Genomic DNA, 142,393 nt, shown 5'->3' on the forward strand with positions numbered 1-142,393 from the left:
TATACAAATATTAATTGTGGTTAACAGCCCTGGCTTGAAGGCAAATCTTAGTTATCAGTTTTGGGTTAGGTTACCCTGGCCCTTAATCTAATGTTAAAGTTCATATTAGTTTATTCATCTGATGTAAAGACTGGTGAAATAACATTGAATGAACTTTGGAACTAGACGTGGAGTGATCTGTGGACAGTTTTATAATTGTTAATGAAAGTAATTTTAGTAATTTAAACAAATGCAAAGTATTCAACAGCAGTAGACTGCATTGAACTTGGCACTTCATATTTAAAAGTCAACAGTGATAGAACCCTGGAAAATATGTGATATATTATTCAAATGTTAAATAATATTTTCATAGACAATAAATAACACCAGTTGAAGCGTAACTCTACGTATAAACTAAATATTTATGGCAGCCTCCGATCAGGAGTAACGGTTGGAATAAAATATCAGACAGACTGAACTGCATCAATAAGCTCTTCTTTTACCTGACAGACTTCAATTCTTTAGACATATGATAATGCTGACATTTACACTCGCTTCCATTTTAAGAGAGAGAACATTATGTGAAAAGATTACTTTGTTATAGCGGCTCTTTAACACAAACCCGTCCTAAACAGCGCGCCGCTGTGTGCATCAGTCCATGTTGTACATAACAAATATCAGTCATAATCAATAAAAGTAATTTCTTATGTTTTTTGTATAATTTATTTATTGATCCTTATTAATTTCATTTCAAATACAGTTTCTGAATGTTATTTACATTTAAAAACACTTATGTTTTTCATGATCAAGTAGGCCTAGGCTATTGTATTTAATGGAAACTTATTTTTACCGTTAGTAATGCGAGGCAAAAGAAGTTAGAATGAAGGATAAACTGAAATTCACGGCATTTCAACACAACTTTTGCTAACGTACTGTATTTTATTGGATCATCGAGGCTAAACGTCATATTATGTGACTGCGCATTACTTTACGGAGAGCTTACGACCTACTAGAAACGTTCTGCCTTACGAACAAATGGTGCAATGGAATAAAGTACAGAGTTAGTTACAAACTAGCTAGTAGTTACTAAGCCTCTAGTGTGGACTTTATGCTCCAATTTAAGAAAGAACTTACGAACGGCTGGTGCAACCCTACCCATGTGTATTTAAGTTCCTCACCTTCACTCAGTGTTTGTCTGGTCTGAGTTAGAGTGTGTGTAAGTTGTGTCCGTTCTGAACCTTCTGTGAATTACTGTGTGGATTTTTATTAAACTCTGTTTTGAATCTTCTTCGTGTATTCCTGCACCCTTGCTGACAATTAGCTCTTAATATCCATATAGAGTGTCAACCTGAAGTTCTATGTAGGCCATCAGTGCTGGCACCTTAATGTGCTGTTCAATTTTGATGTTAAAAGGTGCAGTTAGCTGTGGATCCCTAAACCTTGCGGCAGTATTCAAATAATAAATTGTAACTGAAATTACCCATTGGGGCATTTTCTTGAGATGCTAATCAAAAAGACAGCATTTGGCTTTGTCCAATTACGAATAAACAAATGAAGCAGGTAGAAGCAATTCAGCAACAATTAAACTTATTGCCAAGATTAATGAAAAAAAGTAAAAAATGTTTTGCCACATGGTCTGATAAGGCAATGATATTAGATTCATATTTTAAAAATACCAATTAGGCTACTTAGCTTTTGTCACTAAACTTACTAACTTCACATTTAAACAAAAGGCGGCGCTCGTTGTTGCGCGAACTTCCGGTAAAGCGGATGAGTTTCACGGTGCCAGAGCCCGTCTACGGAGAGCCTGCCCACTCCCTATTAAACCCTATTGTACCGAATTTTGGTTGTAGTACCACCAGAGTTCCACTGGGGGCGATCGCCATGAGTGCAAAATGAATGGGAGTCAATGGGGCTAGACAGCTAAATTTGTCTCTTTCACCCGATTGCCGTTGAGAAATCTCAGATGTGATTGTAGATTTTGCAAGTTCAACATGGGTTTTAGGTCGAAAGTTGAATGAACGAGTACTTATGTCCTTTCGATTTCTTACAGGTTGAGTTGTTGTTGCCCATAACACGCTAGCATTCTGCTAATGACGTCAGCATTCTGACGTCATTGACATTTTGAAAGACTTTTTAAAGCAAATAAGTGACTCTAAAAAATCTAACACCCAGCAATGTGTAATTTCTTTGCATCTCCTTTCGAATACAACATTCAAATTACTAGACAAAAAATTATATCCTGAGAAAAGTGGATTTTGAGGGGTATACCGCCATTGACCTCCATTCATTCTGCACTCGTCCTGTGAGCGCCCTCATATGGAATCAGAGTGGAACTGCAACCAGTTCAGAAGCCGGAAGTGTATAGTGAGAGTGAAACTTCTCGCCATATTAGACATTCTCTGACGGTGCTTTAAGAACGTGCTGTTTCAGGTATGGTTTCAACCTTTTTATATTTAATGCCTATCCTAATGCAAATGCAAAAATCCTATTTGTCTTGTGTTTTAATCCAGGTGTTTCATATGCCTGTTTAAGGTGGTGGGTTTTTCGTCATCATCGGTGGTCCAGTTCAACATAAGCTGCTGAGCGCCTACAAATAGCTTACTACGTATTTGCTGTTTAATTGACTTGCTTTTACTTTTAATTGACACCATTAGATTTTTTTTTTTTCTACTTCATGAGAACTGGTGGGGATGCTTTCATTGCCCGGGATTTGATATTGGTTACCCAGAATATAATGAGCTGTATTTCATGTGGCCTTTGATGCTCATTACTCTTGGTCATCACTGGTCATTTTAGTTTTGATCTAAGTTTTCGTCCCTTTTGCCTATTTACTTTTGGATGTGAATGTTGTTTTGTTTGTTAATTCTTCTTTCTTTCTTTTTTTTTGCTCAAGCACGCTCTTCGTCGCCCAGGTACGATGTAAAAAAAACAAACATCTGGGCTGTATTTTACTGATGCTGCCAAGGATATCTGCTTATCCTGTTCACATAAGAGTACCCTGAATTTAAGTAGTGAACATGTAGTACAGAACAATGTTGTGAGGCGATCATCTGGAATGTATCCTTCTACATGTGATGAGAATGTTTGTTATCGTACTGTTTTGAGATGAACACTGTGCGTTTGGGCCTAACAATTGTTTTTGTGTATTTTTATTAATTTTTTTGGAGAGTTGTTTTCTTTTTGTGTACTGTACATTATTGTTTAAGTTTTCTTTTTTGGTTAAAGCTGCAGTGCACAGTTTTTCCTCTTTGTTGCCATCTCTGTTAGAAATCTGCAATTGCGGTTATTCGAGGAATTATCAACTTTACGTGCGTTGTGCCTCGGCATGGCACAGCGCGGATGAATCCTATGTTTTGAGGAGAATGTGCGGCTGTCAGTCACTGTGCCGGTGTGGATACTGGCATTCGCAATCACAGATTCTACTTTTTGGAAGTATGACCAACATAAGAATTTTCACCAAAAAATGTCATCTGAACAAGTAAGTAACATCCACTTTTGTTCTGACCAACTAAGGGGAAAAAAGCATTGCAGTAAATCGCGCCGATTAAATCTAACGATCGCTCATATCAAGTCAAACTGTGCAAATGATACTTTGTTCTCAAATTGTTAATGTTAACAACATCAGCATTGCGTGACTACATTTAATGCCCTTCCGATATTTATCCTTGTTTTCACATGGGCCGGTTGCAGTCTCTTTTTTTCTCCGAAGTCTGAAGTCTTTCGCGTTTTACAACGGGTGAATCTCCAGTCGTCACTGGTGATTGTCGTTTGAACCTTTCTGGATCCGCCATCAAATTTATAAGTTGAATTATATCAAGTGCTGTGAGAAAAGGCTATAAATCTCCATCTCCAACATCCTCACACACTCATAGCCATATGCTCTCATCGAATATGGCCAGGCTGGAGCGGAACATCCTGATCGGCAACTGCTCACAATGCACACAGGCAACGCCCTCGAGAACTGCCCGTGCATGCTCTGCTCCCAGCTTAGTCAAATGACTATTCCACCTTTTTAATTGTTCAGAATTAAATACAGCCATGAACACCAGGCAAGTGAAGCATGGCCCGAATGCTGAATATATACTATATTAATTAGACATCTAAACTTCTCAAAGTAAGATCATTATTCCCCATATACCCAATGTTAAAATAATATTTAAGCAAAAAAAAAAAAAAAAAAAGCCTTAAAGTTTCCCCCTTAAAGTCTTTTTTAATTAATTCACTGATATTGTCACATATATGGTGGTATTGAATAAATGCATGACACACAATATCTCACAATAACTTATTTTAATAAACTTTTTAAATACATTTTTAATACACAGAAAATAACAGAACTGAACTGAACAGGGAGTATAAATAAACAGGGAAAACATAATGATAGACAGGTGAACATAATCAGTTACCTGTTAAAGGAGACTAACTAGGAAACAATCAAGGCTAAACTGAACTGAAGCACAATAAACACATAGGAACACAAATACAACAAAACAAAACAAAACATAATACTGACAGATATATATATATATATATATATATGTTTATATATATATTCTCTTTTTTATTGTCCGCTTGATCTCATTGTCTCTTTACCCAATTAACGTTCTGTATTATCTACAGTATCAAAGAGGTGAGCCTATGTTTTGTAAATACTGTGCCCGACAGTCATGCCAACAAAGCCTTGATTCTATGACTCAATTTATGTAGGCGCACTTATGGAAATTATTCAGGAAGTTCACTTTGCAGGAATTTATCATATCAGGCTATATATTTCATCCTATCTCAGCTGGTAATCAATAGGTTATAGGAGCCTATATACAGTAGCCTATTTAATAATAATAATATTAATAATATTAATAATAATACCCTAATATAGCATAAATAATAATTTAGTAAATAAAAATAAAAAAGACATGATCATTGAATGGATTTAAAAGGCTGTGGGATGGGATGGATGAAAATGTTTTCTTGTAGGCCTATATTATTTTATGTTCTTACATAATCTTTTAAAATGTATTGCTAATAAACTATTGAAATAAGATTTTAATTTATTAACAATATCCATTTCCGATATTTTCATGTTGCTAGGGTCACACAGGTTTGTTTACACATTAAACTCACACAAGAAATACAGTTAATGTTGTTCCCTCAAGAATCAAGAATTCAGGGCCACAAGAAAAATATGTCCTTCCCTTTAAAATAGGATTTTAAAGCCACAACTTCACATCACGTGGCCACAACACAAAAATGTTGTTGTTACCTCAACAAAATTATCTTTTGGCCATGACATATTATCACGTTCCCACAAATTAATATGTCGTGACCACGACAAAACTATGCAAACCGAACATGTCCCCTCTCGTTCACCATATTATATATGTTTCATAAATAAATAATAAATTGTGAACCTTATTGTCAAGTGTAAAAAAACGTTTATGAGTACTGAGTAATATTGTAAAATAAAATCAGTTTGCACAATTCTGACACTTGCAGGGTATTTATTAGCATTAGATTGCATTACATTACAGATATCACAAGAGTGGCAATGTATTCAATTAAACTGATTGTGAAAATGTACAATGTCATTCATTTCTTATTCTTCCTTGATATGTTTCTGGATCCAGGAGAGAATGTCCTCATCGATATGAATGGAAAGAGTTCCGTCTGGATTGATGGGAACAGCGACAGGGAGACGGATATCCATCCTTGACAGTGTCATCTAGAGCAGCAGGAACAAAAATAATTTGTTGAATTTTCTTATTATATTTCTGTGAGAGTCATAATTTAACTGAAAACTATTTCACCTCTGGAATCCTAGCAATGACATTCAAGGATCTCTGAGTTGGCAAGGCTGCAGTCAGTTCAATCTCTTTCTCACTGTTCGTTGCTCTTTCTAGTCTAAAGCCCGTCTGGAGAGCCGCCATAGGGATGTGCTTAGACAGCCTAATTGTGAAGGGATGCACAAAGAAGAGCAGATTAAACCAGTTCCATTTTCTAAACTATACAATACATTTGTCATTCAGTGCTGCTGAACATTACTTTTTGGCATATGTGGTGACAATTATTGGCAGCCTCTCCCATTCCAGCTCTAGACGTACAGCAGGGAATTCGCCCAGGACACCGGCTTCAGCTTTAGCAGTGACTGCATACTGTTGGCATTCTTCACCCCAAGCAACCTTGGCCTGAAGGACATTTGTGTTCAAACGATGGTAATGATGTAAATGATTTCACCTGAGAAATTAATTTCGGTAATAATTCCAGTCTTACAGTGACTTTGTGCTTGCTCAGCAGGGCACCATCAGCACAGATCTTCAGGTTGTCATTTTCAGCGATGGAGGAAACAACGAGCTGCACTCTTGCTGTTGGCTTGTCAAAGTAAGCAGCAAGTTGGTAGCCCAGCAGCTTGTGGTCAACTCTCACAGCACGGGCAATGACAGCAAAAACAGGTGGAAGATCATTTCCGAGGAACTTAGCCTGAAAGCAGAAACCATAATCAATTTAAGTGGATTTTAGTACAAAATGTCACCTTTGGGTTATATGTTATTAATGAACTAATTGATTCACCTGTTTCTGGAGAGCCTCAAAGCTAGATGCAGTGCTTCCACTGCTTACTGCCTTTGAAGCACCATGGGGTGCCAAGAACTGCAAGCAAAAATAAGTTTTGTAATAAGTAATCAATATAACCTGAAGTAATAATATTAAAAATAGTCTTTTTAGTAGTTACCCGATCTTTGTGGAATTTCTTGAAGGGCTCCATGATAGTGGCAGTCTAAAAATACATATAAAATGATTCAGTGAAAAAATATATTTATGACACAAATATTGGCTACCTAACCAACACCCTACATTCCACATCCTCACCTTACTCATACGAGAGCTGGACATGGAGGAGCTTGAACTACTGCTGCTGCTGCTGCGGCTGCTACTGCTGCTTTCAGAAGAGACGGGTGCATTTTTGTCTTCAGTCTCCAGGATTTCCCTCAGTTTCAACAGGAAGGCCTTTCCTTCTGGAGTCTCTTCATCAATGAGGCTGATTTGCTTAAGGAGTCTCTCAGCAGCTCTAGGACCAACTTGGACTTCAAGCTCCAGTCTTTCAACTGCAGGACCTTCAGCTAAAGCCAAAATGACAATTATAATTTTGTCTGAAAATATTATTGTTTAATCAATGTAATCTTCTCTGAACGAATACCTCTTGTCAGTGCAGCACGGGCTGAGTGCTGTCCAATTATGTAGAAGAGAGGAGAATTTCTGATAAAAGCAGCATTGTGAGAGTGCACCTCAACGCACCCCTTGATTTCAATGTATGGGACAGCAAGACAGAGAGTCTTGTGAAATGGAGCAGCAGCTCTCACGGGAGTCTCATCTGGTATTTCAGAGGACTGAAAAGAATAATGAAATATTATAACAAGCCTCGCTATTTTAAAACTTGAAGCAAATTAATGTCCATCATATGTGTGTTCAAAATTTACCAAATACTCAGCAGGAGTCTCGGAATTTTGCATGGCCAGATCGGGTACTAAGGGAACAATCCTCTCGGCGTTGGGCTCTTCAATGTTTCTGACCACAGCAAGAGTCTCAAAGCTGTTGGAACAAGAAAAAGGTGAATCTCACTTTCAGAAACCTTTTGAATTGTTTATGAATTGATTCAGAATGTTAGCTACACTGGACTGACTAAGATTGCATTACCTCACATCAGCAATGTGTTCAGGAAGCTCAACAGGCAGAGCCTCCACCTTGTAGTTGCCCTTGAGAATGTCTGCTCTTGCAACCACTTTTCCAGGGACAATTGTACGGATCTTTCCTCTTGCCATAACAGCAGCTTGGATCAAGGCAGTGTTCACTCCCATCACAGCAAAGGTCTGGAGAACAATACTGAAATAAGAATAAGGGAGATTGTTGTTAAACTGTTGTCATGTACATTATATCTCATCTTCATAAATGTAGCTGCAAAAGTATACCTTGGTCTAGCTTCAGCTTGGAGTTGAATATCAGTCTTCTTGAGCTGCTCAAGAGTCATAGTCTCAATCTCCTCAGGGAGACGAGGTGTAATGGTGGCCTTAACTAGAGGGATGAACAGAGCAACATCAAACTTCAAAGTGACACTCTTATATCCAAGGTAAGATAAAAAAAAATTCAAGGAAAAAAAAAAACATACCATTGAGACTTGCAGCAGCGACAGCAGCAGTGTACAAACTGAGCTCCATGGGCAAACCAACTGCTGTTGGCAAGATTCGACGCACTTCAGATGCAAGCAGGGGTTTGGCATACTGGAAGGTAACTCCTTCCTGCAAAGCTTTAAGGGCACTCTTCAACAGTTCACGTGGTTTGGGTCCAGTGACCATCTGGGGATAGTGTTTATGAGAAACTTTATTCTAATTGTTAGAATTTTTTTGAGACAGATCACAAAATAATATGGTAATGAGAGAGAAGGCATAAAGTCCAACACAATACCGGTATTGCTTCTTCAATGATGGTCTTGTCAATGTTGAAATAAGCCACTTCTTGTCCAAGTAATTTGATATAGGCTGAAGCCAATGGCTGATTGTTTGGCAAGGTCTTCCAGTTTGCCAGCTTGAGGAGTTAACACAGAGAAGTCATATACATATGCCTATGTCATGCTTATAATATTACTTTAAAAAACAACATTTTATAATACGCTGGACAAGAAAACGTACAGCTCTCAGTGTGCGCTTGATCTTTGTGATACGGTCAACACTTTCATCTGCAGCAGGAGATTGCAGAAGAGCCTCCTGGATTCCTTCAGTTCTCACACCGATCTGTTTGAAAGGATCAATTGAGTGAAGGTGGAAAATATTTTAAAACCATGAATAATTTTTTTTTTTTTTTAAAGCCTTGGTTGTCCCACCTCAAGAACATCAGCAGCAGCTCCAGCCAGGTAAGCACGTGCTTTAGCTACAACAGCTCTGGGCAGGATGGTGGCGGCATCATTGATCATGTAGGCACTACCAGCAGCTCCAATCATAAGAGGAGCTGCACAGGGACAGAGATAAGAATACATTTAATGTGTCAGATTTTAAGAAACAACACCAAAGACACCGTTTGTAATACCCTAATAACAACAAAGAAAGACACCGTTTGTTTTTTAGCTCTCTTATAAAAATGACTAGACTCACTATGATAGATGTCCAGCTGAATGGCTCTGCTGAAACGGAAGCTAAGCCTGTCCAGTTTGCGACTCATGAGCTTGATGGCAACATTAGCTGCACCCGCACTGAAATGGACAACCATGATTACCTCTGGCTTGTGCTCATTTTATGTGATGAAGTAAAATATGTGAGAAATGATTTGTTCTTACACAGATGCCATATCCGGAGCAGTGATTCTGGTCAAGGACTTGATGTGGGAATAGGCAAAGCTTGCAACATGCATGTTAGTCTCAGTCTTCAAAGCACCAGCAAGATTGGAGACGAGAGCCACTGAGGGCTTGGACTCAAACAACACAATACAAGCAACCATACGCACTTCAGGGTGGAGAGCCCTGTCCAATACAAGCTGCAGGGCCACTGGCTGAACCTGAAGCAGGAAAAAAGGTTAGTATATTATTGGATGAAAATGTGTGTAATCTTCACAGTAATTGATTCCTACACTGTCTGACACTTACCAGTTTGTGCTCTTTCTTGGCAATGTTCCTCAGGGCCAAGATGGCATCAACCTGGACTCTAAGAGGCAGAGAAGTAGCTGCAGTTCTCAGTCCAGGTAGGAGCTTCATGATAGTTTTAAGACTAGCAGGGTGACCAGCATTGCCCAGAACTTTCAGAGCCAAAGTGATTTCAGGAATGTCATTTTTAGAAATGGCCTCTGCAGCAATCTCATGGATGGGCTGAGGAGTTTGAAGCACATACAGTTAGACAAATAATATACATTTTATTAGTAAGATATTTACTATAATAGAAAAATATTATAGTAAGTCCATGGCAGAAATATATGGAGGTCTTGAGGTGTTTACCCTGAGGAGCTCAGCGGGGCAAGTGGGAACAGCAACGCAGTGTTTGGCAATCATGGAACCATATCCCAGCATGACGACTTCACGAAGAGCTGGGATTGTGGCGATTTTCTCGTGCTTAGCCAAACTCTGTTCAGTAACATACATAAATGATTCATTTGATTTTGGTCATATTTGAAGAACAGCACTTTGAGTATAGTAAGATGTACCCACAGCTGTCAACTGGATGGTCTCCAAATCAGCAGTGACCATTTGCAGAGCAACTACAAGAGCCTGAATGAACTCAGGAATGGTAAGTTCACCAGCCAGGAACTTCTCCTTGATGAATTTTACAATGACTGGTGTGCCAACAGCAGGAAAAGCATCCAGAAGCCAGCGCCTAACAGATTCATTGTTTTAAAATATATTCATAATAAAATATTGTCTTTGAACTATATTCCTATGAACTTATTGCTTAAATATTGTACCTGTAAACTGGTTTGTCCTTGAACTGAGCCCAGATAGCCTCAATATTCTCCAAGGTGGCAACACGCAGTAACTGGATGAGCTCAAGAAACTTAAGTGGAGCATCATCATGGACCATGGCCACATTGTTTTCAACAAGGTGCTTTAAGACCTCGGTAATCTAGAGAGAGAAAGAGCAAAACTCAGTTGATCATGGATCAAAGGCTTTCACTTGGAGACTGTTAAAGATTTTGAGTAATGAATTATACCTGGGCTGGTGCATTACTGATCTTCAGGAGCTGAATGGGGGTCTGAAGAATTTCAGTTGAAAACTCATACTGCAGGGATCCACGGGCCAAGTATTCAGCTTTGATTGGAACAACAGGTGTCTTCTCAATCTCAACAAAAGCCAAGGTTTGTCTGAAATGTTTTTATTTTATTTTATTTTTTTATTAGTAATATTGTTACTACTTCATTTTTTAAAAGAGAAATCTCACAGAGGATCAATATTACTTTGCTTCCATCTGTGTAGCACCATGGATCTCATTGAAGGGTGAAAACTGATGCACTTCCTCAACTGTTGCTTCAGCGATCAGTACACCGGCGGCAGATGGTTTCATGATGTAGTTGTAAGATGCTGTTTCAATCAGACTCTTGACCCTCTGTTGGGAGAAAGGTTTGTGACCACTTGACTCTTGGCATTTTCATTATATTGAATAAATATTTAAAGTCTTTCTCGTCTTCTTCATTACCTCTGTGCATTCAGCACACCTCTCAGTGTACGCCAAACCGATGTCCTTCATGATTCTCTCCTGACAGTGGCTCAGATCCTTAGACTTGGTGACAATAACGTGGTTGGCCTTTGGATCCTCACTGATGATGTAGTGGGTCCTGCACACTCCCTGAACTCCAGCCTTGAAGGAAAAGTAAAAAGATTAGATTGTAGAACTCAAAAAAGATCAAAAACATACTAGGATCACTTTCTTACCTCTTGCAGCTCATAGATGTTCTGGGTTTTTTTCAGGTTGAGCTGAAGGATGTTGAGGATTCCTCTGTGCAGGTTCAGTACTGTAGGGGAGACTCCTGCAGGGGCGAATACCTTTCCAACCACACCATTAGCATACTCAAACTTGATGGGAATCTGAAGCTGAGCAGCCAGAGCTGAGGTGAGCTTAGTGGCAGGAACAAATGGATCCTTGGGCCAAATGCCAGCATACTCGTGGAGCAGAGGATCCATGAGCTGAAAAGGAATATTTTCACTTATTTTCACAAACAAGGGAATTGTTGCTTTTAACAGTCAATGTTTGCTAACACAGTTTTAGTTTTTCCTTAGTGTTGAACATCTTAGTGTTGGTTATTACCTTCATCATGAAGGTGTTCTCTGTCACGGCACTGAGATGAACCTTGCTGCTGACTTTTATTCCTGCTCTGGCCAGACCTTCTTGAGGAAGACCACCCAAGAGCAGAGCCTCATACTTGTACACATAGGTCTTGTCAGGGGCAAACTCAGGAACTGAAAATGGTAGAGTATTTTGGTTGAGTTTAAGCAAGTATACAATTTACAAATTACCAAATTACAATTTTGTTACTTACCAAGGTTGATCTGTTGACATGCTAAAAGAAACAAATGAGAAAATATGCTTTGAAAATGACTTAATTTAACCAATTTATTTTTAAGAGGTTCTAATTAATTTGTTTAAAGAGAAATATTTTAAGAAAAGAGATACAGGAACTTCTTAAGTTCAAAACATAAAACTTACCCACAAGGGCTACAGTCAGGACAAGCACAACAGCCCTCATGACTGATGGTTTGTGAAGAGCTACTCAGAGAAACAGACCTTTTATATTAGTTTATTGCTGACCAAGTATTCATTTTTAAATTAATTATTAACAGATGTCTTTAAACATAAAAAGATTGTTGTGTCAACCTATCTGAACATCAATATCAATTATAGGTTAGGTTACCCTGTTCTGTCATGTCACCGTCAAGAGCAATGACCAAAGTCAATTTTGCATTTGTCTTCATTTGCCAGAATGTTGATCAGGAAAATGTATCTTTGCCTAATTCTTTCATATATATGTATATATATAGCTCTGGAAAAAATCATAACACCACTGCAAAATTAATTAGTTTCTCTGAATTAATTATTTATATGTAGCTATCTGTTTGAGTAAAATTAATATTTTTGATTTATTCTACAAACTACTGACAACATTTCTTGCAAAGTTCAAATAGAAATATAGTAATTTAGAGCATTTATTTGCAGAAAATGACAACTGGTCAAAATAACGAAAAATTATGTTATGTTTTCAGACCTCAAATAATGCTAAGAAAAGTTTATATTCACTTTTGAACAACACAATTCTGTTTTAACTTAGGTGAGTTCAGAAATCAATAAAGTGGACTAAGCCTGATTTCCAATCACAGCTTTCATGCTTCTTGGCATGCTCCCTATCAGTCAGTCACATTTCTGCTGGGTGACTTTATTCCACTCCTGGTGAAAATGTTTAAAGCAGCTTGGCTTTATTTGATGGCTGGTGATCCTCTTGCTTACATTCCAGAGGTTTTCAGTGGGTTTCAGGTCTGGAGATTGTGATGGCAATGACAGGGTCTTGATCTGGTGGTCCTCCATCCACACCTTGATTGGCCTAGCTGTGTGGATTGGAGCATTGTCCTGCACAAAAAAACAATCCTTTGAGTTGGGGAATATTGTCGGAGTATATATGTATATGGGCCATTCTACAGAATTGGTTTATTGAACACACAGAAACTACATTTTATTGAATAACACCCCCAAAAAATTGTTTGGTAGTGATGTTCCTTAAAGTTACACACAGATTGTAAGACTTTTGAACACATTTACCTCAATATGATGGGCCCTATCTACTCACCATATAAGGGATAAAGTAGATCCAGCTGGTTGTTCTCTCAAAATAAACCCCGGACAGGGTGATGCTTCCATCAGCCTGAAGGGGGGTTATTTTGAGAGAACAAGCCTGAATGGGGTTTATTTTGAGAGAACAACCGGCTGGATGTACATTATCCCGCTTATTACACGGCTACTTGCCACATAAGCAAATAATTAGACAAAAAATATTGATCTGAGTTGAAATATTTTATTAGCTCTTTAAACACAAAGCAAGTTCAAACTAGCCGGACATTCAAGAGATACAGTATGCAGTCATACCACTTATTACACAGCATTTCGTCACATAAATAATTAATGAGATAAGAGATATTGATTTCAGATTAATCTGTAATTGTACCTGTTTGTATCTTATAATACAACAGTGTACAAAACTATAGTTACAAAATGGCAGCAGCTGCATTTGTATCAAACTACAGAGAGCGAGTCCACGATACTGGATGGCATAATTAAATAACTGTACACAAAATTTTGATTTGAAGTTTTAGTATTTTATTAGCTCACCAAATGCAAAACTTCCACAAAGAAAAAACTTTCCTAGCATGCTTATATCGCTGCTGACATCAATAACCCGGATGAGCCTGCGTTATCTGTTTTCAGAGGTTGTTATAACATACCGCTGGATGGCGCGATTGACCAATCAGAATCAAGTATTCCACAGAGCCGTGTAATAAGTAGCTATAAGAGAGAGGGACACAGGAATATTTCCTGATCAAAAATCAGTCTCACTGTCTCAGCCAATGGACTAAAACATACACTGTTTCGGTAGTGACATGAAAATGTGGGACACATTGTTTCGTGATATAAAAAGAAAATTTAATAAAAATATATATATAATAACTTTTATATACTTTTAATAAATATATATAACTTTTTCTAAAAATCAAAAAGATATTTTTAAAAACAACAATTATTTCAATATAATTTGTATAAGTTGAAATTTAGGGGTTAGGGTTCAGGACCAATATCTCCCAACTGAAAGTACCCAATAAATTATGATTTTATATATATTAAGCTTACTGATATTTTAAATATTATTGGGGGATTCAGAATAATAGAAGGATCTTAGTTAACATCTAAGATTTAAAAAAATGTTGGTTGTGGGACAGCAGTTTGCACCAATTCTGTAGAATGGCCCACATATATTAAAGATGCACAGAAATGAAAATTCTGGACGTGCTTGGCCAAAAACTGAATCCAAATAATGATTAACTTCTTATTTTTTATAATTGTGTTATTATTAGATTTTCTTTAGATTAAATTCAATAATTTTATTATATTATTAATAAAATAACCACACTTTTATTTAAAGTAACATACCAAAATTGTACAGAACATATATTAAAATAATATTAAATATCTTATTTGTCACAGGCTGGTTGAAGCAGGATCTAAGTGCAGCAGTTTTAACTTTAATTACAAGAAACCAAACTCAAATCTTTACATAACAGAATCACTGGAACAAGGCTCACAAACAGAACAACCAACGTGACATACAATAACATAAAAATGACAATGAAATGAAAGACACACAGGGTTAAAATACACAGCAAACACAAGAACGAATGAGACTAATTAATTAATGAGACACGCCTGAACAGAACTAACTCAATCAGTTACCAGAGACAAACAGGGAGAGAAGGGAGAGAAGGGAGGGGAACTGAACTAATTAACAAACTGACAGAAAAACACTAGAACTGAAATTAACTAGAAACATGAATCAAAACACACAAAATGGTAAATGTTTTCTTGTAGGCCTGTATTATTTTATGTTCTTACGTAATCTTTTCACATTTCTTGCTAATAAACAATTTGAATGCTGCATATAGCGCACAATATAATATGATATTAAAGTATAGGTTAATAAAATAATTTCTTCTGCACTTTTTTCATTCTTACTTTAAGATAAAATATTAATTTATGAACAATATCCATTTCTGAAATTCCCATTCCCATGTTGTTCCCTCAACATAAGAATTCATGGCCACAAGAAAAATATGTCATTCCCTCAACATAGGATCTTAAAGCCACGACTTCAGATCACGTGGCCACAACATAAAAATGTTGTTGTTACCTCGATAAAATTATCTTTTGGCCATGACATATTATCACTTTCCCAAAAATTAATATGTCGTTACCACGACAAAACTATGCAAACCGAACATGTCCCCTCTTGGTTGCCGTATATTATCTTTCATAAATAAATAATAAATTGTGAACCTTATTGTCAAGTGTAAAAAAACGTTTATGAGTACTGAGTAATATTGTAAAATAAAATCAGTTTGCACAATTCTGACACTTGCAGGGTATTTATTAGCATTAGATTGCATTACATTACAGATATCACAAGAGTGGCAATGTATTCAATTAAACTGATTGTGAAAATGTACAATGTCATTCATTTCTTATTCTTCCTTGATATGTTTCTGGATCCAGGAGAGAATGTCCTCATCGATATGAATGGAAAGAGTTCCGTCTGGATTAATGGGAACAGCGACAGGGAGACGGATATCCATCCTTGACAGTGTCATCTAGAGCAGCAGGAACAAAAATAAATTGTTGAATTTTCTTATTATATTTCTGTGAGAGTCATAATTTAACGGAAAACAATTTCACCTCTGGAATCCTAGCAATGACATTCAAAGATCTCTGAGTTGGCAAGGCTGCAGTCAGTTCAATCTCTTTCTCACTGTTCGTTGCTCTTTCTAGTCTAAAGCCCGTCTGGAGAGCCGCCATAGGGATGTGCTTAGACAGCCTAATTGTGAAGGGATGCACAAAGAAGAGCAGAAATAAACCAGTGCCATTTTCTAAACTATACAATACATTTGTCATTCAGTGCTGCTGAACATTACTTTTTGGCGTATGTGGTGACAATTATTGGCAGCCTCTCCCATTCCAGCTCTAGACGTGCAGCAGGGAATTCGCCCAGGACACCGGCTTCAGCTTTAGCAGTGACTGCATACTGTTGGCATTCTTCACCCCAAGCAACCTTGGCCTGAAAAAGGACATTTGTGTTAAAAAAAATGGTATTGATGTAAATGATTTCACTTGAGAAATTAATTTCGATAATAGTTCCAGTCTTACAGTGACTTTGTGCTTGCTCAGCAGGGCACCATCAGCACAGATCTTCAGGTTGTCATTTTCAGCGATGGAGGAAACAACGAGCTGCACTCTTGCTGTTGGCTTGTCAAAGTAAGCAGCAAGTTGGTAGCCCAGCAGCTTGTGGTCAACTCTCACAGCACGGGCAATGACAGCAAAAACAGGTGGAAGATCATTTCCGAGGAACTTAGCCTGAAAGCAGAAACCATAATCAATTTAAGTGGATTTTAGTACAAAATGTCAACTTTGGGTTATATGTTATTAATGAACTAATTGATTCACCTGTTTCTGGAGAGCCTCAAAACTAGATGCAGTGCTTCCACTGCTTACTGCCTTTGAAGCACCATGGGGTGCCAAGAACTGCAAGCAAAAATAAGTTTTGTAATAAATAATCGATATAATCTAAAGTAATACTATAAAATAATTGGCTTTTTAGTAGTTACCCGATCTTTGTGGAATTTCTTGAAGGGCTCCATGATAGTGGCAGTCTAAAAATCCATATAAAATTATTCAGTGAAAAAATATATTTATGACACAAATATTGGCTACCTAACCAACACGCTACATTCCACGTCCTCACCTTACTCATACGAGAGCTGGACATGGAGGAGCTTGAACTGCTGCTGCTGCTGCTGCTGCGGCTGCTACTGCGGCTGCTACTGCTGCTTTCAGAAGAGACGGACGCATTTTTGTCTTCAGTCTCCAGGATTTCCCTCAGTTTCAACAGGAAGGCCTTTCCTTCTGGAGTCTCTTCATCAATGAGGCTGATTTGCTTAAGGAGTCTCTCAGCAGCTCTAGGACCAACTTGGACTTCAAGCTCCAGTCTTTCAACTGCAGGACCTTCAGCTAAAGCCAAAATGACAATTATAATTTGTCTGGAAATATTATCGTTTAATCAATGTAATCTTCTCTGAATGTATACCTCTTGTCAGTGCAGCACGGGCTGAGTGCTGTCCAATTATGTAGAAGAGAGGAGAATTTCTGATAAAAGCAGCATTGTGAGAGTGCACCTCAATGCACCCCTTGATTTCAATGTATGGGACAGCAAGACAGAGAGTCTTGTTAAATGGAGCAGCAGCTCTCACGGGAGTCTCATCTGGTATTTCATAGGACTGAAAAGAATAATGAAATATTATAACAAGCCTCGCTATTTTAAAACTTGAAACAAATTAATATCCATCATATGTGTGTTCAAAATTTACCAAATACTCAGCAGGAGTCTCGGAATTTTGCATGGCCATCTCGGGTACTAAGGGAACAATCCTCTCGGCGTTGGGCTCTTCAATGTTTCTGACCACAGCAAGAGTTTCAAAGCTGTTGGAACAAAAAACAAACAAAACAAGGTGGGTCACATCTCACTTTCAGAAAACTTTCGAATTGTTTATGAATTGCTTCAGAATGTTTTCTCCACTGGTCTGACTAAGATTGCATTACCTCACATCAGCAATGTGTTCAGGAAGCTCAACAGGCAGAGCCTCCACCTTGTAGTTGCCCTTGAGAATGTCTGCTCTTGCAACCACTTTTCCAGGGGCAATAGTACGGATCTTTCCTCTTGCCATAACAGCAGCTTGGATCAAGGCAGTGTTCACTCCCATCACAGCAAAGGTCTGGAGAGCAATACTGAAATAAGAATAAGGGAGATTGTTTGTAAAACTGTTGTCATGTACATTATATCTCATCTTCATGAATGTAGCTGCAAAAGTGTACCTTGGTCTAGCTTCAGCCTGGAGTTGAACATCAGTCTTCTTGAGCTGCTCAAGAGTCATAGTCTCAATCTCCTCAGGGAGAGGAGGTGTAATGGTGGCCTTAACTAGAGGGATGAACAGATCAACATCAACCTTCAATGTGACACCCTCATATCCAAGGAAAGGATAAAAAATTCTAAGAAAAAAAAACATACCATTGAGACTTGCAGTAGCGACAGCAGCAGTGTACAAACTGAGCTCCATGGGCAAACCAACTGCTGTTGGCAAGATACGACGCACTTCAGATGCAAGCAGGGGTTTGGCATACTGGAAGGCAACTCCTTCCTGCAAAGCTTTAAGGGCACTCTTCAACAGTTCACGTGGTTTGGGTCCAGTGACCATCTGGGGATAGTGTTTATGAGAAACTTAATTCTAATTGTGAGAATTATTTGTGAGACAGATCTCAAAAACATATGATAATGAGAGAGTAGACATGAGCTAAAACACAATACCGGTATTGCTTCTTCAATTATGGTCTTGTCAATGTTGAAATAAGCCACTTCTTGTCCAAGTAATTTGATATAGGCTGAAGCCAATGGCTGATTGGTTGGCAAGGTCTTCCAGTTTGCGAGCTTGAGGAATAAAAAAAGAGAAGTCATATACGTACACCTATGTCATGCATATAATATTACTTAGAAAAACACAATTTTATAATACACTGGGCATGAAATCTTACAGCTCTCAGAGTGCGCTTGATCTTTGTGATACGGTCAACACTTTCATCTGCAGCAGGAGATTGCAGAAGAGCCTCCTGGATTCCTTCAGTTCTCACACCGATCTGTTTGAGAGAATCAACTGAGTGAAGACTGACATTTAAACATTTTAAAACCATGAACATGTTTTTTTAATAACTCTTGCTTGTCCCACCTCAAGAACATCAGCAGCAGCTCCAGCCAGGTAAGCACGTGCTTTAGCTACAACAGCTCTGGGCAGGATGGTGGCGGCATCATTGATCATGTAGGCACTACCAGCAGCTCCAATCATAAGAGGAGCTGCACCGGGACAGAGGTAAGAATACATTTAATGTGTCAGGAGAATTTTTTTACACATTTTAAGAAACACCCATGACACTGTTCGTTTTTAGCTCTCTTATAAAAATGGCTAGACTCACTATGATAGAAGTCCAGCTGAATGGCTCTGCTGAAACGGAAGCTAAGCCTGTCCAGTTTGCGACTCATGAGCTTGATGGCAACATTAGCTGCACCCGCACTGAAATGGACAACCATGATTACCTCTGGCGTGTGCTCTTTTTATGTGATGAAGTAAAATATGTTAGAAAAAATGAGTTCTTACACAGATGCCATATCCGGAGCAGTGATTCTGGTCAAGGACTTGATGTGGGAATAGGCAAAGCTAGCAACATGCATGTTAGTCTCAGTCTTCAAGGCACCAGCAAGATTGGAGACGAGAGCCACTGAGGGCTTGGACTCAAACAACACAATACAAGCAACCATACGCACTTCAGGGTGGAGAGCCCTGTCCAATACAAGCTGCAGGGCCACTGGCTGAACCTGAGGCAAGAAACAAGGTTAGTATATTATTGGAAGAAAATGTCTGTAACCTTTACAGTAATTGATTCCTACAATGTCTGACATGTACCATTTTGGGCTCTTTCTTGGCAATGTTCCTCAGGGCCAAAATGGCATCAACCTGGACTCTAAGAGGCAACGAAGTAGCTGCAGTTCTCAGTCCAGGTAGAAGCTTCATGATGGGTTTAAGACTAGCAGGGTGACCAGCATTGCCCAGAACTTTCAGAGCCAAAGTGATTTCAGGAATGTCATTCTTTGAAATGGCCTCTGCAGCAATCTCATGGATGGGCTGAGGAGTTTAAGGCACATACATTTAGACAAATAATATTAATAATATTTAGTAAGATAATATTTACTATAATAGAAAAATATTATATTAAGTCCATGACAGAAATTTATGGAGGTCTTTAGGTGTTTACCCTGAGGAGCTCAGCGGGGCAAGTGGGAACTTCAACACAGTGTTTGGCAATCATGGAACCATATCCCAGCATGACGACTTCACGAAGAGCTGGGATTGTGGCGATTTTCTCGTGCATAGCCAAACTCTGTTCAACAACATACATAAATTATTAATTTGATTTTGGTAAGATTTGAAGAACAGCACTTTGAGTATAGTAAGATGTACCCACAGCTGTCAACTGGATGGTCTCCAAATCAGCAGTGACCATTTGCAGAGCAGCTACAAGAGCCTGAATGAACTCAGGAATGGTAAGTTCACCAGCCAGGAACTTCTCCTTGATGAATTTTACAATGACTGGTGTGCCAACAGCAGGAAGAGCATCCAGAAGCCAGCGCCTAACAGATTCATTGTTTTAAAATATATTCATAATAAAATATTGTCTTTGAACTATATTCCTATGAACTTATTGCTTAAATATTGTACCTGTAAACTGGTTTGTCCTTGAACTGAGCCCAGATAGCCTCAATATTCTCCAAGGTGGCAACACGCAGGAGCTGGATGAGCTCAAGAAACTTAAGTGGAGCATCATCATGGACCATGGCCACATTGTTTTCAACAAGGTGTTTTAAGACCTCGATAATCTAGAGAGAGTAAGGGCAACACTCAGTTGATCATGGATCAAAGGCTTTCACTTGGAGACTGTTAAAGATTTTGAGTAATGAATTATACCTGGGCTGGCGCATCACTGATCTTCAGGAGCTGAATGGGGGTCTGAAGAATTTCAGTTGAAAACTCATACTGCAAGGATCCACGGGCCAAGTAATCAGCTTTGATTGGAACAACAGGCGTCTTCTCAATCTCAACAAAAGTCAAGGTTTGTCTGAAAAAAGATTATTTATTTATTATTCCTTTTTTGTTAATATTTTTACTTCATATTTTTAAGAGAAATCTCACAGATGACCAATCTTACTTTGCTTCCATCTGGGCAGCACCATGGATCTCATTGAAGGGTGAAAACTGATGCACTTCCTCAACTGTTGCTTCAGCGATCAGTACACCGGCAGCAGATGGTTTCATGATGTAGTTGTAAGATGCAGTTTCAATCAGACTTTTGACCCTCTGTTGGGAGAAAGGTACATTATCACTTGAGTCTTGACTCTTGGTATTTTCATTATATTGAGTAAATATTTCAATTCTTTCTCATCTTATTCATTACCTCTGTGCATTCAGCACACCTCTCAGTGTACGCCAAACCGATGTCCTTCATGATTCTCTCCTGGCAGTGGCTCAGATCCTTAGACTTGGTGACAATAATGTGGTTGGCCTTTGGATCCTCACTGATGATGTAGTGGGTCCGGCACACTCCCTGAACTCCAGCCTTGAAGGACAAGTCAAAGAATTAGATTGCAGAACTCAAAATAGATCAAAAACATACTAGGATCATTTTCTTACCTCTTGCAACTCATAGATGTTCTGGGTCTTCTTGAGGTTGAGCTGAAGGATGTTGAGGATTCCTCTGTGCAGGTTCAGTACTGTAGGGGAGACTCCTGCAGGGGCGAATACCTTTCCAACCACACCATTAGCATACTCAAACTTGATGGGAATCTGAAGCTGAGCAGCCAGAGCTGAGGTGAGCTTAGTGGCAGGAACAAATGGATCCTTGGGCCAAATGCCAGCATACTCGTGGAGCAGAGGATCCATGAGCTGAAAATAAATATTTTCACTTAAAACAAGGGAATTGTTGCTTTTAACAGTCAATGCTTGCTAACGCAGTTTTATTTTTTCCTTAGTGTTGAACACCTACAAAGTTTACAGTTTATAATGGTCATTACCTTCATCATGAAGGTGTTCTCTGTCACGGCACTGAGATGAACCTTGCTGCTGACTTTTATTCCTGCTCTGGCCAGACCTTCTTGAGGAAGACCACCCAAGAGCAGAGCCTCATACTTGTACACATAGGTCTTATCAGGGGCAAACTCAGGAACTGAAAATGGTAGAGTATTTCTTTGACTGAGTTTAAGCAAGTATACAATAGTTGTAAATTACCTATTTACAAATTACCAAATTACAATTTTGTTACTTACCAAGGTTGATCTGTTGACATGCTAAAAGAAACAAATGAGAAAATATGCTTTGAAAATGACTTCATTTAACTAATTTATTTTTAAGAGGTTCTAATTTACTTTCTTAAAGAGAAATATTTTAAGAAAAGAGATACAGGAAACAGAACATAAAACTTACCCACAAGGGCTACAGTCAGGACAAGCACAACAGCTCTCATGGCTGATGGTTTGTGAAGAGCTTCTCAGAGAATCAGATCTTTTATATTAGTTTATTGCTGACCAAGTATTCATTTTTAAATGAATTATTAACAGATGTCTTTAAGCATAAGACTGTTGGGTCAACCTCTGAACATCAATATAAATTATAGGTTAGGTTACCCTGTCCTGTCATGTCACCCTCAAGAGCAATGACCAATGTCAATTTTGTATTTGTCTTCATTTGCCAGAAAGTTGATCAGGAAAAGTAATCTTTGCCTAATTCTTTCATATATATATCTATTAAAAAAGACCTTGAATAATGCAGAGAAAACAAGTTTATATTTGTGTTTAAACACAATACTGTTTTAATGCTCATGCTGTCATGCTCTTACCTATTTTTCACAATACAACTTTTAACACTTTAAAATAATTGTTCTTTAGTATATTTTCAAAAATATATATTTTAGAAAAATATACTTGAAGTTAAAATTCTGTTTATTTTTTTTTAAGTGTATTTATTTGCACTTTAAATATATTTTAGGTATATTTTAACTGTGTGCTGGAAATGATCATTGTAACAATGCATTGAAAGTATACAATTTTTAAAATACATTATAGTATACAATAGTATTTTGTACAAAGTATAGCTAAGTTTTATCTGTCTAATAATGCACATTTGTTATTGGAGACACAGTATGCAATTTGTAGTATTTGGAATAAGCCAAAGGTATTAATGAGTCCATACTTTTTACTCAGCTATATCGCACCATGATAGCCTTGTGGGCAAGTTTGCCGACATGTGCTTCGAGTGTTGACTCATGGACCTTTCCTGATCCCTAGTGATGTTTGAACCGAGGCGTCGGAGCGTGTATCGAGAAAAAGTGGGCGTGCCAGATGAAGCCGCGATTCGAGGCTTGTGTTGTTAACGTGAAAATCACGTGACTAATGACAAACGAGGCCTCGGTTTGTGTGGATACGTCATCGGTTCGGTCTGAGTATGGCGAGTGGATAATGCCACGGATAACTTACCGAAGTCTACAGTCGTGTACTTTTACGTGACAGAAGAGGTACGCCGCACCACAGACGGGTGAAACCAACGCGTGACTCCAACGTCGCATCACAGCACGTCGCACCACTGACGCGTGACTCCAACGTCTCACCACAGCACGTCGCATCACAGACGCGTGACACCAACGTCTCACCACAGCATGACTCCAACGTCGCATCACAATAAAATAATATCTATTTCCCCCCCTAGCTTTTCTTATCTTTCCTTTGTTATCTTTCTAATCAATCATTCTTTTCTTGTATTCTGATGACATTGAAAATATCATTGATACAAATTTTGTATTGTATACAAAGTTGTGTATGTCATTAATGTCATCTCTGAATGGTTTACGAACATAGTTTTTTTTTTTTTTTTTAAATAATTCACTCACTTTCTACTGGATATGAGGGCTATGCAAATTATACACCATCAAAGTCACAATTTTTTGCACAATTATTAACAACAACTTTAAAGTTGAACAGATAAATTCATTAATTGTAATCTATAAACATAGTATTCTGGAATGTGTCAGTCTGAGTTTTTACTTTTGAAGGTGGTAATAATTTTAATTTACACAGTTGACCATAATGGCGAATACACAAAATGAAACTATTCACGATATTGTTTACAGGAGAAGGTGACAAGAAAGTATTTTAATAGCCTATTATTTTCAAGAAATCAACAATGAAAAAATAAGACAGGGAAATAGTCGTTTAGTCACAAAATGCTAAACAATGTAGGTTCATGGTCAAATGTTCAAGACTAGGGCTGTCAGTGTCGACTATTTATTTAGGCTATATATTTTTTGGTCATAAAGATAGATCTGAAGTGAACAATAGCCTTTAGTATGACTTAAATACATAATTACAAATGAGGCAATATAATTGGTTCAAATAAAGTAGGGTATTAAAAGTAATTAATTATTTTATTTTATTTAACAACACTATTAAAATACATGAAGAAATATATAAACAATGAACATATGTATATTATGTACAAATGCCAACAGAGGGCGCAAGAGGATAACTGACGATAATTGTTACACTTTACATCAAGAGCAGTACTACGGTGACGCATAGCTGCTGCCACATACATATTATTGTTTCCCCTCAATTATGTTGTAATAACGAGATCTTATGTCGTTTTAACGTCATCTTTTCTCGTAATAACGTGATCTTATGTCGTTAAAACTACATATTTTTCTCGTAATAACGAGATGTCACGACATCTTTTTTTTTTTTTTTGCCTTTATAATCCACATAAAATTGACAGCCTATCCTTTTTCACACTTCTAGGTTCAAAAAGCTTATGAAAATAGTAACAGCCCCCAATCAGGCAAAATGAATCAATGAGGCCCTTTTTAAAAATATATTTTATATAGGCCTATAATTTTTTTTTAGTATATAATATATTAATTATATATAGCCTATATTTATTTTTGTTAATAGGCTATATCTTCATTACCTATAGATAATTAAACAAAAAGTAGTCAAAACACATCTAACAGAACATAGCCTAAGTTGTTTATTTTTAACAACATTGTGTTCTTATTTTGTTTAATTAACGAAATGTCAATCTTCATCTTTATAACAGAAATATGTCGTTAAAACGACATAAGATCTCGTTATTACGACATAATTGAGTGGAAAAAATTATATGTATGTGGCAGCAATGCGTCACCGTAGTTTTTCATAAACTTCGATTTAAGAATAAAGAATTTTCCAAGCAAAATGATTAAGTCGACTATATATTGTACAGAGAAATTTGAGTCAGAAAAGTAAAAGAAGATATCAAAATTAGATAAATGTAGGCTATGTTTGAGCCAAGTTGTTGAAACATTGTTGTTGCCATTAATGAAACATTGTAGGCTATAGCCTATCATTCCACAGAGAAGAGCTATGTGAGCAATTATAGAATAAATGGTCTAACGTTTCCGTTTCCATAAAGCAAAAGCTGCATTTTTCGTCTACGGTAGGCTATAAATTTAGAGATAATCTTGTTACAGGGGTAATAAATTATATTTCTTTTAATTTGTTTGTAATTAAAAATGTATGTGGGTTACTCCATGCTCTATTCCAATTAATATTTTCATACAAGGGGGACCATTTGTATCTGGAGGCAGGGATAGATTTTGCAAATAAAAGATTTTTATTACTTTGTTGTTAACTTTTCTGTCTAGAAAAGATAGACCATTTATTGAAACACTGCTGTAGAAAGACCAACAAGTTAGAGCCTGTTTATGGAATATTCACTTCTTTTTTTTATTAAATCCAAGCAATTGGGTGATGACAAATTTAAAATTAAGAGGCTTTAATATTAAACAAAAATTCACTTTAAAGAAAAGCTTCCTTCACTTTTCGTTATCAACATCGGAAAAATAACATTAGATTGGGACGACGTGTGTATCAGGCGTCTTATTAGGCGACGTACTGAGGGACGACGTGTGTATCAGGCGTCTTATTAGGCGACGTACTGAGGGACGACGTGTGTATCAGGCGTCTTATTAGGCGACGTACTGAGGGACGACGTGTGTATCAGGCGTCTTATTAGGCGACGTACTGAGGGACGACGTGTGTATCAGGCGTCTTATTAGGCGACGTGCCTGGTTCAGACGTTATGATTTTTTATACATTTCTCACGTACGCCGTCGCCACGTCGCCGTAAGGTATACGTTACTACTGTGACGCCGCCGCCGGTCTGTCGTCTGACGTCTCTATCAATCCCATTCAAAAATAGACACGGACTGACGGCGACGGAAGGGTAGACTGCTCCTTCGCCTTCTTCAGGGTAGACTTAGAAAAGGCATTATCCGCTCGCCATACTTCCGGATAAAAGGCGATTCGAAACTCGTGCCTCGTGGGTGTTGTCAGGAGTTGTAGTAGTGTCAGAGAGTTAGTAAACTATCATTGTCATTGTCGTTATTGTGTCATATGTGAGGGCTGTATATTATTACATTATCAGGTTAGAATAGTTATAGTAGCCTATATTATTATTATAGTAGGCCTAGCTATATTATAGTCTTGTTATATTAATTAGATAAGATTATTTGGATTGCTCTAGATTTTTTGACCTGGACTGGATTGCTTTTTTATTTGGATTGCCCTTTTGGTTTTGTTTGCTTTTTGTGACTCTTCCTTTTTCTTGGTAATGGAGACAGCAAGAAAGAGGGAATCCTTCCCTGTCTGGGCTCAACAGAAGCATCAGTGTCCTCATTTGTACCACTGCCATTTTTACGTTCCTCTGCATCCTCTGTTCCTTGTGAAAGGATCTTTTCCAAGGCTGGAGAGATTTTTTCCAAGAAGAGGAATCGTCTAAACCCCAACACACTTGAAATAATTCTGTTTCTTAATAAAAAATCTATTGTAATCCTTCCTTCTGGACTATTCTGTTGCAGTTTACTTTAATCTGTTATCTACAATCTGCTAAATGAATAAATGTACTTTATTACACTCCCTGTAACATAAGCACTGCACTCAACACAGTGTCACTGTTGTTGTTCATACTGTCACTATCCAAAAAATTTAAAGACAAAGTAAATTCAGACAAAGAAAAATACTTATATTATACACAGTAATGGACAAATGTCTGATCATGTCTTTTTATTATTGCAAATGAAAGGTTACAGACATCAACAGTGAGTACAAAATAAATAAATATTTTTATTTATAAAAAAACATTTTTATAAAATATACATTTAAATATATATACAAATAAATATACATATTTATTTGTATATTTACATTACAAATAAATATTTTTATTTATAAAAGTATTTTTATAAAATATACCTTTTTTTATAAAAAAATTAATTTATATAAAATAAATGAGGGAGGGAGGGAGAGAGGGAGGGTGCGCCCGCAACACTGGTTCAGAATGAATTTATTTGTCTGCTATTTCTTTGCACAGTAGCTAGGTGTCAATGTTGAATGAAGCTTCGAGTAATGAACCTTTGGCTGAAGCAATGGGCTGCGAGGTCTCAGTGGTTCAGGAAGCCTCATTTTGCCATCACTACTGATCCCGTCAGTAATCGATTGTCGAGTTCACGCGCGTGATCATAGGTACTAAACCTATGCGCGTGAACTCGACAATCGATTACTGTGGACTTCGACCGAAAACAGGATGTAAATACAGGTATGTGCGCTGGCTGAATAAACATCATTTTTTATATATTTCTTTCACATCTACTGCAGTCAGATTCACCGGCGTTCACTCCGAAGGAATCACTCACATGACCTGTGCACTTGTAATGACACATCAAGGATGTTAAGAGGCTAAAAGCAGGTTTAAAACTTGCCCCATTGAAGTCAACAGGGTGCAAATTTTAAAACGAGGATAACACGGTGTAGGCAACACCGATTTTTGTCGTTGTTCTCTGTACTGACAGCACTCCAAATGTACAAAAAAATGAGCTCAATGTTAAAATTGACCGGAGTTCTCCTTTAAACAAGTACAAGCTGTAAATGGAAAATTGAATGAAAATGTCACAACTCAATCTAAAGATGCATGCAGTCATAAATGTCTCTTGGATGTGTGATGGATTTTTTAATTAATCAACTTTAATTAATCAACTAACATTTGTTTTTCTTGCAGGAACAACATTCATATGCTTTTAAATGTTATTTGGGGAAAATTTGTGTGTGTGTGTGTATAAATAACAAAAAGGGGAAGTGAAACTAGACAGATGACTAGTTCTCAATCCTTGTAATAAGTAATCACAGAAACAGAGTTTGCTTGTGCCAGTGACAGAGGAAAAAGGTTGGGGCTTTTGAACCAATTGAACCAATCATATTGAAGGTGACATGTTAGTCTTATTTGTTTTCTCGATTCTATAAAAACTGTTGTATCCGTGTTTTCTGTTGGGATTCTCAATGGAATTTGTCTGAGATCCTCCAGCCTTGCTTCTTGGGAGAGATTCCCTGAGAACTGCTCGGGAAGATCTCCTGGCCGTGATTAAAGCATTTAAAGGACATTTGCAGGTCTGTTTGTCGATTTATTCCTGCACAGGAAGCTAGTTTAGGAAGGAAGCTAGTTTAGGAAGGAAGCTAGTTTAGGGAAACAATTTAGTTAGGTGATTGGACAGGGACGTTGATTTGTAGACGAGACCCAGGGGACGTCGATTTGTAGACGAGACCCAGATAGACTAAACGTCGACAGTAGACGTTCGGGGACGTCGATTTGTAGATGAGACCCAGATAGTTAGGTTTAGGTAAAAATATACCACAGATGGAAACATGCTTGTGGTAAACAAAATCAATTTTGTGGCATTTATAGCAGAAGTCTCAAACAGCCAAAACTGAAAATCATAATATCCGCAGCTGCTCAACACCTGGTATTACTGAAATTTCAGTAGAACAGATTTAGACGTTACTTGGACAAACCGAAGGAACTGCAGTGATATGTGATCCTTCAGGAAGTCAAAGAAGTAAAACCATGAAATGAAAATACTACAATGGAATCCCCGAAGTTTGATTGCGAATGGCCAAGAATTTAAAAGGTTTGTACATCAGTCAACAGTGTTACAGACATTATTTGAATTCAGGAGACTTGGCTTCATCCGCAATTAAATTTGTATCATTCTTGGTTACAAGTTGGTTAGAAAGGGTAGAATTGGATCAAATGTGGAAACTTTGTTAAAGGAGAACTTGGTAACTTTTTTAACTTAATAAAACTGTCTAGAAATCATTTGGATGGTTAAACAACCTGTTCTGGTGATATTGGTGACTTTCCCCGCTTCCCCCAGCGTTCCCAGGCGGAAAACCAATCTTGCAACTTGGGGACTACCGTCCCGGCAAGATAGAAATTGGAAGTCTCGTGAGAAGCGAGAACTAGAACGAGAAAGAGCGCGAAACACAAATTGCTTTATGGCAATTCGACATAAACACCCACGCATGTATGATGTATTACCAGATTACCCACCTCGGTAGACATAGCTCCACACGATACAGTTGGCTTGCTCCGATCAAAACAAACGCACATGAGCAGCGGTAGAGAGGGGGAGGAGGCCGCCGCAAGTGAGTTTTTTACGACTGTGTTGTGAAATATACGCCCCCCCCCACAGCTGTAGGGGGAGCTCGTGGGGAAAACATGCGACAACAAAAGGGAAAATCAGCGAAGAAGTGACTAGAGTTCGCTAGAGTTGCAGAGTTCTCCTTTAAAGATGGGGTGCTTTTAGAGAAAGAATATTAGATACTCAGAGTGAATGTGTGGTTGTAGAGGTGTGGACACATGGAGGAGGGATAAAGGTGCTCAACTTTTATAATCCATGCAATTAGATGAAATGAACATAATAAGAACAAAGGTTCTTATTTGATATGGTATGGATATTTTAATGCACATAATTCACTTTTGGGAAGTTTATGCACAGATAGTAATGGAGGGGTTGTAGAAGAGTTTATGGAGGAACAAGCTTTAGTTTGTTTAAATGATGATAAGGGAACCAGATTAAGCGTCTCTGTGTGGACAAGGCCTGAAATACAAACATGAATCAAAACACACACAACAGTACAGTACCCTGACAGTACCCTCCCCCTCCCGGAAGGCGTGTAGGCAGCTCAGGGGTTTTCTTTTAGGCCTATATTATTTTATGCTCTTACATAATCTTTTAACATTTATTGCTAATAAACTTAATTTGAATGCTGTCTAGCGCATAATATAATATGATATTATAGTATAATATAGGTTAATATGATCGTTTCTACTGCACTTTTTCCATTCTTACTTTAAAATAAAATAATAATTTATTAACAAAATCCAGTTATTGCCATGTTGCTATGCAGGTTTGTTTACACATTAAACTCATGGCCACAAGAAATACAGTTGATATTGTTCCCTCAACATAAGAATCCATGGCCATAAGAAAAATATGTCATTCCCTCAACATAGGATTTTAAAGCCACGACTTCACATCACTTGGCCACAACATAAAAATGTTGTTGTTACCTCAACAAACTTATCTTTTGGCCATGACATGTCACGTTCCCACAAATTAATATGTCGTGACTCGTGACCACGACAAAACTATGCAAACCGAACATGCCCCCTCTCAGTCACCGTATTTTATATATCTTTCATAAATAAATAATAAATTGTAATCTTATTGTCAAGTAAAAAAAAAAAAAAAAAAAACTTTTATGAGTACTGAGAATTGTAAAATAAAAGCAGTTCGCACAATTCTGACACTTGCAGGGTATTTATTAGAATTTGGTTGCATTACATTACAGATATCACAAGAGTGGGAATGTATTAAATTAAACTGAATGTGAAAATGTAAAATGTAATTAATTTCTTATTCTTCCTTGATATGTTTCTGGATCCAGGAGAGAATGTCCTCATCGATATGAATGGAAAGAGTTCCGTCTGGATTGATGGGAACAGCGACAGGGAGACGAATATCCATCCTTGACAGTGTCATCTAGAGCAGCAGGAACAAAAATAATTTGTTGAATTTTCTTATTATATCTCTGTGAGAATCATAATTTAACTGAAAACAATTTCACCTCTGGAATCCTAGCAATGACATTCAAGGATCTCTGAGTTGGCAAGGCTGCAGTCAGTTCAATCTCTTTCTCACTGTTCGTTGCTCTTTCTAGTCTAAAGCCCGTCTGGAGAGCCGCCATAGGGATGTGCTTAGACAGCCTAATTGTGAAGGGATGCACAAAGAAGAGCAGATTAAACAAGTTCCATTTTCTAAACTATACAATACATTTGTCATTCAGTGTTGCTGAACATTACTTTTTGGCGTATGTGGTGACAATTATTGGCAGCCTCTCCCATTCCAGCTCTAGACGTGCAGCAGGAAATTCGCCCAGGACACCGGCTTCAGCTTTAGCAGTGACTGCATACTGTTGGCATTCTTCACCCCAAGCAACCTTGGCCTAAAGGACATTTGTGTTCAAACGATGGTAATGATGTAAATTATTTCACTTGAGAAATTAATTTCGATAATAGTTCCAGTCTTACAGTGACTTTGTGCTTGCTCAGCAGGGCACCATCAGCACAGATCTTCAGGTTGTCATTTTCAGCGATGGAGGAAACAACGAGCTGCACTCTTGCTGTTGGCTTGTCAAAGTAAGCAGCAAGTTGGTAGCCCAGCAGCTTGTGGTCAACTCTCACAGCACGGGCAATGACAGCAAAAACAGGTGGAAGATCATTTCCGAGGAACTTAGCCTGAAAGCATAAACCATAATCAATTTAAGTGGATTTTAGTATAAAATGTCAACTTTGGGTTATATGTTCATATGTTATTAATGACACTAATTGATTCACCTGTTTCTGGAGAGCCTCAAAGCTAGATGCAGTGCTTCCACTGCTTACTGCCTTTGAAGCACCATGGGGTGCCAAGAACTGCAAGCAAAAATAAGTTTTGTAATAAGTAATCGATATAATCTAAAGTAATAATATAAAAATTTAGCTTTTTAGTAGTTACCCGATCTTTGTGGAATTTCTTGAAGGGCTCCATGATAGTGGCAGTCTAAAAATCCATTTAAAATGATTCAGTGAACAAATATATCTATGACACAAATATTGACTACCTAACCAACACGCTACATTCCACGTCCTCACCTTACTCATACGAGAGCCGGACATGGAGGAGCTTGAACTGCTGCTACTGCTGCTGCGGCTGCTACTGCGGCTGCTACTGCTGCTTTCAGAAGAGACGGACCTATTTTTGTCTTCAGTCTCCAGAATTTCCCTCAGTTTCAACAGGAAGGCCTTTCCTTCTGGAGTCTGTTCATCAATGAGGCTGATTTGCTTAAGGAGTCTCTCAGCAGCTCTAGGACCAACTTGGACTTCAAGCTCCAGTCTTTCAACTGCAGGACCTTCAGCTAAAGCCAAAATGACAATTATTATCTTGTCTGCAAATTTTTCTGTAATTTTCTCTGAAATTAATACTCTTCTCTGAATGTATACCTCTTGTCAGTGCAGCACGGACTGAGTGCTGTCCAATTATGTAGAAGAGAGGAGAATTTCTGATAAAAGCAGCATTGTGAGAGTGCACCTCAACGCACCCCTTGATTTCAATGTATGGGACAGCAAGACAGAGAGTCTTGTGAAATGGAGCAGCAGGAGTCTGGTCATTTTGCATGGCCACCTCAGGTACTAAGGGAACAATCCTCTCAGCGTTGGGCTCTTCAATGTTTCTGACCACAGCAAGAGTCTCAAAGCTGTTGGAACACAAAAAAAGTGGGTCACATCTCACTTTCAGAAATCTTTTGAGCTATTTATGAATTGCTTCAGAATGTTTTCTCCACTGGTCTGACTAAGATTGCATTACCTCACATCAGCAATGTGTTCAGGAAGCTCAACAGGCAGAGCCTCCACCTTGTAGTTGCCCTTGAGAATGTCTGCTCTTGCAACCACTTTTCCAGGGGCAATAGTACGGATCTTTCCTCTTGCCATAACAGCAGCTTGGATCAAGGCAGTGTTCACTCCCATCACAGCAAAGGTCTGGAGAGCAATACTGAAATAAGAATAAGGGAGATTGTTTGTAAAACTGTTGTTGTATACATTATATCTCATCTTCATAAATGTAGCTGCAAAAGTATACCTTGGTCTAGCTTCAGCCTGGAGTTGAATATCAGTCTTCTTGAGCTGCTCAAGAGTCATAGTCTCAATCTCCTCGGGGAGAGGAGGTGTAATGGTGGCCTTAACTAGAGGGATGAACAGATTAACATCAACCTTCAAAGTGACACCCTCATGTCCAAGGAAAGGATAAAAAAATTATAAGAAAAAAAACATACCATTGAGACTTGCAGTAGCGACAGCAGCAGTGTACAAACTGAGCTCCATGGGCAAACCAACTGCTGTTGGCAAGATACGACGCACTTCAGATGCAAGCAGGGGTTTGGCATACTGGAAGGCAACTCCTTCCTGCAAAGCTTTAAGGGCACTCTTCAACAGTTCACGTGGTTTGGGTCCAGTGACCATCTGGGGATAGTGTTTATGAGAAACTTAATTCTAATTGTTAGAATTAAGTAAAAGAATTATTTGTGAGACAGATCTCAAAAACATATGATAATGAGAGAGTAGACATGAGCTAAAACACAATACCGGTATAGCTTCTTCAATTATGGTCTTGTCAATGTTGAAATAAGCCACTTCTTGTCCAAGTAATTTGATATAGGCTGAAGCCAGTGTCTGATTGTTTGGCAAGGTCTTCCAGTTTGCGAGCTTGAGGAATAAAAAAAGAGAAGTCACACACATATGCCTATGTCATGCTTATAATATTACTTAAAAGTACACAATTATACTGTACACTGGACATGAAAACTTACAGCTCTCAGTGTGCGCTTGATCTTTGTGATACGGTCAACACTTTCATCTGCAGCAGGAGATTGTAGAAGAGCCTCCTGGATTCCTTCAGTTCTCACACCGATCTGTTTGAGAGAATCAACTGAGTGAAGACTGACACTTAAACATTTTAAAACCATGAACATGTTTTTTAATAACTCTTGCTTGTCCCACCTCAAGAACATCAGCAGCAGCTCCAGCCAGGTAAGCACGTGCTTTAGCTACAACAGCTCTGGGCAGGATGGTGGCGGCATCATTGATCATGTAGGCACTACCAGCAGCTCCAATCATAAGAGGAGCTGCACCGGGACAGAGGTAAGAATACATTTAATGTGTCAGGAGATTTTTTTACACATTTTAAGAAACACCCATGACACTGTTCATTTTTTAGCTCTCTTATAAAAATGGCTAGACTCACTATGATAGAAGTCCAGCTGAATGGCTCTGCTGAAACGGAAACTAAGCCTGTCCAGTTTGCGACTCATGAGCTTGATGGCAACATTAGCTGCACCCGCACTGAAATGGACAACCATTATTACCTCTGGCTTGTGCTTATTTTATGTGGTGAAGTAAAATATGTGAGAAATTATTTGTTCTTACACAGATGCCATATCCGGAGCAGTGATTCTGGTCAAGGACTTGATGTGGGAATAGGCAAAGCTTGCAACATGCATGTTAGTCTCAGTCTTCAAAGCACCAGCAAGATTGGAGACGAGAGCCACTGAGGGCTTGGACTCAAACAACACAATACAAGCAACCATACGCACTTCAGGGTGGAGAGCCCTGTCCAATACAAGCTGCAGGGCCACTGGCTGAACCTGAGCCAAGAAACAAGGTTAGTATATTATGGGAAGAAAATATGTATAATGTTTTACAGTAATTGATTCCTACAATGTCTGACACTTACCAGTTTGGGCTCTTTCTTGGCAATGTTCCTCAGGGCCAAGATGGCATCAACCTGGACTCTAAGAGGCAGAGAAGTAGCTGCAGTTCTCAGTCCAGGTAGGAGCTTCATGATGGGTTTAAGACTAGCAGGGTGACCAGCATTGCCCAGAACTTTCAGAGCCAAAGTGATTTTAGGAATGTCATTCTTTGAAATGGCCTCTGCAGCAATCTCATGGATGGGCTGAGGAGTTTAAGGCACATACATTTAGACAAATAATATTAATAATATTTAGTAAGATAATATTTACTATAATTGAAAAATATTATATTAAGTCCAGGGCAGAAATGTATGGAGGTCTTGAGGTGTTTACCCTGAGGAGCTCGGCGGGGCAAGTGGGAACTTCAACGCAGTATTTGGCAATCATGGAACCATATCCCAGCATGACGACTTCACGAAGAGCTGGGATTGTGGCAATTTTCTCGTGCATAGCCAAACTCTGTTCAACAACATACATAAATTATTAATTTGATTTTGGTAAGATTTGAAGAACAGCACTTTGAGTATAGTAAGATTTTACCCACAGCTGTCAACTGGATGGACTCCAAATCAGCAGTGACCATTTGCAGAGCAACCACAAGAGCCTGAATGAACTCAGGAATGGAAAGTTCACCAGCCAGGAACTTCTCCTTGATGAATTTTACAATGACTGGTGTGCCAACAGCAGGAAGAGCATCCAGAAGCCAGCGCCTAACAGATTCATTGTTTTAAAATATATTCATAATAAAAAATTGTCTTTGAACTATATTCTTATGAACATATTGCTCAGATATTGTACCTGTAAACTGGTTTGTCTTTGAACTGAGCCCAGATAGCCTCAATATTCTCCAAGGTGGCAACACGCAGGAGCTGGATGAGCTCAAGAAACTTAAGTGGAGCATCATCATGGACCATGGCCACATTGTTTTCAGCAAGGTGCTTTAAGACCTCGGTAATCTAGAGAGAGTAAGGGCAACACTCAGTTGATCATGGATCAAAGGCTTTCACTTGGAGACTGTTAAAGATTTTGAGTAATGAATTATACCTGGGCTGGTGCATTACTGATCTTCAGGAGTTGAATGGGGGTCTGAAGAATTTCAGTTGAAAACTCATACTGCAAGGATCCACGGTCCAAGTAATCAGCTTTGATTGGAACAACAGGCGTCTTCTCAATCTCAGCAAAAGTCAAGGTTTGTCTAAAAAAAAAAAAAAAAACCTTTATTTCTTAGTAATATTGTTACTTCATATTTTTAAGAGAAATCTCACAGACGACCAATCTTACTTTGCTTCCATCTGTGCAGCACCATGGATCTCATTGAAGGGTGAAAACTGATGCACTTCCTCAACTGTTGCTTCAGCGATCAGTACACCGGCGGCAGATGGTTTCATGATGTAGTTGTAAGATGCAGTTTCAATCAGACTCTTGACCCTCTGTTGGGAGAAAGGTATGTGACCATTTGACTCTTGGCATTTTCATTATACTGAGTAAATATTTCAATTCTTTCCAGTCTTCTTTATTACCTTTGTGCATTCAGCACACCTCTCACTGTACGCCAAACCGATGTCCTTCATGATTCTCTCATGGCAGTGGCTCAGATCCTTAGACTTGGAGACAATAATGTGGTTGGCCTTTGGATCCTCACTGATGGCGTAGTGGGTCCTACACACTCCCTGAACTCCAGCCTTGAAGAACAAGTAAAAAAATTAGATTGCAGAACTCAAAATGGATCAAGTGTACTAGGATCACTTTCTTACCTCTTGCAGCTCATAGATGTTCTGGGTATTCTTGAGGTTGAGCTGAAGGATGTTGAGGATTCCTCTGTGCAGGTTCAGTACTGTAGGGGAGACTCCTGCAGGGGCGAATACCTTTCCAACCACACCATTAGCATACTCAAACTTGATGGGAATCTGAAGCTGAGCAGCCAGAGCTGAGGTGAGCTTAGTGGCAGGAACAAATGGATCCTTGGGCCAAATGCCAGCATACTCGTGGAGCAGAGGATCCATGAGCTGAAAAGAAATATTTTCACTTAAAACAAGGGAATTGTTGCTTTTAACAGTCAATGCTTGCTAACGCAGTTTTATCTTTTCCTTAGTGTTGAACACCTACAAAGTTTACAGTTTATAATGGTCATTACCTTCATCATGAAGGTGTTCTCTGTCACGGCACTGAGATGAACCTTGCTGCTGACTTTTATTCCTGCTCTGGCCAGACCTTCTTGAGGAAGACCACCCAAGAGCAGAGCCTCATACTTGTACACATAGGTCTTGTCAGGGGCAAACTCAGGAACTGAAAATGGTAGAGTATTTCTTTGGTTGAGTTTAAGCAAGTATACAATAGTTGTAAATTACCTATTTACAAATTACAATTTTGTTACTTACCAAGGTTGATCTGTTGACATGCTAAAAAAATAAAATAAAATAAAACACATGAGAAAATATGCTTTTAAAATGACTTAATTTAACTAATTTATTTTAAGAGGTTCTAATTTACTTTCTTAAAGAGAAATATTTTAAGAAAAACATTATTTTAAGTTCAAAACATAAAACTTACCCACAAGGGCTACAGTCAGGGCAAGCACAACAGCTCTCATGGCTGATGGTGTGTGAAGAGCTACTCAGAGAATCAGATCTTTTATATTAGTTTACTGCTGCCCCTTTATTTATTTTTTTAATTAATTATTAACAGATGTCTTTAAACATAACAGGACTGTTGGGTCAACCTCTGAACATCAATATCAATTAGAGGTTAGGTTACCCTGTCCTGTCATGTCACCATCAAGAGCAATGACCAACGACAATTTTGTATTTGTCTTCATTTGCCAGAAAGTTATATCTATCTATCTATTTATCTATCTATATATATACAGTATATATATATATAGCTCTGGAAAAAATAAATGAACTACTTAATCTATTCTAACAATACATACATATATGTGTGTGTGTATGTATTGTTAGTAGAATAGATAAAGTAGTTCATTTATTTTTTCAGGACATGTGGCTTTGCATGGTTAAACGACATACAACTATTATCACTTAGGGTGTACTCACATTTGTTGCCAGCTATTTTGACAATGATGGCTGTATGTTGAATTATTTTCAGAGGACAGTAAATATATACTTATATACAAGCAGCACATTTACTACTCTAAAATATATACAAGTTTCATTTCTATATTATTGTCCCTTGAGAAGATATACTAAAATGTTTGCTGAAATGAACACATTTACCTCAAAATGATGGGCTCTATCTACTCACCATGTAGCTGTAAGAGAGAGGGACACAGGAATATTTCCTGATCAAAAATCAGACTCAGCCAATGGACCAAAACATAGACTTTTCAGTAGTGACATGAAAATGCGGGACACATTGTTTCGTGATATAAAAATAAATTATAATAAAAATATACATATATTTTTTTTTAACTTAGATAAGATATTATAAATATATATTTTAAAAACAACAATGGAAAAAACTGCAAAAATTATTTCAATATCATTTTCATAAGTTGAAATTTAAGGGTTAGGGTTTGGGACAGCCATCTCCCAATTGAAAATACCCAATAAATTATGATTTTATATATAATAAACTTACTGACATTTTTAAATATTTTTGTTGGATTCAAAAGATAATAGAAGGATCTTAGTTAGCATTTAAGATTTGAATACTTTTTTTATTTTATTTTTTGGTTGTGGGACAGCAGTTTGCACCAATTCCGTAGAATGGTGCATATTAGAGAGATGCATCAAAATGAATATTCTGGGCCGAAACCGAAAATTCTGGATGCGCTTTTTGTTTCTGATCATTGGTTTTGATATTGGCCTAATGCCTATAAATGCCAAACTTTTATACATTTGAGTCCCTCAACCTAATCAAACCATCTACAGTGATCACTCATAGCATAGTGGATTTATTTATTGGAAAAGACAATCAGAAATTGCTTTGTTTTCATAGGGTCACTCAAGGTAAATCAATCCACTGTCCTGTGGGTTGCGCTGTGTAGTTCAGTTCTATTGGATAGCCCAGTATCATTTGATACACTTTGCTCTGCTTTTTTTTGTAGCTTTTTGCTCTCAAAGAACACAATATAGACAGATTTGGCATAAGACTATCAGTTTTAGGTTAGGTCACCCTGGCTAAAGTCAATATTAGTTTGAGGACCATGTCACAGTTTCACTTGAAATATTTTATAATTGGTCATTTTACTTTGTTTTACTCTTAATACAAGTAATTTTCAGTATGAAAATTCTGAATTGCTCGTGACATATTTAGGACTGTGCATGTTTTTGTGGCTCCATCAGCCAATCAGCATTGTCATGAGATGATTGATGTATGGCACCTTTTTTTGTGGCTCTAGAGCTGTTAGTTAAATAACAATAGCACCTTACGCAATGAACCACTAAGAGCAAAGATGGCACATTTTTTACTAAAAATTCAAATTCTGTGCCAGCTAGGGATGCTCTGATTAATTGACCACTGATCAAAATTAGCTGATAAATGAATTTGACGCATGGTCTCTGAACTTCTCTGAACTTGCCCATCACGTAAACTAATCACATGTCAATAACACATAATGTGAATATGAAATGCTTGTGCAACCTTTGTGTCAGTCTCCATCAGAAGTAAGTTGCCAGAAATGTACAGGATTATTTTACAAATTACTCAGAAAGTTACTGTGAAATAATGTGAATTCATGCTGGCCCATATTTATTTATTTGTTTTTACAAATTATTACTGTGAATAAACAGCAAAATTATGCTAAAATCAGAGTAACAACATTCTTTCTGCACTTCTTGGAACGCTCAGGTTTTCCCAAAACAGCCTTGAGTTCACCGCGTCTCTCTGTCTTTTCAATCCTCAAGCAGCTTATACCCCTATCTCCCGGGAATTACTGAAACGAGAAGCAGGTGTTAGACACTCTGAACTTGACCAAGGCTGCATTCCAGTCCAAAATCGTCATGCCCTTCACTCGCTAACTTCCCTCCGTCTCGTTCTCTTGAATGTACGTCATTGCTTACGTTGCACAAGTGCCCACTACTGGCGGAAACTGCAATATAGGCTGAAGTGGAACGTCCTAAGCCCTTGATCACTTGGAATAAGCTATGGAGTTGATTTATTATTATAAAAAAAATCCCTTTAAGAATTTGTTTAATGCAGCATCCAAATGTATGTAGGTGTGTTTGGGTTGTTTTAAATGTAAAAAATTATAATTAATATATCATAGAGTTGTTTGTTGTGGTGGTGATTAGACAAGATCTGTGGTGACGTCACAATCGTACGGCATTGTGGGACATATAGGTGCCTGAAGTGTACATATGAAGTAGGCTCAAGTCAAAATCGAGGGAACGAGGGTCTGTCCATATAAACTTCCCTCGTGCACTTCATGAAGTGGGATGCACTTCAAAATGGTGGCAGGGGTTCCCCCGAGGGGAAGTGCTTAGGGAAGTTCGCAAGTGCGTGTCTAAAAGTGGACTGGAACGCAGCCCAGTACTTGCCCCCGCGCTCGTCTCCTGGCTTGCTCCGCAGACTTCGCTGAACCACATAGAATATTAAATATGCTAATTGGCTGATTTTAAGGTAGTCAACCTATTCTAAGCATGAATATGAAGATTTTATCGTAGCATTATTGAAGCATGAAGATTTGCCAATAACTTATTCCAAATTCATAACTGTTTGTAGATGGATCTTTCACAATAGTGAAGCATCTGCTAAGATACAACTTTGAAAGATGTGACATCATCTTGCAACAAAAATTTTTTTTTATAAGCAACTCCTAATGCATTATACAGGATGATGTTTGTGTAACATGTATATTCGGTTATGTTATGTTCTGTTTTGGTTCTGTTTTCCCTGTGCAACGCCTGTGTTCCCTAGTTAGTTTCCTTGTTTGTTGAATAGTTCCATACACCTGTGTCTTCACACTGATTACCTCTCCCCATGTATTTAAGCCTTGAGTTCTTTCTGTTCCTTCTGGTGGTTTGTGGTTGAAGTTTTTCCTCCCATGAACTCTTGCGTGTGAATTCTGATTTGTTAATAAAGAATGTTTATTTTAGATACTTTGTTTTGTCATGTGAACTAAGGCACGTCTCCCAGGGAAAAGTCTTTGAGAGGATTGGGCAGTGGGTGTTGCTGGTAAACAACAATGATAATAAGGTGGTGGCAGTAGCAGTAACTCCCTCATTAAAGGTAAATGAACTTTAAATTCTCTAACACTGTAAAATAAATTGTTGCTGCATTAAATTAAGTAGGTCTATAATCCCAATGGCTGGTTCAGTCATATCAACTGTTAAACTTGTGAAAGTAAACCCTGCATGTAGTTAATGTAAAAAATATGTTGCCACGAGTTATTGATCACATTTTCCCCCAGTGTCTTCTTTTGTGCAGTTTTACACAATACACCAACACTTTTACCTGTTCCCAAGCAAGTGGTGGCTGAAGCATGTACAGTAAGTTGACTTTCTCTAGCTCTACATCAAAAGGGAAGAAAGTGCAACACTTTGTAATGCCCATTTGTTTCCAATGCACAGGACAGTGAAGAAACCCTCTCAGATGACTGTCTTTTAGAGAAAGTATCTGTAAGTGCATACATGACTTTACTTAAAGCAGAACTCGGCAACTCTAGCGAACTCTAGTCACTTCTTCGCTGATTTTCCCTTTTGTTGTCACATGTTTTCCCCACGAGCTCCCCCTACAGCTGTGGGAGGGTGTATATTTCACAACACTGTCGTAAAAAACTCACTTGCGGCGGCCTCCTCCCCCTCTCTACCGCTGCTCATGTGCGTTTGTTATGATCGGAGCAAGCCAACTGTATCGTGTGGAGCTATGTCTACCGAGGTGGGTAATACATCATACATGCGTGTGTTTATGTCGAATTGCCGTAAAGCAATTCGTGTTTCGCGCTCGTTCTCGTTCTCGCTTCTCACGAGATTTCCAATTTCTATCTTGCCGGGACGGTAGTCCCCATGTTGCAAGGTTGGTTTTCCGCCTGGGAACGCTGGGGGGAGCGGGGAAAGTCACCAATATCACCAGAACAGGTTGTTTAACCATCCAAATGATTTCTAGACAGATTTATTAAGTTAAAAAAGTTACCAAGTTCTGCTTTAAAAGGGTCATATAATGGTACATGCACTTTTACAAGTTGATTGTACTGAAAAGTGTGTTGGCAATGCCGGTACACAACCATCATAAAATGATAAAAATCCATCCAGTGTTTTTTTTTTAATCTTCTTATATGTTTTCCCCTGTCTCAAATCAAGCCGTTCGACCGTGTGACGTCACAAGATCGGACGCCCCTCCCACGATTGTTGATTGACAGCAGCGTTTCAACACAGACCCACCCTCGCTCGTGAGCGAGCTGTCATCATAATCCGCCGTTGTTGATACGCTGGAGCACTGTCTATGAGCAGAATGGCATCTAAGCGATTGTGGTGTTCTGTTCTTGGGTGTAATAAGGAACACAGCAGTCATTTGAATGTTCCTAAATCCGAACCGCTGAAGATGCAGTGGCTGAGTTTTGTTTTCGAAGGGAATATTCCCCACGATCAACGTCAATGCTTTCATGTTTGCGCGAATCATTTCACCAGACTGCTTTATAAACGAGAACATTGAAAAAGGTATTAGCTCCTGTCTGAGTATGTGTTGTTTATGTGCCTAATGACTGTCATAGTCTCACAGACGGGTTATTTTTTAAACAGATCAGTAAAAATGTTGTGCTTCAGCCCTGACAGTTGTACCTAACACTGCATAGATAAAGTTGTTCATGACCATTAGCTGTAACATCAATCTGTCAATGAACTAACGTATACATCAGTAAACATATAGCGTTCGCATCTTACTACTCTACCCTGCCAGTACATACAAAGATAGATCAAAGTGGCATTACGTTAACCAACCATTCAGAAACGTACTGTTTTCTGACTCTGGTTCAAATTGATATGGTTGCACAGATGTGTCCTCAGAGACTCCCGCTGCCATTCTTCAAAATATACCCTCAACCGTGTGTTGTGTCAAAACGCCCCACAGAACAGAGGGGCGGGGTGAGCAAAGCTCATTATCATTTAAAGACACATGCACTTAAACAGCGTGCTGAAAACAGAGCTGTTTTTGACCAGGTAAAATGAGTGTTTTCTTACAATACTAATGAGAATTTTTAATTAAAGTATATTACAAACTTTTAATTTAGACCCTAAAGAATCATATTAGCTTGTACAAAAATGGCATTATTATGACCCCTTTAATTTATACTTGTGTACCTATTATTTATGACTGCAATATGAGTAGCACATCTACAGAGAGGCCTAAGAGTCTGCACAAAGAAGTGATACAGAGGTGGGCAGTTTTGTAATTTTCCTTTTTATTTTTGTTGCATGAGGTATGCGTTGACAGGTTTATGATTATTTATTTATTTTCCACAAATGACACAGGGTGATATCCATTCCCTATATAATAGGAGTCTTCAACAGAAAATAGAATATTTTGAAAAAACCAAACTTAGGGGTGAAATAGAACTTGACTACACCGCAATGGCATCCTCCCATAGAAAGCCACGTTAAGAGCCATCTTTTCTTTATGATAAAGGGTTTCTATGAGAGGAAAACGCTTAACGTGTAATGCATTGCGTTCATATTCTGGGCTCATCTGCTTTTCTGTAGGATAGTATGGTTTATTAATGAGGTGTGTACAGCATTTGATCTTTATCACTGAAGTAGCCTATTAAGCCACATTAAGCTTTTTCTTTAAGGGTTTTCTATGGGAGGAAAACGCTTAGCCTAATGTGCAATTAAACGCAATGTTCGTATTCTGGGCTCATATCTGCTATTAATTATGTGTACAGAATTTGATCTTTTAACATGAATGTCCATTGGGGGCTGCTATTTCTTCAGCTTTTTGAACGTAGATGTATGATAAAGACATGAATGGCTATCAATGTTATGTGGATAAAGGCATATTTTGTACATGACTACACATGTCCTTATAAGGCTAAGAAAATATGTCGTTGTAACGACATAGCATCACGTTATTACGATAGAAAGATGTCGTTTTAACGACATAAGATCTCGTTATTACGACATAATTGAGTGGAAAAAATAACATGTGTGTGGCATGCGTCACCGTAGGTTTGAAATAAAAAAGCACATACATGTAGGAGATTGATTACCCAATGGTAAGTAATTAAGATAAACTGCTCATTTAGATGATACTATATCGAAGGATTTTTCCACAATTCTACAAACTTTTCAGACTAGTGATTTCTCATTTATATTCTGTGCAAGCGTTGTCTTAATATTTGCCCCTTATGTTTTATTTTCATTCATCTTAAAATATCATAACTATCTGTCATTGAATGCCCAGTACCTATGGCTATTACAGCAGAAGTAGACAACAATGGGAAGTAGTGCTCCAGTTGTTAAATAAAGAAAAAAAATAGTCAGCAGACAAATTTTAAGAATGCTCATTCAGATTTATTGAAATTAAGGCGTTAATGTACAGTAGCTTCAAAAATGTTGCATTAAGTTTTGCTTTGTGAATTGGGTTTAAGCACACTGCTCAGTGCAGCGACAGGCCACATGAGCATCTGTAGTCTCTCTCACGTCTACACTCTTCTCATAGATTCCATCAAACATGTTGAGGTTGGAGTCTGTAACACAGAATATAAAAATGTAAGTGACATTTAGACACCAAAAATGTATATTTTCCCATCCAGACAATGTTACGTTAATCACTTGTATATTGTTCGGCCTATGTAGTTCATGGTAATATTATTAAATGTCAGTGTTTGATTTTAAGATGTAAAATCTGCTTTCTCAAGCAAAACCACATTAGAATTCCTGACCTGGACTGAGTCATAATCTTCAAACAAGTAATGAAATCACTTACCAGTGGACAGGCAGTGGTATCCAATAGTGACAGGGATGGTTCTGATTGGTGCACAGCCTGACAGACAGCGCAGCACAGGCTCAACAGAGTAGCATTTAGATTCCTGTCCATTAAAAATCACTTGCTTCTCCAACTTCACAGATTCAAGTTTCATGCGGCATTCTGATAAATATATTAATATAATATATAATCATGTGAATATAATATATAACAAATAATAGGAAAAATATTTGTTTTTTAAAAACTTCTTTCAAACATATGATATTGTTGTAATACACAGCATCAGACAAATCTTACGGCTGGCATCACGGCAGCTCTCAGCAGGAAGCACCCATGAGTGGGCAAAGCTGACTGAGCTCTTGGTCAGGTATCCACTGGGCGTAGTGTATTCCTGTTTGATCTCTCCATCAGCCTTTCCACAGAGGCCACATGTCTGTCCTTTCATCCAGTCTGCAACTTGAGTCTATAAATGAAAATGTATGTCAGGAATTAATCGAACTCTGGATGATGCATTTTTGCTGCAGAAATTCAGTAGCTGATAAATACTCTTTAACATGCAGTCACCTGGCAAAGTAGACTTCCTGGAGCCCGTGACTATGAGCATAAAGTGACAAACCATCATCCTTCTTCCTGATTTGGATGGAGCCTAAACCAGAAGTGCATTTTAATTTATATTAGCTAAAGATATTATGTGAATTAAGTCGAAGAGACCACATGGAACCTACCTGAGGGATGCTGATAGGGAAGACTGCTGATGGGAACTTCCATTCCATTAACTTTAACTTTTGCATCGGTGCCCAAAGAATAGAACTCTACATCACTGTTAAATACAGGTGATCAACTCAGTACAGTGGTAGAAAAATTATAATCACAGTAAATAAACCTGCAGATTAAATGGATGGTATCAGCTTACATATCAGCAAGTTTAATGTTCAGGCGTTTTTTTTCAGACTGTTCATCCTTCTTCAACAGAACAACAAATTTCAACTCAGGTGTGCAATCCTGGGTTAAGACTTGGTAGCAGGAAATGGGCATTTCGATCTTGTACCTCCTGTTGTTGAAGGTGGTGATTGTGCCCTGCATCATGCTGCACTGAGCTATACAAGATAAATCAAAGATAAATCAAGAAACTGTGTGGTTTCTGATTATATGTAATTTAATTCCTGTATGTCATATCACTGATTTGTACCTGTGGTGTAATCATAGATATAGTTCTGGGCTCTGAACAGAAAGTCCTGATCAATATGAATAGAAAGAGTTCCATCTGGATTGATGGGAACAGTGATAGGGAGAGGAATAGCCATCCTTGACAGAGTCATCTAGAGCAGAAAATAGTTACAGTAGTTGCCTTTTCTTTCTTTTATCTCTGAGTGAGTCATAGTTTAAATTAACAGAGGCCACTCACCTCTGGAATCCTAGCAATGACATTCAAGGTCCTCTTAGTTGGCAAGGCCACAGTCAGTTCAATCTCTTTCTCACTGTTCGTGGCTCTTTCAAACCTGAATCTCATCTGCAAAGCTGCCACAGGGATGTGTTTAGACAGCCTGTTTGAAAAGTGATAAATAAGGAAAAAGTTTTCAAAACATAACATTTCTACAGTTACCACAAAACAGTTCATGATCATTGTGTTTACTTTTTGGCATAGGTGATGGCAATAACTGGAAGCCTTTCAAATTCCCACTCTAGACGTACAGCAGGGAATTCTCCAAGGATTCCAGCCTCAGCTTTAGTAATGACTGCATATTGTTGACACTCTGCACCCCAAGCAACCTTGCTCTGAAGAAGAAAATGTATGTACAATTCAGACCAGTAAAACATCAAGGACAGAATTAGACAATTGTGACAGTTTAGCAAACTTCATCCTCAGCTCTGATCTTACAGTGACTTTTTGCTTGCTCAGCAGGACACCATCAGCACACAACTTCCAGTTGTCATTCTCAGCAATGGAAGAAACAACGAGCTGCACTCTAGCAGTTGGCTGGTCAAAGAAAGCAGCAAGCTGGTAACCCAACAACTTGTGGTCCACTCTAACAACACGGGCAATGGCAGCAAAAACAGGTGGAACAGCATCCCCAAGATATTTAGCCTGAAAGAATGAACAAGCATTTAAGCAATTCATTCAAGACGTGTGAAATTCCTTTGTAGGTTTTGTTATAGACAAATCAAATCACAGAAAATGGTTCACCTGTTTCTGGATATGCTCAAAGCTAGATGCGGTGCTTCCACTGCTTACTGCCTTTGAGGCACCATGGTGTGCCAAGAACTACAAGCAAAGTTTTTGTATAGTACTAACTGTACTGGAAGGAACTCAATCTCTCCATATACAATAATGTGTTAATGTAAAACCTTTAGAAAGCAATGAGCAAAAAGTATTCCTTAGTAATTACCTGATCTTTGTGGAATTTCTTGAAGGGCTCCATGTGATTGGCAGCCTGAGAACCCATAAGAAAGAAATGAGAATTAATACAAATATGAGAGTTTGATGATATAAATGCCAGCTACCAAGCCATCAAACAAGATCCATGTCCTCACCTCAGTCACACGAGAGCTGGACATGGAGGAGCTTGAACTGCTGCTGCTGCTGCTGCGGCTGCTACTGCTGCTTTCAGAAGAGACGGTTGCATTTTTGTCTTCAGTCTCCAGGATTTCCCTCAGTTTCAATAGGAAGGCCTTTCCTTCTGGAGTCTGTTCATCAATGAGGCTGATTTGCTTAAGGAGTCTCTCAGCAGCTCTAGGACCAACTTGGACTTCAAGCTCCAGTCTTTCAACTGTTGGACCTTCAGCTAAAGCCAAAATGACAAAACTGATTACAATTTTATCTGAATATACATCATGCTTACTAAAGTAATTTTGTTTTGGAAATACCTCTTGTCAGTGCAGCACGGGCTGAGTGCTGTCCAATTATGTAGAAGAGAGGAGAATTTCTGATAAAAGCAGCATTGTGAGAGTGCACCTCAACGCACCCCTTGATTTCAATGTATGGGACAGCAAGACAGAGAGTCTTGTTAAATGGAGCAGCAGCTCTCACGGGAGTCTCATCTGGAATTTCAGAGGACTGAAAAGAATAATGAAATATTATAACAAGCCTCGCTATTTTAAAACTTGAAGCAAATTAATGCTCTGCATACTAACACATATTCATTATATGCGTGTTCAAAACTTACCAAATACTCATTAGGAGTCTGGGCATTCTGCATGGCCAACTCAGGTACTAAGGGAACAATCCTATCAGCGTTGGGCTCTTCAATGTTTCTTGCCACAGCAAGAGTCTCAAAGCTGTCAGAACAAGGAAACATTGGAAGAAACTGTTGTTCCTTTTTTGGGGTAATTCATTAAACATTTTTGATACACTGACAAGACTAAGATTTCAATACCTCACATCAGCAATGTGTTCAGGAAGATCAACAGGCAGAACCTCCACCTTGTAGTTGCCCTTGAGAATGTCTGCTCTTGCAGCCACTTTTCCAGGGGCAATTATACGGATTTCTCCTTTTGCCATAACAGCAGCTTGGATCAAGGCAGTGTTCACTCCCATCACAGCAAATTTCTGCAAAGCAATACTGAAACAAGAATAAGGGAGGTTATGTTTTTTAAACCATTGTTGTATATGTTACTTCTTAGCTTCATGTGTTTTTAAAAGTGTACCTTGGTCTAGCTTCAACTTGGAGTTGAACATCAGTCTTCTTGAGCTGCTCAAGAGTCATAGTCTCAATCTTATGAAGGTAAGTCAGTAGCAAAACTCGAGAGCACGTAGATTTGAATTTGAGAACTTGTACAATAAATATTGGTACTTGTACATGAACATTTACACTCACAGCTCCAATGTGAAAACCTGTAAAATAAAAATCTGAAGTTGAATGTTGAAATTTGCACTCGTATACAATAGTCACAAACCTGTATTCTGAATCTGAAGCTGCAGACAAGTAGACACAAATGTGTAAAATGCCATTCACAGAAATACAACGACAGACACAAACTTGTAATATATATTTTGCGTTTAATCTTACATTCACATTCGCAGTACTACCTCAATTAGGCACTTGCAACTTCTCAAATCTGTCACTGCAATTTCAAATTTCGCGCCTTGACTTTTGCTACTCTTTTCGCGATATATCGTGCAAAACTAACTTGTGCACTTGAAACTCAGAGGCGGTGAGAGAGAAAGGGGGACGGGAGGAGGGGGGGTCAAAGGAGTCGTTTATTGGTTGGCACCTAGCCAATGAAATGGGACTTCGATGATGTCACGAAACCTGCGTGCACTGAAACGCTAACATGGCTTAATGCATTAGACTGATATTAAAAGAAATAAACGATATTATCAAACTCAGTAAACACAATGCTAATAATTTTATGTTTAACTATATTGCTGCTAACATTTTTTACAAACTTCTACCTGTAAACTGGTTTGTCCTTGAACTGAGCCCAGATAGCCTCACTATTCTCCAAGGTGGCAGCACGCAGGAGCTGGACGAGCTCAACAAACCTTAGTGGAGCATCATCATGGACCATGGCCACATTATTTTCAACCAAGTGCTTCAGGACCTCGACAATCTAGTAAGAGTAAAGGCAATGTTCATGCATCAAGTCTTGACAGTTCAATGTGGATGCATTTTGTTATAATTTAGAGCTTTAATGCAATAAAGGTAAATTAATGTACTCCTTTACCTGTGCTTGTGCATCACTGATCTTCAGGAGTTGAATGGGGGTCTGAAGAATCTCAGTTGCAAACTCATACTGCAGAGATCCACGGGCCAAGTAATCAGCTTTGATTGGAACAACAGGGGTTTTCTGAATCTCTTCAAATGCCAAGGTTTGTCTATAACAAAAAATATTTATTTATTTCTGTACCTTCACTTTTTTAAAAATAATGAAATATGTGAAGTATTACTTCATATTTTTAAGATAAATCTCACAGAGAATCAATCTTACTTTGCTTCCATCTGGGCAGCACCATGGATCTCATTGAAGGGTGAAAACTGATGCACTTCCTCAACTGTTGCTTCAGCGATCAGTACACCGGCGGCAGATGGTTTCATGATGTAGTTGTAAGATGCAGTTTCAATCAGACTCTTGACCCTCTGTTGGGAGAAAGGTATGTGACCATTTGACTCTTGGCATTTTCATTTCAATTCTTTCCAGTCTTCTTCATTACCTCTGTGCATTCAGCACACCTCTCAGTGTACGCCAAACCGATGTCCTTCATGATTCTCTCCTGACAGTGGCTCAAATCCTTAGACTTGGAGACAATAATGTGGTTGGCCTTTGGATCCTCATTGATGATGTAGTGGGTCTTGCACACTCCCTGAACTCCAGCCTTGAAGTACAAGTAAAGAAATTAGATTGCAGAACTCAAAATGGATCAAGTGTACTTGGATCATTTTCTAACCTCTTGCAGCTCATAGATGTTCTGGGTCTTCTTGAGGTTGAGCTGAAGGATGTTGAGGATTCCTCTGTGCAGGTTCAGTACTGTAGGGGAGACTCCTGCAGGGGCGAATACCTTTCCAACCACACCATTAGCATACTCAAACTTGATGGGAATCTGAAGCTGAGCAGCCAGAGCTGAGGTGAGCTTAGTGGCAGGAACAAATGGATCCTTGGGCCAAATGCCAGCATACTCGTGGAGTAGAGGATCCATGAGCTGTAAGGGAACGTTTCACTTAAAATTTTACCATTGCTTGTAACAGTAGGAGCTAGCTGGGACTTTTTTGGTGTTGTTGTGTTTTACCTTGAAATTTTAAATCATTTTTTAATAGTCATTACCTTCATCAGGAAGGTGTTCTCTGTCACGGCACTGAGGTGAACCTTGCTGCTGACTTTTATTCCTGCTCTGGCCAGACCTTCTTGAGGAAGACCACCCAAGAGCAGAGCCTCATACTTGTACACATAGGTCTTATCAGGGGCAAATTCAGGAACTGAAACATAATTATATATATTTTAGTTTATTGTAGAATGAATTTGTCGCTTAAAAGAAAATGTAACTTTCAAATGAACACTTACCAAGGTTAATCTGTTGACTCGCTAAAAGAAACAATATAGACAATGAGACAAAACTCTAAAAAACAAGGTTTTTTTTTTTTTTTTTTTTTTTTAACAATGAATTTTCTTACCCACAAAGGCCAGAGTCAAGGCAAGCAAAACAGCTCTCATGGCTGGTGGTTTGTGAAGATTTCAAGAAAAGAACAGACTTTTATAGTTCTCTTACGAGAGGTTCTCTCGTACTGCGTAAATCTTACGCTAGGGGAAAATCTCTTTTCCGCGAGATACTGAAGCCAAAAAATTATCCTTAATTTTGAAATAATGTAAAACGCGTTGCGGCAGCATGCAGACATAGGCGAGACAGCTCGCGCGCCTATTGGCTGCTCTGCGGCAACTGCAGCAGCCTATCGAAGAGGCCCTAAGCTGTATTTATAGCCCTAGGCCACGCCTGTCTCGGCGGGACGTGACGTAGTGGAGCTGACGTCACGTCCCGCCGAGACAGGCGTGGCCTAGGGCTATCAATACAGCTCGAGAGGCTAGCTTCACTGATTTTTCATCTCTTCAGTGGAGCTCACGCATCGCTGGATCCTGAGAGAAGAAGCCGCGCCGTTGAAGAAGCCTTTCAGCAGGACGAGCCATTGCATCTGGAGTTGCTGGCCGCGCCGCCTTCAGTCGCCGTTCCCTGCTGTGCTATCCGGCGTAATATCCTTTTTCTGCTAGTGTGTGTTCGCCGCCGCGACTTGTTATTGTTGAAGCGGTTGTTATTGAGGAGGATCGCTGTTCTCTCCTGGCGTCGGGCAGTGAGGATTGGTCGAGCTCTGTGGATCTCGCCCCCTCTTCTGCCCGCGAGCCGTCAGGAAAAAGGGCCAGTATTGAAGCTGAGCTGACGCGTCTGCTCACACAGGCCACAGAGAGCCTCGGCCTCGAGTGGTCAGCGCCCAACGAACCCGCACGCAACCGGCTGGATGGTTGTTTCCTGCAGGTTGTTTCCTGACGTGTTTCGTCGCCTTCAAGACCCGCCCCGTTTCTTCCTGAGCTTCACGAAGAACTCGCAAAGTCTTGGAGCACCCCCTTCTCGGCCAGGCTACGTACTTCTGCCTCAGCAGCATTCTCCGTAGTGGACGGTGCTAAGGACAGAGGATACCTCGCTCTTCCTCTTGTGGAAGAGGCAGTAGCAGCCCATCTTTGCCCGCCCTCTGCTGGACGGCGCGCTAAGACGGCGCTTCCTTCTAAAGCCTGCTGTGCTACCTCAGCCCTGCACAGTCGCGCTTATACCACCGCTGGACAGGCCGCTTCAGCGCTGCATACTATGGCCACACTCCAGATTTTCCAGGCCTACCTTCTCCGTAAACTGGATGAGGACGGCTTGGAAGCTATCAGCGTGCCGGATTTAAGAAGTGCTACTGATCTCGCACTCCGCGCTACTAAATCCGCTGCACAGGCTATAGGGCGGAACATGGCCTCTCTCACCGTTGCTGAGAGACATTTATGGCTGACGCTTTCCGAGATGCCGGATTCGGAGCGCTCTGCGTTCCTCGACGCCCCCATCTCTCCTGCTGGCCTCTTTGGATCGTCCGTCAAAGATTTCGCGGACAGATTCGCTGAGGTACAAAAGACGTCACAAGCCATGAAGCACTTTCTGCCAAAGCGCTCTAGCTCCGCAACGGGCCGCTCTAAACAGCCGTCTGCTCGAAGCTCACAGCCGCAGCCTCCGCCCCCTGCCACCGCCTCGCAGCGTCGACAGGCCCGGGACCCGAGACCGCGCTCTCGCTCTGCTGGCCGCCGCCCCCCTACGCGTGGGCCCCGGCCAAAGATTGAGATAAAGCCCGAGGCCTCAAAGTCTTCCTAGCCCTCCTAGGAAAACGACGGTGTTCAAGTCCCGCTGCGGCCGGACTTCCACCAAAACTTTTCGCTCGTTCAGTTCCTTCACATGCGACTGTTCCAGTGTATTCTGCAGTAAACAAGTCGGCTACACTGCCCGCTTGCCTGCACACAAACGCCGTTTCAAATCCCATAAAGAGCATATTTTCTGGTGTTCCGGCCACGGCCGATGGTGTTATGAGTGTAGTAAAAATGCCCACTGTCCAGTGCCCATTCCTACACACAGACACAGCCCGCTCCACAGGGCTCGCGCACATAAAATCGACTCACGTCGATTGCGCACTAAATGTAGTGAATGTGCCCACGTCCCAGTGCCCACAAACACTACACACTGCATGTCTTTCGGTTTCTGTAAAAACGAAACCAACACACGTTCTCAGTGTAAATGTGCCCGCTGTTTCGCGCCCACATTCACCCACAGACATGATGAATCCTACGGGACTGCCCGCTGTTATCAGCGCACCCCCCTCCTCAAACGCTGCAAATGCGGTGTCTATATTACAGCATACCGAAGCTCTCCGACCGCCACTATGTCACGGTCAGAGCCCAGATTTCATTCAACCCCTAGCTATCCATGCAAATGCGTGGGCAAAGCTTCCCGGGGTATCAGAATGGGTGCTGAACATTATAGAAAGAGGCTATTCGCTACAGTTCGCTCGACGCCCCCGCCGTTGCGCGGCGCGAATCGAAACCACGGTAGACAAAGAAGTAGCACATCTACTTCGTGCCGAAATTGCGCCACTGTTGAGCAAAGGGGCTATAGAGCTTTTATCTCAAGCTCAGAGCGAAGGGGGGCTGTACAGCAGATATTTTCTGGTTCCGAAAAAAGACGGGGGTCTCAGACCCATTCTAGATCTAAGACGGCTGAACAAAGCGCTTTCAAAACGCCGGTTCAGAATGCTCACAACTAAGACAATCCTCTCGCATGTTCGCCAAGGGGACTGGTTTGTGTCGATAGATCTGAAAGACGCCTATTTCCAAATTCAAATAGCGTCACGTCACAGGCGATTTTTGAGATTCGCCTTCGAGGGCCGGGCATATCAATACACAGTCCTACCATTTGGCCTGTCCCTAGCACCCCGTACATTCACGATGTGCATGGACGCAGCCCTCGCTCCCCTGATACTTCGGGGAATGCGAGTTTTGAACTACTTGGACGATTGGCTGGTTCTAGCTCAGTCACACTCAGAGCTCATAGAACACAGAACCATGTTACTCGAGCATCTCGAGAATCTGGGTCTCAAAGTCAATTGGGCGAAGAGTTCACTGTCTCCCAGTCAGAGAATATCTTTTCTGGGCTTGGAACTGGACTCGCTGTCCATGACAGCGCAGCTGTCGCCGCAGCGCAGACTGGTTATTCAGCGCATGACGGAAACCTTCCGCCGCGGCACTATAGTCCTGCTCAAAAAGTTTCAAAAGATGCTGGGTCTTATGGCCGCAGCATCAGCAGTTCTTCAGCTGGGTCTGCTTTGCATGCGCCCGCTGCAGTTCTGGCTACAAGCGCGAGTTCCACGCCGAACATGGGCTTCCGGTCTTTTTCGCCTCGAGGTCGATCGAAAATGCATCTCAGCATTGATACCTTGGAAAGCGACCGACTGGTACCAGTCAGGTGTAAGCCTGGGGACTTCCTCGAGGGTGAAGGTGGTGTCTACAGATGCCTCCACCTCGGGATGGGGAGCGCTGCTCGACGGCAGACTGTTCTGCGGCCAGTGGTCAGAACGAGAAAAGCTCCTGCACATAAACTGCCTGGAAATTATGGCAGTCGACAACGCGCTGAGGCGCTTTCATCCCCGAATAGCAGGACACCAAGTTTTGGTCCGCTCGGACAACATGTCGGTGGTAGCCTACATAAATCGCCAGGGAGGCATCACATCCCGAAACCTTTACAGGTTAACGGAACGCCTCCTGGTATGGGCCCAGCACAATCTGAGCTCGCTCAGAGCAGCGCATGTGCCTGGCCGCCTGAATGTGGGACCAGACATACTGTCCAGGAACAATGTTCCAGCAGGGGAATGGTCTCTACATCCACAGACAGTTCGGCTGCTGTGGGAGACATTTGGCAAAGCGAAAGTAGACCTGTTTGCGTCTCAAGAAAACGCTCACTGTCCGGAGTTTTTTTCCAAGAGCAGGGATGCGCTGGCCCACGTCTGGCCCCGCTGCCCGCTCTATGCTTTTCCCCCCGTCGCGCTCCTACCCCAGGTGTTAGAGCGGATCAGGGAAAACGGATGCTCAGTGCTATTAGTCGCTCCGCTCTGGAAGAACCAGGCTTGGTTCCCAGTTCTGATGCAGCTGACGAGCGCTGCCCCATGGCCAATACCATTGAGGAGGGACCTCCTCTCTCAGGCCAAGGGCTCGATCTGGCATCCTCGCCCAGAGCTTTGGTCCCTACATGCGTGGGCCATCAACGGGTACCCACTGATCTCCCAGAGGGAGTGTTAAACACGATTGTGCAGGCTAGAGCCCCCTCTACGAGGCGGCTCTATTCCTCGAAATGGTCTGTGTTCTCTAGCTGGTGCACAGCACGCGGCTTTTCACCCCAAGACTGTGGAGTTTCGGAGGTTCTCTCCTTCCTACAAGAGCTACTGGATAAGGGCAGAGCCCCATCCACGCTCAAAGTCTACTTGGCGGCTATAGCAGCGTTTTCTAAACCGACGCTTGGTCAGTCACTCGGAAGGAACGATCTGGTCATTCGCTTCCTTAGAGGAGCTAGGAGGTTACATCCTTCCAGACCTCCCTCAGTTCCCATTTGGGACCTTTCCACGGTCTTGGAGGCCATGAAAAGTGCCCCATTTGAGCCTGCCCAATCAATAGATATCAAACACTTGTCTTTCAAAACAGTGTTTCTTCTGGCTCTCGCTTCAGTGAAGCGCATAGGGGACTTACAAGCGCTCTCAGTGAGCGCGACATGTATGGAGTTTGGGCCGAATGACTCGAAAGTCATACTCAAACCAAGGCACGGGTACGTTCCTAAATCCCTCAACACACCGTTTAGGGCTCAGGTGATTTCCCTTTCTGCCCTGCCGGTCTCTAAAGAGGAAAAGGACACCAGCTTCCTTTGCCCGGTTAGGGCATTAAGGGCTTACGTGTCTCGCACTTAGCACAGGCTAAGCTGCTTTCGGTCTAAATCAGTTCTATCTGCCCCGATGTGTTCGGCCCAGAATACTGAAACTGCTCGAGCGAATGCTCGCTGTCTGATCGCGCAGCTCTGTGGGCAGTGTGTAAGACCCACTATATTCGTCAGCTCAGGCCGTGGCCGCCCTGACTGTACGATTCATCATCACTATAATTGCTCCTTATAGGATGTTATCATTGCAGAAATGATGCTATTCTAGCCTCTCTTTTCTGGACTCTCTGTGAGTCCCTTATGATCATGTGCTATATGAACCCGGGCACATGCCCTTGGGTCTTTGGTGCTGGATCTTAGCATGCACAGCGTTTTACACTGTGTTCCCCTAGCGTAAGATTTACGCAGTACGAGAGAACCTCTCGTAAGAGAACGTACTCGGTTACTAACGTAACCTCGGTTCTCTCTAGAGAGGGAACGAGTACTGCGTATCTTGCCGTGCCTGCACACGCTCTGGTTCTCTCCAGCGATGAAAAACCAGTGAAGCTAGCCTCTCGAGCTGTATTTATAGCCCTAGGCCACGCCTGTCTTGGCGGGACGTGACGTAGTGGGCGCGAAGCGCCCTCATTGGAGCTGACGTCACGTTAGGGCCTCTTCGATAGGCGGCTGCAGTTGCCGCAGAGCAGCCAATAGGCGCGCGAGCTGTCTCGCCTATGTCTGCATGCTGCCGCAATGCGTTTTACATTATTTCAAAATTAAGGATAATTTTTTGGCTTCAGTATCTTGCGGAAAAGAGATTTTCCCCTAGCGTAAGATTTACGCAGTACTCGTTCCCTCTCTAGAGAGAACCGAGGTTACGTTAGTAACCGAGTAAGTTTTTTTTATTTTTGCTGACTAAATGTTAATTTTAAAATAATGATTAACAAATGTTAACAAATGCTTTGGCTGGTGAGATGATTGATAAGTAGATATCAATTAGAGTTTAGGTTACCCTGGCCTCTCATCCATAGTCCAAAGTCCACATTGAAATGCTTATTATTATTATTATATATATAATTATTTCATTTATTGAAAGATTGTTTAGAATACTTCCAATTTTCTGTGAAAAATAGTTTGGAATACTTTCACTTTTACCTAAATATAACAATGCAATATAATGAATTTAAAATTACGTTTAGTAGTACATGTCATGGAAGGCTATCATCTATCTATTCAGGAAGCCATAAATAGATACTTTCAGAATAGGTGAAAGGGCAATGTCATGTCATTTGCATCATGCAACTTTGACTTGGAACAGAGCAAACAAATCAAGAAGTCATGGTCATTGATTCTAATATTGATTAACATCCAAATCACATGGTTATCATCTAATATTTATGCATATGGCAATATTTAATAAGAATTCACAAAACATCAAAAGTGAACTTCTGTAGACATTATATGTTCTTTGTATCTCAAATATGGGAAATATGCAGTGAAGGCTCCTTTAAAGCAATGGGCAAAAGTATTAAAAGAACAGTTGTGGGACCCACGGTGCAGTGTTTATAGATTTGCTTATAGCTATGCTTCAGAGAAAAATAAAATTAATAATGTAGTGTCAAAAATGTGTGGTGTTTTTTTTTATGCATTGCAGAGCAATATTTACAACACTTTACAATTGAGCGCATAATGTTAACATTAGTTAATGCATTAGGTATTGGATTTAACAATGAACAATATTCTTCACAGCATTTATTAACCTTGGTTAATGTCAAATATTCTTCATTGTTAGTTCATAATGAGTCAACTAATGTTAACGCATGCAATTATGTGTATGACAATGCATAGACGTATGTCTGATTTTGTTACATCAAAATAAATATCAAAATTGTTACTAAAGTTCATGTTTATTTAAATGGGGGGGGGGGGGGGGGTTGTACATATTTACCTGCCAAACAAGCAATTGAGATACATGGTTTTAGAGCTTTAACCCATATTTAGTTTATGTATATATTTTATTTGTTTAATTGTTGTTTTTTAAACGTTGCAATTTTGCTTCAGCAGTTAAACACACTCCACTGTACAGTAACAGGCCATGTGGGCTTCTGCAGTTTCTCTCAGATCTTCAGTCTTCTCATTGCTGCTCAAATTTGCAGAAAGGTTGGATTTTAAGTCTGAAACAAAAGCATCACATGAAACTAGCTACTGAAAAGAAATCTGTGAAATACTGCATGAAAATTCGGTGGATGAAGGTCTTACTAGAAGGCAGGCAGTAGTATCCAACAGTGATATGACTAGTCCTAATTGGCAGACAGCCAGGCAGGCAACGCAACACAGGCTCAACAGAGTAGCATTTGGATTCTTGCCTATTTGACCTCTGCTTCTCCAGTTCCACAGTTTCAAGCTTCATGTGACACTCTGGGGAAGATGGTATACAATAAAAGCATTTTATTGGAGTAAATTGTTGTCACAGAATAAGCAGTAAAACACTTACGGCTGGCATCACGGCAGCTCTCAGCAGGAAGCACCCATGAGTGGGCAAAGGTGACTGAGCTCTTGGTCAGGTATCCAGTGGGTGTGCGATACTCCTGTCTGATCTCTCCATCAGCCTTTCCACAGAGTCCACAAGTCTGTCCCTTCATCCAGTCCGCAACATAAATCTGCAAAATCGGGGAAACCTCTATTTATCTTACAATGGATGGTAATAACCATCTGTCTGGTACAATAAATAATTTGTATCATATTTATATTTCAGTTGACATTGTGTATTATATAAAAAAAAATGGGTAACACTTTATTTTGATGGTCCCTTTTGAACATTCTGTTGACTATAAGCTATATGGCTATATGTCCCTGGCCACAGTGGCTGAGCCGAGCTACCGGGTCTCTTTGACTCCCTGAACTGCCGGCGCCGCCCCTTGTTGTTTTCTGGGTTCTGTGTAAATAAAAGTTAAACTGCTGCGTTTAGGTCCTGCATTCATTATTATTGCAACCAACTTGTGACAATGTCGGAGCGCTTCCCTCTGTAACGTTGAGCAGACTCAGAGACAAAGAGCCGGATCCAAATGCAGTGTGTTATTTATTTACAAAAATAAGGCACAAACTCAAACTACAGAACTCAAAACTCAAACTCAAAGCAAAGCACGGAACATCAGGAGCAGAACTAAAATCTCAGCGCTACAAGGAACAAAACTGAGCACATCAATGAAACAGCCAACACTGGACAAGACCTGACAAAGAACATGGGATATAAATACACATGGGTTAAAAAAAATAACAAGACTCACCTGGGAACAATCAAGACTAATGAACAGGGGAGCTAATCAACAAAAGGACTACAAAGGATGACAAAACCTAACACAGGAACTGAATATAGGCAGTGAACACAGAAACAATAGGAACAGAAAAAACGTAAAAGTCCTAAAACACAACACAGGGGAACACAAGACAAGATCTTAAACGTCTGATTGAATGTTTAAAATTTAAAAAGTCAATAGTTTCATAGAATGACCCCATTTTCTGGTCTGTCAAGTTATGTCTTACCTTCCACTGGTCAGTGGAATAATAGACCTCTTGAAGACCATGGCCTGGTGCATAGAGAGCGATACCTTGACCTTTCTGTTCAATTCGTATGGTTCCTACATAAAAAAAGCCTAATAAATATACAGGAGAACACACCAAGACTTCCTTCACAAGGCATTAACCAGCATCCCATTAAACGTTATATTTAATTGCATAAAATGCATTTGAAATACTTCATCAAACTTTTTTTCTAACTGCATGTCAAGTCTAAAAATGTAATTGCTAAAGCAACAGACTTGTATACCAAATTAATGTGGAGAGAACTTCAACCTGTTGGGTGCTGGTAAGAAATATTCTTGGTTGGCACTTCAATTCCATTCATTTTAACCTTCACTGTACTCTCCTGGTGGTATATGTCAACATCACTGTTGTGGAAGGAAATAATATTAATATTAATAATATTAATATTGCAGTGAGGTTGCTTTTGAATAATCGTACTAGTAATATCAGTAAGCTGGACTTACATGTCTGACACCTTAATGTTTAAGTCTTCATGCTCAAAGACATTCTCTTTTTTCATTAGAACTACGAATTTATGTTCTGAAGTGCAGTCTTGAACCAAGACTTGGTAGCAGGAAAGGGGAATTTCATAGTTGTATACCCTACGGTTAAACATATTCAAGTTGTTTCTGACCTTACTGCATTTAGCTAAACAGTGAGAAAAACAAAACATTTTGAGAAAAAAAAGATCAATTTACAAAAAACGAAAGGCCGCTTATTGCACTTTACTAACCTGAACTAGCCTCTGTATAAAGGTTTCGAATTATGTTCATGACATCTTCTTCTGGATAGGCCTGGACAGCCTCAAAAGGCAAAGTGATTGGAAGAACCAAGTTTGACTTCGACATGGTCATCTGCAATTCATACATTTCATAAATTGCTTAAAAAAAAAAGGCATAGTAAGCCAATCATTAGATTATTGCTTACCTTTGGGGTCTTAATAATGATGTTCATGGTCCTTTCAGTTCGGACAAGTATGAACAGTTCAATCTGTCTCTCTGTGTTTTTTTCATAGCTAATGGCCAATCCAGTCATTTGAGCTGCACCAGGGATGTATTCGGCCAAACTTGAATAGGAAATAAAAATAAAAATGTGTTTATTCTTTGACTTTTATGAAGTGTAACCTTTGCGAAATGAAGAGTAACCAAACCTCTTGGCATAGGTGGTAATAATTCTGGGCACCTTCTCACACTTCACTTTGAGATAGGCCATAGGACTTGAACCATGGTGGCCAATCCCTGCGTTGATGGAAATTGCATATTGTTGGCACTCTGCACCCCAGACAATCCTTGCCTAGATAGAGGCACATTTTGTAGAATGATAGATTGTCCAGTACTGGCCACTATCCTTTAGAGTTAGGCTCCAATCCCACTTAAACAGGATTACTAAACACAATTGTGTTTAGGCAGGTTGAAGCTAAACTCTACACAACACTGGCCATCCAGGAGCAAGATTGTATACCCTTAACATAACAGAAAGTGGTAACTAAAACCTAAACCGATTTCATCAAATTTCTTACAGCAACTTTGTGCATGCTCAGCAGAATGCCATTTGCACACATCCTCCAGTTGTCATTCACTGCAATGGAGACCACAATGATCTGCACTCTTGAGGTGGATCTGTCCAGGTAAGCAACAAACTGGTACCCCAACAACTTGCGATCAACTCTCACAACTCGTGCAATGATAGCGACCACTGGAGGAACTGAGTCCCCAATGAATCTAGCCTTCTGCAATGTAAAGACATTTACCAATTAATTGATATAAAAAAAAGTTTTAAAAATAGAAAGATATGCTGATGGGAACTATGTCATACAACCTCTTGAACAACCTTAAAACGTTCACTGCTTTGTCCACTGGAGAGTTCCTTGTGATCGAGAATGAAAATGTAGTTTTAAAAGTAAAACACTAAAACATTGACTTCAGTAAATTATTGTTTTTCTGTCATTTATTTTCTAATGTCAGCCACACGCTACACAATTTTAGCCCTGATTTTCCACTCGCCAATAGTTGATGGAGATCACCATCAAAAGCCCAAAATCCGAGGCTTATTCACATAAGTGACGATCACTGTGTTTGAATGGCCAAAGACGCTATTTGAGAGAAGCGCAGATTGGTGGCAGATGCCTGAGAGATATTTAGGCTAATTATAATTAAAATAATTAATTATAGAATAATTTAGCAGGTTAAATATCTAGACCTGTCTGGGTCCAAGTCCTGTATTGTGAAATGTGTTTTAACTGGAAATGACATCGCATATGATAGTTGTGTAGTATGAAAAGAACAGTAATCTAACGACTTTGAAAGTTGTGTAGTGTGTGGGTGGCATAATAAATAAAAAATCTAGAAATTACCTTTGTGATAATGAAAAAAACTCACTTTGGACAGATGAGAGCTGGAAAAGCGAACAGAACTGCTGGAACTAATGCTCCGGCTGCTGGTGCTTCTAGGGGAAAACAATACATTACGGTTGAAGAACCTGTAGTTGTTGTTCCTCTGTCCACCCTCCAGGTGGAATGGAATCTTGACCTTGGGAGTGTCTGTGTCTACAAAGTTGATTTCTTTAAGGAGCTGTTTAGCAGCTCTTGGACCCAGTTGGACCTCTAGCTCTAGTCCCTCAACAGCAGGACCATCAGCTATCAATAAATAAATTATAAGATAACATTTTCCATAACAAATATAGGTCTGGACAAATTCTGAAGATGTCATTTATATAGTTTTGATTTCAGATACTTGCCTCGAGCTATGTTAATATGTACTTCATGCGTTCCAATCATGTTATAAAGGGTGGTGTTTTTGATGAAGTCAGCATTACAGGACATAATCTCCATGCATGCTTTGACTCCAATGTGAGGTACAACAGAACAAAGAGTTCTGTGAACTGGAACAATAGTCCTCAGTTCAGGTTCCTCGGCAGGTGGCTTGACAGATGTCAAATGGTTAACGGTTTCAGATGACTGTTTGGATGAATAAAACAAATCCTTAGAAATTTTCTTTTTTAACATGTATGTATATCTTTTTACAGTATCTTACCAAATCTCCAGGTGAAATCATGGAGGTAAGTGTTTCTTGGGAATTTTGCACAACTACCGCCTCTGGTACAATGGGTGTAATTCTCTCTGCATTGACCTCCTTAATGTTTCTGGCTGCTACCAAAGTTTCAAAGCTAGTGTAAGACAAGAAGCACAAAATGCTAATTGAGTTATGAGAAAGACAGTGGTGAAATGATCCAGACAGTGGTGAAGGACTACTCAAAATATTCTGTACCGTGCAGTCACAGCATGCACCGGAAGTACAATAGGAAAGGCCTGTATCTTAAAATTAGCATTTGGGATGTCAAACTTTACTTCCACTTTTAGAGGAAAAAATGTACTGATGTTTCCTCTGGCCATGGAAGCAGCTTGAATGAAGCCAGTGTTCAGTCCCATTACAGCAAAAGTCTGTAAGGCAATGCTCGGTGAAACTTCAGCAGTTAACTTCACATCCATCTTCATCAGATGAGCAACACTGATGGTTTCAGTTAGAGGTGGTGTAATAATAGCCTGGACTGGACATGATGGCAATAAGAAAGAAGTTAAAAGGTACATTTCTGTATGTATTTCTCTTTTCCCAAAGAGAAAAACTTTAAACTGACTACTGTGATTTTCAGACTGTTTTACCCTTCAGATTAGCAGCAGCAACAGCAGCGGTGTATAAACTAAACTCCATGGGTACACCAGCTACGGATGGGAAGATGCGACGTACTTCAGCCACCAGCAGAGGCTTGGCATATTTAAAAGCAATGCCATTCTGCATTGCTTTAAGTGCTTTCCCTGCCAGCTCTTGTATATAGCCTCCAGTAGTAAGCTGTAGATACAATTTTACTGTTAGCCCCATGTTGAACATTCTTCTTTAAAGTTTTAGAAGACAATGCAAATCATTTCATATCACAGCGTTTTAGGATGTGTTCACACTTGTAGTTTGGTTCTCTTGGTTCTTTTTGTCAGGACCAACAAGAAAATTATACATTTAGGTTTACTTAGCATTCACACTGTAATTTTTAACACAGAACCTAAAGATAAAAAAGGCTTTATGGTATGGGGCGCCGTTTGTAAAGTGGCTCACGCTGAAAATAACAGCAACATTTTGTCACTTTTAGCTTCAAACTATGTTTAAAAAACTGGTATGAATTTGTCACTTTTTAGCACATTTACAATATTTGTCAACTTAGAGATATTTTAAATAGTTAAATCTAACTATTTGTTACACCTAAATGTTAAATGTTAAATCTAATTGCTAAATCTAAATCTTAAATCTAAATCTAATTCTAATTCTAATTCTAATTCTAATTCTAAATGTTAAATCTAAATCTAAATGTTGAATCTAAATGTTAAATCTAAAACTAAATGTTGAATCTAAATGTTAAATCTAAATCTAAATCTAAATGTTGAATCTAAATGTTTCGGGTGAAACTAAATATTTAAGTAATATGCAAATTCAAAATGCCGGTAACCGGAAGTGCCAAAATAAAAGCTCGAGGAGGTCAATGTGTGTTTATAGCATGGTTTATAGTGTCAATTAACAAATAAAAACCATCTCATCCGAGAAAATGGACTCTTGGACGTGGATTATCGTGATAATAACTACCTAAAATAATAAACACATTTGGAGAAACTGTATTTGAAGAGTAGGCTAGTGTCACTTTTATGAAAAGTGCGGGACTTATGACCTGTAGCCATAATAGCCAGCCACGAGGGGGCTCACTTTGACAGCGCCCCATACTGAGGCGGTTGCTGTCGTTGTTGAAACATTTTGAATAGCCGCCAGGACGGCTCTGCCGATGCTCTCGGCTAACACCGATTCGTTGGACATTTTGAACGACAGTAACATTACCGTACCTGGTCAGGGGCGGGCGGGGATATAGGCTCTTGATGGCCTTTAAGCAAGCGAACATGACAGAGAGTGATGACAGAGTGATGACATGACATTCAGTCAAAGTGAGCCCCCTCGTGGCTGGCTATTATGGCTACAGGTCATAAGTCCCGCACTTTTCATAAAATCTACACTAGCCTACTCTTCAAATACAGTTTCTCCAAACGTGTTTATTATTTTAGGTAGTTATTATCACGATAATCCATGTCCAAGAGTCCATTTCCTCGGATGAGATGTGTTTTTTTTTTCGTTATTTGACACTATAAACCATGCTAGTATAAACACACACTGACCTCCTCAAGCTTTTATTTTGGCTCTTCCGGTTACCGGCATTTTGAATTTGCATATTAGTTAAATATTTTGTTTCACCCGAAACATTTAGATTCAACATTTAGATTTAGATTTAGATTTAGATTTAACATTTAGATTCAACATTTAGATTTAGATTTAACATTTAGATTTAGATTTAGATTTAATATTTAGATTTAACATTTAGATTTAGATTTAGATTTAACATTTAGATTCAACATTTAGATTTAGATTTAACATTTAGATTTAACATTTAGATTTAGATTTAGATTTAACATTTAGATTTAGATTTAGATTTAACATTTAGATTTAACATTTAGATTTAGATTTACCATTTAACATTTAGGTGTAACATTTAATATTTAGATTTTACTATTTAAAATATCTCTAAGTTGACAAATATTGTAAATGTGCTAAAAAGTGACCGTCAAAAATTCATACCAGTTTTTTAAACATTGTTTGAAGCTAAATGTGACCATGGGCGGATCTACAGGGGGGCAAGGGGGGGCAGGTGCCCCCCCACTCTAGAGCCTTGCCCCCCCAGCTGCCCCCCTAACTTTGATGATCCAAAAACTGTACTTACAAAACCAACCCACCACTATGTCCAATACATTTACCAAAAGTGAACAATTTAATTTTTCATTTTAAATGTATTATTCGCCCCTCCCCCCTGCCTCTCAAATAGTACGTCCCTGATTCAAACGTGCAGAGCGGCGTTCGCTCAGTCTGGCTCACACACACAGCAAGTCTGCTGTGGTACGGTGGTCCTGCAACCCGACTAGACTGAGCTGACAGAGCCTCTGAAGGTGAAGTGAGTTTCCCCAGGTGTAGTTTAAACACACGTTTAACTTAAAGTTACATTTGTAATGAATGTATTGTATGCTAAAGACGATTCAGCATCAGCAAAAACAGCGAGTCTATTACGTTAGCCAAAATCAGCGGTCAAATCGCTCCCTCGTGATTTGTAAGAGCACTCTTCCCTTTGATTAGCCTAATTTTGATTTTAGTAAAGACAAGAACAGCTTAATAAAAAATATAAAATATTGAGGGGCAGCGCTAGGGCTGGGCTAAGGGGGCTTAAGCCCCGAATGTTTTTAGTAAAGCCCCGAATATGTTGTTCAGTTGTCTTTCTCACATAGCAAATCAATTAATCAGAAAAACAAATGTGAATAAGATTACAGCGGCCGCGATTACCTAATCATGAACAGTGCATATTACATTTTTATTTATATTTTTCCCTTTGCATTGAAGGTAGCCTACTTTTGACGTGCTTTTGCAGCGTTGAGCATTGTAGCCAATCACAGACATGTCTGTTGATCACATCGGCCAATCAGAGGCGTTTAAATGAGTCGCTGTGCTGAAGATGTGTTTTGCGCGAGCTCACCGAGTTCACGTTCGCAAACCTGTCATTATTATTGGCAATAAACTTAAGATGCAAATAAGAGATTCACTTGATATTATTATTGATGCTGCTCTGATGCACTACATTACGAAACGCTCTGTTTGTTGTTAGGAAGACTAAAAGTTCAGCGGTCTAGCTCATCAATGTCAAAAATGATTAAATAAGTTAACGAATGTCTGGTAAAATGTAAGTAGAATTTATTGTTTTATATTTGACTGTTTTACAATAGAAAAGTTCAACTACCGAGACAAGCAACGTATATTTTGGGCTTCGTGTGCACATCTAAACGATCAAATATGTCAAAATGGCTGTCTTGGAGATTCACTTAAACAGTTTATTCACTTAAATACAGTTTATGTCTTAATAGTTGGGAGAAAATATGATGCGTAATAATGATTAGATCTGCATTTGGTCTTAAAGGGGCAGCAGTCTAATAAACCTGCTGATGATTGCTCCATTAATGTGAACCAAACAACAAAAGCCAAAGAGAAAATCAGTCGCAGCTCTTGAATGAATAATTTTGGCTTTTATAACTTTAATCTATGATAACCTATGCAGTGTTATTTTAAATCTGACTTTATTAGATGTCTTTTTAGCCCATATTACTCCTGAACAGTAATGCCGACATTACTGAAATTAAAGCACTGGGTATATAATTTGTATATTTGTTTAATTGTTTACTTTTTTTTGTTTGACCATGTGTTTGTACTTTGTTTTTGGTGTCCTATGTCTTCTGAATATAAAACACAAAAGCCTGCACCCTTCTGCATAACATGCATGTTTTATTTGTTTTGTTAAAGCATTGCTTTTTCTTTTGCTATAGATATTTATTTTACATTTCAAAATATAAAGCAATATTAAATGTGTTCATAATAGTTTTTTCCCCCTTTTTTTTATATAACAAAAAGAACCGATAAGAATACCGTTAAAGTACCGGATCGATAAGGAGTATTGGTAAGAGTAGTAATACCGTTAAAACCTTAACGATACCCATCCCTATTGGCAGCAACGAATTAAAAGTTATGGCCAATTTAACTGCGATTTAAATTCAGTATATATACTTCTGCCATATGTTGCCACCCCTCAAAAATTCCTGCCCCCCTCTCGCCACCCCATAAATATCTTTCTAGATCCGCCTCTGAATGTGACAAAATGTTGCTGTTATTTTCAGCGTGAGCCGCTTTACAAACGGTGCCCCATATTATGGCATATATTTTGCAACGGATCTCATACAACATTCAAAACAATACTGTGTTTTGGGCTAAATGGGCTTGTTGTATGTGCGTACAAATGATTGTATTTTTCATCTGAGAACTCACAAAGAGCTTATAAAATGTGAAAAAAAAAGCATTTCAGTCCACTTGGGTCAACTGGGGGTTTCAGTCCACTTGGGTCCACTGGGGGTTTCAGTCCACTGGGGGTTTCGGTCCACTTGTTTGGTGCACACCAGGGTTCGGATGGCAGTTTTCACACTTATTCAAATGAACCGCACTAACAGAGCAATCACACCAGGGTTCGTTTTAATTGAACCCAACCTGCCAAGTGTGAACACACACCCTAAGTTTATATGAAATTATATTACTACAATACACCTGTGTTACCTGTTCAATATCTGCTTTGCCAACATTTGCAAAAGCGATCTCTTGTCCAAGAAGTTTCACATAGATTGAGCCCAAGGGCTGCTTCTTTGGCAGGGCCTTGAATGCTTTTAACTGCAGCATAACAAATAGACAAAAAATATATGTAGCTGTTAAGAAAAACTGCATAAATTACGTTTATAATATGCCACACTTACAGTCTTAAGCACTTGTTTCATCCTGGACTGCCTGTCCTCATACAGAAATGGAGATTTCAGAAGAGCCTCCTGAATTCCATCAGTTCTGATGCCAACCTGAAATAAAATACTTAAATTAGGTATAGTATGGACTTATGGACTATCATTTAAGATATGAATAAAATTGAAAAGTACTGCATCTTCATAGCTACTCACCTCAATCACATCAGCCGCAGCTCCAGCAATGTAAGCACGTGCTTTAGCTACAACAGCTCTGGGCAGGATGGTGGCGGCATCGTTGATAATGAAAGCACTACCGACAGCACCAACCATGAGAGGAGCTGAACAACAAAACTAAACAGTAAGTTTTCAGAGGAAACCATCTCATGGCATGAAACACCATTGATAGATCAACGGAACTTTCTTACACTCATAACCATCCAAGAAAATTGCTTTGCTGTAAAGAAAGCTAAGTTTGTCCAGTTTTGGGCTTAGTATCTTGATGGCAACATTGCAGGCTGCAGCACTGAAAAAGACAGGTTTGGATTTTAGATGTTAAAGTTTTAAACATCTATGTTGAAAAATATTCGTGAATAATAAACTCACATTAGAGCAAACTCAGGGGATGTGCTTCTTGTCAAGGATTTCATGTGAGAGTACACAAGACTGGCCACCTGTAGATTTGGTTCCTTTTGTAAAGCACGTGCAAGAGTAATAACCAGACCCAAGCTTGGCTTTGTCTCAAAAAGAACAATCCATGAGACCATGCGCAGTTCTGGGTGAAGATCTTTGTTCACAAAAATCTGCAGAACTACATTCTGGACCTGAAATGCAAAGCGAGATGCATATAGTAACCAGTGTTGGGTGTAATGCGTTACTAAGAAATTAATAACTGTAATTTTATTTATTTCCCTTGAAAATGTAAAGTAAGGGTTTACTCTAATTTTTTCTGTAATTTAATTACAGTACATGTAATTGCATTAAATACTGTATTGACTAAAGAACAATTATGTGGATTTAACAAAAAAATGTATGTCTAATGTTAAAATGAATGTTTTTAATGTAACTTCTCCCTGTAAATACTGTGGTCAGTTCAGAATAATTTATGTAATTTTATATTATTTATTCGAAAGAATTAAAGGGGTCATGAACTGCATTGTTTTATTGTTTTATAATATTCCCTGGGGTGCACTTATAATGTTAGTACAAATTTTTTTTTTTTTACATAAAAAATGGTCATAATTTAGAAATAAAAGGCATTTTTCCCACCCTGATTTTAGCCCACTGATTTGAATGCTCTGTTTGAAGGGGCAAACTGTGAGACTGCAGTGTAAACGCCCATTGCTGTGATTGGCTAACATCTTTGCATATGAAATAGCTAGTATTGCATGTGAAACTCTCTCGAAAACATGTTGAGGCAATACTGTCGAGACAATATTGTAAAAGTCTGTTTGCAAAGTCTGCGCCGAAATTGCGTCTGATTTACCAAAGAATCCAGAGTGAAATATACTGAATACAAATAGCCTAAATAATGCTCAACTGAGACATTCACATTGATGAAAATAAATAACCACATTCCTCGCCTTAGGATCCTTTGGAAGGTAATGTTATTTTAATGGAGTTGATCCTGCATCTTTCTTCTCTCCTCATCATTTCATAAACACGCCAATCGGCGGGGCCAAAGTTTTAATGGTGAAGTAGACGTTGATTTTTTTTTTTTTCTGCAGAGGCCTATTTATCATAGATAGGCACATTCCACAACGAGTCGCTCGCTGGGCTTGGTTACAATAAAAGCTGTTTTTTGGACTAACAAGGAAGTTTTCAGCTCTGAAACCTACAGGATATTCTTACAGTGTGATGACCTCTTTAGTGTGATGAAATGTCAAATTTCTCAGTTCATGACCCCTTTAAAAGAGCAGTTTCATGTCTGTCATTGTATTGTTCAACTGGTCAAGGTTGATATGGGATTTAGAAAGTAATCAGTAATAAGTAATGCAATACTTTTTAGAAAGAGTAATTTGTACAGTAATCTAATAACCCTGTTGAAGATGTAATTAGTAGCTAGAAATTAACTACTTTTTTAGAGTAACGTACCCAAAAGTTGAGAAACACTATGACCCATTTGATCAGAATGACGAAGCATGACTCAAAAATCTCTGACTAACCAGTTTTGGTTCCTTTTTGGCAACGGCCTTCAGAGCCAAAATTGCACACACTTGAACTCTCATGGGAAATTGAGGTATTTGGGTCCCAAATACTGGTAAAAACTTTGTGAAGTATTTAATGCTAGCGGGGTGACCGGCATTGCCCAGTACTTTCAGAATCAAGGTGATCTCTGAAATGTCAGCCTTTGCAGTCGCCTCAGAAACAATCTCATGGATGGGCTAGAAGAAAAACAGCAAGTTGTCCATATCCACACATACAGTCAATCAAATCATTTAAAACTGGGATAGGTAACTTCAGTCCTGGAGGGCCACTGTCCTGCAGAGTTTATCTCTAACTCTGATAAAAACTCACCAGCCTGTAGCTTTCTAGTAATCGCCAGGACCGCCAGGACCGAAGTTAACCATCCCTGATTTAGAATCGTCTTTACCTTCAAAAGCTCCACTGGGCATTCAAGAGCATCACTGCAGTACCTGGCAATCATTGTCCCATAGCCAAGCATAGCAACATCACGTAGAACTGGTGTTTCTTGAACTTTGTGACTCAAAGCCAGACCCTTTGTTGGTTGCAACATTTAAGGAACAAGTTCTGACATTATTTCTCATGCTAAATAATAAGTTCGATTCAATCTTCAGATATGAGTGTACGCACAGAGTATATCTTAATGGTGTCCAAGTTAGCAGTGACCATGTGCACAGTGGCCAGAAGGACTTGAGTGAACTCAGGGATGGAAAGTTCATCTGCCAAGAAGATCTTCTTGATGAATTTTAAAGCATCTAGGGTGCCAACTGCAGGAACAGCATCTAAGATCCATTTCCTTAGAGTAAAGATGAGAATTTGAAAAAAGGAGACAAAAACCTTTTTCAGACTGTTAAATTGACTTTGATGTACCTGAAATTTGGTCTGGTTTTAAACTGAGACCAGATTCCCTCAACAGCATCCACACTCGCATAACGCATAAGCTGAATGAGCTGAATATATTTCAGAGGAACATCTTCAGGGACTTCTTCCAGTTTTTTGGTTGCCAGATGATTCAGAGCATCTACTATCTTGATGAATACCAGTAAAACAAAAAGGAGAGAGTTAAAATACTACTATTATTTATTAAGAAAAACTGAAGATGAGGTTAAAGATACTAAATGAAAAATAACAAATAATAATATGAAATATATTCTCACTTGAGCCTGTGGATTACTGATTCTCATGAGCTGAATCGGACTCCAGAGAGTCTCAGTGCTAAATTCATAATGTAAAGATCCACGGGCTAAATATTCAGCACTGATTGGGATTATGGGAGATGACATAATGTCCAGAAAGGTCAAGGTTTGTCTGAAATTTTGAAAATGAAACACAAAAAATTTACACAAATATAATTAAATCAGAATGAGAGTGCATGAACAAACGGCTTGCCTAGTTTCCATCTGGGTAGCATCACCAATCTCGTAATGAGGTGTAAACTGATGAATCTCTTGGACTGTTGCTTCAGTAAACACAAAACCAGTTGGAGTTGGCTTCATGTAGTAGTTGTAGGTTGCAACCCCAGAGAGACTCTTTCCCCTCTGTCCAAGAATATATAGATTATATTGATATTTAAAGAAACACATTTATATGTTTATCATTTCAGGTCTCAAACCCAAGTATCTTTATAGACCCCCATCTGAAAACTAAAGCATTGATAGAAAAATACATTTTTGACCTGACCTGCTGACATTCAGTGCACTTTTCAATGTAAGTCAAGCCAACATCCTTCATGATTCTCTCTTGGCAACGGGTCAAATCCCTGGACTTAGTGATGATGGTGTGGTTGTTTTCTTCATCTTCACTAATCAGATACTGGGTTTCGCAAATACCTTGAACTCCATCCTTATCAGAAAGAAGACTCAGCTCAGTCTAGCTTAATATTATTGTTAATTAAACTTAAAGGTTGTATCAGCGATTTCAGGCCCAAACATAAATGATGGCCGTCAAAAAAACGTGTCTCTGTAGGCAGCCTAGGCTCTGACAGGGGGTGGGTGTTGTGAGGTTTTGCAAAACCTCACAACACCCACCCCTGTCGGTGATTGGTTGGAACACTATTTATTTTGGTTTTGAGTGGTTGGTGAAACCAACTGTTTTTGTGTGCAGATCTCAGAGCCTAGGCTGCCTACAGAGACGCGGTTTTTGGACGGCCTGCTTATGGGGCGGACAGCTAGCGGATCGTTAGGAAAGATTAGACGAATGTGATCATTTATGTTTGAGCCGTTTTTGGGCCTGAAATCGCTGATACAACCTTTAATTTCAGCAAGTCTAACCTCTTGAACCTCATAGATGCTCTGGGTCTTCTTGAGGTTGAGCTGAAGTATGTTCAGAATTCCTCTGTGCAGGTTGATGACGGTAGTTGGGACCACAGAAGGGGTGAATATCCTTCCAACCTTACCATTGTTGTACTCAAACTTAATAGGAATCTGAAGCTGAGCAGCCAATTCTGAGGTGAGCTTAGAAGCGACAAAAGTATCTGTGGGCCAGATATCACTGTACTCAAACAGCTGAGGTTTCGAGAGCTGAAACGATTGGGAAAACATTGAGCTTCTTTTCAATTACGTGAGGGCAGTAAGAGAAAAAAGCTCCATGATTGGGATAAAAGTTCTGGTACCTTAAGCAGGAATACATTCTCAGCTGCAGCACTGATTAAAACCTTGCTGTTGATCTTAATGCCAGCTCTGGCCAGACCTTCCTGGTGAAGACCACTGAAGAGCAAAGCCTCATATTTGTACGCATAGGTCTGGCTGCCAGCCAAATCAGGGACTAAAAGTGCAAAAAATCTTTTTACACAAGACACATACAGTACTGTAGAAAAATATCCTTTTATCACTAGTAAAATGAGATTAACTACTTACGAAGATTCACATGTTGACTTGCTGAAATATCAGAAAAAGAGTAATATTCATTTAAATACGTCCTACAGTGGCAATTTTGTCAAATTATGATATGCTATGATATGCATGCAAATGAAGTCATTTAAAAGTTGCAGGTTACTTACCCACAAGGGCTATGATCAAGGCCATTACAACAGTTCTCATGATCAGCGGTTGTGCAAAAACACCATGTCCATTTTAAAGTCAAGCTTTTGCTGGCCAAATACTGATCTCAAAATGTATGATTAACCAGTTGTTTAGCAAAACCAACCGGTTGCGTTTCTTCTCATGCCAGCTGATTGGTCTAATTTGGCAATCCAATGTAACCTGGACTTTAGTACTTAATCCTGTAATACTTTATATATATATATATATATATATATATATATATATATATATATATATATATATATATATATATATACACATGCTATATTTGTTATTACTGAAAACAATTATATTTAGTTCTTATTTTATTTACTACTACTGCATAATATCTCTCATGTACAGTCAAACTATTGCAAAAAAAAAAAATCTTACATGAAGCAGAGGTGCATATCGTCCTGAAGGTGATGAGCAGCTGAATGTACATTATCCTGTCTATTACAACTTACCAAAAAATAAATTGACATGAAATATTGATTTAAGCTGTATTTATTTTATCGATTATGAGAGAGTGCGGAGTTATACAATACAAAGTGTAGGAAATTTGCTGGGGTTAAGACAACAATGAACTATGCAATTTATATATCCCAAATGCAATGATATGAACAGCTCACTAGAGGGTAACAGTGTGTTATTTGAACATGACAGTGGAATAGTGGACAGCCTCTGTTTCTGTGGTGTCTGTGTCACATAAGGCTGTAGGGACTGAAGATGCATCTTTTGTTTTAAAACTAATGCTGGAATATTGAATGTCTTGATTGTCGGCATCTGGTTTCTGCGTGAGGTTGGAGGATGCAGTGTTATCGTGCACTGAGTCATACTGGTGGGGGAAACACAATAATAAATAAGTAAGAAAAGTTAACTTTTTAAATAAATGTGTGTAAAACTAAATTTAGTGTCAGACTTTCTCACCAGCACCTCCTCCTTTTCAACCCTGTGGGTTTTAGACAAGGCACACCTTCTCCTCCTTAAAGAAACACAACCATTTATATAGTACACAGTGGGGTCCACATTTAATATTTTTTTTTTTTAAATGTTTACTTAGATCTGCACATTATCACACTTCATCTTATGAGTGGTCTTTTACTGCTTAATAAAGTAAAGTGACAAAAACAAAGTCTTCTTTTAAACACCTAAAACGCTTTATATTGTGGTCATTTTGTTACATTTCACAAAATGTATAAGTTGTCTTTGTCTGCTTTAAGTGAAGTAATAAAAGTTAAGTCTTCTTTTAAACAGCCATGAGATATCGTGAAGTGGTTATAAGACATTTGTTTTGAACATTTTTGTAGTTGCTTCCAGTTTCCAGTGAGCTTAAAGGGACAGTTCACCCAAAAAATAAAAATGATTTAAACAATTATTCACCCCCACCCATTGACTTCCACAGTATTTTTCCTACTATGGCTGTTTGATTACCAACTTTCTTTAATGTCTTCTTTTGTGTAACAGAAGAAAGAAACATCAACATGGTTTGGAACAACATGAGGGTGAGTAAATAATGACAGAATGTTCATTTTTGGGTGAACTATCCCTTTAAACTAGGTCAAAATGAAATGAACATTAACCTCATTGGAAACACACAAATATGAACAAAGAACCAGTGAACCACTGAATAGGAACCACCCCTAACACATTCTTGGCCGCCTGACATTAGAAAACAGAACTTACATGAATGTGGTTAACCAGACTGTAAAATAACATATTTTTGTGCACTTTTTTGCACCTTCAAGACAAGAACAAAAATAACCAATAAGCTGGACACAAAATAAATAAATAAATAAAACAGTTAGCTGCATACACTTTAAGGGCCCTATTTTAACGATCTGAAACGCAAGTATCAAACGCGAAACGCAAGTAACTTTGTGGGTGGATCTCGGGTGCTGTTGCTATCGTACCGGCGGGATAAATGACTCTTGCGCCCGACGCACATCTAAAATGGGTTGGTCTGAAGTAGCTATATTACTCATTAGGCGTAACGTGAACTAAACCAATCAGAGCATCATCTCACATTCCCTTTAAGAGCAGGCACGCTTGTTACATGGCGGATTGCTATTATAACGGTGGATTTGCCAGGCGCACGCCAGGAGCGGTTCACAGCCGAGGAGACCGACGTTCTCGTCAGGGCCGTAAAAGACAGAGAAGTGGCATTGTATGGGGATGGGAGAAACCCACCCAAATTAGCTTCGGTTAAACAGGCGTATAATAATTTGGGTAAATGTGTAAGCTAGATTTATCTATGTCATTTTTTCACATCTTCATGGACACCACAATCATTTCCCTCATGTGGAATATTTTTCCTTGTAATTATGTATGGTTTGGAAACTGTTGCGTCTGTGTGTAGATAAGAGAAGCAAAGTGTATGCGCGTTGTGCACACGCTACATTATGGCCAAGCATGCGCCCTTAAAATAGCATCTGAACGCGCCACTGAAAAATGTTTTTCCTGGTCTGTAGCGGAATTGTTTTCTGGAACTGCAAAATAGCACCAGGGAAAGTTTGCGCCGGAACACGCCTCCTCTTTTCACTGAACCGCCCCCGGGAGCACAAGTTCATTCCCTAATTTACCGACGTGCGTCTGCCGAGGGAAAAGTCCGCTCTGCGTCGGGTGCAAAAGAGGAATGATACATGCGTCGGTGTACAAAGTCAATTGCACTGGGTGCAAGATAGGGCCCTAACACTCCTAAATATCAATTGAAAATGTTTGTTCAAAAGGGAATGACCTTCTGATTTCGAGTTTCTTTTTGCATATATAAATATTAAACTACCAATTAAATCTACATGCTTTTTCCCTATATTACTTCATATGTATTAGATTTGGCAAAGCCTCGTAATTTTACATTTTTTTTTTTTTGAATAAAACATGATTTACATTTCCTCACAACTTTTTTTTTACTTCAAGGGAAATGTCTTATAACCACTTAATGATATCTTATGGCTGTTTAAAAGAAGACTTAACTTTTGTTACTTTACTTAAAGCAGACAAAGACCACTTAGAAATATTATGACCACATTATAGTGGTCATAATAGCTTTTTAGATGTTTAAAAGAAAAAAACAAACATTTTTTTGTCACTTTACTTTAAGCAGTAAAAGAGCACTCATAAAATGAAGTGTGATGCTGTGCAGATAAACAATGTCAAGATATGAGACTTATGAAAGTAAAAATCCATTATAACTTAAGTGGACAAAATTATATTCATTGTGTGTTATAAATTATCATACTCGATAGTTATAACCACAAATAGGTAAGTATTATTACTGTTGTTACGATTATTTATGAAATGACACACCACACACTATAAGGTTTTTTTTCAGGCATTATGTGTGTATTATAATGCATTAAGAATACACTTATGATGCAATATAAATGCAGGCTTTATCTGGGGTTATAATTGTACTCTTAAAAGTTATAACCACAAATAGGTAAGTATTATAATGTATTTTACCTGTTGTTATGATTATTTATTAGATGATACAACATATTATAAGGTTGTTATAATGCATGTATTATTAACCGTTAGGAATACCCTTATACAGTAATGCATTATAAATACTTTATAGAAAGTGTTACCAATTATATTTATTTATTATCAAATTGCATGAAATTATTTTACAATTTGAGTCAACATTTTAAACAGATTTAATTTCATTTGTGACAAAATAGTGCAGAATCTTTATCTATTTACATAATTTTATGTTTTATGTTTTTCAAAATCCTAGAACTTAAAACAACATTTACTGACCTATACCACAGGACTCCTAATAACGCAAGAGTCAAAAACACACACAGTACGACTGCAGTGTTTCGTAGTGCTGTGCTCTCCCCTTGGTCTGTGAGTAGAAATTAATCATATCAGAAACACTCAGACTGCTGCAATCATTTCAGACTAAAGCACATGTATCATGAGAGATGTGTCACCTTTTACAGCACAGGAATACTCTTGACGCTCTTCATTGCTGACTGAGTCCAGGTACAGCTTGTTGGCTTTAGTGAATCCATCCGTTACCTGCCGTCCGTTCTTGTACCAGATGTAAGTATGTTTGTTGTTCAGAGTGCATTTAGTTGAACAGCTTAATATCACTTCTTGTCCCTCTGATATCATGTTTGGGCTGCTTATCACCTGCTTATCTGAAAAACAGAGTTGAAGTATTTCAAGTTGGGCTTAACATTGATTTTGACTGACATGGAAAACAAAACCTCTATAAAATGGAGTAGTATTCTTGATGGCAGTAAATTGTCTGTGAATCTTCTAAAATGTTATCAAACCTGTAACAGTAAGAATGACTCCAGGTGATCCAGAGTATTTTCCTTCTGTCCTGTCAGTGATGATCCTGAATTTATATTCTCCAGAGTCATTCATCTTGAGCTCTTTGATTCTCAGTGTGTTTCCCTCATACTCCACACGACCAGCGAACTGATGCTCCTCACGCAGATCCTTGAAGTCACCAGGCTGACCGTAATGCCAGAATGTTTTATTTACAGTATAACCAGAGGGATGTGAGTATGTGCTGGAAATATCTACTGTTGAGCCCATCAAAGCACAGACTCTTCTAGAGGAGTAAGACACATCCCAGCAGACACTCTTAGAAATACCTGGAAGAGTCACAGATTAACATGTGAAACTCACACTTACTTTAAAACATGTTTAAATATACACATGGATGAACAAACAGTACCATCATTTTGTGCATTATTTGACACTCACACACAGAAGAGGAGCGATGTTTAAGGTTACTATCAAAAGAACAGGAATATCTGCCAGCATCTGTGCTGGGTGACACAAGCATGTCGCGAGACCCTCTATATGTGAAATACTGTCCATCCTTCATCCAGTAATAATACCGATCTCCAGAGGTGCAGGAAGAATCACAGGTCAGTTTTACTCTCTGATCTCTCGGGTCTGTAGTTGCAGGATTCATTCTCACCTGCAGCTCTGAATTACAGTGTAAATTAAGAAAAACTTCAACACAAGTCATGACAAATGAAAACAGATGAAGTGACCAGAATCTAGACTCAGTTTCACCTGTGACTGTTAGATTGACGGCGGCTGAGCTGAGACGTTTAACTCCATCCTTCATGATGAACATGAGCTGATATTCTCCAGAGTCTCTCTCTCTCAGGTCTGATATTGTGAGTGTTAAATAGTCGTTTATGAACTCCTGCTTCACCCGTCCTGAGTAGTTCGAGTCTAAAGTCAAATCTTCAGGTTCATCACTCTTTCTCCAGTTTGTATTCTGTTTCCGGCTGAACCAGAAAACAGTTTTGATGTTGGTGTTGTAGTAAGAGCACCTCAGTGTCTCCTGAAACCCCTTCACTGCACAAATATTCTCTTTACTACAGTACACAGAGATGCGGTCCAATGTTACGAAGCCTGAACAAGAAAACATTTCATTACTGAGATGAAGTTTACATACAGACAGAGGAGAGATCCAGTCCAGACTCTGCTGCTCACACACACCCAACCATGATGATCAATTTAGTTCAAATTTAAATATTGTCAAAAAAGTTTTTATTTTTTTAAATACACTGACATTGGAGAACAGTGAGCAAAACAATCACTTTTGGAACATGTGAAAGATAATTAGAGCCACATTTAAATTAAAACATGAGAGAGGAAAATAAGACACAATAATTCTCAAACCTGTATTGTGCAGCAGCAGCAGGATCAGAGGTAAGAGTCTGGAGTTCATGTTCTTCACTTTCTGTACATTCAGATGTTCAATGAAACACACAGAGCTGCTCGTCCTGAGAAAAATCAAACGACACACTCATTGAGTTTGATTGAGTTTGACTTTACAGTCAGAATCATGAATACAGTAACACACTTCAGAAAGTCATGCTTAAAATTACATTTTAATGTAATGTTTAAATGCAACAAAAGATTAGATTTACCTACATTAAATGTTGCTGTTGTTCTCTGATGTTAGTTGTAGTTTCTACTGTCTGTTTTAGAAGCTGTGCAGACTCTGCTGATCTTATTTCCTTCCCTTTTCTTACTGACACACAAATAAAAAAAAATAAAAAAGGAGATGCTTACGCTTCAGAAAATGTTCACTATCAAACTCAACTCAGGAAGTCAGTTTTAGCCTTTATGTTACATGATCTGTTAATAATCAGTTAATAATGATCTGTTAATAATGAATTAAACCTTGAGTTTGGTTATTTTCTATTTTTAAGTAATATTAAATAAAAATCTAAATAGAAAAGTTTCAATATTAAATATTGCAGATTTGCATAAATTAAAGGTAAATATTACTTGATACATTTTTTCTGAAATAACATTGTGAATTATAAGTTTAAGGAAACACACATTTATATATTCATTTCAATTTCATCATCAGATGGCCTTTTGTTTATTTTTATTTTTTATAGCCACAGGATTATGGGAAATCATACACGGAGAAGGATACATTTGCTGCCTTCAATAACCAACAGCATGAATCTTAGAAGACAGAATGTTATTGTATTATGTTTTTTTTTTTTTTTTTTTTTTTTCTACAGTAAATATAAAAAGCTAAAGGTCGATAAACACAAAAACTCAAGTTCAAACTCAAGAACTAAGTAACCCTAACCCTAACCCTAACTCTATTCCAAATACAGGCATATTTATGTTATATTTCATATTATGTTATAATCTTACTAAGTTACAGGTTTATTTTATTATCATAACTGGTCTCCAGACTGTGTGTCTGTGTATGCTTAATTAGTCACAGTGCGCAGGCGTCTCGCCTCTAGGTTTCAGTTTCATTCAATCGATGGTCAGGACTGGTACGCCTTGCCGGTGAGTGACTATAAACGAGCATTGTTAGTAATTCAGATCAAGAATTAATATCACCCCATACAGAAAAAAAAAATTTGAAATATATTTTAAAGTGTCAAAAATATATGTGGCATATATTCCAAATACATTGACGTTGTCCACTTATATTTATCATTTTGAAATATATTCTGAAATATAACAAAAATATATGATGTTAAGTGTGAAATATATTTACATTTATAACATGTAATGTAAAATATATGACAAAATATATAGTCATAAAATGTTTAGCTTGCTAAAGAAGGGTCGAAAATGTATTTTGATCATAGTAATTCCTCTACCTTTTCCCCTATACACAACAGTAGGCTACCATATTTCACTACTGTATTATGACACACAGCTATAATAAATACTGTACTTACATTTAAATGACTGCAATGTAAAATGACAGATAGTTGCTTTCCTAGGACTATTAGGCCATATTAGGTGTCACGTGCCTTACACTAAGTGCATTTATTAGATTTATTGTTGTTTTATTGACATCTTTCCTGAAGTCATTTAAATATTGAAAATATGCACAATATTTATGATGCAAGTATAACAGTGACACTCCAAAAGTGAAGTGCACTTAAACAATAGATAGAACTCAGTGTCTAACACTGCATACACACACTATTAAATAACTGTATTCAATTCTGTAAAAATAGGGGAAAAAAACTCTGCATTCTGTGTGTTGTTTCCTACATAAAATTGTCATTTTAGGCCAATAAAGTCAGTAAAGGGGCAGCCGTGGCCTACTGGTTAGGGCTTCGGGCTTTGGGCTTGTAACCGAAGGGTTGCCAGTTCGCTCCCTGACCAGTAGGAAAAATGTGGGAGGGGGAAGTGGTAAAGCACTGCTCTCCCATGCCAACATCCACGGCTGAAGTGGTCTATCTAAAAAATAAATTGAAAATGTGTTGTTTGTTTGTGAAAATGTTAACTTTTTAAATTTCAAAATATATTTCAAATGAAACAATTTGCAAAAGTTAAAATAAAAATATATTTACACATATTTAACTTAAATATATTTATTGGGCCAATTTCAAATATTTGCATATATACCAAAAATATATTTTCTTTATATTATAATATATATATTTTGTGTATGGGACATGATTGTGTAATTTCATTAGTTAATTCTGGTGTTTTGTGTTTGTGTTTTCATTGCAGGTTTACAACCTAACCTAACTAGCTAACTAACATGCTATGTAACGTCACTAATATCATCCAGCTGACAGGCTAGCATAGCGGTAGCATTCAGGCTACCTAGTTTGTGGATGATTATTGTGTTTGTGTGCGCGATAAAAGCTCATAAAGTGACTCGAGTTGTATCCGCCGTACTTGTCCTGAAACCCTTCCAGTGGGGAGTTTATTGAGCTATAGCAGTTAGCTTAGTAGAAAACTGGACAATTAGGTACGCATGTGTTTTAATGCAAATATCTATTCAGCCAATCACATTACAACAACTCAATAGATTTAGTCATTTAGGCTGATCAAGACGATCTGCTAAAGTTGAAACGGCATCAGAATTGGAAAGAAAGATGATTTTAGTGACTTTGAATGTGGCACTGTTGTTGGTTGGTCTGCGTATTTCAGAAACTGCTGATCTACTGGGATTTTCATGCACAACTATCTTTAGGGTTTACAGAGAATGGTCTGAAAAAGAGAAAATATCCAGTTCTGTGATCAAACGAAAAGGCCTTGTTGATACCAGAGGTCAGAGGAGAATGGCCAGACTGGTTCCAGCTGATGAAAAGGCAACAGTAACTTAAATAACCAAAGTTGGACAATAGAAGATTGGAAAAAAGTTGTCTGGTTTGATGAGTCTCAATTTCTGCAGTGACGTCTAGATGGCATTTGACAAACAACATGAAAGCATGGATCCATCCTGCCTTTTATCAAGGGTTCAGGCTGCTTCTGGTTTAATGGTCTGAGGGATATTTTCTTGGCACACTTTGAGCCTCTCAGTACCAATTGAGCATTGTTTAAACGCCACAGTCTACCTGAGTATTGTTTTTGACCATGACAATGAGTTCACTAAACTCAAATGACCTCCACAGTCTCTCCAGATCTCAGTCCAATAGAGCACCTTTGGGATGTGAAGGAACAGGAGATTCGCATCATGGATGTGCAGCCGACAAATCTGCAGCAACTGCGTGATGCTATCATGTCAATATGGAAAAAAAAAGGAAGGAAAAGGTGGCACACAACAGCTTCAAAAATAGAAAAATATTTATTTCATGTTCTCACCACAGGCGACGTTTTGAGCCCAGTGGCTCTTTATCAGACAATGAACACATGCACTGATAAACCCTTATATACACCACATAACTAATATCAATATGGGCCAAAATCTCTGAGGAATATTTCCAGCACCTTGTTGAATCTACATTATTACAGTTTTAAGGTAGTTCTGAAGGCAAAAGTGGGTCCAACCTGCCAAGGTGTCCCTAATAAAGTGGCCAGTGAGAGTTTATACAGTACATACACACTGATAAGAATGATTGTGTGGTGATGTAAATACTGCAGGAAAGGGGGTTGGTTAGGGGTTAACAGTTTAGGACCCAAGGACCAGATGTTTGAAAGAAGACCCGGAGTCAGAACTTCCAGGTCGCAGATTTGGGTTGCTGGGTGCCAGCATGTCCCGAACAACAACTCAGTCAATCTCCAATAATGCCAGTGGTTCCTTAACCTGTAACCAAGAAGACTAACACACACACCGACACACAGCTTTTCCAAGGTTGGATTTGGCCAGGCTCTAACTATAAACAGGAGGCTCGTCTCAAAACATCAGGACAACAAGTTCTTTCTCTCAAGGATAGGACACTTTAGTCTAAATGGAAAATATTGGATTTAACTGAGAAATGGTCCCTTAAACTATAGTCTTCAATGACCCCTATTTGTTTGAACACGTTGAAGACCTTTCTCAAACACAAAACCAGTCCCTATTTCATTTCTGGAAGCCGGGATAAGTAGGCAAGCACTGTTACTGCATTCAGATATCAAATACTGACATTAAGGAATACATGAAAAGAACATTTCAGAAATCATACTGGTAACTTCTATAACAAAGTAAAATCTCCAGAGAAGTCATTCAACTCATTTGATATTTAGAAGGAAAAATATTGATTAATACCTTGATTATAATCACTCATTACATATACATTGAAGCAGCAGTGGATTCCAATCCTAGCCTGGTTCTACCAGACTCTCGTACATTTCATTAGTACAGAGAGTCTGGCCTCTCTCCATTGACAAGCGTTAACTTCCTTGAAGGTGGGTACTCTGTTGAAGTTTAAAACTATTGGATCTGCCCAGAGTCACTCTGGATCTGCCATAACCAATCGCCAACCTTTGGTCGTGACGTAACCCTACAACTCAAACTAGAGCACGACCTCAACCTCTGTTCGCTGATTGGACCGCCAAAAAAATTATCGGAGAAAACCAAAGAATACACCACAATCCCAGACGTAGTACTGAAGGGAAATAAAATTGAGCTGAAGTACGCAGGAGGGCGGAGCCAGGCTATTCTAATCCACCCCCTTCAGTTGGAATTGTTTGTTTCAATCATAATCAAAAATGATCCATTGATTGTTACCATTATTTTGTACTAAGTATTGAGGTCTGTGTTTGGTTTGGTACCTCATTATCTATATTGTGTAGATATGTTGTCTAACCAAGTAAATAAATAAATAAAAAACTACTTTGTTGTTAACTAAATGTTACTTTAAAAGCATGGTTTAATTCAGTGCTACATTCTTTGAGTAACATTTCAAACAAAAAGCGAGTAAAATGTCCTTAAAACACTGTATTGCAAAGTAAACTTCAAATTAGTAGAAATTACTCAACAAGCTCTTTCTGGCCAAGGTTATTTACTTGATCTCTTTGTTAATTTTTACATAATTTTAAATTCCATACATGTGAAATTTACTTTAAAATCTGAGTGCAAAAACGTGCAAAAGAAAAATGGAGTAAATTGTACTTTTTCCCCTTCAATATATATAGGATATTTAAAAGATTTTGCCGTCTCTAAACTGCTAGGATACTCTCAGGACATGCTACTGATGATGCCTTTATTTCCCCGGCTAATACACAAACACAAATCACTGAAGCAATGAAGTCTAGCAAGCTGTTTAAACAGGAGTTTGCTTTGCATTGCTTGATCTTGGACTATTAGAACACAAAAGAGGACACAGTTTTTTCCTGCTCATTAATATGTTTATTGATTTTGCTGTTTTCCACACTAAAATCCCTTTCACAGCAAGAACGATAACCATAACATTACCAAAAACCATCAGGTTTTAAACATCATTCTAAGAGGTCAATGTCTAAATGAATCTGCAGTGGTCAGGTGGTACAAGAGCGCTGCTAGAATAGAGTTTGCAAGTTGCAACTACGCGTTCTACGAGGACGTGGATGTTTTTCACAAGTTGGAATCTCATTATTACAGTAATTATGACATGGTGTGTTCATACATTTCTAGCAATCCTGAAGATTTATTATTGTTCAAGTGTGTTTGATAAGGGTTGGAGCTAAACTATGCAGGAAAGTGAACCCTGAGAACCCCTGCCATAGGGTGTCGTTTCTACTATCTCTTTAAAATTCACTTTGACACTGCTATTTCCTTCCTCTTTTCTAAAATAATTTTTGCTAATGACAAGTCAGTTGTCGTCTTTAGCCAAAATAAAGCACAGAATGGACTAGGAAGTTTGGGTGTTCATTTGTCTCTCATGAACTATGAAAACATGGAATCAAGTTAAGAGAAATGGGAAAAAAGTTCCTTCAACTGCACCAGAAGACACTTTACTGAAGTACTCTACTGAACTCTACTGAATGCACAGGATTTTAGGAAGTACTTAAGCATTTTGAACATTTAAACATTTCAGAAGAACATTTAAATACTCCTGACCAGAAGGTGGCACTGTCTTCACAGTTAAGCACAGATAATGGAGGCAGTGAAGAAATTGTTTTCCACAATGACAGGCGTCATTACTGTGGTTCCATTTTTTCTATTGAAATATAAAATATAAAAGTGCACACTATAGCATAATAATAAAATAATCATAAGATAAAGATAAACAGCACAAAGGGTATGCCCCATATAGGACAGATCAATATACGATCAGTGTTAGGGGTAATGCATGCAAGTTATGTAATCAGATTATAGTCAAAAGAACCTAAAGAAACACATTACATTTAAATTTACAACAAATATCCGAGTTACTTTTTCAAATAAGTAACGCAAGTTACTTTGTTTATCATTTATTGACTGACACCTTTCCTGTCCCCATGTTGAGAGAAATCAGGAGTAAGATTACCAGACTATCTCACTTACACAAAACAGATTCAGTATTCCTCAAAATGAATAAAAACTCTGAAATGAAAACTTTTATTATGCAAAACTGAAATAATTAAATAAGTTACTGTAAATTACACAAATATACTTTGTGCAATTAATCTCAATTTATTAACCAGTGTCTTTACTGCTGACCTTTGATGATCCAATTCACATACCAATAGGCCAAAATGACTTTGGTTAAACATCACATTTCTGTTTTCATTTATTTTATTTTATTAACTGCACTTGGGTTCTCTACAAACTTGCCTTCAGCTGACTACTTTACAGTAATGCAAATAGTTACTTTTTCAGGAAGTAATTCAATATTGTAATGCAGTACTTTTAATTTTCCCCAACACTGTATATGGTCGTTATAGAATAAAATAATTTTGTTTATTGAAGGCACTTCTTACATTAAGCATAAGGAGGGAGAAAAAAAAAAGCTAAAAGTTTCATATCATTTTAGCTTTATTTGATTATGAAGACTGCTCAGTCATTGATAGGTTACTGTATATGACATCATTGTATCACTGTTGATAGTTCTGACTGTTGCTAGGTGATGATCTCACAAAGGAAGAACACAATGACATCATCACTCCACCAGCTCTGATGGACAGACAGCAGATGAACAGATGTGGAGCATCAGATTCTGAGACAGACAAATAGAAAGACATTAAATACATTTACTGTGTTTATCATTGCATGTCTTATAGCAGATTCTCTATATACATCATTTCTCACCTTCACTTTTGTCTTCCATTTGATTTTGAGATTAGATGCATTCTGATGAAAAACCTGTTGAATCATAATTCACAATCTTATAATCTGAATTCATTTAATTGTATTCACTGTTCATCATGCAATTATGAATTTCACTGGATGTTTTACTCACCACATCCACAGAGCCGCTATTATGAGAAACTGAGGTAAAAACACCAGCAGAATGACTGTATAATGGCTGTCCACTTCTAAACACAAAGAAGTGTATCATGACTATCAGAGAAACAATCATTTCAGACTAAAGCACATGTATCATGAGAGATGTGTCACCTTCTACAGCACAGGAATACTCTTGAAGCTCTTCATTGCTGACTGAGTCCAGGTACAGCTTGTTGGCTTTAGTGAATCCATCCGTTACCTGCCGTCCGTTCTTGTACCAGATGTAAGTATGTTTGTTGTTCAGAGTGCATTTAGTTGAACAGCTTAATATCACTTCTTGTCCCTCTGATATCATGTTTGGGCTGCTTATCACCTGCGTATCTGAAAAACAGAGTTGAAGTATTTCAAGTTGGGCTTAACACTGATTTTGACTGATATGGAAAACTTTATAAAATGGAATATAGTATTCTTGATGGCAATACATTTTCTGTGAATCTTCTCATTAAAATGTTATCAAATCCTTCATGATCAGTTACCTGTAACAGTAAGAATGACTCCAGGTGATCCAGAGTATTTTCCTTCTATCCTGTCAGTGATGATCCTGAATTTATATTCTCCAGAGTCGTTCATCTTGAGCTCTTTGATTCTCAGTGTGTTTCCCTCATACTCCACACGACCAGCGAACTGATGCTCCTCACGCAGATCCTTGAAGTCACCAGGCTGAACGTAATGCCAGAATGTTTTACTTACAGTATAACCAGAGGGATGTGAGTATGTGCTGGAAATATCTACTGTTGAGCCCATCAAAGCACAGACTCTTCTAGAGGAGTAAGACACATTCCAGCAGACACTCTTAGAAATACCTGGAAGAGTCACAGATTAACATGTGAAACTCACACTTACTTTAAAACATGTTTAAATATACACATGGATGAACAAACAGTACCATCATTTTGTGTATTATTTGACACTCACACACAGAAGAGGAGCGATGTTTACGGTTATGATCAATAAAACAGGAATATTTGCTAGCATTTGTGCTGAGTGACACATTCATGTCGCGAGACTCTCTATATGTGAAATACTGTCCATCCTTCATCCAGTAATAATACCAAACTCCAGAGGTGCAGGAAGAATCACAGGTCAGTTTTACTCTCTGATCTCTCGAGTCTGTAATTGCAGGATTCATTCTCACCTGCAGGTCTGAATTACAGTGTAAATTAAGAAAAACTTCATCACATGACAAATGAAAACAGATGAAGTGACCAGAATCTAGACTCAGTTTCACCTGTGACTGTTAGATTGACGGCGGCTGAGCTGAGACGTTTAACTCCATCCTTCATGATGAACATGAGCTGATATTCTCCAGAGTCTCTCTCTCTCAGGTCTGATATTGTGAGTGTTGAACTGCGGTATGAGAACTCCTGCTTCACCCGTCCTGAGTAGTCCGAGTCTAAAGTCAAATCTTCAGGTTCATCATTCTTTCTCCAGTTTGAACTCTGTTTCCGGCTGAACCAGAACACAGTTGTGATGTTGGTGTTGGAATGAGAACATCTCAGCTGCACAGGGCTTTCGCTCAGAGCACAAACATCTTCACGGGTCATCAAGAGGCAGTCCAGTGTTAGAGAACCTGATGAAAAAGGGAACACTTAGACCAAAAAGTTTGCATTGATGAAGGAAAGATCCTCATCTGACAAACCACATGACAGCAGTGAGGCAACTCTCCTTCATGTCTAAAGTATATTGATATTTTAATTTTGATAAGACATTGATATACTAACCATTAACACAATAATCTTACCCGAGATGTGTATAAGTAGGATGATATGAGTCTGAAGTCCATGCTTAAACTTTGAAAATAATTCACTTGTTTGTCCAGAATGAAAAAAATTAAATAAAAAATGTGGAGAGAGAGGCACACAATAATTTCAAATCATTTATCTCAATAGCTCCTACATGAATTGTATTTGTTTAACATGGTTAAGACAATTTTCTTAAAACAAATTTAAATGACTGATTCACATACTTACATGTTGCAGATTTCTCCAGCTATGAAGAAGTTTTGTGCCGTTGCAAAAGTGCTGTCAACGTCTGAAGTTGACCAGGCAAACAGCTGATAATATTTCCTTCCTTTTTCTGAAGCAGAAAAAAACCTCTTTACCCACTTGTTGTTGGGCAGTTAACTCTCCAGTACATCAGCATCTTCATGTTTTATAGCTTCAAGTTCACTTTTAGGCTTTACATTTCCCAAATGACAACTTGACAAAACAAGTTTCAAATTTATAAAAAAAAAAAGTTTGTTGATTTCATATGGATTTGAAAACCTTTACACCATTCTCAATACAAGTTAATTCACGTCATGTGATGAAACTATTAATTCATAAACACACAGTTTTGGAGGAGTCGCACCACATGACATTTTACAACCTAAAATAATCTTCCTTTGTCATAAACAGATCAAAGTTTCTGATATTTAGACATATGTAGATCTTTTATTAAAATCTGTTGACTTTAGCAAGCCTTGTTGCATTATAAGCTATACGCCAATGGTGATAGTTCAAAAATGGGAAAAAGCACTTTACATTTTTTCCCCAAAGTTTGCATCCTGTAACTCAAGAATTATTAAAGATATTGCAATAGTGCCGTCAATCGACTAAAAATATGAACTAATTCATTGCAAGCTTTTCTGTAATTAACATTAAAGTTTTTAATATTTTTTTTTTTATATTGCAATACTTACACATTGAATTTCATAAACAACATAAAGACTGTATATTTTAAATATTTGATTAATGGCATCTTTTTACTAAGCACTTGTACATAACATATCTGGTTATGTTTATTCTAAGTTTTCACCACATGGACTCTGTTTGTGTTTTCACCTTAGATAGTTTGTCGTCATGGTTGTTAATTTGATTCATTACTCAGTTCAGGTCTGTGTCATTGTGTTCAGGTGTCTCATTATTATTTACTGTAAGTTCAGTTCACTTTGTGTTTGTGGTCGGGTCTTGTTAATGGTTATGTTGATGCATGTTAGGATCACGTTAATGTCATCATTGTATGGCGGGTAGATCATGCCTTTTCTAAGTCTACCCTGAAGAAGGCGAAGGAGCAGTCTACCCTTCCGTCGCCGTCAGTCCGTGTCTATTTTTGAATGGGATTGATAGAGACGTCAGACGACAGACCGGCGGCGACGTCACGGCGGCGTCACAGTAGTAACGTATACCTTACGGCGACGTGGCGACGGCGTACGTGAGAAATGTATAAAAAAATCATAACGTCTGAACCAGGCACGTCGCCTAATAAGACGCCTGATACACACGTCGTCCCTCAGTACGTCGCCTAATAAGACGCCTGATACACACGTCGTCCCTCAGTACGTCGCCTAATAAGACGCCTGATACACACGTCGTCCCAATATAATGTTATTTTTCCCATGTTGATAACGAAAAGTGAATAGCATGAGTAAGATTGGATTTGCAATAGGCTATAGGCCTATCGGGAGACATGATTTTTGTTTTGTTTTGTAGGAAGCTTTTCTTTAAAGTGAATTTTTGTTTAATATTAAAGCCTATCTTAATTTTAAATTTGTCATTGTTGGTCTTTCTACAGCAGTGTTTCAATAAATGGTCTATCTTTTCTAGACAGAAAAGTTAACAACAAAGTAATAAAAAATCTTTTATTTGCAAAATCTATCCCTGCCTCCAGATACAAATGGTCCCCCTTGTATGAAAATATTAATTGGAATAGAGCATGGAGTAACCCACATACATATTTAATTACAAACAAAGTAAAAGAAATATCATTTAAAATTATTTACCATTATTACCCCTGTAACAAGATTATCTCTAAATTTATACCGTCGACGAAAAATGCAGCTTTTGCTTTATGGAAACGGAAACGTTAGACCATTTATTCTATAATTGCTCACATAGCTCTTCTCTGTGGAATGATATAGCCTACAACAATGATGCATTAATGGACAACTTGGCTCAAACATAGCCTACATTTATCTAATTTTGATATCTTCTTTTAATTTTCTGACTCAAATTTATCTGTACAATATATAGTCAACTTAATAATTTTGCTTGGAAAATTCTTTATTCATAAATCGAAGTTTATGAAAAACTACGGTGACGCATTGCTGCCACATACATATAATTTTTTTCCACTCAATTATGTCGTAATAACGAGATCTTATGTCGTTTTAACGACATATTTTTCTCGTAATAACGAGATCTTATTTCATTAAAACGACATATTTTCTTGGCCTTATAAGGACGTGTGTAGTCATGTAGGCTACAAAATATGCCTTTATCCACATAAAATTGATAGCCAATCATGTCTTTATCATACGTTCAAAAAGCTGAAGAAATAACAGCCCCCAACGGACATTCATGTTAAATGATCAAATTCTGTACACACCTTATTAATAGCAGATGAGCCCAGAATACGAACATTGTGTTTAATTGCATATTATGCTAAGCATTTTCCTCCCATAGAAAACCCTTATAATAAAGAAAAAGCTTAATGTGGCTTAATAGGCTACTTCAGTGATAAAGATCAAATGCTGTACACACCTTATTAATAAACCATACTATCCTACAGAAAAGCAGATGAGCCCAGAATATGAACGCAATGCATTTAATTATACGTTAAGCGTTTTCCGATAGAAACCCTTATTATAAAGAAAATAAAGATGGCTCTTAACGTGGCTTTCTATGGGAGGATGGCATTGCGGTGCACAGCAAATCCTTTAAATGGTATTCAATGCAAAACAAAAATGAAAAATAAAAGTAGCCAATAAAATAAACAAATTATTGTGGCATTAATTAGCCCACAAACAATATTTATTTTAAAGACTAAACGAATTTGTTTAAAGAAAAACACCAGCGTTGGGCGTCTGTAGCCTATAGGCTGAGTGTTTCAGTCGTCCTTTTCAAACTGGCGCAATAAAATGCAACAGAATTTGATTTGTTAAACATGAAGAGGACTTATCAGTCTGGCATGGCCGCTCGCTCTAACGTTAACCTGGATAAATGTTCGCTATTATTAAGCGCATATCCGAGTGTTTGTGCGGAGTGTGGAGCGCGCACTGCATGACATGGACGCGCCGGTGCCATCACTCGCATTTTCCTATCAACAGTGGAAACAACTTAAATACTCCATTATTTCTGGTCATACAGAAAATAATAATACATCAGTCGCAACTACTTTTATTTGTGTAAACTCTCAACAACAAGAAAACGTTGTGCTTTTGTAAAATAAAAGAAAACGAACAGGGCGCGCTTTCATGATCTCTGTGAATTGGAGCGCATCTCAAAAATGAACCGAAAAACAGTGTATAGACAAGCCTCACAGACATGAGAAATATAACTATCTAGCCTATATAAAGTAAGAAAAAAAAATGTTATCCACCAACGAAAAAAAAAAATCCAATCGAAAGCAAAATAGCCTACGGTATAGCCTACCATCTGATTATGTGATCCTGTCCGTATGAAAGGCGCATCTCTAGAGGCTAAATTACAGCGGAGATGTAGATATGTTTGCAGCAGGCAGCCTACACTGATTTAGAAAAGACTAGTTCATTAATAAACAATTAAAATGCTTCATTATTTTTTTCAGACACATTTATTATATCATTAGCCTACTTTTGCCGGTGCTTTGCGGCAAGTTTTATGCGCTTGAGCGCGGAATAGCCATATATACACCCAGGATTGAATATAAACGTGCGATTAGTCCTAATTGCTTAAATAAATTACTACTAGTCTAGAAAAATCCTTTAGTCTATGGCAACTCCAATCAATAGCCTACATTTAATATTTGACATTATTTAATTAGGAATAATTAGTATCCAGCTCTTTACATTAAATTAGTTGAGTTAGCATAATTAGTTAATGAATAAATAAAATAATAAAATAAAGTTTAAATTATACTACCGGTAACCATATATTTCTATATCGCATTGCTTATTCCACCACACAAAGGACTGTAATAAGGTGACAATCCGTTATACATGTGAAGATTGTAGCCTATATGGCTGTATCTTGAAGATTTTTGTATTGTATCTTCTGTTATAAAGATGAAGATTGACATTTCGTTAATTAAACAAAATAAGAACACAATGTTGTAAAAAATAAACAACTTAGGCTATGTTCTGTTAGATGTGTTTTGACTACTTTTTGTTTAATTATATCTCTAGGTAATGAAGATATAGCCTATTAACAAAAATAAATCTTAGGCTATATATAATATATTATATAAAAAAAAAAACTTATAGGCCTATATAAAATATATTTTAAAAAAGGGCCTCATTGATTCATTTTGCCTGATTGGGGGCTGCTACTATTTGCTTAAGCTTTTTGAACGTAGAAGTGTGATAAAGGCGCTATAGGCTGTCAATTTTATGTGGATAAAGGCATATTTTGTATATTATGTCCATATAAAGGCAAAAAAAGATGTCGTTTTTAACGACATAAGATCACGTTATTACGAGAAAAGATGACGTTAAAACGACATAAGATCTCATTATTGCAACATAATTGAGGGGGAAAAATAATATGTATGTGGCAGCAGCTATGCGTCACCGTAGTACTGCTCTTGATGTAAAGTGTAACAATTATCGTCAGCCCTCTTGCGCCCTCTGTTGGCATTTGTACATAATATACATATGTTCATTGTTTATATATTTCTTCATGTATTTTAATAGTGTTGTTAAATAAAATAAAATAATTAATTACTTTTAATACCCTACTTTATTTGAACCAATTATATTGCCTAATTTGTAATATGTATTTAAGTCATAGGCTACTAAAGGCTATTGTTCACTCTATCTTTATGACCAAAAAATATATAAATAAAATAGTCGACACTGACAGCCCTAGTTTTGAACATTTGAACATGAACCTACATTGTTTTGCATTTTGTGACTAAATTTCCCTGTCTTATATTTTTTCATTGTTGATTTCTTGAAAATAATAGGCTATTAAAATACTTTCTGTCACCTTCTCCTGTAAACAATATCGTGAATAGTTTCATATTGTGTATTCGCCCATTATGGTCAACTGTGTAAATTAAAATTATTACCAGCTTCAAAAGTAAAAACTCAGAATGACACATTCCAGAATATTATGTTTATAGATTACAATTAATGAATTTATCTGTTCAACTTTAAAGTTGTTGTTAATAATTGTGCAAAAAGTTGTGACTTTGATGGTGTATAATTTGCATAGTCCTCATATCCAGTAGAAAGTGAGTGAATTATTTAAAAAAAAAAAAATACTATGTTCGTAAACCATTCAGAGATGACATTAATGACATACACAACTTTGTATACAATACAAAATTTGTATCAATGATATTTTTAATGTCATCAGAATACAAGAAAAGAATGATTGATTAGAAAGATAACAAAGGAAAGATAAGAAAAGCTAGGGGGAAAAATTGCTATTATTTTATTGCGATGGGACGTTGGAGTCACACGTTGGTGTCACGCGTCTGTGGTGTGACGTGCTGTGGTGCGACGTTGGAGTCACACGTTGGTGTCACGCGTCTGTGGTGCGGCGTGCTGTGGTGCGACGTTGGAGTCACACGTTGGTGTCACGCGTCTGTGGTGCGGCGTACCCCTTCTGTCACGTAAAAGTACACGACTGTCGACTTCGTTAAGTTATCCGTGGCACTATCCACTCGTCATAATCATTGTGTGTTGGATTTCTACCGCTGTTACTCTTCATCTTCGTCGTTCGTTTGTCACCACCACACAACCCTGTAACAGTAGCTAAAATGCACCCAAAAAAAAGGTCAAAATGTTTTGCACTGTTTTGGACCCATGTAACCTTGTAAATGGTGCATTCAGATTTTCAGGTATGTCTAACAGGTAAATATACAGAAATGGAATAATCAAACACTGCACAGTTTAACATAAATGACACAAACAGCAGCAGGTTTATTAGGCTGCTGTCACTTTAAGACCTGACGCACATGACGCAGATCTGACAAGCATCCTACTGAGGATACTCAACAAAACGGGATTTTTAACATAATTGTGTGTGTTATGGTCAGTTTAGTCTATGTTTAGTCTGAAAGAGAACTCAAAGCGCGCTCCAGTACAGGTTTGAGTTATTTTTTGCGTCTTATCACGCTAGTGGTTTAATAGCACTTGAATGAATGAATGAATGAATGAATGAATGAATGAATGAATGTGTGATATTGTCAAAGGATGACAGAAAAACAACGGATGCTGCAACGAGTTAAACTGCAGAACAAAAAAACGCAAAATGAACGTATTAATTTTGACAGCTCTAATTGTAATAAAATCTTGAAAGTCCTGTGAACTGTCGTCCTGTTGCCTGTGCTTCAGTGTGGTGTGACAGGGATCTCAATGTGGCTCCATGAGTAAATTGCTAAATTGTAGACTTTATCAGAGGTCAAAAACCAAATGTGGGCCACTTATAGCCTACTGCTGATACTTTTTTCTTTTAAAGAGGAATATCGGAAAAGACGTATATAATGTTGAAATTAAAAATAGATGCCTCGTTTCCCTCTATTGAAAGAATTGCATAGATTTGTAAAAATACAAAAATCATGCTGCAATTTTTATAAGTCATTGTCCTCCTCATTATGTAATTTAGCTCCAAATCTCAGGTGAAATCTTTCATTTTGACCCCCTTCCAAAAAATAGTTGATAACTCTGAAAATATTCATCTAGGACATAGTATAGTTTGGCTTTCATCACTATTTATGTCTTCAGAAAAAATTAGCCAGGGAAGTTTCTGAAATCTGGTTGATTTGACACAGCTAACGACCCAGCAGTTTTGATTATAGTATTAGTATGTTTATTAGTATGTTCTATATTATCTTTTCAAGAATTTTAGGCATTTTCTTCATTATAATATCCGTACTGGGCAGTTAATATATTTTCAAAAATAATTTTTTCAGAAATAAAAAATAATAATTATAGTGTAAATTATTACACAATACAACCAGATAGATAGGCAGTTTATGTACCTTTACATACATGTTTTGCCATTCAGGTGCATGATTGAAGATTGCCAGTCTAATAGAATGGGAAAACTAGTTGATATGACTGTCCAAAATTTGATGCATATATGCACTGTAAATCAGTTAACAAATACCAGACCTAATCTCAAACCTCAAATGTGTCTTGCGCACTTAAGTAATTAAAGGGACAGTTTACACAAAAATTTTAATTGTGTAATTGACTCACCCTCACGTCGTTCCAAACCCGTAAGGCTTTTGTACATCTTCAGAACACAAATTAAGTTATTTTTAATGAAATCTGAGATATTTCTGTCCCTCCATTGACAGCCTAGGCAACTACCACTTGTGTGCGTTGATGAATGTTTATATGAATAAAAGCCTAAATTAAGTCTGTTCATCATATCTAGCGATCGTGTCTCTTCAGAAAATTTGAACTAAACCGCTCTATTCAAATGGGTTAGTTTATGATCTCTTTATGAACTTTTTGAATGGACAAAAATCTCTCAGATTTCCTCAGAAAGATCTTCATTTGTGTTCCAAAGATGAACTAAAGTCTTACGGGTTTGGAACAATTTTTGAGTCAATTCAACCCTTTAAAAGTGATCACTTAATATCAATCTTAAGCCTTAAAGGGCCGTCTTATGACCAGTATTTAAAAAATTGTCTTATAAGAACTGAATTCTAAGAAACATAGATTTTTGTTACTTTGATTTTGTATTTTGCTCAGGTAATGCCAGGCTACAAAGAGATTATGTTGTATAACAGAATGTAGCGTTTTCCCCCAAAAATGAAGCTTACACCTACTATTACTTCACTAGTCCAGATAGTGTTTGTTGTGTAGACCAAAGATGTTGCAATGTTTTTGATTTGAGTAAATGTTTCTCTAAAGCAAAATCCTGAAAACAAATATTGACACCCCACGTCACAGCCAGCTTACCACAGATATTAAAAAGTAGAATTAAGTACAATACAAATCCTGGTTAATAAACAATCGGTCCACTTATTTCATTGTTTTATTGATTTTGTTGTGCATCATTACTGTGGTTACAGTTCATCCATTGAAATATAAAATATGAAAGTGTGCACTAAAACATAAAGATTCATAAGTTAAAGAAAAACAGAACATTTCATTAAAGTGTATCCTGTAAAACTAGAAAAAATATGTAGCGCTCCAAACAGAAAAAAAGTTATTGTACTGCAAGTCCTTGTACTACAGGTGCGTAGAGCCAATGGTATATAGAATAAACAGCCACCCTTCCTGTTTATTAAAGTGTATCCTTAAAGGATATTTAAAGAATAAAAAGTTTCTTAAATTAAGCATAAGGAGGAAAAAAAAACTTAAACCTGTACTATCGTTTTGTTTGATTATGAAAACTGGGCAGTCATTGATAGGTTACTGTATATGACATCACTGTGTCACTGTTGATAGTTCTGACTGTTGCTAGGTGATGATCTCACAAAGGAAGAACACAATGACATCATCACTCCACCAGCTCTGATGGACAGACAGCAGATGAACAGATGTGGAGCATCAGATTCTGAGACAGACAAATAGAAAAACATTAAATACATTTACAATGTTTATCATTGCATGTCTTATAGCAGATTCTCTATATACATCATTTCTCACCTTCACTTTTGTCTTCCATTTGGTTTTGAGATTAGATGCATTCTGATGAAAAAGCTGTTGAATCATAATTCACAATCTTATAATCTGAATTAATCTAATTGGATCCACTGTTCATCATTCAATTGTGAATTTCACTGGATGTTTTACTCACCACATCCACAGAGCCGCTATTATGAGAAACTGAGGTAAAAACACCAGCAGAATGACTGTATAATGGCTGTCCACTTCTAAACACAAAGAAGTGAATCATGACTATCAGAGAAACAATCATTTCAGACTAAAGCACATGTATCATGAGAGATGTGTCACCTTCTACAGCACAGGAATACTCTTGAAGCTCTTCATTGCTGACTGAGTCCAGGTACAGCTTGTTGGCTTTAGTGAATCCATCCGTTACCTGCCGTCCGTTCTTGTACCAGATGTAAGTATGATTGTTGTTCAGAGTGCATTTAGTTGAACAGCTTAATATCACTTCTTGTCCCTCTGATATCATGTTTGGGCTGCTTATCACCTGCGTATCTGAAAAACAGAGTTGAAGTAAGATGAAATGTTAGGGCCTATCATTACAACAACAAAAACTCAAGTATATATATATATATTTTTTTTTACAATAGTTTTGGCTTGTGAAAGGCTTGCCACAATTAGTGGCATTAATGTTATTAAATCCTTCATGATCAGTTACCTGTAACAGTAAGAATGACTCCAGGTGATCCAGAGAGTGTTCCTTCTGTCCTGTCGGTGATGATCCTGAATTTATATTCTCCAGAGTCGTTCATCTTGAGCTCTTTGATTCTCAGTGTGTTTCCCTCATACTCCACACGACCAGCGAACTGATGCTCCTCACGCAGATCCTTGAAGTCACCAGGCTGACCGTAATGCCAGAATGTTTTATTTACAGTATAACCAGAGGGATGTGAGTATGTGCTGTAAATATCTACTGTTGAGCCCATCAAAGCACAGACTCTTCTAGAGGAGTAAGACACATCCCAGCAGCCACTCTTAGAAATACCTGGAAGAGTCACAGATTAACATGTGAAACTCACACTTCCTTTAAAACATGTTTAAATATACACATGGATGAATAAACAGTACCATCATTGTGTGTATTATTTGACACTTACACACAGAAGAGGAGCGATGTTTACGGTTACTATCAATAAAACAGGAATATCTGCTAGCATTTGTGCTGGGTGACACATTCATGTCACGAGACTCTGTATATGTGAAATACTGTCCATCCTTCATCCAGTAATAATACCGAACTCCAGAGGTGCAGGAAGAATCACAGGTCAGTTTTACTGTCTGATCTCTCGGGTCTGTAGTTGCAGGATTCATTCTCACCTGCAGGTCTGAATTACAGTGTAAATTAAGAAAAACTTAATTACATGACAAATGAAAACAGATGAAGTGACCAGAATCTAGACTCAGTTTAACCTGTGACTGTTAGATTGACGGCGGCTGAGCTGAGACGTTTTACTCCATCCTTCATGATGAACATGAGCTGATATTCTCCAGAGTCTCTCTCTCTCAGGTCTGATATTGTGAGTGTTGAATAGTCATTTATGAACTCCTGCTTCACCCGTCCTGAGTAGTCCGAGTCTAAAGTCAAATCTTCAGGTTCATCACTCTTTCTCCAGTATGAACTTTGTTTCCGGCTGAACCAGAACACAGTTGTGATGTTGGTGTTGTAGTAAAAGCACCTCAGTGTCTCCTGAAACCCCTTCACTGCACAAATATTCTCTTTGCTACAGGACACAGAGATGCGGTCCAATGTTACGAAGCCTGAACAAGAAAACATTTCATTACTGAGATGAAGTTTACATACAGACAGAGGAGAGATCCTCAGTTGTTACAATCCAGAATCTGCTGCTCACACACACCCAACCATGATGATCAATTTAGTTCAAATTTAAATATTGTCAAAAAAGTATATTTTTTTAAATACACTGACATTGGAGAACAGTGAGGAAAGTTAAACTATACCAACATTCAGACCTACTGGACATTAAGTTAAAATCAAAACAATCACTTTTGGAACATGTGAAAGATAATTAGAGCCACATTTAAATTAAAACATGAGAGAGGAAAATAAGACAATAATTCTCAAACCTGTATTGTGCAGCAGCAGCAGGATCAGAGGTAAGAGTCTGGAGTTCATGTTCTTCACTTTCTGTACATTCAGATGTTCAATGAAACACACAGAGCTGCTCGTCCTGAGAAAAAATCAAACACTCACTGAGTTTGATTGAGTTTGACTTTACAGTCAGAATCATGAATACAGTAAACACACTTCAGAAAGTCATGCTTAAAATGACAGATTTACCTACATTACGTGTTGCTGTTGTTCTCTGATGTTAGTTGTAGTTCCCACTGTCTATTTTAAAAGCTGATGATCTTATTTCCTTCCTTTTTCTTACTAACACAAATAAAAAAAAGAAAGGAGATGCTTATGCTTCTGAAAATGATTAGTCAATCTCAGTTCAGGAGGTCAATATTAGCCATTTTGTTACATGATCTTATTAATAAGTTTAAATTAATTAAACCTTGAGGTCTGTCATTACCTATTTTTTTAGAAACATTAAACACAAATCTAAATAGACAAAAATATGTTTATAAATATTTCAGAACAGTATAAATTAAAGGCAAATATTATTTGATAATATTTCCTGAATTAACTGTGAATCAATGTTTAATCAGGTTTAATGAAACACACACATTTATATAGAATAATTTCAATTATCAGATCCCCTTTTTTGAAATAGGCTCAGGATTATGGGAAATTATACAAAGATACATTTATGATGCATTCAGTAACCAACAGCATGAATTAACATTGAGAAAAACAGAAAGTCACATGATGATGTTTGTCTCTGGACTACAGTAAATATAAAAAGCTAAACATTGATAAGAATGTCTTATATTTTAGCAGCACAAGATATCAAAGGTCAGCAGAGAATAAAATCAGACAAGTTTATATATATATACATATTAGATTTTGCCTTCTCCAAACTGTAATACTCTCAGGACATCAGGGCTGGATTAACATAAGGGCTAGGTGTGGCTGAAGCCAGAGGGCCTGAACTTTCATTACAAAGAGGCTTCCATAGTTTATACTTAGTAATATTATTATTATTATCTTAGTTGTTGTTGTTACAGTTAAACTCTGGATTCTGCCCAAGAACTATGGAAACTTTTCATCTAGGCAACAGAGGAGAATTTAAGAGCTTTAAAGTCTGGATCCCTATGACATAGCTTCCATTGCAGTATATTAAAAATATTTATTATTATTTGTTTCTGTCCTTTATGTATTCATTGATTAATTAATTTATTCCAATTATTGGCCGTAACCGCAGCAAAACATTAATGGTGTGGCAAATTAGCTCAAAATTAATATTACAATCAATCAACCTGTTCGTCCCATGAACACTCTGTGTTAATTGTTTATAAATTCTAAGAAATGTTCATTTCCGGGGCATGGAAATGTCTTTCTTACTCTACAGTACTACTAAGAGCCTGTAGTCAAAATCTAAATCATAAAATAAACTTTGTTGCAAGCAGAGAATCAGAACCAAATACTTATTGTGCACAAGTTTTATTAACTAAATCGCAAACATAACTAATCTAAACACACATACATACAATCACATACTTGGGTAAAATGGTAAGTGACAGAATGAAACCAGAAGCAGGAAATGGAACTATGAACTATGAAAAGAACCATCAGCTTATTATTTTCAGAGCACCTCATTAAATGTATACTTGCGTGGCCTTTGCAGTGAAAACATTTCTTGAAGTTCCTGAAGAAGGATTTTGATGGTTCCATGAGTCTCAATCGATTTCTTCTGCGTTGAATGAAAAAATACTGATGAACTTGCATGGTTTGTTTGACTCTGTTCACATGGCTGGAGTGCAGATTGTGGCCAGCCGGCCCTGGGAAGAGTTGATGGTTGGAGTTGCGATTGACTTCTTCTGCAGTGAATGAAGAAATTGTGCCAAACTCCTGATGTTATCCTTGATTCTGTTGTGCTTGAGGGAGTCCTCTCTCTCCTGAATGAGCAAATGGCTGGTTGTGAGTCCACGCAGGACAGCAACCCGTACGTACCGAGAAGGCCAAGAGAGGGAAGGGCTTGTGTAAAGGCAATTTAAAGCCTGAGAAAGGTCTCACCTCTCAGGGTTGGCTCGACCAATCAGAAAGGTGGAATTTCCAAGCAGGAAATTCCTCTGTTGGGAAGATTTATGACTCTGTCTCAAGTGTGGTTAGACATGGGCCTTGCCGTTTGTGTCCATTTATACTCAGATAGATATAACAAACATACACTGCATTCTATGAGAAGGCGTTGTACACTAAAGTGAGTTATTAAATGAGGGTTAATTAGATAGGAGACACGATAAGTGGTGTTACATTAACTAGTAGTTCTCTCATAAAGCATGCATAAGACAAATATAAATGCAAGAGACAGTATACAAGACATAAAATGATCACACACAATGTCCTGGGATGCATGTTCATTTAGAGATCAATTCTATAAATGAATACAGGAAAGTCTGTTTTAAGGTCTGTTTCTGTCTTATATGGCCTCAGTCTTGACCACATGACCACATTTTTAAAAGCAATCTAAAACCATCTTATCTGATGGTAGTTATGGTTCTTGCCCTAGTTGGGGGGATGGGACCATGAGTTTGAAAGATTATTTGTTAAATATAACAAATAATTGTGTCTGATTTGTCTCAGACGTTACACTGGGTAAACGTGTGGGCCAGGCCCCAGTCTAGCCCTGATAATGAAAAAAGTAGTTTACTTAAAAATGGAGATTTACTGTTTCAGCAATGTATCAACTGACTGATTTATTTATTATTATTATTATTTTTCATACAGTAAAATTCAGTGCGTGCTTTCATTGAATGGACAGGGGGGAAACATTTTCTAGAGTATTTTGATTTGCGTGTCAATGAACCTCATGGAGGTTTAAAAATACTCAAGGGTGAGTAATTTTATTTTATTTTGCGGTGAACTATTCCTTTAAGCTGGATTTATTACACCAGGATCATTAGAATCATACCTGGAGTGTGTGACAGTAAGATCAGAGATAAGAATCTGGAGATGAATCCATTCTTTCACTGCTTTTAGAATGATAGCTGATGTGAAAATAACTCTTCCCGTTTTACACTCTTATTGTTGAGCAACAGCTCTTGAAAACATTCCACTACACTCCTCCCTTGGTGTCGACTCATGGTAATTAGTAATTAGGTTAAGGTTGTTTAATCACATTTTATATTTAGGGATATGACAAACCAGTACATTTGACTAGCACATATCTTACTAGTAGAAAAGGTAAGACTCAAGAGAATCCAGGGAAACATATTGAGGACCAGAATTAGTGTTTTTTTTTGCATATTTTTGCGTATTTTTTTTGCTGCTTGTAGACTGGTTGCATAATGTAAATGTTAGAAAAAACCACAGACTACACACCCATTACAGTTTTGCAACTGGAATATGTTTAGCAATTTCATTTCCTTCCCTTTTTCTTTTTATAGAAATAAAAATCACATCCCATAAACAACTTGCAGACTTGCATCATAATGAATATGCACTACTATTCAAAAGTTTAGCTCCAGAAAGATTTTATATATTTTTGAGAAGATTACATGTACCAAGGCTGCATTCATTTGAAGAAAAATACAGTCAAAACCGTAATGATTTCTTAGCGAGATTTTTTTTTTTTTTTATGAACAAATGTTGAGGAACAGCATTTATTTGAAATAAAAATCTTTTAAGATCTGAGATTATTTATTTATTTCATCTAAAGACAAATACATGCAATTTAAGCAGGCATTGTTCAAAAGTATTTGAAAAAAACTTACATTATAAAGAAATTCAGGAGAAATACATCTATGTACAGCTACAGAGTCACTCATTACAAAATCCTCCATATTTTTGGATAATATACAGAACATCATAGTAAGTAAGTAAGTAAAATTTATTTTTATAGCACCTTTCACAGACAAGAAGGGTCACAAAATGCTTCACAAAATTAAAATAACATACAACCATATTGCTAGTTAAATGCTCGTCTAAAAAGATGTGTCTTAAGGTGTTTTCTAAAAGTTTCCATAGAGTCCAAAGCTCTCAAGGCTAATGGAAGAGAGTTCCAGAGCATTGGAGCCACCACACAGAAGGCTTGATCACCTCTTGTCTTAAAACGTGTTCTAGGAACAGTTAAAAGGTCTTGGCCTGAAGACCTCAAAGAGGGAGCTTGACCATGCAAAGCTCTAGAAGTAATGGTTAAGATTTTAAACTGTACTCTAAAACTAATTGGAAGCCAATGAAGAGCCTTAAGCATAGGTGTAATATGTGATCTCCTGTTTTTCTTAAACAAAAGTCTTGCAACTTGCAGCCATAGACATTTGACAAGAGCAAAAGCTTGTTCACAATATGGCAGTAGTTGAGTTTAATGGTGGGTCTAAACTGAGGGTCTACTGAACTTCACAGATTCATAATGAACATCAACTGAGGTTGAATGTACAGCAGTAGGTGCCAAAGATGTGTTCTTCATGTGAGGTTGATTGAAATGAATAGTTGAATAATAAACGTCCTGATCCTTCATGTGAACTTGCTGTGTGCAGACCTTAGGCAAGGGTTCAGCATTATCATACAGTGGAGCAGAACCCGACTGAGAGTTAAGGGAGAAAAGAGAGCAGAATACAAAATATCAGTGACAGAACAAAATCCGAGGCTTATTCACATAAGTGACGATCACTGTGTTTGAATGGCCAAAGACGCTATTTGAGAGAACCGTTGATTGGTGGCAGATGCCTGAGAGATATTTAGGCTAATTATAATTAAAATAATTAATTAGAATAATTTAGCAGGTTAAATATCTAGACCTGTCTGGGTCCAAGTCCTGTATTGTGAAATGTGTTTTAACTGGAAATGACATCGCATATGATAGTTGTGTAGTATGAAAAGAACAGTAATCTAACGACTTTGAAAGTTGTGTAGTGTGTGGGTGGCATAATAAATAAAAAATCCTGATATTACCTTTGTGATAATGAAAAAAACTCACTTTGGACAGATGAGAGCTGGAAAAGCGAACAGAACTGCTGGAACTAATGCTCCGGCTGCTGGTGCTTCTAGGGGAAAACAATACATTACGGTTGAAGAACCTGTAGTTGTTGTTCCTCTGTCCACCCTCCAGGTGGAATGGAATCTTGACCTTGGGAGTGTCTGTGTCTACAAAGTTGATTTCTTTAAGGAGCTGTTTAGCAGCTCTTGGACCCAGTTGGACCTCTAGCTCTAGTCCCTCAACAGCAGGGCCATCAGCTATCAATAAATTAATTATAAGATAACATTTTCAATAACAAATATAGTTCTGGACAAATTCTGAAGATGTCATTTATATAGTTTTGATTTCAGATACTTGCCTCGAGCTATGTTAATATGTACTTCATGCGTTCCAATCATGTTATAAAGGGTGGTGTTTTTGATGAAGTCAGCATTACAGGACATAATCTCCATGCATGCTTTGACTCCAATGTGAGGTACAACAGAACAAAGAGTTCTGTGAACTGGAACAATAGTCCTCAGTTCAGGTTCCTCGGCAGGTGGCTTGACAGATGTCAAATGGTTAACTGTTTCAGATGACTGTTTGGATGAATAAAACAAATCCTTAGAAATTTTCTTTTTTAACATGTATGTATATCTTTTTACAGTATCTTACCAAATCTCCAGGTGAAATCATGGAGGTAAGTGTTTCTTGGGAATTTTGCACAACTACCGCCTCTGGTACAATGGGTGTAATTCTCTCTGCATTGACCTCCTTAATGTTTCTGGCTGCTACCAAAGTTTCAAAGCTAGTGTAAGACAAGAAGCACAAAATGCTAATTGAGTTATGAGAAAGACAGTGGTGAAATGATCCAGACAGTGGTGAAGGACTACTCAAAATATTCTGTACCGTGCAGTCACAGCATGCACCGGAGAGAGAATAGAGGGCACCTTTCGTCAAAAAACTGACAGTTTTATTGCTTTATGGCCCTCAAAGCCCCGCCCCTTTTGACCGTGGGAATTTTCCCACGCTAGCTCCTCCCACTTATGGGCTGTACGTACACCGTGGGAATTTTCCCACGCTAGCTCCTCCCACTTAGGGGTTGTACGTACAACATGGGAAAATCGGACTTGTGACACACCTCCTTATGGGTTGAACATCTGAAGCGTGAGAAATTTCCCACGCTCAGTAGTTCTAAACAGTGTATATTTAAAACTTTTTAAGAAATAAAAACATAGTCAGAGTGTGAGATCAGTGTTTTTTTTTATTAAAGAAGACAGATGTACATTCATCACTTTAAACGTTAAACTTTCAACGTTAAAAAACATTAAAACATTAATGAAATGAGTTGAAACTGCATTTTTTCTCTAAAAATAGTTATTAAAAAATGAGTTAGTGTTATTTCAAGATGTTAAAAACATTAAAACAACATTGACAAAAAGATAATTTTAAAAATGTTGACTTGTAAGCATTTAACTTTCACATAGTATTTTGTAAAACTTTTACATGAAACACAAACTAATTTAAAAAGTGTTACGTTTTTACATACCATTCGTTAAAGGACTCAGAGTTTAAAAGATACAAAAGTGTTTCCTTATGTTGGAGCACAGCGGAGAACGTCTACTCACTCCGGAGGTCAGCAAGAAATGAAGTTCTGTCAGGCCTACAGAGAGACAGACACAAACCCCGCCCCTAGCCCCGCCCCAACAGCTGTCACCGTGGGAAAACCCCACACCCCCTTCAAGCTCCCAAATAGAAAACACATGTGGTCATCTCCGTGGTCGAACTTAAATGACCAAAGAAAACCGATGCAACGGCTCGAAGAGACCACACCCCTTAACACACCCCTCTCAAAGCTGAGAGGTCAATTTTGATTTAAGGGTGTGTGTAAAAATGACGTCACGTGGGAATCCCCCCATCCCTCCCTCCCTCCCTCCCTTCCCACAACGTCACAGTCACATGAGCTGTTTAAAAACGACCGCAAACTTACAGTGAAATACTACCTGTGATTTTACAAGATAATCTACAATGGCAACGGCTGCCCCTCCGAAAACTCCAGAGAGAAACATTGCTGAAGGTATGGAAGATTTGACTTTAGCTCCACGAAAAAAACGAGGAACGCTCGGGCCATGCTTAACGCAATTTCTTCATGACCCGGAAGATTCTGTGATATATAGTTTTCACTTGTCAGATGGACGTGCGTGTACATATGATTATGACAAAATCAACAGAGAAGTCAGATTTTTTAACGTGGATAACAACGAGAGATTCAGCAGCAAGTCCACGGATGATCCTTCGTTAAAATTCACTGAAAGAGATTGGGTTTTATTCTATTCAAAAGTGTGGCCGGATTTACAAGAAGGTACGGACACCCCTCTTTTTATCGGTGAATGGAGTGGTTTAATTATGGGTACGAGATACCGAATTTTAGGGGATCAGATAAACAAGCACCCGAACGATTATGTTTTTATTCTCTGTAGCGACTGTGGTGCAAATCCGGAATTTCAATGGCCTATATGTGAAAAAGATCATTTGAAATTATATGATCTCAAATTCATGTTCCAATGGAAAGATCTAGCTGTGATGGCTAAGATTTTTTCCAAGGTAGATCAGCTTTTCCACTGGACCCATGCATACGAACGTTACACAAACATCAAAGTCAAGCTCTTTCACCCAGAGTGGGATATTCCGTATAGGCGGGGCTCTCGGATAACTCCACCTATGATCTACAAACTTTAAAAGGGGTGTCTCTTGAAACCTTACCTCATTCACGCATCATGTCTCAAGAAAGTGACTCTTCTTCACAACTAATTGGAACTACTGATGGATTACCGGATGGTACAGATGGATTACCTCAGAAAAGCATCGATTGGATAAATAAATTTTGTACAGATCTCGGATACCACAATTTGGCTTTCCTCAGAAACTACGGAGTTTCAACACCCTGTCCCGTGAGCGAGACCCCAGACACAACAAACGATGAGACAGATGGCTGTCTTGGGGATACAGGTCACCGGATTATCAAAGCTATTTTGGCTGTCATTCTGGAAATTTTGATAGACAAACAAATGAAGAAAGACTGTCTCGGCTGCACAGTGGATCATCCTTCGCAGACAAGACACAGTTGTTTGTTTGAACCTTCTGCATATTATTTTTACGGATGTTTTGAAGAAATCAGTCTGAAACTTCACACCCCGGAATTAAAAAACATATTGGCTCAGGCCTTGAGTCAGTACGGAGGCAAACCTCATCTCCAGAGGATCGAGGGAGCTGTTGAGGTTATTTTATACGGCCTCAAAGATGAAATGTACATAGTGGAACAATTATCTTTAATCCGTGAGAAATTAATCGACGAATCATGCGAGGAAATAATTTACACGGCTGTGGATAAATGGAAACTTGCTGTATCTGAAGATCCGGAAATCACACAGGTTTGAAAATGGGAAACTTCTGCTCTACCTCATGGATTACAAAATATTTCTTTAAATCACGTGTTAAATGGGGAATATCTAACCTACTCCACAAGATTATCCGGAATAATTGGAATACAAATACCGTCATAACTTCGGATGAAAAACGGGTGATGGATTTAATGAATGTCGTGAGAGGATTATCGGACGAATGGGATCATATGATAAACATTTCTGTCACTTCCAACAACATGCCATCTGCTGTCATCAAAAACATCATCGATCTAATGTCTAAAGATCAGAACTCTCTTTTTAGAATAGGAAATATATTGTGTATTTGTACGTATGTAACAGATGTCTGTAGTTTGTTAAGTAACGAAAACCCTGATGTATGTAATATTATTGATTTTATAGTCGAATACATTATGGAGAAGAATTTTGAAATGTCTGTGAAATTTTATTTTTTGTTTGTGTGATATAATTCACATTATGTTTGTAACATTCTACTTCTTACATTCTAATAAAAGAAAAAAATCATTTTTTTGTTGTCTGGAAATGTTTTTGTAACTTTTATGGTGTGAAAAAAATGTTTATGACTTTTATATTGTGAAAAAAATGTTTGTGACTTTTATATTGTAAAAATAAAAAAATAAATACTGAACAAATTTGTAATTTGAATCATTATGACTGAAATCTCATAGCGTTGACATGGCAGAACTAATGAAAAAAATATATTACGACCCAGCGAGCTCTGGAGGTTTAGGGGGTAAAGATAGATTAAAACAAGCTGTATTAGAACAACACGGTGTAAGATTATCTGATAAAGATGTGAGTGATTGGCTCGCTAGTCAGGACACATACACACTCCATCGAACCGCACCAATACATTATAAACGGAACCGCGTAGTGGTGTATGGGAAAGACCAACAGTTCCAGGCTGATTTAGTCGATATGACCGCATACTCAAAAGAGAACGACAATATTAAATATATTTTAACTATAATTGATATTTTCTCAAAATACGCGTGGACAAGGGTGCTCCAAAATAAATCATCGTCCGAAGTAACTAAAGCTTTTTTGTCCGTTTTGAAAGAGGGACGTGTACCCATCAAACTACAGACAGATAAGGGTGCAGAGTTTTTCAACAGGCCTTTTCAGCAGATGATGAAAAAATATAATATAACACATTTTGCAACCGCTTCTGAATTAAAAGCGAGTGTAGTCGAAAGGTTTAATAAAACTTTAAAAGGACGAATGTGGAGGTATCTTACAGCTATAAATTCCAAACGCTACTGTGATATATTGCAAGATTTGACAGATGGGTATAATTCCAGTTATCACAAATCCATAAAAATGCGACCGTTGGACGTAAATAAAGAAAACGAATCCGTGGTATTCAACAATTTATACGGGAAAATGGTTAAAAAGACACCCATCTTTAAATTCTCAGTGGGGGATGTGGTCAGAATATCTAAAGTACGGAATATATTTGCCAAAGGCTATGAGCAGAACTATACCGAAGAATATTTTACAATAGCATCTTGTATACCAAGGGATGTACCGGTGTATAAATTACAAGACTATGATGGAGAAATAATACAGGGTTTTTTTTACGAAAAAGAACTCCAAAAAATCATTGTGAGCGATGATAAATCGTTTAAGGTCGAAAAAATTCTCGATAAAAAGCGACGCGGAAAAGCCACGTATGTTTTGGTGAAATGGTTTGGATGGCCATCAAAATTCAATAGCTGGGTTCCTGAAAAACAGGTGATTGATCTTCACACTCCTTTAAAACATTAGGAGAGTCGCTCACGTTCTCATTTTTTTAAAAATGTCTGAGGAGGAGGGGTTCTACGTCACGCTGCCGTGTAATGCATCAGGTCATGTTTACCCCGAAAATCAGATAGGTAATTACAGAACTAGACTGGCAAGAGCAATACATTTAAAAGGATTATGGGAAGTGGCGTTGGTTGAGTTCCACTATCCAAAAACTTGGTATACTTTCAACGAGGAAGACGCTACTTTTATTATTGAATGTACACCATGTTTAAACATGGATGAACGTAGCAAAGTGCGCGGGGATAGTGTTGAAACTTTTCGGAAAGACCTAAAAATAAAATACGGTTATTTTGAGGATATTTTAGTATTACTCAAGGAAATAAACGCAGCTCTTCCACCACGAGTGCAACTCAGGTACGATAATATAAACAATAAGATATCCCTGAAATCAAATCAGAGAGCATCGCTAACGTTTTACGGAAAGCTAGCCATTATTCTAGGATTAAAACCCGGCGTTCCTATCGAAAATCTAAACAGTTCTGATGAACACGAAGAACAGCGCACATACGCACCACATCAGGCTGATATAAGCGGAGGATTTTACACTCTATTTGTATACATAGATATAATAGAATATCAAGCAGTCGGTGACGCGTATGTTCCATTATTAGAGACTGTACACATTGAACCGATCATTAACAAAGCAGTCAGTGTCAGATACAACAAGCCTCATTACGTTCGTCTTAATAAGAACTACATCTCAGACATTGGGATCGAAATTAAAGGGGATAATAATACAGACGTACGATTCACCTACGGAAAAGTTGTGAAGAAGCTTCACTTTAGACCGGTGAGAAAACATTTGTTTTAAAAATGGCTTATCTCCATCCCTACCAAGAAGACCCCCACCGGTACATATCATATTACCAGGCCCAGACGGGGCATGGAATGCCAGGCTATGCCGGAAGTGGAGTCATGTATGGTTCCGGTTTTGCGTCAGGGATCGGAGGTCTCTTTCGTGGATTATATCGTATGGCAATCCCGTTTCTAAGAAGGGGTTTCAGTATTGCAAAGCCCCACATAAAAGCTGCGGCAAAAAATATAGTAAGTGATGTAGTCACCAGTGCCTTATCAAAGTCATTTAATAATAATGACAGGGGAGAGGGGCAGAGCGGTCACGGTCTTATGATCATGCGGAGGGGGCTGAAGCCCCCAGGGACCCGTATGAGGAGGGGGCGTGGTCATGGTATAAAGAAGACTAGCCGCGTCACTAAGAAACGCCCAGTTGCAAAAAGCAGAGGAAGAAGCCGGACGAAGCGTCTAAAAAGATCTACAAGTTTGAAAAGACGAAGCAAGACTATCTTCTAATCATGTCGTTGATTCATGCATTGTCAGACGAATGTATTAAATCCGAACTGGATATTTTTACACTTCCCTTAACTCAGACAGCTATTGAGAAAAACACTTATGTGGAAATCCCCCCAATGTCAGCGATTAATGATGCTTCTCCGATTGAGTTTTTCATTGCAGGGACTGGTGAAGATTACACTGATCTGAATAATACATTATTATATACTCGCGTTAAAATAACCCTGCCAGATGGGTCTGACCCCCCGCAGGGAGCCCCAGTGGGTCTTGTCAACTATCCTGGAGCGTGTATTTTTTCGCAGGTGGATGTGTCGCTAGGAGATCGGTTGGTATCACAGTCCTCCAACACGTATCCTTACAGATCCATTTTGGAGATGCTTATCAATTATGGAAAAGATACCCTAGAAAACAACTTTTCAGCAGGACTGTTTTACAAGGACACAGCTGGACACATGGATGCTACGGATCCGGCAGGTGCGAATGCAGGACTGACAAAGAGAGCTGCGTTTACTGACGGTGGCAATGTTGTTGAGTTACTAGCTCCGATACACAGCGATATATTCTTTCAGCCAAAATTACTATTGAACGGGGTTGATATTCGTATTCGTTTAACTAGAGCAAAAGACGAATTCTGCCTTATGCGCGGGGACGCGATCGATTATAAACTAAAAATAATCTCCGCATCTCTTTTTATCAAAAGAGTATCTGTCTCCCCTTCTCTTCGCCTCGGTCATGCACAGGCATTACTGTCATCGACAGCCAAGTATTCTTTTGACAAGGTCTGTGTTAAATCCTTTTCTGTGCCGGCTGGAGCACGCGTCTCAAATCACGAAAATCTCTTCCTCGGGACTTTACCAAAATCTATCATTATTGGACTGACAGATAACGATGCTTTTACTGGCTCATACGAAAAAAACCCATTCTCGTTCAAACATTTCAATGTTGAATATTTAAATCTTACCTCAGACGGGGGGCATATCCCAAATCGCCCCTTTCAGCCACAATTTAATCTAGGCAACGCGGTCCGGGAATATTATCAATTGGTTACCGCTACGGCGAGACATCTAAAGAATCAGGCTCTGGCCATAGATCGCGAGGATTTTCTTAACGGTTATACACTGTTTGCCTATAATCTTTGTCCGGACGAGGAGTGCTCCCAGCATGTGTCCCTGATTAGGTCAGGAAATATTAGGTTAGAAGTCCGTTTTAGAGAACCTCTACAAAACACAGTAAACATTTTGATCTATGCCATCTACGATTCTCTACTTGAAATATCAAATCGGAGACAGGTGCTGGCAGAACACTACTGAAATGAACACTGTGGAGTTAACGGAAATTATGGATAACATCACATGTAATGTAAATTTTTTAGGAGTACTCGCTAGCGATCATTTTCCAAAAGAACCGCTGACAGATCTCCCGACTCTATTAATCTGTAATACGGATCGATCGGACGAACCGGGACGCCATTGGCTAGGTATCTATATCGATCGAAATGGGGTCGGATGTTTTTTCGACAGCTTTGGGAATCCTCCGTATTCAGATTTTTTTCCTTCATCCATTCTCGAGTTTCTAAAAAACAATTCTACACGAATTCATTATTCTACCAGACAAGTCCAAGATTTTACATCAGTCACCTGTGGACAACATTGTGTATTTTTTCTGTATCATATTTCACGGGGTGTTGAGTATAAAGATATAATGAAATTTTACCATAACGATAATCTATTAAGAAATGATACTATGGTGTCTCTTTTTGTGAAAAAATTGAAACCCATGGTATGTGTTAGTAAAAGATTTAAATGTATCCAATGTGTACAGTCTGGTAAAAAAATGTTCCAGTCTTATTAATTCCTGTGTAACGAATAAATAAAGAATATGTAATGAATAAACGAGTCATAAACAGATGAATAATTTCGTTTTCTTTTATTTCACATCAAAAACAATAACACAATATGTGTACACAGATACAAAATCCCAAACATGATAATATTTGTCAAAAAAACAAACAAAAACACATAGCTATGCCATTACATATAATTGTTAAAAATTCATCCATTGTTTCCCATCTACACTGGGTGAGTTAAATACGTTTTCATCAGAGTCGTGCGGATGTGTGTCTGTGTGGCGTTTTTTCAAAGACTTAGTAGGTACAGTACCAAAGTCATCCGCGTGTGTTTTTCTTTTAAACGATTCAATCATCCGTCTTAGATTATGATTGGTTACAGTCGAATAAGGAATCTTTAACCCCGCAAATGCATCCAGAAACTCATACCAGCCTACAGGACGTCGGTTGTCTTGCATCATTTGCGGTGATGTCACACTCTTTACCAGATCAAATATATGGGACCCTGAAATGATTCTCCCTTTATAAATAAATTCTCCATCATCTGTCCATGAAGACACGTGTTTGGCTTTGGACATTTTACCCATAATATATTTAACATTTTTTAAGCTTCTCTGAGGAATATTGTTTAAAACTTCTGAGACGATTGGGTCATCACTGACGTCATCATGCCTAACATCCGGGGTATGGGGGGTGACAGGTGTCTCGTGTTCAGGTAATGCAAGAGTTAGAGTGTTACTTTCCATATCACCTTGTTTTACCACACTTAAGAATCGTTGTAAAACATTAGTGTAGAGCTTGGATTTTTCGTAAGCGTTCAAATCATGCTTCTGTAGTATATCTCTAATAGATGAGTCCAGATCATTCTCCACAACCGTATGAATATTTTCAGGAGCCGGAGCAGTCCTTAGTCTATCGAGTTGATGTTTTGGTACAAGATATAATTTCTCGGTATGTTGCATTTTTCTCTTCAGAGTCAGTTTCTAGTTATTAAACTGGTTATGAAGGGGAGCGCCACACTGAGAAGGGGAAGTATGAATCCACCTTTTTGGTTAATCATACGCCTCTTTCTGTTGATATTAATCTTTTTATTTGCAACGTATTTTAATTCTTTTTTCCTTCTTTTTAAAGTCCCGTGCTGTTGCACAGTTAACGGGATTTTACCATGAAGAATATTGAGAGCCACTTCGCATAGAGCCAATATTAACTCGTCGGGTGATGATTGGAGAATAACACGTCGCTGCTTGGGGGAGCTCTTATATAATAACTTTAAGAGGTAGAGATTTCTGGACAGCCGGGTGCTCATTTTCACTTCGGAACGTACACCACCGGATAGTCTGATAGTAAATCCGTTCTGAGCCTGAATTTTTCAGGGGTGTGTGGTTTATAATCGATTAACAAATAACTGTGAGGACGTTCAGTTGCATCGTTATACGCCTCGATAAAAAATCATCCATTGGCTGGGTACATTTGGCGACCTAGAATACCAATTTGCTGCTTATCGCGAGGGTTTTTAAATATAATTAAATAATTTGCATTTAGAGCGATTGTTCTGGAAGATTTACCTTGAAAAAACAGATTCTGTATTAATAGCAGACAACTAATCTTCATGTGATGTACTAGGCGTGTAAAAACGTTCTCAACCTCAGAGTTGGATGAGGCTTGCACCATAACATCATCTAGGATCAAGAGAGACACTTTACCAGGGGGAAATAACGATTGATCAGCTAGTTTCTTTGGTATACCTTCAATGAATTTAATATCAAAAGCATGTGACATTTCATCATACATTGGTTGCCAGGATGTATACACGTACACAAAATTATCAAACTTGACAGAACACATTTTCTGTGAATTATACATCAAAGTTTTCACAAAATAAGTCTTCCCGGATCCACTTTGTCCAACCACGATGGTGGAGAACGGATGATGCATTCTCCAGTCGAACACATCTGTTTCACACATTTTTAAAATTTTGTTAGAATCCGTAAGGTAATGTCATATAATCTCCTTGGAGTAGCCTTTTGTCATACACAAGTCTGAAACTTTTCACGACTGATCTGTTAGATAGCGTGAACCGACTCTTGTTTCGTATGATGGTGTCTGTTTTTGCTGACAGGTGTAATCTGACACCTCTTTCGACATAGCCTCGCACAAGATCGGTCAGACTCTGTAGTGTAACTATTTCAGCGTTCTCTGCTGTTAACGTGATGCCTTTAGCTTTGAGATATGAATGACCATCGGACGTCTTAAATGCATAAGATTTTGGCCCTGATGAAACGAATTGAACAATATGCTGGCCAGAATCTAACTCGCTCGTCAGCTGACCGAGATAAGATCCTGTCTCAGGAATCCAATCACCGGTTTTTGATACAAAAATCACGGAATCTGTGTCGGCATAAATCACCCGTCTGTCTAATTTATCCAGAAGATTATACAGCTCGAGTCGCCCGTAGCAAGTCGTAAAAGCGCCCACAAAACAATTTACATCACGTGTGGGAGATGGGTCTTGTGCCGCACTACTCGACTGAATCAGAGCCACTGTGTCAGATACGAAAGAGAAATGACGTATTACGTGGGCGTGGCTAAAGAGACGTTGAGTGAACTCTTCTGGGTTTGTCAGGAGTTCACTGTGTGTAAGGTGAGATCTCAGACAAAACCTACCCCAAAGTGTATTCAAGATGAGCTTAGCAATGGATCTTTTTGCTGGATTTTTTATTATTTTAGATGGATCTAACTGGATCCCTTCTTTATCCAGGTAATCAGCTACGTAAGATTGTTTTTCTGTCTCTGTCACTACATCGGGCGGATACCCCGACGCTTCCTGTTTCAGTTTGAGGAATGTTTTAACATATTCGGTGAATAATGTATCGGACGTGTCTGGGAAATGCCAGACCTCGTGTATTTTTATTATCCGATAGCCGTGTTGAACAGCCTTCTGGACCTCAAGGGTGACCCATGTGCCAGTAATACATCTATCACCCTCTGTGTGGCAGCACTGCGTCTCCTGAATCTGATTCTCTACACAAGTCTTACATAGAGGAAACATTAATTTACCCCCGCACCTGTAAGGCAATACTGGATGATATAACCCACGCGGGGGAAGAACTTCCGCCTTTATGAACCCAAAATAGTTCTCTATCCCTTCAAAGTCCCTGAATATAATTTTAGGATGACCTATAGGATAGGTTTTACTCGACTGAACGAACGGGTATAACGATGTGAAATCAAAGTAGTCGATCCTCTCATCTTCAGCTGTTTCGTGGTACAATTTATATGCGTTTGTGCGCCCGCCAAATAATGCGTCACGAGGGCTCAATCTCTCAGGTGCTTCGTAAGACTGTATAAACTGTTTGACGTCCGGATCTGTCTGTTTTAACCCCTCCCACTCACACTCCCAAATAGAAATGACACGCAAGCCATACACTTTTCGCAGAGTTTCTAGTTTTGTATCCGACTGTCTTCTGAGATCACCAAAAGTTACTTTCGATAAAGGTTGAATTTCTTCTGACTTAAATCTGCAAGAATGACCGTGAAAAAAGCACCCTAAGTACTCCAAGGCTGTCTTCGTTCCATTATCATCCTCATAATAACCATCTAGGTGATATGGACCTACCGCACGCTCCCCATGGTTTAGCGCATGTTGTATCTCAACGTTTTGACTCAGTTTGAAATACTCAAGCCACTGGATAGATGTGTTTGAAAACGTTTTGTGTTGATTAATATAGGCATGGCTGTGTGTTAGAGCTAACGTGTCGCGCGAGAGAAAATTTGTTTTGAAAGTTTTCATACACACACCTGGTAATGTGATTGACTTGAATGGGTCGATGTTTGTGAATTGTATAAATTCGGTTCTGTATCTCAAGCATGCGTCCCGTAGAATAATTACATCATTCCTACAGTAAAAAGCGAGTTCCTTTCTGAAGTTAAAGATACCACCCAATACATCTGAATACCATGTGTTAAATCTGACACGTTCGGTCTCACTCATTGTCTCATATCCGTAAAACTCTTTTGCAGGATAGGGACCGATATATTCTGCATTTTGTGGTTTATTGAAAAGGTGGGGGAAGTATCCCTTCGCATGTGCATCTAAGTTAAGGGCTGCTGGTATTTTTGCAAGCTTGAAGGGAATAAATTGCCACGAGTCAATGAAACGCTGCTTGAAGACAGTATCATACATATATAGAATTCTGCAACCCTGCATAATAATCTTTGGACTTATTATGGTAAGATACTCTAACAGAATGTAGGAATCAAAGCCGGAGGAATTATGTGCTATGAAAGTATATCCTGCATATTTTGGGCGTCTGAAGTGTTTAATCAGACGTGCCACACAATCTATCCCTCCGGCTTCAAACGTCTCACCTGCGTGTGTCATTGCACATACAAAATTAGCCACATGTTTATCATTCTGATACATTGTCTCAAAGTCATAATAAATGTATTTATCGTCTTTTGGTTCAGGTTTTAGAGGCTGAATGTAACATTCATGATCACCTCCAGTGGTCAAAATCTCGTAACAATGTACACAATGCTCTGGAGAGCATTTGTGAGTTTTTATTTTTTCACCACCAGGTGGCGTTCTATAAACGGCATGGCATTTTGAGCAAAATCTCACAGTTTCACACTGAGATCTTTCGCCGGGGGCTTGTGATTTTTTATGTGATTCGTAACAGAAGTTGTTTTTACAGAATCTCAGACATTCTGCACACTGTCTTGTTCTGCTTGTGTACGAGCGACATTCGGATGTCATACATATCTTGCAAACAAACTGACATTCGTGTGTTTTTCTATCTTTATGCCCCTTGAAACAGTACTCACACACGTACGAAGTTCCTATAAACCCTGTTAAATTTCTTATTAGATGGAAATGCCCCTCGTGCAGAAATAGATGGGCTGTCTTTAGGTGTAATTCCTCTGTGTTTTTGTACACCTGGAGTTTCCCAGCGCAGTCTCTATGAAAAACTACAATTTTTATGCCTAATTTATTTTCGAAAACAGACAAATTGTGGAGCCCTATTTGCTCGTCTATCTTAAAACCGCATCCTGTATGAATCTCCATTGCAGGCATCTGTAACTCTTGATCTGTGAATTTTGGATTGAGGAAATATGCTAGACAGTAGCTCAAACACATTTCATTATCGATATTAATAGGGCTAAATAAATGCATTTTATTCCTACTAATACTCTCACTGATAGCCAGGTCACTAATCTTCCTTCGTCCGCCCCCCGCTTTATCACGTACAATTGAGATTTGTAATGTTAAGGTTGAATCGCTGGTCACGTCACTATTACTCTGAGTAACTTGTTCAATCTGATTTATGAATGATGAAGGATCGTGGTTGTTATCAGGTGTTAATACTGTATTTACAGACCCCGGTAGACTTTCTCCGGCAAGAGCTATGTTTATGAAGCCTGTTTGACCAGCTAGCTGTTGTGAAAACTCAACCACCTCGTTTAGAATATTATGGAGGCGTGAATTATATTCTACAAAATCGGTGGTCTGTATTTGTCTGAGATCTAACGATCTTTGTAACTCTACACCATTAAAACGCGGTCGTGGTGTTATTGTGAAATCCCCAACAACACCCCCGTTTGCCATCAGAGAATCTATCTGCGAACGACTTAACTCCGTACGTCTGTTTTGAGAAGCCCCTACTGCACCACCCATCTGTGGACTCTCATCTTCATCATCTATCCAACCATGTTGGTCTATTATGATATTATTCAATCTTTCCGCATTAGACAAATCATTACTATTTAGACCTCTTAACTGTTCACGTATTAAAAGATTGAGTCTCTCGTTATTCTCAGACCTAGGATTTGATCTTGAGCGAGTTATTTCATCACACTCGGAGTCGATTCGTTGCCTTTTAGGAAACATTTTGATATGTTTTTATTTTTAAAATTGTGTGAAACAGAAGCGTACCATCAAATATACCTCATAATATTGTTAATGGTATACATCATAACTATCAGTAAAACATAATCACGTACATACACACCTAAATAAAATAAAAATAAAAATAAAAAAACAATAACAGAAATAGATTTAAAAAAAAAAAAACTTTAAAAAACACAACACAAGATCTCACACACCTAGATAAAAAATAACAGACAAATGCTTTTCAAACAATAACAGTGAAATGGATTTTTTTTTTTTTTTTTTAAAACTAGTCAACCATTCTCATGTATCGGTCGATTGTCTTTGCATAATATGTAATCTTTCAGAGATTAAAGACAGAACAGTAATTAACAAGGAATGGTCGTTCCTCACCTCCGAAAGCTCTTGCTGTAGTGATAAGACCGTGTTACGCAACTGTCTGTTTTCTTCCAAGACCCGGTCTTGGGAAACGGCGAAAAATTCCACCGTACTTCTTAAATCGGTGGTGTGTTGATTCTGTGTATCAATGAGTCTATGCAGTAGGTCCACAATACCATTCTGGGCTCCTGAAACTATTTCCACTGTCTGATGGTAAGTGAGCGGTAATGTGGCGACTTCCAGAACACGTTGGAAGCTTCTGTTAGCCGTTCGTAAAGTCGCGTAACTCAGGCCAGAGAGATCTCGCGCGTTGAATAGAGGACTGAAGGTCCGCTCATCTTCATCGGTACTATCTGAAGTTCGCCGTTCAGAGTTGATGGTGTTCAGTACAGATTGCTGAGATTCAAAAAACACTTGGGCCTCTCTTTCGTCGGGGGATTGTTCTAGAACAAAAAATATCTATATATATATATATTACGATTTATTTAATATAGATAACATATAATGAAACAAGGAATATATCTTTACCTTCTTCCGAAGAATTGGGACTCTCATGAGAATATTTCCCAAATCGTTTTTTTCCTTGAGTTGTGGATGAGACAGATGGACTTTCACTGTTTTCTTCTAAAAACAAAACAAAAAGACAAAACAATATTATGTAGAAAATAGAGTAAAAAAATTCAACGCGTAAAAATGATATAAATAGTTTTCTTTTTTTCCTTTACCTCTCTCCGGGTAAATTAATTATTTTCCATAAATTTCTCGAAGTCGTTTGACCCCTTTGGGAGGGCCGCCAATTATGTTAGCCGCTCCGGTGATTTTCGATGGGAGAGATAGGGTCAAAGGGGAAGATTCTACAGCTTCGACTTCTGGTGAAGCTTGGCTTTTGACGTTCTCTGTCTCTCTGCAGGCTTGAGGTCGAGGGGTCGTGTTTGGTGTAATGTCTTCGTAAATCTGAGTGGCTGGAGCTGGATCGACAACCAATGGGTTGTTAGCTGGCTCCGGTGGCGGGGCGGGGCTATAAGACGATGCGCCCGCTGTAATCTCTGGTGAAATAGGTATATGAGTTGATTTTTTCTTTAAAACAAATATTAAAATAGTAAATATAAAAAAGACATAAGAAAATATAGCCCCACTTACCTTGGAAAAAATCATCTGCTGAAACCCCTTGTGGGAACGATGTATCATCTGTAAATAAAACCATTTATTGAGATATCTTTTTCAATTTTGTAGGGTAGATTTATAATCAATGATAAAATACGAATAAAAATACTTACATAGATGATTAAGAATTTCTCCTATTTCTGATTCAAAATAATGATCCGGGTCTCGAATTTGGTTATTTTTAGCCATTGCCTCGACTCAATGTTGCGTCTCCTTCGCTGACTTGGTGCACGAATGAATCAGTTACCTCCTTTTAAAGATCACGATACAACGCGTTTTAAAAAAACACTTTTTCCTACTTCATTTTCAAAGAAAACCCTTTATCTCTGCATGTGGTAGGGAATCTGATACCTAAAAAAAAACATATGTCGAATTTCCCCCCGTCTTCAAATAAGCTCTGTAATAAAACTAATTCACACAAATCCGTCAAAAAGAGAAAAAATAAAATATGCAGGATGTTATCACATAGCCCATAACACCTTGTGTAGACATTATGACGCCGGGTGTACGCGTGTGTGTGTGTGTGTGTGTGTGTGTGTTGTATGAGTTGAGAGAGCCTTTAAAAAACTTTGAATATAGCTTCATTTGGTAACAATTAGGCATTGGAAGCCATATTATTTACCACATTTCATTATCGATGTTCAAAGTGGTTTACAAAAATAAATGATACAGAAATAATCTGAATTAGAGTATGTGTGTGTGTGTGTGTGTGTGTGTGTGTGTGTGTATGAGTGAAATATTCCCTATGGAATAGTTTTTTATAAAAGAATAAAATCACAACTAGGCCTATCTCTTATGTTTGCGGTCGTTTTTAAACAGCTCATGTGACTGTGACGCTGTGGGGAGGAAGGGAGGAAGGGAGGAAGGGAGGGAGGGATGGGGGATTCCCACGTGACGTCATTTTTTACACACACCCTTAAATCAAAATTGACCTCTCAGCTTTGAGAGGGGTGTGTTAGGGGGTGTGGTCTCTTCGAGCCGTTGCATCGGTTTTCTTTGGTCATTTAAGTTCGACCACGGAGATGACCGCATGTGTTTTCTATTTGGGAGCTTGAAGGGGGTGTGGGGTTTTCCCACGGTGACAGCTGTTGGGGCGGGGCTAGGGGCGGGGTTTGTGTCTGTCTCTCTGTAGGCCTGACAGAACTTCATTTCTTGCTGACCTCCGGAGTGAGTAGACGTTCTCCGCTGTGCTCCAACATAAGGAAACACTTTTGTATCTTTTAAACTCTGAGTCCTTTAACGAATGGTATGTAAAAACGTAACACTTTTTAAATTAGTTTGTGTTTCATGTAAAAGTTTTACAAAATACTATGTGAAAGTTAAATGCTTACAAGTCAACATTTTTAAAATTATCTTTTTGTCAATGTTGTTTTAATGTTTTTAACATCTTGAAATAACACTAACTCATTTTTTAATAACTATTTTTAGAGAAAAAATGCAGTTTCAACTCATTTCATTAATGTTTTAATGTTTTTTAACGTTGAAAGTTTAACGTTTAAAGTGATGAATGTACATCTGTCTTCTTTAATAAAAAAAACACTGATCTCACACTCTGACTATGTTTTTATTTCTTAAAAAGTTTTAAATATACACTGTTTAGAACTACTGAGCGTGGGAAATTTCTCACGCTTCAGATGTTCAACCCATAAGGAGGTGTGTCACAAGTCCGATTTTCCCATGTTGTACGTACAACCCCTAAGTGGGAGGAGCTAGCGTGGGAAAATTCCCACGGTGTACGTACAGCCCATAAGTGGGAGGAGCTAGCGTGGGAAAATTCCCACGGTCAAAAGGGGCGGGGCTTTGAGGGCCATAAAGCAATAAAACTGTCAGTTTTTTGACGAAAGGTGCCCTCTATTCTCTCTCACCGGAAGTACAATAGGAAAGGCCTGTATCTTAAAATTAGCATTTGGGATGTCAAACTTTACTTCCACTTTTAGAGGAAAAAATGTACTGATGTTTCCTCTGGCCATGGAAGCAGCTTGAATGAAGCCAGTGTTCAGTCCCATTACAGCAAAAGTCTGTAAGGCAATGCTCGGTGAAACTTCAGCAGTTAACTTCACATCCATCTTCATCAGATGAGCAACACTGATGGTTTCAGTTAGAGGTGGTGTAATAATAGCCTGGACTGGACATGATGGCAATAAGAAAGAAGTTAAAAGGTACATTTCTGTATGTATTTCTCTTTTCCCAAAGAGAACATTTTTAAACTGACTACTGTGATTTTCAGACTGTTTTACCCTTCAGATTAGCAGCAGCAACAGCAGCGTTGTATAAACTAAACTCCATGGGTACACCAGCAACGGATGGGAAGATGCGACGTACTTCAGCCACCAGCAGAGGCTTGGCATATTTAAAAGCAATGCCATTCTGCATTGCTTTAAATGCTTTCCCTGCCAGCTCTGGTATATAGCCTCCAGTAGTAAGCTGTAGATAAAATTTGATTGTTAGCCCCATGTTGAACATTCTTCTTTAAAGTTTTAGAAGACAATGCAAATCATTTCATATCACAGCATTTTAGGATGTGTTCACACTTGTAGTTTGGTTCTCTTGGTTCTTTTTTGTCAGGACCAACAAGAAAATTATACATTTAGGTTTACTTAGCATTCACACTGTAATTTTTAACAGAACCTAAAGATAAAAAAAATAAAAAAAGGCTTTATGGCATATATTTTGCAACGGATCTCATACAACATTCAAAACAATACTGTGTTTTGGGCTAAATGGGCTTGTTGTATGTGCATACATATGATTGTATTTTTCAGCTGAGAACTCACAAAGAGCTTATAAAATGTGGAAAAAGAGTCAAAACAGCATTTCAGTCCACTTGGGTCAACTGGGGGTTTTTAGTCCACTTGGGTCCACTGGGGGTTTCAGTCCACTTGGGTCTACTGGGGGTTTCGGTCCACTTGTTTGGTGCGCACCAGGGTTCGGATGGCAGTTTTCACACTTATTCAAATGAACCGCACTAACAGAGCAATCACACCAGGGTTCGTTTTAATTGAACCCAACCTGCCAAGTGTGAACTAAGTTTATGTGAAATTATATTACTACTGTAACAACATTGGCTATCGAATCATTTGTCGTTGGTTTGAATTAACAAATTCAAATACTCTGTGTTGCTAAAAACATTTCTTCCTGAATACAAAAGCTCGTGCACTTTGAACTCGTGAGTGCAAATCAGGCTCGGCTCCAGCTAGTCGGCGACCAATTGACTTTTACGACACTAATTTCACCTCAGAGACATTCCAAACCCCCTTCCCCTCTCTGGACAGAGAGATAACAAAACTTTCTACACACACACAAACATCCTCCTATAGAAATATAGTTAATGTATGTAACTCAGATTTGGGTTTGACCTTCCTGTAGGCATGTTTTATTAATTTGTTTGATCATATAATTATGATTTTCTAATGTCTAGCTCTGAAATGTATTGTTGAAGAATATCTTTCCAGTGGAATCGCATTCCGTAACCCGACTCCTTTTTCTAGAGGAGAACACTTTTACGACCCTGCACAAGCTGCAGCCAAAGCTTCTCTGCAAGAGATAACGGGAAGCGCAACGTGACAAACATTCCAACGCACACACATACACAAACTTTGAACATTAAACTTAGAATATAAGCATGTCATATGTATTTCATATACTCCTGTGTTTCCCAGTTTATATTCACTCCGTTTATGACGTTTATTTGAATGAACAAACCTTAAATGTGTGTAATTATGCATATCTTATGTAACTTTATGTTTCTTCCACTTTTATATGTCATCCTTGGTATCTGTTCGACCGTCTTGCGGTGACTAAACCAACCGTACATAGGAGATTACAGTACAACGTGTTGTTCTGTGTGTACAATCTTCCGAGGTAGAAATGACTGAATACTATACCATCATAAACTATGCAAATAAGTCCTTTGGACAAGACAAAGAAGAACTTTTCCCGCTCGAGATACTCTGAGATGATTGGTTCACGTACGTGGAGCAGGCGTGAGCCCATCCTCTCCATAAGAGACAGACACAGAACTTTCTCCAGAACACTTTTACGAAACCCGGTTCATCAGCAAGAAGACCCATATGGCTCCCGTTGGGAGCATTCATTCACCGTTTTCGTGAATGAATTTCTCTTTTGTTTTCTTTAAGTCTTTTCTTTATTTTCGTATTCGGACTCAGCGAAGCAAACGCAGCAAGCAACTTCAACTCAAAGAAAAAGACTCTTTTGAAAATCCCGCGGCCGCGCACACCGAAGCAAGCCCTGCTTTCTTAAAGAAACACACGCAGCTGCCCTTAGGACACACGCACGAACTCGGCGTTCTTCAGCAACAAAGAGAACCATTTTGCAAGATAAGTTTATTAACTTTTAAGGTGATTTGATTCCTTGTTGTCTCTCGAGGTTACCCTGCCTGTGACTTTGCCTAACTGTGATCGATCTTTGATCGCACATGTTAGTTTCACTTTCTCTCATCTCTCTCATTGTCCGATCTCTCTCTCTCTCTCTCTCTCTCTCATTTTCGTTATTCGTTTAGTCTTGTATTTGTCTTTACTGTTTGTATTGTTATATGCATACTCATGTAAATTGTAGAACTTGTATTCCTTAGTTCGATGTAGTATTAGTCAAATTATTAAAGACCCATTATATCCTAGATTGTCTCTATATAAGTGTTCATTTTACAAGTCAATGAAACGATGATCAAGCTACGCTTTACAAATGCGCTAGGCTACTGTTAAGTAACCTACATTTTATAAGAACAAGAAAGTAATTTTCCATGGCCAGGAAAATATAGCTTTCTTCGAATTATAAGAAAGAGATAATTTTGTTGAGAAGTTGATGGAATTAATTTTACGACCAGTTTGCGGGACAAACAACTGTTTAATTAATACATTAATTTCCCTTAAAATTATTCTGATCAATTGATCTGAAAGAGGGACATTTTGGTATATTAATGATTGAATTATAATTCATTGTAATTGAACATTGATGTATACGAATGAGTCTAAATTTCAGCTTCAATAATTTATTAATATTGTAAGAATATAGATGAATCAACCCGATTCATAATTTTGATTCCCTATAATCATTTGAGCTAAGTCATATTCCTTACAGATGGTGGAGATATTTTAGGCACGTTTCAAACTTTGTTTATGAACAATATTCAGTTTCAATCTGTTTATTATGAATATTAATAATTTTTGTGCACATATTTTATGAAATTATGAAATCGTGAGATAAGTCGCAACGCGAACTCACTCCTAACTGTCCAAGGCAAAAAGCCGAAGTCAGTAGGCCTAACGTACATTTTAACAAGTTGCTAAAATATGCCTAAACAATTTTAGCACTGTTAAATGCTACGTCCACTGCAGTAGCCTAATATTACAAATGTCCTGTTAAGAGATGAATAAATATCTCTGCAGTTGATACATTTCTAATATTTGTTTTAAATCGCTGTGAACGAAGAATTCTCACGTGCGTATTACCGGTATTAATAAATATGTTTTGAAGCGAGCTTCCTTCTAAACATACCTTGCATGCAAATGTCGTTATTGAATTTGTGGTGAACCACAGTGATATTCAAAAATTAACGATAAAACTCCTGGTCGAAAAATGGATTAGCTACCCAATTTTTAAACCAACACACTTAAATCATAAAGTGCTATTTTGCAGAAAATCAGCGCGTTACGCGAACTGAAAGCTCTTAGCTTTGAATCACATTGAAGTGGTGTAATTCCATTTACTAAACGCCAGAGGGCGTTCTTTAAGTGTTTAGAAGTTTCAAATTACCCCCGCCTTCTGATTTCCGCCTGCATGAGCGCAACAACGCCATCTCGTGGCCAGTTATCAGATAACGCTCTCTTTACGGCTAAACTCATTTCCCTGTGAATTAATGTTTAAACTCTAAATAACTATTCGCATTTACAGCTTTGCTCGTGCGAATATTATTTTGTGTTAGACAATTTTTCCTGCTGTTAACTGATACATTTACTCTGAGTTTGGTTCAAACAAGATTTGAATTAAAACTTAGATTAAATCTCAGCCATTCCCTTAGAGGAAACAACGGCACCTAGTGGCCGCCACCCGCGAGGTCGGTTCACTCAGCTCTCTTTCCTCTCTTTTCAAATCCTGTTGGAAATTGTTTACTTCCACTTCTCTCTTTTGGTTGTATTAATAATTATTGATGAGACTTCACTGTTACCATTAATTATTATGGGATATTATTCTGAGTTCTTCGTTTCTTTACATGCTCATTTAAATTTGATTTGAACTAGTTCGAATTTTAAATTTAAATTGAGTTGTCTATTCAGCCACTGATATCCACTTGGAGGAAACAGCACCATCGTGTGGCCTTGTGGATACTAAGTCGGCATCACTATTTTCCTCCTTTCACTCTTTTATATAGTCTTTCTCTCCTGATTATCTTTATAAATAGAACTGATACTTTAGTGTATCTAAATTATTATAAGATATCATTCTGATTTTTACATTTCCTTACATGCTTATTTTAAATTTTAATTTAAACAAGTTTTGAATTTTTGATTTGAATTAAGTTTTCCGTTTGCCAGGTTAAGCACAGAGAGGGAGCACGCCCCCTTGTGGTGAAAACCCACTACTGCGGCCTGCCTCTTCTCCTGGGTTCATCCTGTCATTCCATTTTGATTTTGATTTTCAAATTTTATTTTTATTCTATTATTTTATTTCTACTTTTTCCTATCTCTCTTTTGGGTTAGGTTATTTTGATAATTACCATAATTATCATAATTTCCTTGTCATTTTATTATTATTTAGTAAAACCTTTGACTCCTATTGCCACATAAATAATCCATTTGGTTTAAACAAACTAGACTTAATTCACTTTAAGTTTCACTTGTTTATCCTTTGTGTATTTATAGGTGGCATTCATTAGAGCACCGTGGGGAGTTGCAGTCATCTCGGGTTGGTTTCCGCGAGCGAGGTTGCCCAACTGGCGTTACTGACACTTGCCGTTACGTGAGTCTCAGACACTTCCAAATCCCGTACCATCGTTGCGGCACGCAACTGCGACATTAGCAATTTGCCACTCCAAAGGTCAACCGCGCCAGTCGACACACACAAAGCAATTTTGGGACAATAAACCCGAACTAAGGCCTAAAAGTGGGCCACTCTTCAGGAGAGTTCCGGGCGAAAACCCACTTTGCCGTGTTGTCTGGCCGGGGACACTTTGGTGTTGCCAGGTTGTGTTTTAAAGTCGCAAGTTGTCTGAGAGGGCGCAGCGAGGTACAGGGAGAAAACGAAGCTGCCTGAGGACACTGCAGTCAAGTGTTGGGAACCGTCGGAGGGGTTGACTGAGCCACGGGTCCCACCAGAGCGGCTTCAATTCACCACAGGTAAACTAAATTTAATAAAACCCATTCCACTTACTATAAGCCACAGAATACTAGATATCTCCCGGATATTTTAAGTGTTTGGCCCATCTCTTCTCTAAGCCATACCATCTTCCTAGGTTTCCTACCCCGATAGCCCCCACTCACCTGTGGCCTATCTTAACCCTAGCAGTGGTAATAGCTTAGGTCTTTTTATCCTCTTGAACACGTACTGTGTTACTATTCTGTTTATTTAATTTCAGACCTAGTCATCACTAGTGTTTTGTTTTACCTCAGTCTTTTCTATCCTTTGTTCTGTTGTGATTTGGTTCTTTCCTTTCACCTAGAGACAGTAACCTGTGAGAGCCACCAAGGAAGCTAAATAGTAGAGTGACAACCAGCAGCCAGTGTCACCACGTGACCCGCTAGGCTACTGCCTCTCAAATCTCCATTGTAGGTTCCTTGTCGACCCAAGTTAATTGGAACTGTCTAACTGTGCATCAGTTAGCCCCAAAATTCTCATAAATGGCATAGCCCGTATGAGTATAGCTCGTTAACCTTAGAACGAACTTGCATTGGTCTCTTTGTGTGTGTGCTGTGCTTCTCTCACCTACAGTGAGCCAGGATGTCCCGTTCATCCAGTCCAGCAGTCCACGGGGGCAGCCTCTCGACATGGTTGAAAGCAATGACTACCCCCTTCCTGCCCAAGGACGCCAGTGACCTGCAGCATCTGAGCCAAACGCAACTGGACACCGAGCTAGACGAGCTGATAACACACGATCCTACCCAAAGCTACAACTACAAAGACTGGGCCAGGATCGTCGGCAGCGTCACCCACAACGTTGTCGCCCAGGCGAGGCTCAGCGAACAGAGCAACATCGACCTGGAGCAGCAAGCAGCAGCGTCACAGCTTCAAGTGGAGGAGGCCCGGAAAGACCAGGCCCGAACCCAGAGTCGTCTAGATCAGCTCCTCCTCGAGACCCAGAACCAGCGTGAGAAAGAGGAAGCCACAGATCCAGAGCTACAGAAAGTAGAAAGACTTCGAAATGCCCTGCAAGATCTGCGCCTCGACACAGACCAAAGAGAACAGTTGGAGAGAGAAACCAGAAAAGAACTCGACGAAAAACTCCAACAAGGTGAAGCTCTCCTTGCAAGAGCAGAGACTGAAATAAAAGACAGAGACGCTAAAGCCAGGGCCTGCGAGAAACACTTGCAAGCGGCCCGAGCTGAGATCCATGAGCTTACTCTGCAGAAACACGATCTCAAAGACGAACTTGACATTGTTCACAGAGAGCTGAAACATTCTTACAGACTGCAGAGTAGCTGGAACGGAGAAACACACATCACAGAGTTTCTCCCGGCCCGCCACTCCAATTCTTTCAGCCAAGAACCCAGAGCTGAAAAGGTAGATGTAAGCCCACGGCTCAAGACATCACCAGCCAGCTTTCCAGAACACCTGTCAGCAGCAAAAGGGGGAGGACCCCTTCAGACAACCCATGCCACTAACCACGGCACGACCCCCCGAGAACTTGACAAGCTAGCTCGAAACATTCCTATGTTCGATCCAGATTCTGCAGAAGGTCGTGACGTTCATGCTTATTTAAAAGACATCGACTTTCACTTGCAAACTGTCGCCAACATGACAGCTTGGGACAATTTGTATCTGTTAAGAATAACGGCTAGCAGTGATGTTCGTAGCTTCCTAGACCGTCAACCTCAGACTGTCAAAACGGACGTCCAACAATTACGGCAAGCTTTGATCCGTGAATTCTCTGATCCAGACTCCGATCAAGGTTTCTTCGCTGCTGTAGACCTCAAGCAAGGTCGGCGTGAACACCCCCAGACCTACTACAACCGACTCCGACAAGTCTTCTTCGGAGCACGGAATGAGCCCGGGATGGAACAGGACATCAACTTTAAGACTCTGTTCCTCAGAAACCTACATCCCACTTTAAGTTACCATTTGGGCGTGGCCGCGTGCCCACGTAGCATGTCTACACAACAGCTGCGAGAACTAGCCCATAAAGCCTACAACAAGCAAAAGACTATTTCTGAAAAGGCTGTGAAAAACCCCACGAGCTATTCTGTCTCTGAGCACTGCCCAGAGCTGACTTTAGAGGGCGCCCCACAACACCACAGTCACAGACTTTTTGACGGACAGTCAAAACCGTTCCACGCCAGCAGAGGGCAACACAATCGTGGTGGTGCTCGACCAAAGCACCAGAGCAACCGCTCTAAAAGATTCTGGGACCAGCATCACCCGCCGGCCAGAACACCAAGCCCCGACAGAGACTGGAACCACTCTCGACACGACACTGGTAAGCTCAATCCTGAGCCCACATCAGAAAAACACAGCGCAGCCACGTCTGAAACAGCAGAGATCCTGAGGGTGCTGAAAGAGCTTCTTTACAGAAAAACTCACAAGCAAGACAAGAAAGACCCAGACATCTTATGTCTAAGCATAAGAACTGAAATCAACACCCTGTCTGACCGCCATCTGACTGAGCCAAGCACCCCGAACACTGCTCGTCATCTACAGACCACAGAGCCAGCTGTCACATCACAAAGTGACAGCATCACCCAAGCTCCACAGCTGACAGCTACACAGCCTGAACGAGACAGCACAGTTCCTCACATCAGGTACCACAATCCCAAGGTACCAGGAAATGCTGTTTTGGCTACCTGCCTCCGCGGCGAGCTACACGAGACCGGTCCTAACCACCCATCATTCATCACACCTGCCATGCCAACATTCCTGGGCAACCTGATCGAAAAGGGGGTGGGCCGGAAACTCCATCTGAACATCACGTTGGAAAAGGAAGTGAGCATGGAGGCCCTGATCGACACAGGATCAGACATTACGGTGATCTCAAATGAACTTTTCAAGAGACTCCAATTTGGAGCTAAGAGACAAGATCAAACTCTTACACCTCAAACTTGTGAACTGAACGTACAGTCATACAGTCAACATGACATCCGGCTCGAACAGGTAGCCCACATTCACCTGACGATTGGTCTTTTGAGTCTAGTCCATCCCGTGTTCATCTCAAAAATGGACACTTTTCCGTTCCTCATCGGCAGAGACCTTCTAGATCGTTTTGAACCGTTACTGGACTTGAAACAGCTCAAAGTCTGGGCTCAAGTACGAGAACTTTGCCCCCTCCAGTCACAGCCAGACGGTCAGGTCACAAAGGTCACAGAGTTCATGGGAACTCCCACAGCCAGCCAAAAAGACACAGACTCAGCACCAACTGAAGGTTCGAATCCGCTACCCTGCACCTTACAGCCCACCGAAGACTTTGACACTTGCTGCCTCAATGTCATGACTGACCTGCAGCGACATGACCTCATTCAAGCCATTGCCAAGCCTGGTGCATTAAACAACAAGCTGTGGTCACTTTCAACCCACCCACCCACCCTAGAGGTTGAAAAGCTTACACACAGCATAAGAACTTTACAAACTCAACTGCCTACTTCAGAGCCGCTTACGCTGGCTCCGCTATTTGAAAAGACAACCATAATGGACATGCAGGCTTTTGTCAGCTACATAAAGACTTTCCTTATCCACCCTCATACGCCGTCTGACTTCACTAACAACCAGTGCCTCAGACCACTGCATGACACCACGCACATGCTGCGTGTACAGAACAACATTATGAGTTGTGCACCGATTGACATCACTATGCCAAGGCATGTAATGCCACGGCGCACAAAGGGGGATAAACTGCTAATGTTCGTCTATAACGCATCATGTGCTGCACACCGCAACACCAGAGACACTGACGAGACACTGAAGCAAGCGACAAGCCAACAGCAAGATGTGGCAAAACATGGGCCAAGGCAAACTAAACCCAGTCGCCGCCCACAAAGTAAAAAGACTGCCCTGTCCAATCAAAGACAACCCTTGCTGGCTTCTTCCTCCCCTTTCTCTCTCTCTCTCCCTGTTGTCTGTACCAGGTTGCTGCTGCGGTTCGCCATGCTGTACTGTCTGCCAACCAGAGGACAGCTGCCACCGAGAGAACGACCGAGACCCCAGATCACTGACGGCAGGACCTACCCCCAGCAAGTGCATGTTCGACTCATCCAGCCCCGCCCGGTCTACAGAGCACACCACCCCAGCTCCGTAGCCCAATACATCTGGACAAGTGTCCGACGGACAGAGGACTCCCTCTCTCACGCCGAGGCCAAGGTTGAACACATGTTCAACCAACTTGAGAAAGTGACTGTTGCACAATCGGGACTCCTAAGCACCAACCACCACTCCAGCCAGTTCCTGGGAGCATTGCTCGGAACCGGAGCTGCCGCCAGAACTCTGTTTAACATTGGTGTGTCCAGTGTAAATGCAGCGAACCAGACCGCAAACTCCATGAAGCCGCAGTTTACTGTCTTACAGAGTGACTTTGTCCAGACTCAGCTGGTTACAGCAGTAACGACAGACATGCTGTGGGAGGTTAGCTCCTCCAATGACAGCATAGCCACAGATGTAATCCCACCGTACCTGATACTAAGCCTGATGCTAACTGTGCTGGCTTCCGCCATCAACACGCCCGCTGACCTTCTACAAAAACACCTGGCCTACTCTCTGGGTAGCGCCATCTCACTCTGCGTCGATCCCGAGCAGAGAGGAGTGTGCTTTCTCCAAAATCTGCCTATCATCGAGTCAAGCCGAGTCTACAGACTTACAGACATTTGCAAGGTCAGGTTTTGGGAACGCAACACCCACATCAAGATACGCACTCCAGACGTGGTGGCCTACCACGACAGCGACATACAACCGTACTCAGCCCCAAACCTGCACCTGTGTACTATGACCAAAGACATTCATTATCTCTGCCTTAGCAAACCCTTACTCAGAGACAATGCTGAAGAAATCTGCGGGTTGCACCCCCTGGTCAGCAAAGTCACCAACACACAAGCAGAGATTGCAGGTGAAAGGTGGCGTGCTAACACACCTGTGCACACCGCCACTGTCACTCACGACCAGCATGACACAACCAGCCGTGTCAACATGCTTAACCAGAAAATGGGACTTCAAGTATTGAAAGGTGTCATCCTACACCTTGATGGCCTGACAGGGTACCAGCTTCCCAGCAAAGAGTACCAGACAGCACCAAGAACTTCAACTTCACCTTAAATCCAGAACTGGAACTCTGGATTGAGAAAAGGGGGTCCCAACTCACCGACCCTGCTCCTGTCAACACAGCCCTCCGAGCACTGTCTCGACTGCCTGTTCTGAACACTTCATCTGCGGTCCAAGCCTGGACTGCCGCCGACATTGGGCTGTACATCCCTGCAGGTAATCAGCCACACCCTAACACTAGGTTGGCCTCCATCCTGTACAGAAGACTCAACGAGATGCGGTGCAGCCAAGATCACGAAAGCTGTGTCCAAAGGATTCAGACGGAATCTCCGGAAAGGGGGTGCCAAGTCAGAGACCACGCCGAACCTCATCGAGCTGAATCCTCAGCTCCAAGAACCACCTGCCTTCCTACCGTCATGATCCACCTGCTACACGACTGTCATGATTCACCTACCATGTGACCATTGTGATGATTGTCGTCCGATGATGTCCATGCAGGGACTTCATCAGACGAAAAGGGGGAATATGTAACAACATTGGCTATCGAATCATTTGTCGTTGGTTTGAATTAACAAATTCAAATACTCTGTGTTGCTAAAAACATTTCTTCCTGAATACAAAAGCTCGTGCACTTTGAACTCGTGAGTGCAAATCAGGCTCGGCTCCAGCTAGTCGGCGACCAATTGACTTTTACGACACTAATTTCACCTCAGAGACATTCCAAACCCCCTTCCCCTCTCTGGACAGAGAGATAACAAAACTTTCTACACACACACAAACATCCTCCTATAGAAATATAGTTAATGTATGTAACTCAGATTTGGGTTTGACCTTCCTGTAGGCATGTTTTATTAATTTGTTTGATCATATAATTATGATTTTCTAATGTCTAGCTCTGAAATGTATTGTTGAAGAATATCTTTCCAGTGGAATCGCATTCCGTAACCCGACTCCTTTTTCTAGAGGAGAACACTTTTACGACCCTGCACAAGCTGCAGCCAAAGCTTCTCTGCAAGAGATAACGGGAAGCGCAATGTGACAAACATTCCAACGCACACACATACACAAACTTTGAACACTAAACTAGAATATAAGCATGTCATATGTATTTCATATACTCCTGTGTTTCCCAGTTTATATTCACTCCGTTTATGACGTTTATTTGAATGAACAAACCTTAAATGTGTGTAATTATGCATATCTTATGTAACTTTATGTTTCTTCCACTTTTATATGTCATCCTTGGTATCTGTTCGACCGTCTTGCGGTGACTAAACCAACCGTACATAGGAGATTACAGTACAACGTGTTGTTCTGTGTGTACAATCTTCCGAGGTAGAAATGACTGAATACTATACCATCATAAACTATGCAAATAAGTCCTTTGGACAAGACAAAGAAGAACTTTTCCCGCTCGAGATACTCTGAGATGATTGGTTCACGTACGTGGAGCAGGCGTGAGCCCATCCTCTCCATAAGAGACAGACACAGAACTTTCTCCAGAACACTTTTACGAAACCCGGTTCATCAGCAAGAAGACCCATATGGCTCCCGTTGGGAGCATTCATTCACCGTTTTCGTGAATGAATTTCTCTTTTGTTTTCTTTAAGTCTTTTCTTTATTTTCGTATTCGGACTCAGCGAAGCAAACGCAGCAAGCAACTTCAACTCAAAGAAAAAGACTCTTTTGAAAATCCCGCGGCCGCGCACACCGAAGCAAGCCCTGCTTTCTTAAAGAAACACACGCAGCTGCCCTTAGGACACACGCACGAACTCGGCGTTCTTCAGCAACAAAGAGAACCATTTTGCAAGATTAGTTTATTAACTTTTAAGGTGATTTGATTCCTTGTTGTCTCTCGAGGTTACCCTGCCTGTGACTTTGCCTAACTGTGATCGATCTTTGATCGCACATGTTAGTTTCACTTTCTCTCATCTCTCTCATTGTCCGATCTCTCTCTCTCTCTCTCTCTCTCTCATTTTCGTTATTCGTTTAGTCTTGTATTTGTCTTTACTGTTTGTATTGTTATATGCATACTCATGTAAATTGTAGAACTTGTATTCCTTAGTTCGATGTAGTATTAGTCAAATTATTAAAGACCCATTATATCCTAGATTGTCTCTATATAAGTGTTCATTTTACAAGTCAATGAAATGATGATCAAGCTACGCTTTACAAATGCGCTAGGCTACTGTTAAGTAACCTACATTTTATAAGAACAAGAAAGTAATTTTCCATGGCCAGGAAAATATAGCTTTCTTCGAATTATAAGAAAGAGATAATTTTGTTGAGAAGTTGATGGAATTAATTTTACGACCAGTTTGCGGGACAAACAACTGTTTAATTAATACATTAATTTCCCTTAAAATTATTCTGATCAATTGATCTGAAAGAGGGACATTTTGGTATATTAATGATTGAATTATAATTCATTGTAATTGAACATTGATGTATACGAATAAGTCTAAATTTCAGCTTCAATAATTTATTAATATTGTAAGAATATAGATGAATCAACCCGATTCATAATTTTGATTCCCTATAATCATTTGAGCTAAGTCATATTCCTTACACTACAATACACCTGTGTTACCTGTTCAATATCTGCTTTGCCAACATTTGCAAAAGCGATCTCTTGTCCAAGAAGTTTCACATAGATTGAGCCCAAGGGCTGCTTCTTTGGCAGGGCCTTGAATGCTTTTAACTGAAGTATAACAAATAGACAAAAAATATATGTAGCTGTTATGAAAAACTGCATAAATTACGTTTATAATATGCCACACTTACAGTCTTAAGCACTTGTTTCATCCTGGACTGCCTGTCCTCATACAGAAATGGAGATTTCAGAAGAGCCTCCTGAATTCCATCAGTTCTGATGCCAACCTGAAATAAAATACTTAAATTAGGTACAGTATGGGTTTTAAGATATGAATAAAATTTAAAAGTAAAGCATCTTCATAGCTACTCACCTCAATCACATCAGCCGCAGCTCCAGCAATGTAAGCACGTGCTTTAGCTACAACAGCTCTGGGCAGGATGGTAGCGGCATCGTTGATAATGAAAGTACTACCGACAGCACCAACCATGAGAGGAGCTAAACAACAAAACTAATCAGTAAGTTTTCAGAGGAAACCATCTCCTGGCATGAAACACCATTGATAGATCAACGGAACTTTCTTACAATCATAACCATCCAAGAAAATTGCTTTGCTGTAAAGAAAGTTAAGTTGGTCCAGTTTTGGGCTTAGTATCTTGATGGCGACATTGCAGGCCGCAGCACTGAAAAAGACAGGTTTGGATTTTAGATGTTAAAGTTTTAAACATCTATGGTGAAAAATATTAGTGAATAATAAACTCACATTAGAGCAAACTCAGGGGATGTGCTCCTTGTCAAGGATTTCATGTGAGAGTACACAAGACTGGCCACCTGTAGATTTGGTTCTTTTTGTAAAGCACGTGCAAGAGTAATAACCAGACCCAAGCTTGGCTTTGTCTCAAAAAGAACAATCCATGAGACCATGCGCAGTTCTGGGTGAAGATCTTTGTTCACAAAAATCTGCAGAACTACATTCTGGACCTGAAATGCAAAGCAAGATGCATATAGTAACCAGTGTTTGGGTGTAATGCGTTACTAAGAAATGAATTACTGTAATTTTATTTATTTCCCTAGAAAATGTAAAGTAAGGGTTTACTCAATTTTTTTCTGTAATTTAATTACAGTACATGTAATTGCATTAAATACTGTACTGACTAAAGAACAATTATGTGGATTTAAAAAAAAAAATTATGTCTAATGTTAAAATGAATGTTTTTAATGTAACTTCTCCCTTTAAATACTGTGGTCAGTTCAGAATAATTTATGTAATTTTATATTATTTATTTGAAAGAATTAAAGGGGTCATGAACTGCATTGTTTTATTGTTTTATAATATTCCCTGGGGTGCACTTATAATGTTAGTACAATTATTAATTTTTTTCATAAAAAATGGTCATAATTTAGAAATAAAAGGCATTTTTCCCACCCTGATTTTAGCCCACTGATTTGAATGCTCTGTTTGAAGGGGCAAACTGTGAGACTGCAGTGTAAACACCCACTGCTGTGATTGGCTAACATCTTTGCATATGAAATAGCTAGTATTGCATGTGAATCTCTCGAAAACATGTTGAGGCAATACTGCCGAGACAACATTGTAAAAGTCTGTTTGCAAAGTCTGCGCCGAAATTGCGTCTGATTTACCAAAGAATCCAGAGTGAAATGTACTGAATGCAAATAGCCTAAATAATGCTCAACTGAGACATTCACATTGTTGAAAATAAATAACCACATTCCTCGCCTTGGGATCCTTTGGAAGGTAATGTTATTTTAATGGAGTTGATTCTGCATCTTTCTTCTCTCCTCATCATCTCACAAACACGGCAATCGGCGGGGCCAAAGTTGTAATGGTAAAGTAGACGTTGATTTTTTTTTCTGCAGAGGCCGTCTTTCACCTATTTATCATAGATAGGCACATTCCACAACGAGTCGTTTGCTGGGCTTGGTTACAATAAAAGCTGTTTTTTGGACTAGCAAGGAAGTTTTCAGCTCTGAAACCTACAGGATATTCTTATAGTGTGATGACCTCTTTAGTCTGATGAAATGTCAAATTTCTCAGTTCATGACCCCTTTAAAAGAGCAGTTTCATGTCTGTCATTATATTGTTCAACTGGTCAAGGTTGATATGGGATTTAGAAAGTAATCAGTAAAAAGTAATGCAATACTTTTTAGAAAGAGTAATTTGTACAGTAATCTAATAACCCTGTTGAAAATGTAATTAGTAGCTAGAAATTAACTACTTTTTTAGAGTAACGTACCCAACAGTTGAGAAACACTATAACCCATTTGATCAGAATGACGAAGCATGACTCAAAAACTGACTAACCAGTTTTGGTTCCTTTTTGGCAACGGCCTTCAGAGCCAAAATTGCACACACTTGAACTCTCATGGGAAATTGAGGTATTTGGGTCCCAAATACTGGTAAAAACTTTGTGAAGTATTTAATGCTAGCGGGGTGACCGGCATTGCCCAGTACTTTCAGAATCAAGATGATCTCTGAAATGTCAGCCTTTGCAGTCGCCTCAGAAACAATCTCATGGATGGGCTAGAAGAAAAACAGCAAGTTGTCCATATCCACACATACAGTCAATCAAATCATTAAAAAATGGGATAGGTAACTTCAGTCCTGGAGGGCCACTGTCCTGCAGAGTTTATCTCTAACTCTGATAAAAACTCACCAGCCTGTAGCTTTCTAGTAATCGCCAGGACCGCCAGGACCGAAGTTAACCATCCCTGATTTAGAATCGTCTTTACCTTCAAAAGCTCCTCTGGGCATTCAAGAGCATCACTGCAGTACCTGGCAATCATTGTCCCATAGCCAAGCATAGCAACATCACATAGAACTGGTGTTTCTTGAACTTTGTGACTCAAGGCCAGACCCTTTGTTGGTTACAACATTTAAGGAACAAGTTCAGACATTATTTCTCATGCATTAGAAGTTTAAGCTTTGATTCAATCTTCAGATATGAGTGTACGCACAGAGTATATCTTAATGGTGTCCAAGTTAGCAGTGATCATGTGCACAGTGGCCAGAAGGACTTGAGTGAACTCAGGGATGGAAAGTTCATCTGCCAAGAAGATCTTCTTGATGAATTTTAAAGCATCTAGGGTGCCAACTGCAGGAACAGCATCTAAGATCCATTTCCTTAGAGTAAAGATGAGTGACAATTTGAAAGAAAAAAATAAATTTTTCAGACTGTTAAATTGACTTTGATGTACCTGAAATTTGGTCTGGTTTTAAACTGAGACCAGATTCCCTCAACAGCATCCACACTCGCATAACGCATAAGCTGAATGAGCTGAATATATTTCAGAGGAACATCTACAGGGACCTCTTCCAGTTTTTTGGTTGCCAGATGATTCAGAGCATCTACTATCTTGATGAATACCAGTAAAACAAAAAGGAGAGAGTTAAAATACTACTATTATTTATTAAGAAAAACTGAAGATGAGGTTAAAGATATTAAATGAAAAATAACAAATAATAATATGAAATATATTCTCACTTGAGCCTGTGGATTACTGATTCTCATGAGCTGAATCGGACTCCAGAGAGTCTCAGTGCTAAATTCATAATGTAAAGATCCACAGGCTAAATATTCAGCACTGATTGGGATTATGGGAGATGACATAATCTCCAGAAAGGTCAAGGTTTGTCTGAAATATTGAAAATGAAACACAAAAAATTGTACACAAATATAATTAAATCAGAATGAGAGTGCATGAACAAACGGCTTGCCTAGTTTCCATCTGGGTAGCATCACCAATCTCGTAATGAGGTGTAAACTGATGAATCTCTTGGACTGTTGCTTCATTAAACACAAAACCAGTTGGAGTTGGCTTCATGTAGTAGTTGTAGGTTGCAACCCCAGAGAGACTCTTTCCCCTCTGTCCAAGAATATATAGATTATATTGATATTTAAAGAAACACATTTATATGGTTATCATTTCAGGTCTCAAACCCAAGTATCTTTATAGACCCCCATCTGAAAACTAAAGCATTGATAGAAAAATACATTTTTGACCTGACCTGCTGACATTCAGTGCACTTTTCAATGTAAGTCAAGCCAACATCCTTCATGATTCTCTCTTGGCAACGGGTCAAATCCCTGGACTTAGTGATGATGGTGTGGTTGTTTTCTTCATCTTCACTAATCAGATACTGGGTTTCGCAAATACCTTGAACTCCATCCTTATCAGAAAGAAGACTCAGCTCAGTCTAGCTTAATATTATTGTTAATTAAACTTAAAGGTTGTATCAGCGATTTCAGGCCCAAACATAAATGATCACATTCATCTAATCTTTCCTAACGATCCGCTAGCTGCCCGCCCCATAAGCAGGCCGTCAAAAAACACGTCTCTGTAGGCAGCCTAGGCTCTGACAGGGGGTGGGTGTTGTGAGGTTTTGCAAAACCTCACAACACCCACCCCTGTCGGTGATTGGTTGGAACACTATTTATTTTGGTTTTGAGTGGTTGGTGAAACCAACTGTTTTTGTGTGCAGATCTCAGAGCCTAGGCTGCCTACAGAGACGCGGTTTTTGGACGGCCTGCTTATGGGGCGGACAGCTAGCGGATCGTTAGGAAAGATTAGACGAATGTGATCATTTATGTTTGAGCCGTTTTTGGGCCTGAAATCGCTGATACAACCTTTAATTTCAGCAAGTCTAACCTCTTGAACCTCATAGATGCTCTGGGTCTTCTTGAGGTTGAGCTGAAGTATGTTCAGAATTCCTCTGTGCAGGTTGATGACGGTAGTTGGGACCACAGAAGGGGTGAATATCCTTCCAACCTTACCATTGTTGTACTCAAACTTAATAGGAATCTGAAGCTGAGCAGCCAATTCTGAGGTGAGCTTAGAAGCGACAAAAGTATCTGTGGGCCAGATATCACTGTACTCAAACAGCTGAGGTTTCGAGAGCTGAAACGAATGGGAAAACATTTAGCTTCTTTTCAATTCAGTGTGGGCAGTAAGAGAAAAAAGCTCCATGATTGGGATAAAAGTTCTGGTACCTTAAGCAGGAATACATTCTCAGCTGCAGCACTGATTAAAACCTTGCTGTTGATCTTAATGCCAGCTCTGGCCAGACCTTCCTGGTGAAGACCACTGAAGAGCAAAGCCTCATATTTGTACGCATAGGTCTGGCTGCCAGCCAAATCAGGGACTAAAAGTGCAAAAAATCTTTTTACACAAGACACATACAGTACTGTAGAAAAATATCCTTTTATCACTAGTAAAATGAGATTAACTACTTACGAAGATTCACATGTTGACTTGCTGAAATATCAGAAAAAGAGTAATATTCATTTAAATACGTCCTACAGTGGCAATTTTGTCAAATTATGGTATGCTATGATATGCATGCAAATGAAGTCATTTAAAAGTTGCAGGTTACTTACCCACAAGGGCTATGGTCAAGGCCACTACAACAGTTCTCATGATCAGCGGTTGTGCAAAAACACCATGTCCGTTTTAAAGTCAAGCTTTTGCTGGCCAAATACTGATCTCAAAATGTATGATTAACCAGTTGTTTAGCAGAACCAACCGGTTGCGTTTCTTCTCCTGCCAGCTGATTGGTCTAATTTGGCAATCCAATGTAACCTGGACTTTAGTGCTTAATCCTGTAATACTTTATATATAGCCTATATATATATATATATATATATATATATATACACTGTAAAAAAAATAATCGTAAAAAAACGGTCAAATGACTGGCAGCTACGGCTGCCAAACAAAAACCGTAAAATTAAAGTAAAATATCTTAATTCCAATAAAGTGCAAAAACTATAATTTTACAGAATTTTTCATTAAAAGTTTTACAAAAAAACACTGTTATTTTACAGGTTTTTTCCTTGTTTGAATGAAGATATTTTACCTTAATTTTACGGTTTTTGTTTGGCAGCCGTAGCTGCCAGTCATTTGACCGTTTTTTTACGATTATTTTTTTACAGTGTAAAACTTTTATTTTATGGATTTTTCCAAGATTATAATGACCAAACACCTTTAATAAAGTTATGGCACTAAAAGTTATACTGAGAAACACTGTTATTTTACAGGTATTTCCTAAATTATTACAATCAAACACCTTCAATAACGTTATGGCACTAAAAGTTCTACTGAGAAACACTGTTATTTAACAGATCTTTCCTAAATTATTACAATCAAACACCTTTAATAAAGTGATGGCACTAAAAGTTCTACTGAGAAACACTGTTATTTAACAGATCTTTCCTAAATTATAACGATCGCAACACATTCAATAAATTGTTAAGACGTGCTCAAGAATGTAAGAAAACAGTTTTATTTTAGAAGACAAAATAAGTCTGTAAAAAAACTATAAAACTGATTAAAATCATCTCAAACTTTAATTTGCAGCACTTGTGTTTACATATAATTGAATAGTATTTAAACAATGTAAACTTGTAATCTAAATAAAATTAAATTATTCAGACCCCTGGGGTCACATAGTTCTGATATTAAATATTATATGCTCTTTACATTCAGAATCCTTATTCCTTACTATACAAGTTTATTAATAAGTTAAATCAAAACATACAACAAAAGTGTACCAGAAGTGACAGATACAGCAAATGAACAGCAATCCAGCAAACGGCCAGTAATCAGCTTGGTGCATCTGGGAAGAAAAAAAAAGGACACACTATGATTCTCTCAAAATGATTTCAATTATTTTTGTTTCCTTTAAACAAGCTTAATACATTTTTATTTAAATTGTCTGTTTGTCTTCTGATTTGTCTGGTATCTAAAACTTATGTCCGATTGAAAAATGTGCATCACCAAAAGAAGGAACATGTAGATTCACAACAATGGACATTCTTTTCCAGAGGTATCACTGCAAGGTAAACGCCTAAAATGCCAATTTGTATTATAAAATAAAACCAACAATATTTGTATTAACTGGAGGTGTTTTCAGCCTGCTGTGATATGGGTAATGAGGGTCTTTCTCTCATCCTCCAGGGAATTAAATATATTATATGTGTTAAAAAAAAAAAAAAAGGTATATTCTCATTGTGTGAGATTATTAAAGTACTTGAGATAGTTCACCCACAAAATGAAAATTCTGTCATCATTTACTCACCATCATGTCTTTTCAAACCATGCATTAAAATGAGATATTTTTGAAGAATGTTGGCAACCAAAAAATACATTAAGGTTTGGAACAACATGAGGGTGAGTAAATTATTTGAGAGAATTTTCTTGTTTGATGTCACTGACTCTGTAAAGAAAGACTACACGCCTGTGCACATTCGCATTCACACACGCATACCTATAGACTAAACACATAATGCATGCCTTTACCGTTTTCACAGATTCACATTTCAGTAGTTTAGACCGAGATGATTTTAGTTGGAAACTGAGTCGTGTAAACGGCCCCTTACTAAGCATAATATTAAAAACCCCAGGGCATATGGATGCTTACTTTTGATTGGAATTTGCCCACTGTCATGCAGATTTTAGCTCAAACCCTAATTAAACTGACCTGAACCAGCTAATCAAGATCCTCAGGATAACCAGAAACAGTTTGGAGCTACACTCTGCAGGACACTGGCCCTCCACTTACACAGGCACCAACAGAGAAACAATCCACTGCAGTATATAAAACAAAAAAAGTTATCTCTTTTTTTCTCCCTCGTGCCATCCCAGATGTATATCTGACTTTCTTTCCACAGAGATTTTTTGAAAAATTATCCATTATTGTAAGCCAATATAATGCAAGTGCATGCTCCAGAAACTACATGCAGCCTACAAACAGCTGCTGTGTTGTTCACACAGGAAGTTTTCTGCACTTATCATATGAGCTTTACAATGCTCTTGGATTATTGTCAGGATGTGTGTTTGGACTTTTTCGACCTTCAGCATTTTGTTGTCTATTCACTTGCATTATTCGACACGCGAACACGAGACTTTTTCTAAAAGTCTAGTTTATTTTTTCTAAAATTTGTGTTCATCTGAAGAAAGAAAATCATACAGTATACCTTTCGGACGGCATAAGGGACCGTAAATTAAAAGGTATATGATTTTCTTTCTTCAAAGAAATAAACTAGACTTTTAGAAAAAGTCTCGTGTTCGCGTGTCGAATAATGCAAGTGAATAGACAACAAAATGCTGAAGGTCGAAAAAGTCCAAACACACATCCTGACAATAATCCAAGAGCATTGTAAAGCTCATATGATAAGTGCAGAAAACTTCCTGTGTGAACAACACAGCAGCTGTTTGTAGGCTGCATGTAGTTTCTGGAGCATGCACTTGCATTATATTGGCTTACA

At 38.7% G+C, this 142,393-nt stretch overlaps 9 protein-coding genes across 10 annotated transcripts; all 9 read right to left on the reverse strand.

Moving 5' to 3' along the window:
* Positions 1–5,396: 5,396 nt before the first annotated feature.
* Positions 5,397–12,243, reverse strand: LOC311295417 (vitellogenin-like). The gene is made up of 28 exons (XM_084416788.1): positions 12,151–12,243; positions 11,984–12,004; positions 11,752–11,903; positions 11,379–11,630; positions 11,143–11,304; positions 10,904–11,052; positions 10,660–10,810; positions 10,414–10,571; positions 10,160–10,325; positions 9,950–10,075; positions 9,605–9,823; positions 9,299–9,516; positions 9,117–9,214; positions 8,849–8,973; positions 8,658–8,759; positions 8,434–8,553; positions 8,138–8,324; positions 7,941–8,043; positions 7,669–7,854; positions 7,452–7,563; positions 7,172–7,361; positions 6,844–7,094; positions 6,707–6,751; positions 6,547–6,624; positions 6,250–6,456; positions 6,022–6,164; positions 5,787–5,925; positions 5,397–5,701 (listed from the first exon to the last, which is right to left on the reverse strand). Exons 1-28 carry the CDS (start codon positions 12,188–12,190, stop codon positions 5,576–5,578), a joined length of 4,026 nt encoding a protein of 1,341 aa, XP_084272914.1. The 5' UTR covers positions 12,191–12,243; the 3' UTR covers positions 5,397–5,575.
* A 3,300-nt stretch (positions 12,244–15,543) lies between these two features.
* On the reverse strand, positions 15,544–22,432 carry LOC311295416 (vitellogenin-like). Its single transcript, XM_084416787.1, has 28 exons — positions 22,332–22,432; positions 22,175–22,195; positions 21,923–22,074; positions 21,543–21,794; positions 21,307–21,468; positions 21,061–21,209; positions 20,820–20,970; positions 20,574–20,731; positions 20,320–20,485; positions 20,110–20,235; positions 19,761–19,979; positions 19,455–19,672; positions 19,273–19,370; positions 19,029–19,153; positions 18,838–18,939; positions 18,614–18,733; positions 18,317–18,503; positions 18,124–18,226; positions 17,851–18,036; positions 17,619–17,730; positions 17,339–17,528; positions 16,997–17,262; positions 16,860–16,904; positions 16,699–16,776; positions 16,402–16,608; positions 16,170–16,312; positions 15,934–16,072; positions 15,544–15,848 (listed from the first exon to the last, which is right to left on the reverse strand). Exons 1-28 carry the CDS (start codon positions 22,369–22,371, stop codon positions 15,723–15,725), a joined length of 4,041 nt encoding a protein of 1,346 aa, XP_084272913.1. The 5' UTR covers positions 22,372–22,432; the 3' UTR covers positions 15,544–15,722.
* Positions 22,433–30,569: 8,137 nt separating this feature from the next.
* LOC311296182 (vitellogenin-like) lies at positions 30,570–37,263 on the reverse strand. Its single transcript, XM_084417857.1, has 27 exons — positions 37,163–37,263; positions 36,991–37,011; positions 36,747–36,898; positions 36,367–36,618; positions 36,133–36,294; positions 35,894–36,042; positions 35,657–35,807; positions 35,411–35,568; positions 35,157–35,322; positions 34,946–35,071; positions 34,597–34,815; positions 34,290–34,507; positions 34,108–34,205; positions 33,864–33,988; positions 33,674–33,775; positions 33,450–33,569; positions 33,140–33,326; positions 32,947–33,049; positions 32,674–32,859; positions 32,310–32,563; positions 31,962–32,224; positions 31,825–31,869; positions 31,665–31,742; positions 31,359–31,565; positions 31,131–31,273; positions 30,896–31,034; positions 30,570–30,810 (listed from the first exon to the last, which is right to left on the reverse strand). Exons 1-27 carry the CDS (start codon positions 37,200–37,202, stop codon positions 30,685–30,687), a joined length of 3,990 nt encoding a protein of 1,329 aa, XP_084273983.1. The 5' UTR covers positions 37,203–37,263; the 3' UTR covers positions 30,570–30,684.
* Positions 37,264–44,068: 6,805 nt separating this feature from the next.
* LOC311295635 (vitellogenin-like) lies at positions 44,069–72,643 on the reverse strand. Its single transcript, XM_084417102.1, has 52 exons — positions 72,548–72,643; positions 72,405–72,425; positions 72,161–72,312; positions 71,820–72,068; positions 71,230–71,391; positions 70,939–71,087; positions 70,707–70,857; positions 70,420–70,577; positions 70,180–70,345; positions 69,959–70,084; positions 69,531–69,749; positions 67,972–68,189; positions 67,794–67,891; positions 67,582–67,706; positions 67,387–67,482; positions 67,193–67,303; positions 62,629–62,815; positions 62,237–62,516; positions 62,003–62,135; positions 61,707–61,926; positions 61,349–61,605; positions 60,789–60,836; positions 60,490–60,699; positions 60,121–60,263; positions 59,898–60,036; positions 59,704–59,824; positions 59,435–59,618; positions 59,241–59,335; positions 58,932–59,026; positions 57,883–58,048; positions 57,648–57,806; positions 57,463–57,562; positions 51,962–52,065; positions 50,486–50,506; positions 50,291–50,400; positions 48,134–48,201; positions 47,863–48,048; positions 47,653–47,764; positions 47,354–47,543; positions 47,021–47,271; positions 46,876–46,920; positions 46,674–46,751; positions 46,368–46,574; positions 46,122–46,264; positions 45,894–46,032; positions 45,678–45,807; positions 45,402–45,585; positions 45,214–45,308; positions 45,058–45,134; positions 44,786–44,951; positions 44,489–44,650; positions 44,069–44,249 (listed from the first exon to the last, which is right to left on the reverse strand). Exons 1-52 carry the CDS (start codon positions 72,585–72,587, stop codon positions 44,146–44,148), a joined length of 7,350 nt encoding a protein of 2,449 aa, XP_084273228.1. The 5' UTR covers positions 72,588–72,643; the 3' UTR covers positions 44,069–44,145.
* Positions 48,863–50,386, reverse strand: LOC311296183 (vitellogenin-like). The gene is made up of 6 exons (XM_084417858.1): positions 50,249–50,386; positions 49,875–50,126; positions 49,641–49,802; positions 49,418–49,566; positions 49,154–49,304; positions 48,863–49,039 (listed from the first exon to the last, which is right to left on the reverse strand). Exons 1-6 carry the CDS (start codon positions 50,252–50,254, stop codon positions 48,878–48,880), a joined length of 882 nt encoding a protein of 293 aa, XP_084273984.1. The 5' UTR covers positions 50,255–50,386; the 3' UTR covers positions 48,863–48,877.
* Positions 72,644–73,062: 419 nt separating the features above from the next.
* LOC311296218 (uncharacterized protein) lies at positions 73,063–78,578 on the reverse strand. Its single transcript, XM_084417896.1, has 9 exons — positions 78,483–78,578; positions 78,228–78,331; positions 77,610–77,957; positions 77,292–77,519; positions 76,853–77,179; positions 76,505–76,714; positions 76,329–76,416; positions 73,500–73,554; positions 73,063–73,407 (listed from the first exon to the last, which is right to left on the reverse strand). Coding segments are annotated over exons 1-9 (1,551 nt in total). The 5' UTR covers positions 78,485–78,578; the 3' UTR covers positions 73,063–73,218.
* A 6,598-nt stretch (positions 78,579–85,176) lies between these two features.
* LOC311296219 (uncharacterized protein) lies at positions 85,177–87,696 on the reverse strand. The gene is made up of 9 exons (XM_084417897.1): positions 87,633–87,696; positions 87,404–87,468; positions 86,891–87,232; positions 86,578–86,805; positions 86,139–86,465; positions 85,774–85,983; positions 85,616–85,691; positions 85,465–85,518; positions 85,177–85,372 (listed from the first exon to the last, which is right to left on the reverse strand). Exons 3-8 carry the CDS (start codon positions 87,204–87,206, stop codon positions 85,467–85,469), a joined length of 1,209 nt encoding a protein of 402 aa, XP_084274023.1. The 5' UTR covers positions 87,207–87,232; positions 87,404–87,468; positions 87,633–87,696; the 3' UTR covers positions 85,177–85,372; positions 85,465–85,466.
* Positions 87,697–95,602: 7,906 nt separating this feature from the next.
* Positions 95,603–98,621, reverse strand: LOC311295636 (uncharacterized protein). Its single transcript, XM_084417103.1, has 9 exons — positions 98,560–98,621; positions 98,342–98,445; positions 97,667–98,014; positions 97,354–97,581; positions 96,915–97,241; positions 96,542–96,751; positions 96,384–96,459; positions 96,233–96,286; positions 95,603–96,140 (listed from the first exon to the last, which is right to left on the reverse strand). Coding segments are annotated over exons 1-8 (1,347 nt in total). The 5' UTR covers positions 98,562–98,621; the 3' UTR covers positions 95,603–96,140; positions 96,233–96,234.
* Positions 98,622–120,653: 22,032 nt separating this feature from the next.
* On the reverse strand, positions 120,654–139,596 carry vtg8 (vitellogenin 8). Of its 2 annotated transcripts, none has more exons than XM_084415925.1 (18): positions 139,505–139,596; positions 139,362–139,382; positions 139,118–139,269; positions 138,777–139,025; positions 138,136–138,297; positions 137,845–137,993; positions 137,612–137,762; positions 137,325–137,482; positions 137,085–137,250; positions 136,860–136,985; positions 136,432–136,650; positions 134,872–135,089; positions 134,694–134,791; positions 134,482–134,606; positions 134,300–134,395; positions 134,106–134,216; positions 121,345–121,531; positions 120,654–121,232 (listed from the first exon to the last, which is right to left on the reverse strand). In XM_084415925.1, exons 1-18 carry the CDS (start codon positions 139,542–139,544, stop codon positions 120,934–120,936), a joined length of 2,727 nt encoding a protein of 908 aa, XP_084272051.1. In that variant the 5' UTR covers positions 139,545–139,596; the 3' UTR covers positions 120,654–120,933. The 2 variants fall into 2 exon arrangements, with proteins under 2 accessions (XP_084272051.1, XP_084272052.1); XM_084415926.1 differs by having other exon boundaries at positions 121,077–121,227; positions 139,505–139,576.
* Positions 139,597–142,393: the final 2,797 nt, after the last annotated feature.

This window comes from Rutilus rutilus (assembly GCF_951802725.1).
Source record: "Rutilus rutilus genome assembly, chromosome: 8".
Taxonomy (NCBI): Eukaryota; Metazoa; Chordata; class Actinopteri; order Cypriniformes; family Leuciscidae; genus Rutilus; species Rutilus rutilus.

What these genes read in the sequence shown, in the direction of transcription:
- LOC311295417 (XM_084416788.1), bottom strand. Translation starts at nt 12,190, where the DNA reads ATGAGGGCTGTTGTGCTTGTCCTGACTGTAGCCCTTGTGG. An exon ending in CCTGACTGTAGCCCTTGTGG is followed by an intron (nt 12,005 to 12,150) that starts GTAAGTTTTATG and finishes TGTTTCTTTTAG; the next exon opens with CATGTCAACAGATCAACCTT. An exon ending in TCAGCTGGACATCTATCATA is followed by an intron (nt 8,974 to 9,116) that starts GTGAGTCTAGTC and finishes GTCCCTGTGCAG; the next exon opens with CTCCTCTTATGATTGGAGCT.
- LOC311295416 (XM_084416787.1), bottom strand. Translation starts at nt 22,371, where the DNA reads ATGAGAGCTGTTGTGCTTGTCCTGACTGTAGCCCTTGTGG. An exon ending in AGACCATCCAGTTGACAGCT is followed by an intron (nt 20,236 to 20,319) that starts GTGGGTACATCT and finishes GTTGTTGAACAG; the next exon opens with AGTTTGGCTATGCACGAGAA. An exon ending in CAGGCTGAAGCTAGACCAAG is followed by an intron (nt 18,037 to 18,123) that starts GTACACTTTTGC and finishes TTCTTATTTCAG; the next exon opens with TATTGCTCTCCAGACCTTTG.
- LOC311296182 (XM_084417857.1), bottom strand. Translation starts at nt 37,202, where the DNA reads ATGAGAGCTGTTGTGCTTGCCCTGACTGTAGCCCTTGTGG. An exon ending in CAGGCTGAAGCTAGACCAAG is followed by an intron (nt 32,860 to 32,946) that starts GTATACTTTTGC and finishes TTCTTATTTCAG; the next exon opens with TATTGCTCTCCAGACCTTTG. An exon ending in AGAAATTCCACAAAGATCGG is followed by an intron (nt 31,743 to 31,824) that starts GTAACTACTAAA and finishes TTTTGCTTGCAG; the next exon opens with TTCTTGGCACCCCATGGTGC.
- LOC311296183 (XM_084417858.1), bottom strand. An exon ending in ACATCTATGAGCTGCAAGAG is followed by an intron (nt 49,803 to 49,874) that starts GTTAGAAAATGA and finishes TTGTACTTCAAG; the next exon opens with GCTGGAGTTCAGGGAGTGTG. An exon ending in GCTGCCCAGATGGAAGCAAA is followed by an intron (nt 49,305 to 49,417) that starts GTAAGATTGATT and finishes TTTTTGTTATAG; the next exon opens with ACAAACCTTGGCATTTGAAG.
- LOC311295635 (XM_084417102.1), bottom strand. Translation starts at nt 72,587, where the DNA reads ATGAGAACTGTTGTAATGGCCTTGATCATAGCCCTTGTGG. An exon ending in TGAGCATGCACAAAGTTGCT is followed by an intron (nt 60,264 to 60,489) that starts GTAAGAAATTTG and finishes GCCTCTATCTAG; the next exon opens with GCAAGGATTGTCTGGGGTGC. An exon ending in ATACCACTGCCTGTCCACTG is followed by an intron (nt 44,250 to 44,488) that starts GTAAGTGATTTC and finishes TCTGTGTTACAG; the next exon opens with ACTCCAACCTCAACATGTTT.
- LOC311296218 (XM_084417896.1), bottom strand. An exon ending in GCTGCTGCTGCACAATACAG is followed by an intron (nt 77,958 to 78,227) that starts GTTTGAGAATTA and finishes TTTCTTGTTCAG; the next exon opens with GCTTCGTAACATTGGACCGC. An exon ending in TTAGGAGTCCTGTGGTATAG is followed by an intron (nt 73,555 to 76,328) that starts GTCAGTAAATGT and finishes TGTTTCTTTAAG; the next exon opens with GAGGAGAAGGTGTGCCTTGT.
- LOC311296219 (XM_084417897.1), bottom strand. Translation starts at nt 87,206, where the DNA reads ATGACCCGTGAAGATGTTTGTGCTCTGAGCGAAAGCCCTGTGCAGCTG. An exon ending in ACATCGCTCCTCTTCTGTGT is followed by an intron (nt 86,466 to 86,577) that starts GTGAGTGTCAAA and finishes TGACTCTTCCAG; the next exon opens with GTATTTCTAAGAGTGTCTGC. An exon ending in ATAGCGGCTCTGTGGATGTG is followed by an intron (nt 85,519 to 85,615) that starts GTGAGTAAAACA and finishes ATGATTCAACAG; the next exon opens with GTTTTTCATCAGAATGCATC.
- LOC311295636 (XM_084417103.1), bottom strand. An exon ending in GCTGCTGCTGCACAATACAG is followed by an intron (nt 98,015 to 98,341) that starts GTTTGAGAATTA and finishes TTTCTTGTTCAG; the next exon opens with GCTTCGTAACATTGGACCGC. An exon ending in AGTCATTCTTACTGTTACAG is followed by an intron (nt 96,752 to 96,914) that starts GTAACTGATCAT and finishes TCTGTTTTTCAG; the next exon opens with ATACGCAGGTGATAAGCAGC.
- vtg8 (XM_084415925.1), bottom strand. Translation starts at nt 139,544, where the DNA reads ATGAGAACTGTTGTAGTGGCCTTGACCATAGCCCTTGTGG. An exon ending in ACACCATTAAGATATACTCT is followed by an intron (nt 136,986 to 137,084) that starts GTGCGTACACTC and finishes TAACCAACAAAG; the next exon opens with GGTCTGGCCTTGAGTCACAA. An exon ending in GCCCAGAGGAGCTTTTGAAG is followed by an intron (nt 136,651 to 136,859) that starts GTAAAGACGATT and finishes TTTTTCTTCTAG; the next exon opens with CCCATCCATGAGATTGTTTC.